The following is a 144,179-nucleotide window of genomic DNA, read 5'->3' as shown; positions in this document are numbered from 1 at the left end:
AGATTGAATTTCTACTTAATGCTTTTCAGCAGTCTTTAAGAATATTCTTGTTTCAGACGCACTGGTATCTTCTTACTTTTTTTTTTTTTTTTTTTTGAGACAGAGTCTCACTTTGTTGCCCGGGCTGGAGTGAGTGCCGTGGCATAAGCCTAGCTCACAGCAACCTCAAACTCCTGGGCTTAAGCAATCCTACTGCCTCAGCCTCCCGATTAGCTGGGACTACAGGCATGCGCCACCATGCCCAGCTAATTTTTTCTATATATATTTTAGTTGGCCAGATGATTTCTTTCTATTTTTAGTAGAGACGGGGGGGGGGGGGGGGTGTCTCGCTCTTGCTCAGGCTGGTCTCGAACTCCTGACCTTGAGCGATCCACCCACCTCAGCCTCCCAGAGTGCTAGGATTACAGGCCTGAGCCACCGCACCCGGCCTCTTCTTACTTCTTGGTTTTTACGTTTGTGACTAACACATCTTAGTGCCAATGTCGTTTACTATTTTAAAAGAAAATGCGGTTTGTCTATCCATATCAAGAAAGTTAGTGTCTTTTAAAGTAATTCAGTTGATTTGATTTGAACAAATCTTACAAAAGTCAAGATTTCTGAAATTAAGATAATAGACTATCATGCCAACAAGAGACCCTAATGTAGAGGACTGAAATAAATTAAAACATTTTTGAACAAATAATGGTAAAACTTACAAAATTATTGTTGTTAAGAAAATGAAAAAAAAATTAAAGACAGAAACCATCAGACTGAACCTTGATCATTTTCTGCCATCAAAACTACCTACATATAAACTCACCTTATCCTTCTTACAGTGGAGGAAGTATCTCTCCCCAAAGTCTTCTAGTTGTGCTTTTAGTTCAGTGAATCTCACACTTTAATGTGCATATGAATCAGTTGGGAATCCTATTAATACCCAAACTGATTCATTCAGTCACCTTGGCGTGGGGCCCGAGATCCTGCATTTTTTTTTTTTTTTTTTTTTTTGAGACAGACTCTCACTCTGTCACCTGGGCTAGACTGCCGTGGTGTCAGCCTAGCTCACAGAGACCTCAAACTCGTGGGTTCAAGGGATTCTCCTGCCTCAGCCTCCTGAGTAGCTGGGATTATAGGTGCGCACCACCACCACGCCCCGCTAATTTTTCTATTTTTGGTAGAGACGGGGTCTTGCTCTTGCTGAGGCTGGTCTGGAACTCCTGACTTCAAGCAATCCTTCCGCCTCAGCCTCCCAGAGTGCTAGGATTACAGGCGTGAGCCACCGTGCCGGCCGAGATTCCACATTTTTAACAAGCTTTCAGGTGATGCAGATGCTACTAGTTGGTGGTCCATACTTTTGAGTAACAAAGTCTAGTTCACCTTCTTTGTTTTTCTTTCTCCTCTTCCTTATTTTCTCTCAAAAGTCAAGGAGAGCCTTCCCTTTCTACTTCATGTTGGGCAGGCATTTCTCTGACATCAAATAATGTACTCTCACTACCTATACTGTACTATAGTCAAATTTTTATCTTCAGGTCTCCAACCTTGAGGTTGTTATTTAAAGAGACTTTGGAAATCCCCTTTTTCAACTAATCCTGCTCTGAAGACAATATTCTTAATAAAAAAGGTAAACTTTAAAACTCAGAGATGATTAATGACCCCTTTGCTTTAGGTGTTATTTGCATTCCTCTGGAGGAATAAATGTCATTAATTCAATGAAAGGGGAGCTGCAATGAAACAAGACTTGTAGGAAATAAAAACACATGACAGTATTTCAAAATTGTCATACCCATTAAATCTGTTACTATGGGAACTGTGTAAAGGACAGTTTGCTGAAGTGGAAGTATCATGTGGCAATAAAGCCACAATTGTTTTGAAATATGTGGAAGAAGGAAAAATGGGTCTAGGTTATCAATATGTCATCCTAAAATTTAAAAAATTATTAATCTGTAAGGAAAGATGGCATTTATTTTGTCCTGTTAATTTCTAGTCAATAATTTAGAAGTTACGAAGAGGTATGTGTGTCCAATACAACATATATAATTTTGCCATTTTTTTATATATGAAAGTGGCTGAAAAGTGGATTAATTTTTATTTAGCTTTTACTATCAGGACACATTGCTGTGTTAGATCAAGTCAATTATCCACAATTTTAATATTCTGATCTATTTGAGTCTGACACAGGAAAAGATAGTTTGGTATACTGATATTTAAAAATCCTTTTTTTTTAGAGCTACTCATACATAACTTGAATCTGAAATTATGTGTTTATTAGTGGATCCTGAAGGTGTGGGTCATATGTCCAAGGCATACCCCAGAATGAGGAACAATGAAGTTGACATCGTATTTCTAAATTCTGGCTCAGTATGATACTTCCTAGCTCTTAAAGCTAGGTGAAGCCATTAAAGTTTTAACATCAGCTTTTCATTATCCATAACACCTATTCCAGTTAGAGTGACCATATTCCCCTATTTTTGGTCTTTATTCACAAATTCTTGGTTTTTATTTATTCATGTTTCATTTATCACAGTCTACAAAGGGCTGTTTATATATTCATTTAACAAAATTTGAGTACCTATTTTGTGCTAGGCATTCTTCTTGGTGCTTGGGATATGGGAGTAAATAGTGAAGGCTTCTGCCCTCATGGAACTTACAGAATAGTGAAGATAGATAATAAACCTAAGTAAATTATACTCTGTGTTAGAAGATGATTGTCTTCACCTATTCCCTTTCTCCACTCCCATTCTCCTCCTCTCATAGGCAGCCATTCCAATGTGTTTATTATGTATTTTTGTTTGTATAAGTTTTTGCAAATTATGCATTGTTTCCTGTGCATGTATTTTGTAAAATATATCTAAATGGCATTTAAGATCTGCATTTTATTTTTGCCATGTGAACATTTAGTTCCTTGCTTCTAATATTAATACATACATAGTACTCATGTACATTCCTCACATTTTACTTATTTATTCAGTGATCAACACCTAATATAGCCTTGAACTTCTTGGCACTATAAATAACACTGCAGTGAACATCATATATGTCCCCTTATATACCTGTGTGGAAATTTCTCTGGGATGTATATCTGGGCTGGAATTGCTGTGTCATGAAGTATGTGTATGCTTAATTTGCTTGAGGTCTGTCAGATTGCTCTCTATAATGCCTCCATTAATTTATAGTTGTACAACCAGTCCTATGTCCTCATATCCATGCCATCAATTATTACACAGTTTTTTACTTCTTCCAGTGTGATAGGCATGAAATGGCGTAAGATTTTTATTTTAATTTGCTCTGGGTTTGAGCATCTCTTTATGTACGTTAACCTTTTGCCTTTGCTCTTTCTGAAAATTTCCTGTATATATATGTTGCCCATTTTTTTGTTGGAATTGTCATTTTCCAATGGATTTGTAAGAGTTACTTAAATTTAGATACAATGGTAGTCGATTTTTGTTTTTTTATGTTGAAAATATGTTCTCTCATTTTGCCTTCTGTTTATTGGTGTTGCTTGACAGAAAGCCTTAATTTTCATATAATTAGGCAATAAGTGTTTTGCCTTATTGTTCATACTTTTGAGATTTTATATTAGAGGCATTTTTCTGTCTCCCCATTAACTTTGCAGTTTACTATTCACATTAGGTCCTTAATTCTTCTGGGGCCCATTTTTTATTCTGGTCTAGGTAGGAATATTATCATAGTTTTCTCAATAAGTCTTTATTATTCTCTGCATAGGGAGCTAGTTTTCTGAACACCTTCTACTATTCAGTTATTTTTTTTCCATTGATTTGTGGGGTTACCTTTATTATTTATTAAGTTGTCTTAGCTTCCTATTCTATTTAATTGGTCTAATTGTTTGACCTTGTATCATTACCATACGATTTCTGATACTATGACTCTATAGGATGTCATTTATCTGGGAGGGCAAGTCTCCAGTGTTTTTTCCTTAAGATTGACTAAGCTAATCTTCAACCTTTATTCTTCCATGTATATTTAAGAGTATGCTTATTGGGTTTCTTTTTTAAAAATCCGTCTGGAATTTTAATTGGGATGCATGGAATATACAGACTAATTCAAAGAGAATTGATACCTTTATAACATAAAGTCATCCTAATCAAAATCATGAATGTCTTTATATTTTATTATTAGGGTTTTAAACTTTTCTCTGTGGAAACTTACTGTATTGCTGGTTAAGGTAATACTTAATATCTTTTTTTTTTTTTAGCTATTATAAATTCTTGTGAATTATATTTTCTAGTTAGTGACTATTGGATAGAGAAATGCAGTTGATTTTTATAAGTTGATCTTTACCCAGTAGCCATGCTGAACTATCTTCATAGTTCTAAGAGTTTGTTGATTCTGTAGGTTTTTCTATCATTTGCAAATGATAGTTTTATCACTTCCTTTCTAAACCTTATACCATCCTTTTTTTTTTTTTCATTCCATATAGCATTGGCCAGGTCCTCTAGTGGTGTTATATAATGGTGATAGTGGAATTTCTTGTTTTGTTTCCAGTCTTAAAGGGCACTCCATTAGGTATAATGTTTGTAGGTTTATGGTATGTAATCCTTACCAAGATAAAGAAGCTTGCTAAGAGATGTTTTTTTAATTGTACAAGTAGGGCTGAACTTTATTAAGGTCTTTTTGGGGGCATCCTTTGCATAGTCATATGATTTGTTTCTTTTATTAATTAGTTCGGCAAATACTTACTAGGTACCCAGAAAGTACCAGGCACTATTTTAGTCCCTTGGGTTATATAGTGGACAAAATAGGCAAAGATCCCAGGCCTCATGGAGCTTACATAAGTAATAAGCATAGTAAGTAAAGATTAGAAGGCAATAAGAGCTACAGAAAAATAAAAAATGAAACAGGATAAGGGAGATCAAGAGTGAAAGGGGTTAGAAGGTGGGGTATAGTAATAAATTGTGTGGTCAGGGTAGACCTTATTGAAAAAAGGTGAGATTTGAGAAAGGAGATGGTAAGGCAATTAGCCAAGTGGATATCTGGGAAAAGAGTGTTTAGGCAGAAAAAACAGCAAAACAAAGACATTTCAGCCTGGTGTATACAGGGAACAGCAAAGAGACCAAGTGTAGATAGAGCAGAGAAAGTAAGAAGAAAGTAGTAGAGGATAAGCAAAGAAGTAACAGGCAGACATAGGATAAAATAAGGTCTTTTAGAACATTTTAAGGATTTTTTTTTTGAATGATGCATGGAGTCCTTACAGATTTTTGAGCAGAGGAGTGACGTAATTGACATTTTTAAATGGATTGGTCTGGTTACTGTGTTGAGAATAGACTGTAGGGAGGCAAGAGTAGAAGCAGAGAGGCCTGTTAGGGAAGGTCTTAGAAATGATATCAGCTGGATAAGCATGATATTAGTGAGGTAGTGAAAACTTTTATATTCTAGATATATTTGGGTAGATTTGGTGAGATATGAGGAAAGAAACAGAAATCAAGAATAACTCCAAAACATTTTTAAAAAATGATTCTAAAGTTTTTGTGTGTGGAACACCTGGAAGGATGGGATTGCCATCAACTGAAATAGGAAAGGCCTGGGGTGGAGCAGGTTTGGAAGACAATATCAGTAGTTCAGTTTTGGACATGTTGAGTTTGAAAAGTTCAAGTGGAGTTTTAAACATGAGTTTGAACTGGAGTGGAGATGTTGACTAGGAAGTAGGATATATGAATCTGCAATTTGGAAGAGAAATCTTGTTTGAAGATAGAAATTTAGAAGGCATTGCTATGTAAATTATTTTTTGAGCCATAAGACTGGAGGAGATCACTAAGAGTGTAAGTATAGATAGAAAAGAGTACCAAGGATTGAGCCCTCAGAGACACTGACATTAAAAAGTTGAGGGGGAAGAACTTGAGATACCACTTCACATCCATTAAGATAGCTATAATCAATATTAACATCAAGTGTTGGTGAGGATGTGGGGATATTAGAATCCTTATTTATCAGTGATGAGATTGTAAATTGGTGCAGCCACTGTGAAAAAGTTTGGCAGTTCCTCAAAAAGTTAAATAAAAATTATGATCTAGCAGTTCCATTCCTAAGTATATACTCCAAAGAATTCAAAACATATCTTCATACAAAAACTTGTGTATGAATACTCATAACAGTGCTATTCATAATAGACAAAAAGTGGAAATCACCCAAATGTCTGTCAACTGATGAAGAGATAAACAAAATGAAAAATCATTCAGACATGAAAGAAGTATTGACACATGCTACAACATGGATGAACCCTGAAAACAGTTCTAAGTGAAAGAAACCAGACACAAAAGGCCACCACATATTGTATGCTTTCATTTACAGGAAATATATGGAATAGGGGAATCCATAGAAACAAGCCAACGGCTGGAGGAGAGGGAAGTGGAAGTGACTGCTAATGGGTATGGGGTTTCTTTTTGGAGTGATAGAAATGTTCTGGAATTAGTGGTGATAGTTGCACAACCTTGTATATATACTAAAAACCACCGAATTGTATATTTCAAAATGACGAATTTTATAGCATGTGAATGATATCTTAATAAAAAATGTTAGTACAAAAAATGTACAAAGGTTCATAAGCCCTTTTGTAGTAATACATTACAACTGTTTTAGTTTAAAAATATATTACTTTAATAACCATACTTTCTATCCTTTATTTAAAATGTGATTACTTGTTTTTTAATGATTAGCTAATTTTGTATCACAATATTAAATTTTCATCTAAAGAAAGATCTTAATGAGGATTTTTTTTTCTCTCAACAGTGTCTACCTCTGTCTCTCGGGAAGAAGCAATAAACAGTTGGGAGATGCACTCACTGCCCGGGTATCAGTATAAAAAGGTGAAATCACCCTCTGATAAAACAAGAGAATTTTCCTCATCACAGAATATCAATCAATATATTCATGAGAGTGTAAAATTTCAGAAGAAAAGTACAAACAAAATTAAAACCTTGAACAATTTGTTTTGGGGTAATCATCCCCAAAGAAAACGCAGAGGATATTCAGAAAAGTGTTGTCTTAGAGGATGTACAAAAGAAGAACTTAGCATTGCATGTCTTCCATATATTGACTTTAACAACTTAAAGGAAAAAGGATCATCACTTGTAACTGAGATATACTAACCATCATAGGAATTATACTAATTTAATAAAGCTTAATAAATTTATTTACTTTTTTATTTTTTATTTTTTGGTAGTTATGCTTATAGGTGAATATGCTGGGACCACTATCTGAATGTACTTGCAAGCATTGGACAATACCTTATGATGGTGATAGGAATCTTAGAATTTTCTTTGGTGATCCTAATTTTTTCCTTATTTTTCATATTTTTTAAGAAGCTGTTACTGGAGGTGGTATGATCCATATAGACATCTAAGAATTACCTGTTCATTTCTCATCATCATGGTTGAAACTCTCTTAAGCTGCATATAAGTTCTGCATTCCATCTGTATGACATACAACTGATGCCCATGACTATTAGATTTACTCCAGAATGCCAATACATCTGTTCCACCAACTTAAAAATAACTAACCAACCTATCACTCTTGGTAGGAGCTTTTATACTGTAATAATAGGTAAACTTTTAATTCCTTGACTTTTATTATAGTAGCTGGTCAGATTCTCTTCACAATTTCTACTGAGGACTGAAAAGAGAGTTCATTGAATGTTTGGTTTTAGGTTGTAAAATCTCTCCAAAATACCCTGTCTTTGCTTTGAAAATACTGATACAGTGTGAATCAACACATAGAATGGTGGTAATAGAATTCAATATAAATGGAATCAAACAGTACGTACTGTTGTGTCTGGCTAATGTCACTTAACATAAGGTTTTTGAGATACATCCATATTGTTGCATGAATCAGTAATTTGTTCCTTTTAATTCTTCATAGTGTTCCATTCTATTAGGAATAAGGCTGCTATGAACATTCATGGACAAGTTTTAGTGTGGACATATGTTTTTATTTCTCTTGGGTAAATATATAAGAATGTAAACAATATGGTGTATGGTAAGTATAAATTTAATTTGTAAGAAATTGTCAAATTGTTTTCCAAAGTGAGCTCCAGTTGCTGTGTATCCTCACCAACACTATTGTCAGCCTTTTTAATTTTAGCCATGCTAGTGAATGTTATACTATCTCACTGTGGTTATAATTTGTATTTCTCTGATGACTAATAATGTTGAGCTTCTTTTCATGTACTTACTGACCATTCATATACTTTCTTCTATAAAATATCTGTATAAATATTCTGCTTTTTTTGCCCATTTTTAATTGGTTTCTTTATAGTAATAAATTGCAAGTAGTCTTTATAGATTCTGGATACAAGTCCTTTGTTGGATATATGCATAACCAATATTTTCTCCCGTTCCATGACTTGCTTTGTTATTTTTTAAACAGTGCCCTTAGAAGAGCAGACATTTTTTAAGTTCAATTTGTCAGTTTTTTCCTATTTGTAATTCATTGTGTTTTATATCTAAAAAATTTTTGCTTTTTTCAAGTTCAGGATTTTTTCCCAAGTTTTCTTCTAGTTTTATAGCTTTAGCTTTTAGCTTTTATGTTAGGTCTGTGATACATTTGAGTTCATTTTTGTGTATGGTGAAACAGGAGGCAAGGTCTATTTTTTTTCCTAAATGCCTAACCCGTAGGTCCAGCAAATTTATTGTAAAGATTATTTCTTCATCCAGTCATCTTGGCATGTCTTACAAAAATCAATTCACAATATATGTGAGTGAGTTTATTTTTGATACTCTATTCTGTTCCATTAATCTATACAATTTATCTTTATGTCAGTACCACATTTTCTTGATTACTATAGTTTTCTATTAAGTCTTGAAATCAGACAGTATAAGTTCTCCAAACTTTCTCTTCTTTTTCAAAATTCTATTGGCTACTCTTGGTCCTTTGTATTTCCATATAAATTTTAGAACCAGTTAATTTTACAAAATTTTGCTGGGATTATCATAGGGAATACATTGAATCTACAGATCAATTTGAAGAAAATTGAGTCTTCCACTCCATGGACATGGTATATTTTTCCATTTTTTGTGGATCATCTTTAAGTAATATTTTGTAGTTTTTAGTGTACAGTTGTTACACATATCTTGTTAGATGTATGCCCTAAGTATTTTATATTTAATGCTATTATAAATGGGTTTTTTCATCCTTTTATTTCTTTTCTTTTTCTTTTTTTAATTTCAGAACATTACAGGGGTACAAATGTTTGCTTCCATGGATTCCTTTTGTACTGCTTGAGTCAAATTTATAAGTGTGCCCATCACCCAGATAATGTATATAACACCCCTTAGGTATGATTTCACCCATCTTTCTTCCCCCCTCCCACTTGCATGATTTCCATTGAGTTTTACTTCCATCTGTGCACTTGAGTGCTGATTGGTTAGTTCTGATTTAATAGTATGTGTGGTGTTTACTTTTCCATTCTTGTGATATTTTACTTAGGAGAATGGTCTCCAGTTCCATCCAGATTGTTGCAAAAGGTATAATTCATATTTTATGGCTTAGTAATACTCCATGGTATACATATACCACATTTTATTGATTCATTCATGAATTGATGGACACTTGGGTTGATTCCACATCTTTGCAATTGTGAATTGTGCTGCAGTAAACATTCTAGTGCAAGTGTCTTTTTGATAAAATGATGTTTTTTCTTTGGGTACATACCCAGAAGTGGGATTGCTGGATCAAATGGTAGGTCTGCTTTTAGTTCTTTGAGGAATCTCCATACGATTTTCCATAGAGGTTGCACTAGTTTGCAGTTCCACCAGCAGTGTATAAGTGTTCCTTTCCACATCTGCCCCAGCATCTCTTGTTTTGGACTTTTTGGTAAAAGCTGTTCTCACTGGGGTTAAGTGATATCTCATTGTGGTTTTGCTTTGCATTTCTCTGAAGATTAGTGACATTGAGCATTTTTTCATATGTTTATTGGCCATTAGTCTATTTTCTTTTGCAAAGCTCCTGTTCTGTCTTTTGCCCACTTTTTAATGGGGTTGTTGGATTTTTTTCTTGCTGATTTGCTTGAGTTCTTTGTGGATTCTGGTTATTAGCCCTTTATCAGATGTATAGCATGCAAATATTTTCTCCCATTCTGTAGATTGCCTGTTGGCTCTGTTGATTATTTCCTTGGCTGTACAGAAGCTTTTTATTTATTTTTTATTTTTATTTTTTGCATGCAGCTGTAGTTTATTATTGCTGTATAGTGTATGTACCATTGCACAAATATACCCGATTCAGTTATCTATTCTACTGTTGGAATTTGGATTGCTTCCAGTTTGGGGCTATTATGAATAATGTTACTACGAAAATTCTTATACATATCTTTTGATGCATATGTGCATATTTCTACTGGATATATACTTGGGATTAGAACTTCTGAGTCATAGAATATATGTAAGTTTAGTGGATAATACCAAGCTGTTTTCCAAGTAATTGTACCAAAGTACAGTCCCACCAACAATGTATGAGTGTTACAGTAACTACAAGACTCTGCCAACACTTGCTATTGCCAATCTTGTTAATTTTAGTTACTCTGGTAGATGTGTAGTACTGTTTCATTGTGATTTTAGTTTCTATTTCTTTGATTACTAATAAAGTTGATCATTTTTGTATGTTTGCTGGCCATTGAATTATCCTCTCTTAGAAGTACCTTTCTCACCCATTTTTCTATTGTCTTTTTGTTGACTTTTAAGGCTCTTTATATATTTCAGATTGAGTCTTTGTCACTTTATATGGATGAGAAATAACTTCTTTGTGCATATTTTTTTCCTCCTCATGGTCTTTTTTGATGAGAAGTTCCTAATTTTAGTGTAGTCCAATTTATCGATCCTTTCTTTCATGGTTAGTACTTTTGTGTTCTTTTTAAAGAATTTTTGTTTTTCTCCCAAGTCCATGGAGATTATATTCTATATTTTTATAAAGCAGCTTTATACAATGCAATTGTCTTTCACTTTTAGATATACCAGCCACCTGAAATTAATTTTTGTATATGCTGTGGTGTAAAGGTCAACTTTTGGCTTTTCCATACAAATATCCAAATGTTCCAACATCATTTCTAGATACCATTGTCCTGTTTTCACTATTCTGCAGTGTCAGAACCCAGTGCTCATATGTGCATGGTATTTTCTGGACTCTCTTCTGTTCCATTGCTCTGTTTGACTGTCTTTGTGCTAATGTTGCACTGTCTTAATTATTAAAACTTAATGGTTTGTCTTTCTACTGTTTTGTTCTTCTTTAAAAAGTGTCCTGGCTTCTTTTTTTTCCACTGGGAGCTTTAAGTTTATTAACTGAAATGGATTTTTAAAATTTTTTTTATTTCAGCATATTATGGGGGCACAAATGTTTAGGTTATGTATATTGCCCTTGCCCCACCCAAGTCAGAGCTTCAAGCATGTCCATCTCCCAGACGGTGTGCTGTGCACCTAATTAGGTGTGTATATACCCATCCTCTCCTCCCCACTCCCATCTGCCCGACACCCGGCACTTAAGTGTTGATCAGTTAATACCAATTTGATGATGAGTACACGTGGTGCTTGTTTTTCCATTCTTGTGATACTTCACTTAGTAGAATGGGTTCCAGCTCTATCCAGGATAATACAAGAGGTGCTATATCACCATGGTTTTTTGTAGCTCAGTAGAACTCCATGGTATACATGTACCACATTTTATTAATCGATTCATGTATTGATGGGCACTTGGGTTGTTTCCACATCTTTGCTATTGTGAATTGTGCTGCTATAAACATTCTAGTGTAGATGTCTTTTTTATAGAATGTCTTTTTTTCTTTTGGGTAGCTGCCCAGTGATGGGATTGCTGGATCAAATGGTAGTTCTACTTGTGTCTCTTTGAGGTATCTCTATATTGCTTTCCACAGAGGTTGTACTAGTTTGCAGTCCCACCAGCAGTGTAGGAGTGTTCCTATCTCTCTGCATCTGCACTAACATTTATTATTCTGGAACTTTTTGATAAAGGCCATTCTCACTGGGGATAAGTGATATCTCATTGTGGTTTTGATTTACATTTCCTTGATGATTAGCATTTTCTCAAATGTTTGTTGGCCATTAGTCTATCTTCTTTTGAAAAGCTTCTGTTCATGTCCTTTGCCCACTTTTTGATAGAGTTGTTTGATTTTTTCTTTCTGATTTCCCTGAGTTCTATATAGATTGTAGTTATCAGCCCTTTATTGGATGTGTAACATGCAAATATTTTCTCCCATTCTGTAGGTTGTCTGTTTGCTCTCATGATAGTTTCCTTGGCTGTACAGAAGCTTTTTAATTGAATCAGATCCCTTTTTATTTATTTTTGTTGTTGCTGTGATTGCCTTTGGGGTCTTCTTCATAAATTCTTTCCCTAGTCCAATATCTATAAGAGTTTTTCCAACATTTTCTTCTAGAAGTCTTATTGTTTCATGTCTTAGATTTAAGTCTGTTGGAACTAGAAAAGAAAGAGCAAACCAAACCCAAACCCAGCAGAAGAAGAGAAATAATGAAGGTTAGAGCAGAACTAAATGAAATAAACAAAAACTAATACAGAAGATTAATGAAACAAAAAGTTGGTTCTTTGAAAAGATAAACAAAATTGATAGACCTCTCACTAGATTACCCTCTCACTAGAAATCAAAAAGGACCCAAATAAGCTCAATCAGAAATGAAAAAGGAGATATTACAACTGATGCCACTGAAATACAAAGTATCATCTGTGATTACTATAAAAATCTCTATGCATATAAAGTCAAAAACATTGAGGAAATGGGCAAATTCCTGGAAATATAACCTACCAAGGCTCAATCAGGGAAAAGTAGAACTCCTGAATAGACTAATTACAAGCAATGAAATTGAAGCAGCCATTAAAAAAATCTTACAACAAATAAAATTCCCAGACCAGATGGTTTCACAGCTGAATTTTATCAGACCTACAAAGGAGAATTGGTATGCATATTGCAGAAATTATCTCATAACATTGAAGAGGAAGGAATCCTCCCCAACTCATTCTACAAAGCCAGCATCACCTTGATACCAAAGTCAGGAAAGGACACAACAAAAAAAGAAAACTATAGACCAGTATCTCTTATGAATATAGATGCAAAAATTCTCAACAAAATTCTAGCCAACCAAATTCAGCAGCAAATCAAAAAAATAATGTACCACGATCAAGTGGGCTTCATCCCAGGGATGCAAGGATGTTTCAACATACATAAATCCATAAATGTGATTCACCACATAAACAGAAGCAAAAACAAAGATCATATGAGCATCTCAATAGATGCAGAAAAAGCATTCAACAAAATTCAGCATTCTTTTATGATAAAACTCTTAACAAAATAGGCATAGATGGAACATATCTCAAAATTATAAAAGCCATATACAGCAAACTCACAGCCAACATCATACTGAATGGGGAAAAGTTGAAAGCATGCTCATGTTTCAGCATTTACAAGATAGCTTTCTTTTAGTAATTTCTAATTTGAATATGTTGTTGATAGAGAATATTATTTTAATCTTTTAACATTTCTTGAGAACCATTTTATAGTCCAGTGTATGCTCCATGTGATTGGTCCATGTGTACTTGAAACAAACGTGTACTCTGCTGTTGCTTGATGGAATGTTCTATAAATGTCAGTTAGGTCAAGTTGGTTGATAGTGTTATTCATTCTTCTACATCTTTACTGATCTTGCTGTCTTCTTCTGTCAATTAGTAAGAGAGAGGTGTTGAAATTTCTATAATAATTGATTTATCTATTTGTCCTTTGAGGTCATTTACTTCCCGTTCATTCATTTATTCATTTTTCACGTATTTCACAATTCTGTTGCTAGGTGCATGTCTTTTGAGATCCTTGGGTCATTATAATGTCTCCTTTTATTACTAGTAATATTCCAAATATTAATGTAGCCATTCCAGCTTATGATTAATGTTTCTATCATGTATCATTTTTTTCACTTTTATTTTGAACCTATCTGCATCTTCATATTTAAAATTGGTTTCTTATAAACAGCATGCTGTTGGTTCTTGTTTTTTTGTCACGTTCACAATATATGCTTCTTTGGAGTGTTTAATTTTTGAATGCTGTAATTATCAATTACAGTATAAAACGTATACTGGTGATGGTTTGGGTTTAAATCTATAATCTATATTTTTTTCCTGATGTTTTCTCTTTTTTGTTGCATGCTATTGGGTTGAATTTTTTTAAAATTGCATTTTATGTCTTCTTGTGGTTATTTAGCTGTTTATCTTAATGTTGGTTTTTAGTGGTTGCTTTAGGGTTTACAATATACATCTTTATTTCAGATTACCTTCAGACAATAATATATCATTTCACATGCAGTGGCTTTATAATAGCCACTCCCATCTTTTCTGGTATTTGTGTTATACCTTTTATTGCTACATATATTATAAACTATGGAAAACATTTTTATTTTGTTAAACAATTTTTTTATTCATACACTTTAAATGAAATTACCATTGCATACATTATTTCTTTCAACCAATTTTTACATTAAGCCAATGTCTATTATGTAGCCATTAAAAAATCTCATACTAAATTATAGAAGTTTATAGTCCAATTTAGACTCTAACTTACTAGAATCACTTTCTGACTGCTTTCATTAAGTCTTTTCACACTATAAACTCATCAGCATGAATTGTAAATATACTTGCTTCAGTGAAAACATTTTTTAGGTCTGCTCCATTAAAATTATCTGAAAGCTTCATGCTGCTTCCAGTAATTGATTTCATCATGCTTTATAATGGTATCTCCATGGATTTTCAATATATCTAATCTTGTTGTTCATTTAGAACAATCATTGATTGATTATTCATCAATCAGCATATATTCTTCTATTTACCTGGGGACAGCAAATAGAAGGCTGTTTGCTAGCCATGATCATTTTAGATTTATGCAGAGTATCATATCCATCCATTTGATTAACTCCATTAAAGTTCTCTGAATCTATCAGCTGAAGTACTTTCAGAAAACCAGTGTCCACCAAAGGCATCTATTTTATCTGTAAGAATGATGCATACATAGCTATGATTCCTGGCATAAATATTTCCCTGAGCAAACAGGTACTTTCACCAATATACTTGTCTATAATAGAACTAGATATAACATTTAAGAAAGCAGTCCAGCTGGTTAAGTCCATCAGCTCTTGTCAGTATTTTTCCTGTACCCGATTGTCCACAGAACAAACGGCCTTTTAGCAGTATTATCACTACATGTTGGAATAATTCTAGGTTTGTAAGAGGTAGTTCTATTACCTATCTTAATTCCCTGATCTGTTATGATAACCCTTTCAATCTCAGAATAAGAAATATTCCCAGTGTGAGGGACATGCTATAAACTAGTGGATTTTTGGCAAATACCAACATAATCATATCCAAAGCAACTCTTGTAACTGGCTTAAGCTTACTTTTTTTAGCTATCAGGGACAATCTACAATGTATCTTGGCCCACTTGTAGCTTTAACAATGGATTTTTATTCAATTAATTTCTTAAGTACTTCACTCCCAATCTGCCTAACATTTTATAGAGCCCTTAGAACATTTTCAGACTTTTTATACTGTTCAGTACATTCTTTTAGCTCCATTAACTATTTAAGACACCTGATCGCCTTGTGCTCCAGCAGCTTTTGTGTGATAATCTTGAAGATCACTATCTCTATGGTCTGCCTCAATGAGATGCCATAACTCATACACGATGCTATATAAAGGGGCTGCTCATATAGAGAATGGCTATGGCCACTGGGGTGGTGGAAGAGGTAGAAATGGGAGGAGAGCAGCACTGGTAGGAGGGGGATAGATGGCTCTGCCCATTCCAATTATTTTTTAAGGTAATCAAAAAGAGGAAAGAATATATTTTATATTTGCCCTCACAGTCACCATTTCTGGATCTCTTCATTCCTTTATTGTAGAATCAAGCTTCCATGTGGAATAATGTTTTTCTCTGTCTGAAGAACTTATTTCTTGTAGTAAAAGTAAGGTAATGATGAATTCTCTCAGCTTTTGATTTTCTGAAAAGTGTTTATTTTGGATGATATTTTATATAAAATAAATCTTTGCTTTGGAGGATATCTTTATTTTGGAAGATATTTTACATAATTCTAAGTTAACAGTTTATGATGTGCCTCATCTGGCTTTATTTTCACTTCTGCTTAGGGTTCATGATCTTCTTTAATCTCTGGGTTTATTGTTTGGAATTTAGAAAAATTTCAGTCATTAATTCTTCAAATAATTTTTTAATTCCCCTCTCCTTTTTATTCTATCCCTCCAATGTGTATATTATACTGCTTGACAGTAACCCACAGGTTAATGAAGTTCTGTTTGTTTGTTTTTTTCCCATTTCTTGTACATCTTTTTCTCTTTGTGTTTGAGTTCAGATAGCTTCTATTATTGGAACTGTCATACAACTTGCTTCATTTGTTTCCCTTCTCTTAGGGATCACAGTCTCAGGTATTATCTAATGTCTGAATTTAGGTGTTTCATATGTTTTGTCTGGTTCTCTAGTTGTGCACAGTTGGTAAGGGCAAGTCTGGTCCAGGTTCCTCCATCTTGGCAAAAGCAGAAGTCTCAGCTTCATTTCTAAGGAAATAGTAACCAAACTAGACATGAGTGTACCATCAAATTACCAGTCCCAGCCAGTAATTTCACTTCAAACTTCAGTGGAAAAAGAGTTCATCAGAGGAAAATGTTCTCATGTTTCCACTACCAAACTTACAAAGCTACCTGTATTTATCCCCATTTTACCATATTCCCTCTAGTTGAACTTGTAGAAGTATTACCAATCTATTAAAGACTCATTTATTTTCTTGTGCTCTGGATCCCATTTAGGATTTCACTCCTTTTATAATTCTGTCCCCTGTATCATCAGTGTCTCTCTCTCTCTCTGACTTACCCCCATCAGCATATAAACTTGGTGTAACATCTCCCAACTAAAACACAAGAATCCTCTCTTCATGCCCACATTATGCTATCATGTTTTCTGCTCCCTTTCATGGCAGAACTTCTGAAAACCGTAGTAAACAATGACTGTCTCCACTTCCTTGCCAACCTCATAACCCCTCCAATCCAATCCATCTGGAAGCTGTCCTTCAGCTACACTGAATTTAACCATCAGTTCACTGTGGCTAATTCCAGTGGTCAATTCACTGTATTTCTATTACTTGGTCCTTCAGTAAATAACACCGTTGACTACTTTCTACTATTAAAACACATTTTTCTATTGCTTTCATAAACCCCTCTCTCCTTGTCTTCCTCTTACTTCACTGGCATCTCCACTTGTCATCTCTCCTTGCTAACTCCTCACGCTCAATCTAACCTCTAAATGTTAAACTGTCTCAGGTCCAGATCCTCTACTTGCTTATTTTCTCTCACACTACCTTAAATTATGTTAACTATACCCATCATTTTTAAATGACTACCTACATGACATCACCACTTGGATACATTTAATAGGCATATGAAATTCTTTCTAAACTCATGTCTCCCCTCAGCTGCATCAGTAAATAGCTCAATCATCCATCTAGTTGCTCAAACCAAAACCTCAGAGATATTCCTTGACTCCTCCCTTTCTCACAACTTTCCCATCCAACCCATCAACAGCGTGCCTTTCTACTTTCCCTCTCTATCATCACCTCCCTAGTTCAAACTACAAGAAGTGTTCAGGGAATGAATGGCGTGTAAACCAGTTTGGCTGCATTGGAAAATTATTACTGAGGAGCAGTGGAAGATAAGTCTAGGTAAAGTATGTTGGAGTGTTTTGGAGGTCTTTCAATGACAGACAGGAGCCTAGTTTAAAAGAGGAGTAGAGGGAATTACTCTTCCTGAGCATAACTCTCCTGAAAAGTGGTGCCTTTTCAATAATTTAAAATATGTTGACATAACAGCTGTTAAGACTATGATGAAAAGATTCCAATGAAAGCAGTATAAAAGTAATACCAGGAGACAGGTGGAATAAGCAGTGAAAAGAGGGTGTCTTTAAAAAAAACAAACAAACATACTAACAACCAACAAGGCAGCCAGCCCTACGCCTGCCTGTCTTCTTTTTGAAATTAAAATCTGGTTCTGCCACTGGTGACAGTCTGGGATATTGGACTTTATCCTGTAGGAAATGGGGGGAGATGGAAAGCTTTTGAGAAGAATGGTTAAAACTGTACAATAGGAAGAATGACCTGACAATGATATGCAAGACAAATGAGAGAAGGTAGGAAAACGAATTAGGAGGTTATTATAATAGTCAAAACACAAAATTATAGGAGAGCATAAATGAAGAAACTGATGAAGGAAACATGGACAGAGAAGAATGGAAAAGTACAAGGGATACAAATGAGTCAAAGGTTTTTACTCAGGAGTGCTACTAAGTTCTGATGACTAAAAGAAGTGTGGTGTCATTATTAGGACTAAGTACATTAGGAATGGAGGCTGTTTTGTGGAGAAAATATGATGAATTCTGCCTGAGAGTTCTGATCTGATTCCTGTGAATGTTAGTTCTTATCTATGGTTTTACTTGGTGTAATTCTCTTGGTCATTCGCCATCATACAAAATAGTTTTGCAATCTTGATTCTAGGTTAACACTTCCCAGGTTTTTTATTTGTTTTAAAGAGATTAAATATCTATTTGTGATATGCATAATTGATGCTGCTTCAATTTTACCTACCACTTATTTTCTTTTGCTGCAAATTCATCAGAAGTAACTTCCTTTGGGAAATCTACTATTTAATGTTCTGGGTTTTTTCCTAGATATTTGCAAGTTGCCTTTGTGATGCTTTCTAAAGGTACATCCCTTCTCAACTAAAAATTCCTTGAGAATGTATCCGAACATCTTTGTTCACCAAAAGATTTAGCACAGTGCCTTGTTTACTATGGGCCTTCAAAAAAGATTTTTTAAATGATTAAGTTTATGGTTTACAACCTAGGCTCATTTCTTTAAACGTAAAATAATTTAGCATGTTTTAGTATAGATAGCACTAACCAGAGTTGGAAGACCTGGGCTCTAGCCTGGTTGTACTCTTGACCACATCTGTGATGCAGGCAAGTCAAGGTAACCTTTTTGGACTTAGCCTCCTCAGCTACAACATGATTTCAACTAAATCTGATTCTCTTGTAGCCCTCCAGTAATCCTCCTGCATGTAGCAAATATTGTGATAACTTTTGGAAAACATGGTTCAGTTCCTCAAGCAATCAGAGATGCGTGTAGACTTGAGGTATACAACTTAAATAACACTTCTTTCTATTTTGGCCTAATACTCTGAGGCAAAGGTCATCCAGTCCAAGCTTTTTAAAATTTCATTTACTTCCAACTTTCTCTTGTTATCTAGTGAAAGACAGAATTATCTCCTACATTGCTCCCTCTACAAAGACTTTCTGCATTTTATCAAATTGTACAATTAAATTATTTTTGCTTGATGAATAGGATGTAGTAACCCAGTTAAAAATATATTCAAATAATTTCCACTGGGAACTGAAATGATTTTGTCAGCTGGTTACCTAGGAAAAATAACCATGGATCATTACAGAAGCTTATCTAGTTTATTTCTGCTTTATATGTGTGCTGCCAAAGCTGTGAAAGGCAGCATGGTAAAGTGGTTATGAACTCTCGTACTGGAGTCAGACTGCCTGCGTTGAAATTCTAGCATTCCTTCTTTTTACACATGAAACTTGGGAATTTATGGTATCTTGCTAAACTTCAGTTTCCTAACACCTAAAATGAGAAAAATAATAGTATCTACTGCATAAAGTTATATGGATAAAATGAGATAATCCACATAAAAGGATAGTACCCCTACCCAAAGCCATCTACAGATTCAGTGGAATCCCTATCAAAATCCCAATCATGTTTTTTTTGCAGAACTTATCTTAAAATTCATATGGAACCTCAAGGGACCCCAAATAGCCAATGCAGTCTTGTAAAAGAACAACAAAGTTGGAGGACTCACCCTCCTGATTTCAAAACTTTCTACAAAGCTATAGTAATAAGGACAGTCATATAGACCAATGGAATAGAACAGAAAACACAGAAATAAACCCTGGGTATCTGGTCAACTGATTTTGACAAGGGTTCCAAGACTATTCAATGGGGAAAGGCCAGTCTTTTCAAAAAGTAGTGCTGGGAAAACTGGATATCCACATGCAAAAGAATGAAGTTGGATCATTACACACATAAAAAATTAACTCAAACTGGATCAAAGGCCTAAATGTAAAAGCTGAAGTATGCACTTGGAAGAAAACTTAGAGAAAAGCTTCATGAAATTGGATTTGGCAATGAGATCTTGGATATGACACCAAAAAAATAGGCAATAGAAGTAAAAATAGATAAACTGTAATACATTAAAATAAAACTTTTGTACATTCAAAGAACACAATCAACAACAGGAAAAGGCAACCCATAGAATGGGAGAAGATATTTGAAAATCATATATCTGGTAAGGGGTTACTATACAGAATATATAAAGAACTCCTACAACCCAACAACAAAAATTCTGATTTAAAAATGGGCAAAGGACGTTAAATAGATGTTTCTCCAAAGAAGTATAAATTGCACATGAAAAGATGCTTATCATTAGAGAAAAAGAATGCAAAACCACAATGATATATAGCACTTTACAAGCATTAAGATTCACAGCCAATTTATTTTAAAAAAGCATTTTTTCAGTCAAAGAAGAGGATACATTGTCTTCTGGATAAATTTTATAGCACAGATATGATGTTTATTTGGCATTGTTTTTCTCTGTTTAAAGAAATTTTGACTTTTATATATAGTAATATGACATATAGTTTTAGTATCAAAGGTACTTTATGTCCTTGTATGACCAAGAAAACATTTTAATATGTTGCATATTATTAAAATATGCCTATGTTAAATTTTTTTTTTTTTTTTTTTTTTTTTGAGACAGAGTCTCACTCTGTTGCCCGGGCTAGAGTGAGTGCCGTGGCGTCAGTCTAGCTCACAGCAACCTCAAACTCCTGGGCTTAAGTGATCCTACTGCCTCAGCCTCCCGAGTAGCTAGGACTACAGGCATGCGCCACCATGCCCGGCTAATTTTTTGTATATATATTTTAGTTGTCCATATAATTTCTTTCTATTTTTAGTAGAGACGGGGTCTCACTCTTGTTCAGGCTGGTCTTGAACTCCTGACCTAGAGCGATCCACCCGCCTCGGCCTCCCAGAGTGCTAGGATTACAGGCGTGAGCCACCGCGCCCGGCCCCTATGTTAAATTTTTAAGACATTGTATTTTTGTATTGATTTTTATTGTTAAATATAAAAACAAGACAACAGTTCTCAGGGATGTATTTCAACTGAAACAAGACCCAATTTTTGCATCTGGTAAGGAAAACCTTTAAATTCTACAGGGATTAAAATTAGATGACTTTTTAAAAAGATTACATATCAACTAATTTCTCTGAGTTCAGATACACTATTTAGAATATTTGCTTAAAGATCTAATACTCTCACAGGTGTTCTGACACTGACATATCTATATTACTGAGGTCATTTCTGAGATGGTGCTGGTTTGACCTATGTCCATGTCCGTAAACTCTAAAGCAGTGTTCAACTCTTTTTGCGTTGTGCTCCCACCCCACACCCAACCTTGCTGTCAAGAACTTTTATTTATTTATTTTTAAGAGACAGGGTCTCACTCTTCACCCCAGTTGGTGTCATCATAGCTCATTGCAGCCTTGAATTCCTGGGATCAAGCAATCCTCCTGCCTCAGCCTCCCAAGTAGCTAGAACTACAAGCATGTGCCATCATACTTGGCTATTTTTTTTTTTTTATTTTTAGTTTTTTGCAAAGACAGGGTCTTGCCATGTTGTCCAGGCTGGTCTTAAACTCCTGGCCTCAAGCAATTCTCCCACCTCAACCTCCCAAAGTGCTGGGATTACAGATGTGAGCACCATCAGGATTCCTTTGCTGTATCCATCTACTCTTCTTTATTCTCAATGTGTGAATAAGATTTAGGACTTTGTCAAGAGATACCTAGGAGGTGATGTTTTCACTACTACACTCATTAACATGAGTTACCTGATACAACTTGAAAGTTGTAGGTACCCTGCACTGTCAGTGTTAATGAGTGGGTGCATATGTAGAAAGGTAGAAAGGTCTGAAGTGGTGTACAATGTGGATGCAATCTTTTAAAAAAAATTCCTAAAAGGAATTTCTAATTTTCCTTGTCAACAATAACCTCTACTCCTATTATCAAGAATTTCTATTAACAAATGGTAATGCATTGTTATAAAAGTAGTAAAAGAAAAAAAGTGGCACCAGGAGATTCACTCTGTCCTCAAAATTATGGATAGAAATAAGGATTTAAAACATTTTTTAAAAAAAGAAACATTTTTTCTAGTTTTGTTTTTCCCAGAACTAGAAAAAGCAATTCTAAATTTTAAAAAGAGCCCAAATAGCCAAAGCAACCCCAAGAAAAAAGAACAAATCTGGAAGCATTACATTACCTGACTTCAAATTATATTACAAGGCTATAGTAACCAAAACAGCATGGTACTCATATAAATGAAGACACATAGATCAATGGACTAGAATAGACAAATCAGAAATAAAGCCATATAGGTATAACCAACTGATTTTTGACAAAGCCCACAAAAACATACACTGGGGAAAGGACACCCTTTTCAATAAATGGGGCTGGGAAAATTGGATAGCCACATGAAGAAGAATGAAACTAGATCCCTCTCTCTCACCATATACAAAAATTAACTCAAGATGGAGAAAAGACTTAAATATAAGACCTGAAACCATAAAAATTCTAGAAGAAAACATAGGAAAAACTCTTCTGGACATTGGCCTAGACAAAAAATTTATGACTAAGACCCCAAAAACAAATACAGCAATAATAAAAATAAATGGGACTTAATCAAACTAAAAAAATTCTGCACAGCAAGGGAAATATTAATAATCAACACAGTGAACAGAAAACCTACAGAACTGGAGAAAATATTTGCAAACTATACATGTGACAAAGTACTAATATCCAGAATCTATTAATACAAAGAACTCAAACAAATCAGCAAGAACAAAACAAATAACCCCATCAAAAAGTGGGCAAAATCATGAACAGATTTTTTCAAAAGAAGAGATACAAATAGCCAACATGTAAAAAAAAAAAAAAAAAAATGTTCAACATCACTATTTATCAGGGAAATACAAATTAAAACCACAATGAGATACCACTTTATCCCTGTCAGAATGGCCATTAAAAAGTCAAAAAATAATAGGCATTGGCATGGATGCAGTGAAAAAGGAACACTTATACACTGTTGGTGAGAATGTATATTCGTACAACCTCTATGGAAAACAGTATGGAAAGTCTTCAAAGAACTAAAAATAGACCTGCCATTCAATCCAGCAATCCCAATACTGGGCATCTACCCAAAAAAGAAGTCATTATATGAAAAAGATGCCTGCACCCAAATGCTTATTTTATCACAACTCACAATTGCAAAGATATGGAATCCACCTAAGTGCCCATCAACTGATGAGTGGATAAAGAAAATGTGGTGTATTTATACCATGGAGTAATACTCAGCCATAAAAAGGAATGAAATAATGTTTTTTTTTGTTTTTTTTTGTTTTTTTTGTTTTTTTGCAGCAACTTGGATGGAACTGGAGACCCTTATCCTAAGTGAAGTATCTCAATGGAAAAACAAATACCACTTGTTCTCACTTAAAATTGGGAGCTAAACGATGGGTATATACAGTCATAAAGTGGTGTAATGGACATTGGAAACTAAGAAGGGGGGAGCGTGAGAGGGAGTGAGGTATAAAAAATTACCTATCGGATACAATGTACACTATTCTGGTGATGGGTACTGAAATCCCTGACTTCAGTATTATATAATTCATCCAGGTAACAAAAAACAATTGTACCCCTCAAATCTATTGAAATTAAAAAATAACAATATAATGGCTTTCTGAACAGTAGTCAGTAAGTGTTATCAGTCAACACAATCCAATTCTTATTTGTCATTTAGCTGTGGGCCACTTGTAGCTTCTAGATCAAGGGCTTAGAAACCCTGGTTATGCAGATTAAAATTGCTTTACTTAACGTTGTTAGAGAATTCAGTTATTATTAAAAATCAAGATGAAGTCTTTGATTCTGCAACCAACTTTTTTTCTTTTTCTCCAATAAAAAATGTAGGTGTCTTGAATGTTACTAAGGACACAAAAATAATAAATTTTGTTCTGATATACTTAAAATTTAGTATAGCCATAAAACTTCATTGTTAACTTCAACAAAACTATTTAGCAGAGGAAAAGTTTCATATGTCTATTTCAAGTAGTGTTCTACTAGGTATTTTCATAATTGAGTACGCTGAGTGTTAGATTTATCTTTCTTGTTTTGTTTCTGTTTACTTTAGTATCTTTGATTTTTTTTAATTTCTTGTGTTTTTAATGTCAGTAAAGAAGCTCCAACTCACAAACTTATACCACATGCTACTAGAAAATTTACACTGAGATTCTATAATATATATTCCAAATACTTAAAGGACCTTAAACTTTTTCATTAAGGATACCATCCACTTAACGATCTTTTTTATGTGTGTGAAAAGCACTTAAACATTTTCATGTATGTATACAACTGTACTTGAAAAGATAAATAATTGATCAACAAATGTTTTCATTGTATACTTTCATTTCATACTTGTTTTGATAAGGTCTCATCATCAGCAATTGATAACTAGTCTTCTCATCTGCCTGCTGTCTCTACCATATGCCTGGTATACCATTTTTCCATACCACTGTGATCTATTTATTGTTATTTACCAATAGTTTAGATCTAAAAGCTATGCTTCTGTCTGTTCACACTGCTTAAAGATAACCGACTTGACCTCAGTAAATAGCACCTATAAAAATATCTTATCTTGAAATTAAGTCCAACTAAGTAAAATCTGGAGAGTAAACACAAAGTATTTCTGATATTCATATTTAGTGTTTTTTCTTAAATAAAATTAAGATTATCTCTTATAATCTAGTCTGTTTGGATAATCCTACTGACTTACACTTACTGTTATTATTTATTCTGATACAGCAAACTGAAAGAAATTCTGTAAATTATGCTAAAACATTAGAGAAATTTTCATTATAAATAACCTGAATACAAGTTAGAGTGGATATAGCAATGTTCATAAAGACAGCACAGTAGTTGACAGCAGTCTTAGGAGGCAATTCTTAAAAATTGCAAGGTAACTTTACTGTTATAAAAAGCTTTCCGTACATATCCCTATATCAGTGTGTGTGCCCCCATTTCTTTGTTTAGGTGACAATACAAAGAAAATAGCTTCTTAATATTTATTACATAAATATTTCAATTTTGTGGGAACATGCTAAAAGCTTAACAAAGAAATTAACATAATCTCAGTAAGTTGAGCACATAATGCCACCCCATGGGGAATGGCTCCCCAGATACAGAACTGTAGTTATTTTCTAATGTCTACTGCATAAAACTATTTAAATAAAATTTAAATATCAGAAGTTACAGTTATGATAAAAATTTCCCTTGACTTTAAAGCAGAAATCTTGGGTTATAAGAACACTATTCCAGAGCAAATAAGTGTTACTGGCAGCATATATAAAGAGCATGAAAAAGTGACTATTTCCCCAGCAAATACCCATGGAAGCATGGAATTTTTATATCAAGATTGCATAACTTAATATACTGGAATATTTACAGAATTCTAAGAAAACCTTTACCCTCATTTCTGAAGAATATTAATTGAAAAAACATTTTGGCATTAACTGGTACAATAATTACTTACCTGTTTCTTGTACAGAACCAACTGAATAGTTGCAAAATTAGTTTCCTATTATGTATAGTCAGAATCAAAATTGACAAGAGCACAAATCCCCCATAAGAAAGAAGTCTCTTGAAAGCTTAAAATTTTACAATACAGTCATCATCCCACTCTAAAAACTTAAGAATGTGTATGTGGGATTCCTTACCTAAAACTAAAAGATGAAACATTAAAGAAACTTAGTTCACATCGTGTTTTTAAAAACAAAATTTTAAAGACCTTTGAGAAGAATCTACTTTTAAGTGCACACTTAAGTTTTAGTACAAAAACCTGAAATCAAGCTTATTATAGTATGCTACTATTTCACTTGAAAAGTAGTACAATGGAAGATCTCTTAATTGTATTACGTATACAGATCCTTGAGTAGTCTTTATAAATTAAATAAAAACTATATTCAACTCTCACCAAAATATCTACTAGAAATCTTTTAAAAATTTAATAATACTGTCATTTTAGATGATAACTACTGGTAACTGGTATCTGGTAACTACTAAAATGCCTTAAGTATAATGCATGTGAAAAGCATTTCTTCCCTAATCCCTTCAACCCAAAATCAGAAGTCTTAAGTACAAGTTTAAAAAAATAGCATACACCACCAAAAATAAAGAAACTATTTTCTTTTTAACCAAAATACCAAGTATTTTAAACTTTGTATAAATAACACACACGAAAAAAAAAACCCACCATATTTTATTTTAGGGATGGTGCCTAAAGTGGAGTAGCACTAAAACAAATGACAACAATAAACAACCCTTTATACTTAATTGAAAAATATGTATGTTCTGATTTTAAAGATATACATTATGAATTTTCTACTGGCATTTTGAATAAAATTGAAAAATATGTATGTTCTGATTTTAAAGATATACATTATGAATTTTCTACTGGCATTTTGAATAAAATTAACAAGCATACTTTTTCACCAATTTACCTCTTTTCTCTCTTGTATATGACCCTCTCACAAAAGGAAATAAATCTCTTTCATGACTGCAATAGAGAGTTCTGAAACCCCTCAAATATAGTTTTTAGAAAAAAAATTTCCTAACCTTCTATGCATCTTAATGAGCTTATGCATTTTAAAAACAATCTATTTTATGGCTTATGCTTCAATTTAATTCATGACCATAGGTCTCAGGGATTGAAGAATCTTATTGGCAGTCAACTGCTCAAGGAATGACAATATTCCTGACAAACTTAATCTCAAAATTTTAAATGAAAACTATTCATTGTAGTCTTAGAAAAATTTGGAGATGGTGCTATTTAAAAAACACATTCACCACAAATAGATACAAGGGAAACAAATAAGAAAATAGATTATGTTGTATCTTTGTAAGCTTGTTCTATTTCAAAATGTATTCTTAATTAGGGTTAGGGAAATTTCCTATACAAATAAAATTAGACATTTGTTCCCTTTCCATTAAAAATATTTACAGTACATGAACTACAAGCTAAAAGTATACACCTGCTTATATTGCTGGCCAGTGATAAAGATGAACAAGGACACAAAGGTGCTTATTCAATTATCTAAGCATCTTAATTTATACAGTGAAGTTATTATAGATCAACTATTAAAAAAATTAGAAAACATTAATGAACACCAGCCCTTGTGTAAAACATCACACAAGATGCCAAGATATTATATATCCACTGTGGTAAAAACTGTACATATATATTTTCTGTGCATCTTTAACATTGCAAAATTTACATTATAATTTTTTCACCTCTCAAAAAGCTAAGTTGAAAAAAGTCTGGGCTTTTTTTCTTTATCAGAGAAGGGTGAGGTTAGCTGACTGATAATGTTCATGAAACTTTTTACAAAATTCCCTGTTAAGAACTTTTCATGACTGTCTTTTACTGGTGGCCTCATGAAGAAATACTCACTAAACTTTGAAAGTTTTGAGTAGATATTTTCACATCTTTGCTGGCTAGCATCATGATTTAGGTAATAATGGTATATGTAATAATAGTTCACAACAATGTGAAATACAACACTTTGTTCTGTAAGTCTACTTTGGTCTCAGAATGAAGGTCATTTCTTTCATCCAGCCATATTGTCCCTTATTTGATCCACTCGAAGAGCTAGGTCCCTAAAGGAAGGGCGTTGATTTACGTTATTGTTCCAGCATTCTGTCATGATCATATAAATCTGTAAAGTAGAAAATAAATCATAATTACAATGAACACTAAATGCCATCTTTTAAGTGGTGAAGTCATGTATTTGAAATTCCCACTTAATTTTCCTGCACAGGGTATGTGTCATAGCCTATGTCTTATCCACAGTCATCAGATTTGCTATTTATCTAAAAGCTCAGCAAATTAAATTTCAGAAAGTGACCTGAAATCCTTGAATATGAAGAAAAAGAAAATGCATGGTTACTATGAATAAAAACATTTTTTGTTACCTCATCTGGGCATCCATCTGGTCTTGGTAATCGTCCATTATTCTTCAGGAGCTCTATCAAATGGAACACAATCATCTGTCCTTGTTTGTCATTGCCAATCATACGCATAAATTCCTGAAACACAAACCCACTTTTCAATGAGTTTTTTTGTATATTTAATTTGAAGTGGAATTCTTCCTCAACTTCTTCCAGTAAATGAGAAATTTTCAGTATATGTATGTTTTTGTATGTTCTGGAAAGAAAACTGGTTTTTCAAACTGGTTGACTGTTAAATGTGAAAACTCTCTCATGCCATTTCCATACTGTAAGAAACTCAACACAAATTCCCTGAGAAATGTTCAAAACATATGAACTAAACACATATTTACTTTGAGTTTCGTTGTTGTTTTAACACATATTACATTTCAATTGAAATAAAAAGTCTGAATGTAAAAGAGGACATAAAAAGAAAATTAATGAATATATTTAGGCATAAATGCAATGGAGGGAAAACTTTCATATGTCAAAAGTTCATGAAGTTTGAATTACAAACTATAGCAATATTAACAACACAAATCATTTATTTTTGATCTATAGAGCTCTTATAAATTGGTAAGAAAAATTACCAATACAAATATAGGCAACACACAGAGACAATTCACAGACACACACATATTCACTCCACACACCCAACAAACACATGCTCAATCACACTAAAAAATACAAAGTAAAATATATTCAACTTGCCTATGAATTTGGCAAAACTGCATAAAATATATAATGACCAATAGTAGTAAATGATGAAATGTACACCCCTGTTGATATGTAATCTGGTACAGCTTTTCTGGAAAGCATTTTGAAATAATCAAAAACCTTTAAAATAGTTCATAACCTTTTACTTATAATTATCTTTCTATTCTAAAATGATAACCACAGATAAACAAATATTTATGTATAAGGATGTTCACTATGTCCATTAAAGTATTATTTAAAAGACTGAAAAATGGAAAATGATTGTCCAGACATATATATCCTTACAAAGGAATGCTACCTAGCAATTAGAAATCACATTTGCGGTAAAAATGTCTAGTATAGTAAATACCATGCTATAATATTTAATGAAATAGCAAGAGTGCAAACTGCACCGTAGGACCTTAATTTTATAAAACTATATTTGTTTATAAAATTTCACTTTTATATAAATAATAAAAAGAAGCCTGAAAGAAAACATACCATAATATTAAAATGGTTATCTCTGAGTAATTACATTAGAGATGATTTTTATATTTTCGTATTTTTCATATTAAAACAATCTACAATGCATAGGAAAAATTTACTTTGAAAGGCTTATTTTAACTTATGCAATAATTCTTGGAATGAATGAGCTTAGTGGATTTTCTAAAAATAATATTAAGAGAATATACTAAATAGTGCTCTAACACCCCCTTTTTAAAAATTCAAATTAACTTAATAAATAAGTTTGGTGTTATTTTGTTGGATATTGCCTTACAAATAAGCAGTAAGAGGCTCTAAAATAAGTCCTAGGCTTATTATTATTCTCTGAATAAAGCCTTTCTCATGTCAAAAAAAAAACTGAAAATAAATAAAAAGCACACTGACCGCTGGTGGACTTTTACTCTTCTCAATATATGTGAAAAGTTCATATAGAACCACTCCAAAGCTCCAAACATCTGAGGCCACAGAAAACTTGCTCTCTGTCAGTGATTCAGGAGCATACCTGTAATATATGCAGAGTATTTACAAGACAGTTACTTGATGTGCCAACTCTTGATTTTACCTACAAATCATTGTATTTAAATAAAACAAGATGTAGAGAAAAGAATTAACATAGCAGGCCTGAGGCTGCTATGCTCAGAAGGGCCTCCTTGCAATGTTAACACTTGGCCTGGCACTTGGGAACTTAGATTTCAGGAAGGGTTCCACAATTCCCTAAAGGATAAGAGTGACTCACTCTGCCTAAACTGTACAAACAATAGGGTTTATGCTAACATCTGTTTTTCTTCTGGGAGTCTGGGATTGTGTTATATACCAGGCAAAATGCCCTTATGTAACTAGTTCCAATAAAAATCTTAGGCAGCCAGTCTCTTAATCAGTTTTCCTGGTAACATTTCACATGTGTTGCTGCAATTCATTGCTGGGAGAATTAAGCATGTCCCACATGACTTTACTGGGAATAGGACCCTTGTAAGCTTGTGCTTGGTTTCCTCCAGAATTTGTCCCACATGCCTTTTCCCTTTGCTGATTTTGCTTTGTATTCTTTCCCTGTAATGAATCATCATCAATATGACTATACTCTGTGTCCTGTGGAATCATCCCAGCAAATCCTTAAACCTGGGGGTGGTCTTGGGAACCTCTGACATAGAAAGATAACTAAAATCCAAAGAAATTTATTTTGATCTCTATAAGCAGCACCAGGGTTGCCTGCAAAGTACCTTGTAAGAACTGAAAAATAAGCTGCTCTTTGCAAGTTAAGCTTTAAATGGATCCAGATAAGTATCCTAGAGAAAAAAATGGCTTCTGGGCTGGAGTAAGACTTAAACATATAAAAGAAAGAACCTGTTAATCAGAAGGGGGGTGATTATGAGAGGAAGCACAGAAAACAGTCAGAGAGAGAAATGATGTCATTGTTCACTCAAGCATTAACATTATCCAAGGAAGACTTTTGGCCAATGGACTGTGAATGTCATGGTTTTATTGCTAAGTTTTTTTATTATAGAGATGGCTAACAGAGATCTGTTTTAGACCTTTGAGTTTAAAAATATGAATTATATAAATTTAATCTTTGCTCAAAATCCAATTTGAGTTTCCTCACTTCCACAAATCCTTCCCTGTCTACTCAAGGTCTTAATGACTTCATGCTACTGAATTTATACAGTACTAATACTCTATACCACACAGTTGAACATCTAATGCTATATTCTTTTTATATTTAGCTTTTTAAAAACTTTACATGTCTAAAGAATGTATATGGAAAATGAGAAAATACAGTTAATCCAGAAGTCAAACAAACAAAAAACCTTTATGCATCTAGTTATTTCAAAATATGTATTAGTTTTATTCTACAAGGGGAATGTAATTTCCTTGAAAATGGTGCTACTCCCTCACTCCTTGCCAAATTTTGTCTTCCTCTAGTTTTCATGATACTATTCTTTGTAATTTACCCCTCATCTCCATGGCTGTTTTTTTCTGTTCCATCACTTATGTAAGGGTAAATACAAATAAAAAAAGAAAAAAAATTAATTCTGTTGAATTAATTCTGTTGAATCCCTATTGAAAAATAAGAGGAAAGATTCCTCTCCTTTTTTTCTTAGAGCATTTGGAAAACTTAGAACTGTAAATTCTTTGTCTGTTTAAAATGTATGTAAATCTTTTTAAAAGTTCTTGCTTAAAAGCCTCTTGCCAACTGTATCACCCAAGAATGTCTTTCTCAAGAACCTGTAACTACCCCTTTGAAATATAATCAAGGAAGATAGCACCCTTACCTCCCAGTTTCTGTGGGAGGGTAGGAGTCTAACTTCTGCAAAAGCCTCCTTCCAAGATGCAAAATTATCTCCTGTCATGAAGATATGAAAAGTGCATATTTTCTTTGTACAAAGCCAATTAGCTAACATAGATGGTCACTCCTAATACCAAGTGAATTTAGGATGAACTGTGTGTGTGACAAATACCATTGTCAAGTCCTCTTACTTGAGGACTAGTTAATGTTCATCCTGAGCATTTGTATGTAATGGGTTATATCTGCTTGGCTATATAAAAGGGAAAATCTTTTGATTACCTGTTTCATCTCTTAAAGGCTCCACCTTTTAATACCATCACATTGGCAACACCTGAAGTTTGGAGGGCACACATTCAAACCATAGAAGTGCTCAATCCCTTTCCAGCCCTAATTATTCCCCATTTGTTCTGTGATTATGCCATTCACTTTCAAACCCCTGATGCTCTTTGTTCTTCTCTACCTCCTCATGGAATGCCCTTCCTCTTGTCTATCTACTAATCAATAGTTGAAATGTCATCTTTTAGTTGGTATTCTCTCTGATTGAGTTAAACCCTAAGCAGAATTACCTGTACTCTTATGTTTTCCCATTAACCTAATTGTTGCACTTACACACTGCCTTGCAATGATTTGATTATACATTTGACTTTTCCTAAATTATGAGCTCTTAAAAGGAAGAGATTATGGGTAGTGGACCTGTCAGGTGAATTTGCCTACTTTGTCAAATTTTTCCTTTTAGTTTAGCCTTCCTACTAAGGGACAGTCCTTTTCTGATGCTAATCTTATCTTATCCCAAGCTCCTTGTGTGGTATTTGGAGCACAGTAGGTACTTAATAAATGTTTATTAAATTATAATCATTAAGCATGCCCAAATCACTGGATCTTCATATAAGTAATATTTATTGATTACCAGCTAATTCCACTTAACTTCCTTAATTTTTCATTCTGAAAAAAATGAAATTAATGTATCAATAGGGCATGACTAAAGTATATGATCACATTTTTATGAGTCTTATTTTCTAGTTTCATTGATACCCTAAAAATAGTTAGACAGTGGTAATGCTAATGATTATCATGAGGACATTCCTTGTTAAAATGTGTTTTTAATGTTAAAAAAATTTCAAACTGAGAAAAATGAACAACTGTGTACCTGTCACTTAGCTAAACTCATTGCCCCTCTTGTTTCATATATTACTCCACACCTCTGCCCCACTGGGTTTATGTAAAGTGAATACCAAAGATGATAGTATTTCAACCACAATTATTTCAGGATGCATCTCTAAAAGATAAGGATTCTTCTTTAAACACATTCATAATAGCATCGTAAGTTATCTTCTGTGGGAATAGTCAATTTGTTCTAAATCACTGGTGCTTTCTTACCTGATTTCTTTCTGGACTAATAATTTCCAACAACGAGGATTAGTTGTAAAATTTACAGATACCAAATAAAATGAAGATAACCAGCAAATACAGATGATCTATGAACTTAGCAGTAGAAAACTGAGTAATCTCTATATTTCTAATAATTCTAATGAATCCCATAAAATATTTATAAATTAAGTTATATTATTTATATTAGTAATTCTACTTTTCAAGTCATGTATCAAGGAATGTAAATAAAACATACTTAACTAAAATAAAACCTCAAACCCCTATTTTGAAACTAACATCTGACTCAAATATCATCTTAATAGTATTATTTCAGCAGATCAATAAACCAGAATTAAAATCTATTTGGAATGTATACAAAACCAAAACATTGAAATATAATTTCACCAAGTCAGCCCTAGAAAACAAAATGCGCCATAAATGAATGGAGGCATAAAAAAAGAAAACTTTGCATCAAAGCACAGATCAATAGAAACGATGTATTTCACATAAAAAAATTAGGGATGAATGCTCCTCACAATTCATAATTTTAATTGAATATTAAAAATTACCTTCAGCTTCAACATATAAAAATATTCAATTAATGCCAGATTAAAGCATTATTAAGAAAGCTTAAAAGTACAAACTCTGAGCTCAGACTATCCGTATTTGAATCCCAGTTCTACCATTTATTAGTCATGCGACTTTGAGCAAGCTATTTAACCTATGTATGCTTCAGTTTCCCCATGCTTAAAATGGAGGTAATAATCATACATATTCTCCAAGGGTTGTTATAAGGATAAATGAGATAATCTATGAAATGTATTTAGCCTAATGTAAGCATATGATAAATTATAAATATATAAATCAAAAACTATTAATAATAATGAAAAGAAGTTTGTGCTCTAAAATTTCACTTTATTATACTGAAATATACTTACCAGAATATGGGACTTTCACCAGGTTCTTTCACTTTGTAGTATTCTTTGTCTTGTGGCAAGACTTTGGTTAAACCAAAATCTCCAATTTTAACTCTATTCTCATTCTCCACCAATATATTTCTTGTTGCCAGATCCCTGTGGATATACCTTTTTGTACCAAGATACTCCATACCCTATGGATAAAGTAAATTTTTCTTTCAGTTTAGTTTTATAAGCATAAACAATTTAACTGGTCTTAGCCCTATATACTCCCTTTATTATCTAAGAAAGAATCTAGAGGATTTCCTAACAATGACTTCAACATGTTCATTTCATCTACAACAAATAACCAGGGTATTAGGTACCTTGCATATCTGAGATGTGTACTGCAGAAGTTTTTTGTGATCTATCCGTTCTTTATGTTTTTGGAGATAGTCTCGTAAACTTCCATATGGTAAATATTCCATAATTAATCTCAGATTACGCCGGCCTTTTAACATACAAATAGAAACATGATGTTTTGCTTTGCCATATTTTTATGAAATATTAGAAAAAATCATACATAAATAACTTAAACATATATAAAATCTGAGTTTATGATGACAAAACTTTATTGTAAATTAAAGGTAATGCAGTAGTTAAGAACACAGGCTTTTTGAATAAAAAAGTTTTAAATAGAAGCTTTAAAAATATTTATGTTTTATTTTTCTATAACCTTTTAGGTAAACCAAAATAGACTTATGAGAAAACTTCCTTCCTCCTCATTTATACTGAACAAAAAGCAATTTTAAAAATTTAAAAATTTTATTTTTATAGAAAATGTAAGCAAAGACAATTTCTTTCTTTAAAAATGATACTGTCTTGGTAAGCTTAAGCAAGTTGTGAAGAGAATGATAAACCAACTGGCCAGAGACGACTTGTATTTATAGTCCATGATCACCAAGCATAATCTCCAGTCATTACAGAATGCTTCTCTCTCTGGGCACTGGCATATTACAAGTCCAGATCTTAGGACACTATATGTTTCTATTACCCAGGATGCTAAAGATATACCTTGAGTTTAAAATAGGTTTCGGATGGGCAACATACCGGCACTGTAGCACACTCCCTTGTACTTTACAATGTTGTCATGCTGTAGGGATTTCAGGATTTCAATTTCCCTTTCAAAGTCTCTAAGGTGTTCTTCAGTACTGTGCTGAAGCTTTTTTACAGCCACCACCTCCCCAGTGTTGTCCTGTAGAGGGTCATACCGGCACATCTCCACACTTCCAAAATTACCCTAAATGACACATCACATAAGGATGGAAATATCAAGTTTTCAAGATAAATTACTAATAAATTCTAATTACACAGAAAATTCCAGTAGCTGGAATTAGCAGACATATCTCTAAGCTTACATTAAGCAACTTTTAGAACAAGAAATGGAAATATTATCTCAATAAGTAGGTAGTAAACCTATAAATTTAATTTCTTCAAAAGGAATTACAGGATGAAATATAAACTACTTCAAAAAAAAAAGCATTTAAACAAATGACAAATGATGATCATTAATTACTAAGAGAAACCAAGGGGCATGCTGGGGATTTCCTACACTTTTGTCATTAACTTTCAGGAAGAATTTTCCTTCTTCACAAGATATCGTTTGATATCACTGTCAGTAATCTGGATGAGATAAGTCTCTGTTATGAACTGAATGCCTGTGACCCCCCAAAATTTATATCATAAAGCCCTAACTCCCAATATGATTATATTTGGAGGTTGGGCCTTGTGAGGAGGTGATAAATGTTAAAGGAGATCATAAGGGTAGAGCCCTAATGCCATAGGGCTGGTGGCTTATGAGAAGAAGAAACACTATAGCAAGTTCTCTCTCCCATGTGAGGACACAGCAAGAAGACAGCCATCTTGAAGCCAGGAAGAGAACACTCACCAGAAAGCAAACTGTCTAAACTTTGATCTTGGACTTTTCAGCCTCCAGAACTGTGAGAAATAAATATCTGTTGTCTAAGCCACCTAATATGGTATTTTGTTGTGACAGAATGAGCAGACTAACATAGGGTCTTATTTATTCATTCAAGAAAGTAAGAAATTTTTAGCCTATGGGGATGTCCCTACATTTTTAAAAAACAATCAGTATTTTAAAAAGTCCACTCTCTTTATCTATGATTTATTATCTACATTGAATTGGTAAATTGTTATACAACATTTAAAATGAAGTATAAATTTTTGCTATTAATCAAATTAGTGTATTTTGGATATTATTGCATTATCAAAGAATAAAACCATAGTTCTTGAGCTACAAGATCCCAAATCACTATATTTTCAGTTATATATTTGAATTCAATTAAAAAAAAACCTAGACCATACATAGGCTCAAAGCTAAATCTCTAATTACATAGTTTGGAAGGGCAGAGACAGACAGATTGGAGCTAGAATTTTGATTCACTACGTACTCTCTTTGTGACCTTGAATAACTCACTTTTCTCTCTGAACATCAGTTTTTCACTCTTTAAAGTGGAGGATAACAAAATGCCTATCTCATATTGCTGCTGTGAGAAATTATTCCAAAACATATTTTAAAAAACAAAAGTAGGAAATAAGAGTTTCATATTCTCTCTTCCTACTTAACAATGCATCAATAAAATTTATTTTCCAGTACCTTTATACATTACTTGAAAATAAGATTTTTAATTATTGTAAAGTGTCATACAAATGTACTAATTTTTAAAATTAAAAATATAAACATACACTAAGAAAAGTTTTAAAACTTAATATATTCATAAGTAAGGTTGTTATAGGGGATTATAGAGTTCAAAGTGAACTCATTTAGTATAGACATAGGTGTGGCATAGAGAACTCGAGAAATTTTAAAAGGGCATTGGAAAGGCGTGCAAAATAATGGCAGGAGGTAAGGTGAACAAGAAAACAATGAGTACCAAAACATATTTAAGGAATGTGAAACAAGATGGTAGCCAATGATGGGAAAAGGGAAGAATAACAATCATATTCAGAGAAAACTAAGAATGATGCTGATAGTTTGAAAGTAGCTGCAACAAGGTCCAGATCTCTGAATCGTAGATCTGCACCATGGAGGAAGAGGGAATAAAGAGGATTTCAAAAAAGCTAAGTTTTAATTGAGGTAAAGAGGTAAAGGATATAAGAATATAAAGTATATGTGGGCATGAGCATAAAGGAAGACAGCAAAAATATGCATTTTGAGACAGAGTGTCACTTTGTTGCCCTGGCTAGAGTGAGTGCCATGGCATCAGCCTAGCTCTCAGTAACCTCAAAAAGCGCATTTTGGAATTCAAATAGAAGAAAAGGTTTCATAATAGTTTTTTAGTTCTTTGTACAAGAGTATTCAGCCAGGCCCGGTGGCTCATGCCTGTAATCCTAGTACTCTGGGAGGCCAAGGAGGAAGGATTGCTTGAGGTCAGGAGTTCTAGACCAGCCTGAGCAAGAACAAGACCCCGTCTCTACTAAAAACAGAAAAAATTAGCCAGACGTAGTGGCACATGTCTGTAGTCCCAGCTACTCAGGAGGCTGAGGCAGGAGGATCCCTCGAGCCCAGGAGTTTGAAGTTGCTGTGAGCTAGGCTGATGCCACAGCATTCTAGCCCAGGTGGCAGAGCAAGACTCTGTCTCAAAAAAAAGAAAAAAAAGTATTAAAATAAGCCATTATTTCTCTTGGCTTAAAAAATATGAATATAATTTTAAGTACATAAATCTCTTTGGAATATTTTCTCCATGCTGCTAATTGAAAAGGATAATTTAAAAGAATGCAGTAGTAGGCCAAAACTGCTTTTTATAAAATAAAAAGGTGACATGCAATCATTTTTGTAAAAATACATGTTAGATTGCTTCAATAAGGCAATATATATAGCTAGACAAACCATTGAACACTTCAATTCTTTTAAACAAAGATAAAATTATAGTGTTGAATGCAGATAGGAAGTATCCACATTAAAATATCTGTAAGTGATTAAAAATTATACTATTTTCCTTTCATTTCCTACAAACTTTAACTAACTAAATTAAACTTACAAATGTTTTGGTTGTAGATGTATTTTTAAAATGTCTTCCTTACAGTCTCCTCAAATTATTTATGTTTAAAATAATTTTAAACCCAAATAGCTATGTAAAAAACTAAAAATATGGGGAATTAACTCAAAATTATAATGGGAAATGTAAATAAGTGATGATACATTCACTTTTAAAATTATGTTTCAAAAGACTATTAATAACATGGGAAAATATTAACATATGAAAATAGCACAATACAGAATTGTATATATAAAATGGTTTCACTTTTTAAAGAACGTGTGTGCATAGGTGTACAGAAACTAGAACAAAGGGAATGCATCTGTATCTTCCAATTTGCTATAAGTAAGGTATATATCACTTTCATAACTAGAAAAAAAATTACTTGAAAAGATACTTTATAATTTAGTTTGATCTTCTGTGTTAATTGATTAATAAATCAGTGATGTTTTGATGTATCATTATATCTATTTCTTAAATACCAGTATACATTGCTAAATCATAATAATATCCTTTGTTTTACTTCAATATATGACAAACTTGTGCACCCAGTAATGTGTTAGGAGGTAAAGGAACTTTAAGTAAAAAAAAAAAAAAAAAAAAAAAAAAAAAATCAAGCAAACAAAAACCAAAATGTAATAAATTAAAAAGACTATGTGATTAAGAACTATTAATAAATTGGAGGTGGTTCCCAAGATGGCTGACTAGAGACATTGGCTATCAGATTGTCCTGGAAGGAAAGAATGGTTTCAGATAAAGGAGAGGAGGGAATGGGCACAGCTCATGTGTAGTTCAGAGGGAAAGGTGCAGAGCCTGCTGGAGATGTCACAGAAAGAAATTGTGAAGCAGAACAAGAAGAAAGAAAAAGATAACGGCAAAGGTCAGCCCTGGAGAAGCTCAGAGCCCAGTGAAGAGGAGAGTTCCCAGCAAAGGAGAGCATGTGCCCTACAAACCTATCAACCCAGAGCTGAGAGCAGAGGAGCCAGATAAGCATAAACCAGCAAAAGAACCCTAGTAACAAGAAAAAAACAAAATAGTTTAACAGCCCCAAGGGATCACAATGGAACTACAGTAGTGAACTCTACCCACAGGAAATTGCTGAAATGACAGCAGTAGAATTCAGAATATGGATGGCAAATAAGATGAAGAGATTGAAGAGAAAGCTGAAAACCAGCAAAAAGAAGCCAAAAAAATTTTAGTAAATCAATGAAAAGTCACTAAAGAGCTAGACAACATAAGAAAGGATATAATAGAACAAAAGGAAATGAAAGAGTCATTTAGGAAATTTCAAAACAGAGCAGAAAGTTTCAACAACAGACTAAACGAAGGAGAAGAAAGCATCTCAGAGGTTGAAGACAAGGCTCCTGAGATAACTCAGTTATTCGCAGTGGCAGAGAAGAGAATAAAAAAGTATGTCTCTCAGTAATCACTGAGAGAGAGAAGGGACTACGTGAAGTGAACTAACATTCAAATTATAGGTATCAGTGAGTGAGAAGAAGAAAGAGCTAAAAGCATGGAAAACCTATTTGAGGGAATTATTGAGTAAAACTTCCCTGGTATTACCACATTCAGACATATAGATACAAGATGGTCAATGAACACTGGGAAGATTCATAGCAAATAAGATATCTCCAACACACATAGTAATCAGCCTGGCTAAAATCAAAATGAATGAGAAAATTCTGCAAGTAGCAAGATGAAAGCAATAAATAACCTACAAAGGAAAACCCATCAGGCTAACTGCAGACTTCTTAGCAGAAACCTTATAAGCCAGAAGGGATTGGGGCCCCATCTTTAATCTTCTTAAACAGAACTGCCAGCCTAGAATTTTATATCCTGTAAACCTGTTTCACAACTGATGGAGAAATTCTTTTCCAGACAAGCAAACACTCAGGGAATTTTCCATGACCAGACTAACATCGCAGAAAATATTCAGAACTGCATTATACATGAATCAGCACAATAGATACCCACCAGTTTAAAAGCACCCCCCCCAAAACCCTAAAACTCACAACTCTTATAAAACAATAGAATAGCACAAGAGGGAAAACAAAGCAATAAGGTACTACCCGTGATGAACAGATAACATGCCACATCCAATTCTATCACCCAATGTTAATGATCTGAATGTTCCTCTCAAAAGACATAGGCTGGCTGAATGGAAGAAAAAACACAATCCAACTATCTGCTGTCTCCAGGAAACACATTTAAACCACAAGGATGTACACAGACTCTGCATGAAAGGATGCAAAAAAATATTCCACATAAATGGAAATCAAAAGCAAGCAGATGTAGCCATATTTATATCACATAAAATTGACTTTATAGCAACAATGGTAAAGAAAGACAAAGAGCGTCATTATATAATGATAAAGGGAGCAATTCAACAAGAAGACAACAATCCTAAATATATATGTGACTAACACACGAGCTCCCAGATACATAAAGCAAATTTTACTAGAGCTAAAAAATAAATAACACCATCATAATTGCTGGGGACCTCAACACCCCACTGTCAGAGCTGGACAAACCATCAAAGCAGAAAATAAATAAACAAACCATGGAATTAAACCAGACTCTAAATCAAATGGACCTAACAGACATTTACAGAACATTCTACCCCAAAACTACAGAATATACATTCTTCTCAGCAGCACATGGGATATTCTCCAAGACTGATCATATCTTAGGCCACAAAACATGTCTCAAAAAATTTAATAAAATAGAATTAATACCATGTATCTTCTAAGAATACAGTGGAATAAAACTAGAAAACAATCAAAAGAGAAACACTCAATTCTACACCAGAAATTAAACAACCTGCTGCTGAACGATTATTGGGTCAAGAATGAAATGAAGATGGAAGTCAAAAGAGTCTCTGAACCAAACAACAAAGGAGAGACAGCTATCAAAATCTGTGGGACTCAGCAAAAGCATTCCTCAGACAGAAAGGTCACAAATTAACAACCTAAGTCTCATCTCCAGGAACTAGAAAAGGAAGAGCAAACCAAACTCAAAGCCAGCAGAAATAAAGAAATAACAAAGCTCAAAGCAGAACTAAATAAAAAGGAAAACAAAAATACAAAGGATCAATGAAACACAAAGTTGGTTCTTTGAAGAGATAAAAATTGACAGACCTCTTACTAGATTAACCAGGAATAAAAGAGAACCCAAATAAGCTCAATCAGAAATGAAAAAGGAGACATTACAGTTGACACCACAGAAATACAAAACATCATCTGTGAATACTACAAAAATCCCTACATATATCAACTAGAAAATGCAGAGGAAATGGACAATTCCTAGAAATACACAATCTTTCAAGACTCCATCAGGAAGAAACAGAACTCCTGAACAGACCAATAATGAGCAATGAGATTGAAGCAGCAATACAAAACCTTCCAACAACAACCAGAAAAAAAAATCCCCAAACCAGATGGATTCATAGCCAAATACTACCAGATCTACAAAGAAGAGCTGGTACCCACACTACAGAAATTATTCCATAATATTGAGAAGGAGGGAATTCTTCCCAACTCATTCTATGAACCAATATCACCTTGATACCAAAACCAGGAAAGAACACAACAAAAAAAGAAAACTACAGACCAATATCCCTTATGAACATAGATGGAAAAATCCTCAATAAAATACTAGCAAACCGAATTCAACAGCACGTCAAAAAATAATTCACCATGGCCAAGTGGGCTTCATCGCAAAGATGCAAGTATGGTTCACCATACATAAATCAGTAAATGTGATTCACCACATAAACAGACACAAAAACAAAGATCATACGATCATCTCAATAGATTCAGTAAAAGCATTCAACAAAAATCTACAACTCTTTCATATAAAAATCCTCAACAAACTAGGCATAGAAGGAATATATCTCAAAATTATAAAAGCCAATATGACAAACCCACATCCAACATCATGCTGAATGGGGAAAAATTAAAAGCATCCCCACTAAGAACTGGAAAAAGAAAACGGTGCCCACTGTTACCACTTCTATTCAACATAGCACTGGAAGTCCTAGCCAGAGCAATCAGGCAATCAGGAAATATAGGGAATCCAAATTGGGAAAGAAGAGGTCAAAGTATTGCTTTTCGCTGACAATATGAACTTGTATCTAGGAAACCTCAAAGACTCCTGGAATTGACAAATGAATTCAGCAAAGTCTCAGGTTACAAAATCAATGTACACAAATCAATAGCATTTCTACATACCTGTAACAGTTAAGCTGAGAGTCAAATCAAAGACTCAATACCATTCACAATAGCTACAAAGAAAATAAAATACCTAGGAATATACTTAAACAAGTAGGTGAAAGATCTTTACAAAGAGAACTATGAAACACTGAGGAAAAGAAATCACAGAGGACACAAACAAATAGAAAAACATTATCACACTCATGGATCAGTAGAATCAACATTGTCAAAGTGTCCATACTACCCAAAGTGATTTAAAAGTTCAATGCAATCCCCATCAAAATACCAAAGTCATATTTCACAGATCTAGAAAAAATAACTCTGTACTTCATTTGGAACCAGAATAGAGTGTGAATAGCCAAAGCAATCTTAAACTAAAGGAACAAAGGTGTAGGCATCACATTACCAGACTTCAAACTATACTACAAGGCTACAGTAACCAAAACAGTGTGGTATTGGTACAAAAATAGAGACAAAGACCAACTGAACAGAATAGAGAACCCAGATGTAAAAACCATCTACCTACAGCCAGCTGATCTTTGCCAAACAGACAACAATGCACGCTGGGGAAAAGACACCCTATTCAATAAACAGTGCTGAGAAAATTCAATAGCCACATGAAGAAGAATGAAACAGGACCCCTATCTCTCACCACTCAGAAAAAATAATTCAAGATGGATAAAAGACTTAAATGTAAGGCATGAAGACATAAGAATTCTAGAAGAAAATGTAGGAAAAACTCTTCTAGATGTCAGCCTAGGCAAAGAATTTATGACTAAGTGCCCAATAGCAATTACAGCAAAAACAAAAATAAATAAATGGGATTTGATTAAACTAAACTTCTCTACAGAATGGTAGAAAATATTCACAAACTATACATCTGATAAAAGACTAATATCTAGAATCTACAAAGAACCCAAGCAAATCAGCAAGAAAAAAAAAAACCGTTAAAAAGTGGGCAAAAGACATGAACAGAGCTTTTCAAAAGAACATAGATGGCAAAGAAACATATGAAAAATTGCTCAACGTCACTAATCATCAGGGAAATGCAAATCAAAACCACAATGAGATATCACCTTATCCCTATTCAACAATAAGCCCCTGAATAAGTCATATTATACGAATTTCTGCCTTTTCTATAAACAATTTAGTGTTTTCTTTGTGGTCAAAATAAAAATCCAGAGTGGAAATAAAAATATTTTCTTTACATCTTAATGGCATGTAAAGATTTGCCCCGTAAGGATATTAGAATATGATAATACAACTGAAGCATCCTCACAAATACATCAAATACATATGTGAGACAGTAGAAATAGCATGGAAGCAGGAGTAGGGAAACAAAGGTTCTCATCTCATATCTGCTAATATCTATCTGTGTAACCATAGGCAAGTTACTTAACCTCTCTGGACCTCAGTTTTTCTCACTGTAAAATGAAGAGATTACTCTTAAGTCTGAAGTATTATTTCCCAAACTGTTCTAGAAAACACTTTCTATGAGATATCAATAGATAAGAGGGAGAGTGGAGGTGAACAAGGCTTCTATGGTTTAATAAATTTTGGACACACTGCATACTACCAGGAAACTGATGCTATCAACAGAGAATTATTGTCAAAGTCAGCCAGTTTGGTCAGTGGCCTCTAAAGTATTTCCTGATATTTCCTACCTTCTAGCATTCATGCTCTTCTATAATCCATCCCTCAGCCCACCCTTTAGTATGGGCTTGATTTTTTGACTCACTTGTAATGAAGAGAATAGGGCAAGAGTGATAAGATGCTACTCCTGTGATTAGGTTATATGCAATTAGGTTATAAGCTTCCAATTTGGATGTTTGTTCTGAGCTGCTATGTTGTGAGGCAGCCCTGCGGGGAGGCCCATGTAAGTGATCTTGGAAGCAGATTTTCTGAGGCCTGTCAATAGCCATATGAGTGAGCTTGGAAGCAGATTTTCCCCTATTCAAGCCTTGAGATGAGACACAAGGCCTGGCTAACACCTTGATTACAGTTTTGTGAGACACTTTAATCTAGAACCACCCGGCTAAGTTGCTTCCAGATTCCTGACTCACAGAAACTGGAGATAATAAATGTTTTTAGCTGTTAAGTTTTGGGGTAATTTGTTATGTAGCAATACATAACTAATGCACTCAAAAACCTGGATGTGGCTGTTTTGTTTTGCTTTTTGCCATTGCTATATCCCTTCAAACATTCCCAAGAATATTTTACCAACAAAGAACAACAGCAAAGAATTAATACAACTAAGCCACTACTTAGTCTAACCCCCAATGTTTAGGTCTAGTAAAGCTGGATTGGAATATTTAGCTTAGGCTCAAAGCCTAAGTGAGGCCTTCATATTGCGTTCATGCCAAAATCCAACTCATAAGGCCACATGGTACAGAACCCGATACCAGCCAACTTAAGGGAAGAAAGAGAGGAAGCTTACCACTATGGTTGGGGCCACTAAGAACTGAGCCTTTCCTGGTCTTTCTTATAATATGACTGCATGACCTTTTAATAGATACTCTCTCTGCTAGTGAATATGGTCCAATATCCTAGGCCCTAAGCAATCAGATTAATTTTTTCTCCCTGAGATGACTAAAAGGCAGAAAAACAGGTAGAAAGGCTTAAGTGTTCCTTTCTCTATTTCATTGACTCACTTATGATAAACTACAATTTCCTCCTACCAAGAAACAGTCCCATGGTCAAGTAATTTGAGAAATACTGCCTAATTTTTCATCGTTTTGAAGATGTTCAATGCACATTACATGTTAAAGGAAGCTCTGAAAAGTTCTTCAGTAAAGATAACTGTTTATTTAACACAGCATTTCTGCAACATCTGACGAATAAACTTTTTTTCTACAAACACTCCTTAAATTTTGCAGAAAGTGGACTTTAGAGATTTTCTAAAGCCTTTTTTGCTAAATAAAATGTTGTATGATTATACTCTATTTGAAAAACTTCTGACAATTTACCTTGCCAAGTTGCTGTAGAAATTTCAAGTGTCTCTCCTCAAACTGTGTAGGGTCCCTGTCTTCAAAAGCACCAGAAAAGCCTAGGGCACCTATCCTCATATTTGGTAACATGTCATTTTCAGTTAATAGTTCATAATCTGGAGAAATAAAGAATATTAGCACCTTAAGTTGGCAAATACATTACCTGGGTTAAACTGATACACATTCAAGCTGACCAAAATAATCAGAATGAGTTACAAATACTAAATGATACAGGGAAATTCAAATCATTTACATTATATTAATGGGAGCCTTTAATCATTATCCATAATCTGACAGGCTCTCAAGAAATATTTTGTAAAGGATAAATAATTACTTTACAAAATAGGTGGTTTTAACATTCTTAAAGTAAGGTTATATGTTGATTTTTGTGGTGAAAATGGTGAGTAGCACTGGAACAAGAAGCACTTAGGGGTCAAACACATTCATAACTCAACATTTTAAAGGAGGAAAGAACAAAGCTACCTCATATTTAGAAAATCAATTATAAAACATATCAGAAATAGTTAAAAACAAAAAGAATTATTTTTAAAAATTCAATTTAGCAAAATAAATATCTGTGGTATACCACTCATTAACTAGCAAACTACAATTAGGTTATTCGGAAAAAAAGGCCTTTAAAATGAAAGACTGCTCAATCAAGAGGATTAGCATATGTACAAAGCATGAAAAGTCATGTGAACATAAGAAATTAAGAGAGCCTAAAAGACATCAAGAAAATTCTTGGAAAGAATTACAAAACTGGTAAAGATTACAACAAACATAGAAAGATAGCTGGAAAATCAATAAGGTCACTCCCTCAATACATACCTGGAGTAAACAAGCTGTTAAGATCTCGTATGATGGCTCTGAAAGAAGGCCTAAAATCTGGTTCATAATCCATGCAATTATTTATAAGGTTTGCTAATTCTGTCCACTTTGGTGCAGGAAGCTGGTGCCTATCTTCATAAAACTGTAGTTTCTATAATTAAAGAACCACATGCTGAGAATAAATTTTATAATGCCATGCCAACTTTCTTTTTAAAATTAGATGGGCTAAAAAATATCAAATCATGTGAAAGAAACCTGAAGGATCACAGATACAGTGACTCCAACTTACATTCTATATAAACTTACTCTTTGAGAATCCAGAGCACTCAGAGGCTTATCTCCTCCACTGCATATTTCCCACAAAGTGGTACCAAAACTCCATTTGTCTGTTGCCAAATTTAGATTTTTAGGATTTTCAATGCACTCAGGTGGTACCCATGGTATTCTCTCCTGAAGAACTTTTAAATGACAGGAACAACGTATAGTTAAATAACCCCCACAACAAAACTGTTCTTTTATGTGCACATAATTTTAAAATTCATTAGAACAATGGGCATTTTTTGTTTTGGAGAGGGTATATGTACACATGTGCATGCTTGCATAAGCTTAAGAGCTTTGAGATCATCTAATTCAACATCTCAGCTTTAACAATGATGACATTGAGACCCACAAAGATTGAGTAATTTGCCCAAAGCCACACAATGTCACACAACCTGTTAGCAACACAGACAGAATTAGAATCCTGCACTGTGAATTCTGTATCAACTAGTCGTCTTTCCACTAAATCACAGTGTCTGAACTGCCATACCACTTTCTCTCTCTTCCCATTTTGGAAGTTCTACCTTAAAAATTTTTTTTTCTATAAAATTTGTCCTAAAATTACCTTTTGATACTTTTTTGCATCACTCAGAGATGTTCTAATGATTTAATAGCAGTGGCAATGGCAATTCTCACTTGCAGATGAAAAAACAAGGACCAATAAGCATTTATCATTACAGCAGATGGATGACTAAATTATACCAAGATATTCTACATATGGAATTGATATAGGTGGGTTTTGTCTAGATCATGGAATTTCCCAAGTAAAGGTTCTGTGGTCTTTGACTCTATCAACCAGAAAGATGGTATTCCAGGTAGGAAGAAATGTAACTTTACCTTCTGGTAGCCTGACACAGACAGACAGACAGGCAAATACCTTCACTGTATGAATACATTTTCTCCTTTTTCACCTCCCATTCCACAGGGTAAAATTTCCCTGAGTACCAGATCTAAGACCCTGTAAGATTTTTTGCCCCATACTAATGCTCTATTATCACTGTCTTCTCAGTTAGATAAACAATCAAGTTTAAGCACTACTGGTTCAAATAGAATACTATATATCAATGTACAAAAATTGATCAATTTAGATTCTAAATTTAGAACATTCAATTGAAGAACATTCAATTAGCTAACAATTATAACATTATCTGGCCCCAAAAAACTCCTCTCAACTAAATGACTGAAATTTTACTTTTAACTAATTGTGTTAAACAGAAGATTAACAGACACAAAAGAAAGTTTTTACAAAGTTTTTAAAAGTTGGAATTAGCTGGACAATTAAATAAGATCTTGAGCTAGATCATATATCCTCTCAAATTTTTATTTAGTGAATAGAGGAAAGGAAAATTTCGAAAATTTACTTGTGGCTCAAAGAGTATTAGAAGATGTCACATTAGAAAATGGGCAAAATCTTATCTTCCAACCATAATTAGGGATTAAAATTGTTTTTAAAAAATTATCTCACAGTCCACAAAGATATGCTTACAAGAAAGAATGAACAGAGACTAGGATGTAACTGTAACTTAATTTAAATTACTAAAAGTGATAGCTACATTTTATTTTTAATCAAGAACATATCAATAAAATAGAGTTCAAGGAAAATTAACAACATGCTTTTTATGCTATTACTGAAGTGCAGCTTAATAAAGTTAAACGCAATCCCTGTAGAACTTACTGTCCTTTGGCAAAACTGTAATACTAATGCCAGGATCACTAAGTTTGACGAAAGGAGGATTTCCTGTCTTCCTGTCTTCTTCTCTGATAAGCAGAATATTTTTGGCACACACATTTCCATGAATAAGGGTTTTTTCTTCCTATTAAAGTTGAATGCACATACATTCAAATATCACCCCACAAACATTTGAGCATTTAATATGTTCAAGGCCCCAAAACAGATTTAAAGAAGGAAAACATGTAAGATACTAAAATAAATATTAATTTGGAGGCATGCTTTTATATAATAAAAGGAAATTTATGAATTCTAACGGTGCTTCCCAGTTTACGTTAAATGACACAATAATCAATACCCATAATAAAATGAGTTAATTAAAACTACTGGTGCCACTTCACACTCGAAGGCTGACATTCTAAATGGTATGTGTTTCTGTGTGGTAGCTGACACTAAGAAACATGGTTTCCTTTCTACAGCAGGATGTAGGTGCACCCTGAGGGGTCAGATCACTGGCTGACCCTCTGGTATTCCGCTTCTCTATCAACAAAGCTTTCTCACTAAACAGAATGTCCAACTGCCCACAAATACAGCAGCATGACATGTTTCTGCAAAATTTTTGGTGAAATTTTCTAAACCCAAGTGACACAAACCATAGGCTCTCAGTAGTTGTAAGAGATTGGTGGGATGAGAAAACTGTTTCTTTCAAAAGTCATTTTACAGAAGTAAACATATGCTTAAAATAATCTCTTTCATCACCAAACACAGAATATTTTAAAAGATTCAGCATCCATTTACAGATTTGTTTCCTGTTTCCAGGTCAAGAAAATTTCTATATTGCTTCATAAGATAAAACAATAATTTTTGATAAAAAGAATACACTAATTACTTACTAGAAAAAGCATGGCCCATGCCAACTGTTTTGCCACTTCAAGTTTCCATAATATATTGATATGATTTTTATTCTTTTTCAGATATGTATCTAGTGATCCAAATTTTACGAACTCCTGAACTAGAATATCTGCATTAAAATATAAGTAATAATAAGGCTCAATTATAGATACAATTAAAATATACAGTTTTATAACTATATTTATAGTTATATATGAATATTATTGTAAAGAAATTAACTGAGCAAAACTTACTACTGTAAAGAAAACTTAATTGATATACATCCATGTGATTTTTGGTTTTTAGTTTATTTACAACAGCAAGAGATAGGAATCTAAACAATGATATATTATTACATGTTATATATAATATTATATAATATAATACAAATAACACAATACTATATATATTACTCCAGCACACCAGTATTACTAATTAGTACTGAATTATGGCTGTTTTGAAATAAATGAAAATTTCTCACATAGTTAGTTTCTTTTCCACAAATCTATTTAGATATTGAAACTTTCCTGAAGTTCTTCAACACACAAAAATTAATAGCCACGTCTACTCTATTATAGACCTAAAGGAGAATTTTAGTTCTAACTCAATGTATCGTTTTAATTTATGTTACAAAAAAAGCAAAATGAGTGTTTTGCATTGCTTTATCTTTAAAGCTATTTTTAAATATCATTAAGATATATTTGGCCAAAATAAAAAAGTGTTTGCTTTCAAAAACAGTGCTGACTTCCTTTGCAGCAAAAATTATAATTCCCAATGCTGTTAGGTTATTAGGTTATGAGAAATATAAATAAATAAAAGAGGAACACAGAACTGCTCTGTTTGGGGCGAACAGGCAGAACTCTCCACTACTACACTTCAATATACTGTCACTGTTGAATCACAGTAGCTTCTGAGAACCACCCTAGAACAAGTTTAAAGACCCCGATCTTTGAAAAGACTATCAATTTTCAAACACATGAAGAAATGTTATACAAGTATAGATGTGTATTTAGTCCACATTAGTAGTAGAAAATGAGGAATTATATAAATAATTTTCAGAATGTAACCTTTCTGAGGCACTAAAATAGAAGCATGCCTCAGAGATATTATTGGTTTGGTTCTAGACCACTGAAATAAAGCAAGTATCACAATAAAGTGAGTCATATGAATTTTTTGGTTTCCCGGAGCATATAAAAGTTATGTTTACACTATACTGTGATCTATTAAGTGTAAAATAGCATTATGTCTAAAAAAATAGGTATACCTTAATTTAAAATACTTTATTGCTAAAAAATACTAACGTTCATCTGAATCTTCAGCAAGTCATAATCTTTTTGCACAGCATCTTCACCAGGACTAGATTCCATCTCAAAAAAACACTTTCTTTGCTCATGCCTAAGAAGCAACTCCTCATCTCTTCAAATTTTGTCATGAGATTATAGCAATTCAGTCACATCTTCAGGCTCTCTTTCTAATTCTAGTTCTCTGGCTATTTCCATCACATCTGCAGTGGCTTCCTCCACTAAAGTCTTGAACCTTTCTTTAAAAGTCACGTGTGAGGGTAGGGACCAACTTCTTCCAAACTCCTGTTAATGTTGACAGGAGTCCTTCCACGAACCGCCAGTGTTCTCAGTGGTATCTAGAATGGTGAATCCTTTCCAGAAGGTTTTCAATTTACTTTGCTCAGATCCAGCAGAGAAATCACTATCTATGAGTGCTCTAGTCTTACAAAATGTATTTCTTAAATAATAAGGCTTGAAAGTCGAAATTACTCCTTGATCCATGGGCTGCAGAATGGATGCTGTGTTAGCAGACATGAAAACAACATTCATCTCCTTGTGCATCTCCATCAGAGCTCTTGGGTGACCAGGTGTATTTTCAATGAGCAGTAATATTTTGAAAGGAATCTTTTCTTCTTAGCAGTAGCTCTCAACAGTGGGCTTAAAATATTCAGTAAACCATGCTGTAAACAGATGTTCTGTCATCCAGGCTTTGTCATTCCATTTATAGAACACTGGCAGAGTAGATTTAGCATAATTCTTAGGGCCCTAGGATTTTCAAAATGGTAAGTGAGCATTGGCTTCAACTCAAAGTCACCAGCTGCATCAGCCCCTAGCAAGACAGTTGGCCTGTCCTTTGAAGCTTTGAAGCCAGGCACTGACTTCTCCTGTCTAGCTACAGAAGGCCTAGATGGCATCTTCTCACAGCAGAAGGCTGTTTGTCTACACTGAAAATCTGTTGTTTAGTGTAGTCACCTTCATCAATGATATTGGCAGGATCTTCTGGATAACTTGGTGCAACTTCTACATTAGCACTTGTTGCTTCACCTTGTACTTTCATGTTCTGGAGACGGCTTCTTACCTTAAACCAACCTGTACTACATTCAGATTTTTCTTCTGAAGTTTCCCACCTCTCTCAGCCTTCATAGCATTGGAGAGAGTTAAAGCCTTGCTCTGGGTTAGGCTTTGGCTTAAGGGACTGTTGTAGCTGGTTTGATCTTTTCTCCAGACCGCTAAAACTTTCTCCATATCAGCAATAAGTGTGTTTTTCTTTCTTATCATTTGTGTGTTCGCTGGAGTAGCACTTTTCATTTCCTTCAAGGACTTTTCCTTTGCATTCACAACTTGGCTGAGTGTTTGGCCAAGAGGCCTACCTTTCAGCCTATCTAAGCTTTCAATATGCCCTGTTCACACTAAGCTTAATCATTTCTAGCTTTCGATTTAAAGTGAGACATGCGCAACTCTTCCTTTCACTTGAACATTCAGAGGTCATTGTGGGATTATTAATTGACATAATTTCAATATTGTTGTGTCTCAGGGAATAGGAAGGCCTGAGAAGAGGGAGAGAAATGGGGGAACTGCTGGTCGATGGACCAGTCAGAACATACAGAACATTTATAGCTTAAGTTTGCCTTCTAAAATGGGCTTGGTTTGTGGCACCCGAAAACAAAAAAATAGTACATCAGAGATCACTTATCACAGATCACCATAACAGATATAATAATAAAAATGTTTGAAATGTTACAAGAATTATCCAAATGTGACACAGAGACACAAAGTGAGCACATGTTGTTGGAATAATGGTGCCGACAGATTTGTTTGAAGAAGGGTTGCCACAAACCTTCAATGTGTAAAATATGCACTACCTGTGAAGCACAATAAAGCAAAGCGCAAAATAATGAGGTATGGCTGTACACTATTAAAGCATAGGGTACAATTTGTACCTTTGGTAGTTTATGAACAATCTAGATTAAGTCAAAGAATATATATCTAGTATCAACATCCAATCATTTTAGTCAGTTCCATTAAAAATTAAGTGTATCATTTATATGCTTTATCTTCACAATTTCAAATAAGTTTTTATTGAAAGGGCCAGTTGTTCCAATGTTATGCTGAACCTTCCATACTCTCTATTGCTGTCATGAAGACAAAAGGTTATAATACATTTGTTTACTATAATATTCTATTGTTTGGGCATTGTAACCTTCTACATTTTAACTTCATTCACTGGTTTCCTTTTTCACAAGATATAACTAAGCAGTCCTACAAGGTCTTCAGTTTCAAAAATATTTAACTCCTGTTAAATTATAGTTTATGCTGATACCTGTGATCCAGAAACTGAATTTTCCATATAAACAAAAATGGATGCTCTGAGAAAGGCATGATATTAACATAAGAAAAAGCCAGTGGTTTTACTTACTCTCCTCTCCACAGACACATACTCCATAATTTAAAACCAAATGCTTGTGAGAAAGCTGGCTCATCATGCTTGCTGCTTCAAAGAAAGACTAAGGAAAAGAAAAACAAAAAGTGCAAAAGAATTATTGTTTGACTTGTCTGTAAGTATCTATAGCTTAGCAAATACTTTCTGTCATAAGAGAAATGCACTTCCTCCTACTCTCAGGAGGATGATAGATAAGGTTACAATGTGTTTGGTCCCCTTATATGGATCAACTTTCAGTCCTTCATTCTGAGAAAACCCCTGAGCAAGCCTGCATATGGAGACAGCACTGGGAGAGAGCAACAGCGGTACAGGGATCCATGAATGACACAAGTCAAACAGACTTACACCCATAACACCTAGAATAGAGAGCAGAGGTACAACTAGAGGTATACATTAGAGACAGTGATATGGGGCTGAGGTAGATGGATGTAAGCTTTAAATGATACTTCCTAAAGAATTAAGAATGGTCTCCATTCAGATTAAATAACACAACACGTCTATCAGGATACTACTATGGTATTAACATCACTCTAATTCAACTAAACTTTGACTAGAACTTCTGGGTATGATTGTTCAGTGGATCAGGATCACCCACACTGTGGTATTCTGGATCAGAAAAACTCTTTGGCTTGTATTTTTCACATCATCTTCCACTAATACCCTTTATGACATTCTAAGCATGTCTTGCTATATTAGGGCTCTGCCAACTGGCTGCTGGGTTGTTTTTTATTTTTTAAATAGATGAAATTGTAGAAAACCTCTGTAGAACCCATAAAGTTCTAGGGAGCCAGTATATGCATGTAATAATACCTATAACACAATGCTGAAAATAAGGAGTTTAGAAATGTTACATTTTTTAAATCTTGTAGTTTTCATAGCCCCACCAGAATACATCCTCAGAAAGTCCTTGAAATATATACACTTTTAAAAATTATGATTTTGAAAAGCTGCATGCATGAATATGTTGTATGCAAATGGGAACACATCTTTAAATAGCATAAACTACATGAACTACACAAATAACATACACACCTCTGAGTAGTTTCTATGTGCTTTATCCAGAACTTTTAAAAGAACTTCTGTTTCATGAAGCTGACCATAGTCTCCTACTTCTCTTCTTACACCTTTAAAGATTTTTGTAAAAGTACCTTGGCCAAGGCTTTCATTCTTTAAAAAAGAAAAAAAAGTAAAAGGAAAGAATGAGTAAAGATAGAGAAAGATGTGAGAATTCGGAAATATGTTCAATAACAAAGAGATTTTTAAAAATCCATGAGCAAATATTCCCCTTACAAACTAAACCCAGATTTCAGATTCCAAATTAATTCATCTATTCTGCTTCCTTAAATAGTAATAAAAGACAGAAAACAAGGACTAATGAATAATGTGTATTTTGGCTCTACTGAGTTTTTAAACCTCCCGAATTAGCTATAATTGTCACTTTTTTCTAGAGTCAGTATTTAACTACATTAATTACATGTGAATTGTTTTCTTTGTTTGCCTTTCCTACTAGTGTAATAGTGTGGTCTGTGGAGGCAGAATGTCTCACTTGTTTCTTATTAGCACTTACTAATTGTGTGACCTTGTATAGACGACTTAATCTCTCTATGCTATAGCTGTCTTGGTTTCTTCCTCTAAGAAATGAGAATAATAACTATTTTTCCCACAGGATTGTTATGAACAAGTGAATAAATACATAAAAGTGCTCAGCACAGTTCATGACATATAGTAAATGTGCATTAAGTGTTAGCTATTACTACTAGTACTAGCAGTCCTTGTATATCCTTACAGAGTAATTGTTGAAAAACTGCACTGTGAAGTAGGACTGCCTGTGTTCAAATCTGAGCTCTACTATTTATCAGTTTTATGTTAGTCAAGTTACCCAGTCATTCTGTGCTTCCTGTTACTCACGTGAGGATGCATGTCTTTACAACTCTGGATAATTCTATCTATTGTCTCCTGATGGAACTTAGATATCAGTTGGTCTTTCTCATTCTACCTTCCATGTCCCTTAATCTCTGTTTCTTAATTTCTACTTCTTTCTCCCTAACTGCTGCATTCTGAATAATTTCTTCAGATTTATCTTGCAATTCACTAATTCTCTCTTCAGCTATGAATAATTTACTTTCTAACCTGTCCATTTTGTTCTAATGTCAATGAGCATATTTACCATTTCTATGCTTAAGGGTCTCATGACCCTTAAGAATCAGAAAGGCAGGGGAAGATTAGAGTCTTCCCTACAGGCAGGTGAAAGGAATGCAGGAGAAGGTCAGACAGATTGTTTCCTGAGGCCTAAATCGCCCAACATTATAACAAAAGACCATAACAAGGGCTATGGGAGTGATGAGCCAAGAATTATGGACAAAAACATATAGATAAATATCATAACACCATAATGCTTTTTCCCCCCAATTCTTTTTCATCTTTTAAAATAACAGCTTGTTATTTTCTCATGTTTTCAATTCCTTTTGTATCTTTAAACATACTTATGTATTTTATAGTCTGTATCTGAAAATTCTCTTATATGAGATTCTTAGAGGTCTAATATTGATGTTTGTTGGTCCACTGACTCTTGCTTAATCCTGCATTATTTCCTTGTGTGTTTCTAAATTTTCAATTAAAAGTTCATGTTTGGAATGGCTTTATCTGTGGGAATCCTGGGTTGTGCAGGTTAAGAGTACATTCTTCCAAAAAGAGTTTTTATTTGCCTCTCCCAAGAACCACAAGATACTAGGGAAATACCACTTTTAATCTAATGGTTTAAGGTTTCTCAGACCACGCAGGTAGCCTAAAGAAACCCAAACTCAAAAGCTTAGTAGGATGGCAAATCCTTAGGAGAACTCTTTTTCCTCACTATGAGCCCAAAAGAAAGTGACAACCTTCCCTTTCTTCTCCTTTTGCCAGTGAGTAAATTTTTCACATTCCATATACTGTTTTACTCAGGGTCCTTGTTTTATACAGGGATGGTCTCACTTCTAACTCCTGGCCTTGTATAGGCCTAAGACCTGGCCCTCTTTTTATATTTCTTTTAAATCTTAACCCCCTTGACAAGTGACTAATCCCCAACTCTCAATACCACCTGTCAGCCAAATAATCAGCTCTTATGTAATACAGTTGATCCTTGAGTAACATGGGTTTGAACTGCAGGGGTGCACTTATATGCAGATTTTTTCAATAAATACAGGTGGCCCTCAGTATCAGTGGGTTCCACATCCCCAATGAAACTGGAATCGAAAATATAGTATTCATGGGATGCAAAACCCATGACTTTTCACATCCACAGATTCGGCAGGGCCAGCTGTGGAATGTGAGTATGCATGGATTTGGTATCCATGGCTGGTCCTGGAACCAGTCCCCCATGGATGCTGAGATATGACTGCACTTTGTTTTCAGTTCCTTCTTTATTTCTAACCCATTGAATTTCCCTTACTTTCTTGAGAACTTCAGAGTTAACACAGAAGTCTTTTAGATTTTTAACTTTGAATTTATGATTTATAAAGGATAATCTTTACATTTCTGAAAAGAAAATATAATTCCATTCTTAAAATAACTTTACTAATTCCTAACAAAATTAGTATATTTTTCATAAGAAGTAAAAATATTTAAATTATAACTAAATTTTTATCATATAGGTTATAAAAAAGTAGTGCCAAATGTCACATGAATGTAATGTGAGGTAGGAAATCAAGAAAACAGATGCTTTTTAAAAAAGACAAAAAAGATAATAATCAGTATCTAACAACTTACAAATATCAAATCTTCATTTCTGATTTTGTGAAACACCATTTGGCTCACATTATTATGCCTCTGTAATGTTGGTGAGGTTGGTACATCAGAAACACCATTGGTTCTGAAGACTAGAAGGTTTGATTTATCTAAAAAAATAAGATACATATATACATATTCAAAACACATTGAAGATATAAATTGCTCCAAGGAGGAGTAAAATGTGTTCTATATATAAGAAATGATTAATAACTGCTTATGATTCATTTTTTATAGAAAATTATTTTAGGGGTGTATTCATTGAACTGTGATGTATTCTTACCAGTTATTTCATACATTCAAAATCATAACACTTCCTTAACTAATATAATTTTTTCATGAATTTTAATAATTAATAATAACACTGTTACTATTTCAAGGGATTTCCAACCTTACTATCTTTATTTTTAAAATATAAAATTTAAAATTCTAAAAGAATATGAAAATTTTTACTTAAAACAACATGAGAATTTGGTAGTGAGCTCTTCCAGTGACTAATTATACCAAGTAATTACTACTAAAATCTTTAAAATGCCATTTTAGAATAACAAAATTTCAAGTCACTTCTAGACAGCTAATACCATACTGAACAATCCTATGTGATGATGCTTGTACAACCAAATAAGATAAAATTAATTTGTTTTTGGAGGAGCTGCTTTCGTATTTCTTTTGAAATCAATGTACTTAAGATATCTCCTACCACATACACAATCCATGACCAGTATTTTTAAAATAACTAGAAAATTATTTTACCTTTCGGCTTTGGGGGACAGCATTTAGTAAACTGGAAAATTATACTGTCGGAGCGAACAGTTTCCATCTGGTAGCAATTCAAAAGATCTTTAAGATTATTGAAGTTCTTCTTAGTCCCACTGAGATTGTACTCTCCATTCTCATTTTTTGTAATCAAGCAGTGTTTATATTCAATGACATTTTCTCGCTGTATAAGTTTAATTGTAAAAAGAGGGAAGGATAATCATAACATACATCAGAGTGATTATTTTTACAAAAGGATGTCACAAAAACAAGCAACAGAATATTTAGACATTTGAACCATGAATCCTAATGTAGTGCTATAACACTACAAATGCTTGGTTCCTCAAAAAGGCATTTAATTACAATTTCTTAGCCTACAGAAGTAGCTTAAGAGTTGATTTTTATGAAAAGGCATATAAGAAAGATATGATAATCAACAATAATAATACCATCCTTAATAGCTTTCCATCATTTATAAGATAAAGACTAAAACTAGTGTCGCATATAGGGCCTTCCACAAGCTGGTTTCTTTTTGCCTCCATCTCCAACCTGGGTTCTTGCCACTCCCAACATAAAACCTATGTTCCAGCCATATTAAATGACTTAAATAATTTCAAGCAAATGCCATGCTATTTCATGCCTTGATAATGGTACATGCTATTTCCCTACCTATGAATGTATATCCACTCCTTTTAAGCAATGAATCTTTATTCATTCCTTAAAATTTAGTTCAAGTACCATTTTTTCTGTGAGGTCATCTCTAACACCCCATTCCACAAGCAAAGGTGAACACCCATTCCATGGCACCACTATTGTATTTATATAATTATCTTTAATATGACATTTTAAATATTTTGCAGTTTAATAATTTGCCTTATGTACTGTACTATGAACTTGTCTATTTTTTGAGCTGCTCTTCATAAGCATATTTATCCTACTTAGAATGATTTATATAAAATCAATACCTAAAGGTCAATCTCGAGTCCTTCCTACACCAAAATATCTTTCTTAATATTTGTAATACTGTTTTTGTCTGCATTTGCCTATACTAGATAATTACAATTTTAGTAATTATCTCAATTTAGTATTTTTTGGTATACTTTTTAATTTTTGATTTTCTAAAGCGTAAGTTTCTTGAAGGGTAGGGCCATATCATATACTCCCTAATATACAGCCCTCATATTAGGCTTGGAACATACAGTAAACAAAAAATATCTATTTTTTGAATTGATAATTGAATATAATAGACTATCACATATTATAGTAATAAGCTACTGTGAAATTAGGATAGATTATCAATTGTATACAATGGTAAAGTGATGGAGTAACTTACCTTCTGTATTTATAGATAATTAATCCACTCTACGTATGCTAAATATAAGATGGTTGCATTTTATAAAAATCAAAACAATTGAATAACAAAATCCTTACTTTATCTGTTTTTAAAAAGTGAGGTAAATTTGGAAGCTCTGTAAAATTTCTCAAGATTTATATCATGAAATTGCCTTATAAATGACAGTATTTTTTTAGATAATTAGGGATAATAAATAATCATAGATGAGATCCAAGATGATCTGTATTAACAGTGAGGTTTCATTGCAGTTTGACACTTAAACATACAGTGTAGACCATTATTCTTAAATTGGAAAACCACCAGTTAAAAGTACTGTTTCTGTTTCTTTGTTATTGACTTATTTTGCTCTAATTCTGTAACCATTTCTACTAAACAGAAAATTTGCTTCTGATTTATTTTGTTCTACATGATGTGGTAAAGATTTCCATTTATGTGAAAAAAGAGACTTCAAGAGACTTGATAAAATACCACTTGACACACCAGTAACACTAAAACATAACAAAATAAATGCCAAATAAGGAAAAAGACATTATAAATTATTTTATATTTTTATATAAACTCTAGAAATCATATCTTGTTTATTATATAGAATCCTTGAGGTAAATTAAGTATCATTATGCCAGTTATCATATCCAAATCTATAATTCTGAGTATTAAAAATGAAACATGGTAGATAAAGATGAAGAGGAAATTATGTGGGCTAAATAAGTGTTACCATTAATAAATGTGACATACTAACCTCGACAGCAAAAGTCAGAAAATATTTATTAAAGTCCTTAGGACTGCATCGAAGTACATACAGTCCAGTCTGATTACCTGCTTTCTTCAGTTTACTGATGGCAAAATCCATTCTAAAGATAAAGAAGTAATTTCAATTATAACATGGCAAGCACGATGACACTATGACCAAATGTAGTGTAAAACGTCAAAAGTCAAATCTAAAACACTCAGAATTTTTGGAAGTCTCCTCTGCTTTATATGTTTATCAGTAATCTCTCAAGAAAAAAAATCAAAGTACCAAGCTATGTTGCAGTAATGGGATAGTTATATTGCTTTAAAAACAAATAAAGGATATTATAAGACAAAATCACAAAGAATAATTCATTCACTTGAATTTTCTGCCTTCTTATTACAAATTTAGTATTTTAAAAACCATACTCACTCTCAGAAAATTTCATTTAACTATGGAGACAATATGTCAGAAATACATCTTTGTCTCTTCTACCATAGCAGTTATTAATATAAAAATTTGTGTGGGCATTATTTTGTTATTTAGTATAGAAATACAGTCTAATAGAAGACTTATGGTAACTGAGAAAAAACTATTGATTTTTAAAATTTGCTATATGTGGCCGGGCGCGGTGGCTCACGCCTGTAATCCTAGCACTCTGGGAGGCTGAGGCGGGTGGATCGCTGGAGGTCAGGAGTTCGAGACCAGCCTGAGCAAAAGCGAGACCCCGTCTCTACTAAAAATAGAAAGAAATTATATGGACAACTAAAAATATATATAGAAAAAATGAGCCGGGCATGGTGGTGCATGCCTGTAGTCCCAGCTACTTGGGAGGCTGAGGCAGTAGGATCGCTTAAGCCCAGGAGTTTGAGGTTGCCGTGAGCTAGACTGACGCCATGGCACTCACTCTAGCCCGGGCAACAGAGCGAGACTCTGTCTCAAAAAAAAAAAAAAAAAAAAATTTGCTATATGTTTTATGAAGCTGAACACTTTGAAAATAAAGGAAAATATAATCCATGTGAAGGCAAGAATCATTTCTGTTTCCCTTATCAGCATATTTCTCATACATACACCAATGCCTGCACAAAGTAGGTACTCAGTAAATATTCTATAAATTAAAAAATGCTTGAATGGATGGATGGGTGAATGAATGAATGAAAGAATGCTAGGAGATTTTAAAACAGTAAACATGTAAATTAAAGACAATATTAAGTAGTGTAACTTTTTTGCAACAATACTTATTACTAAGTAGAAGTATAGACTGAATCAAGTCTTAAATATTACCCAAGCTATATTTTCTCAATATTTAGGGGTAGGTTAAATTCAAGGAACAGAATGCTCACAATCCCAGATTTTTCTTCTGCTCAGGTTCTTGACATCTATAGTCAATCATAAAGCACATCCTAGCTAAGAGATAATTAGGACTTGGGCTAAATAGGTGTTAGGCATGATAGCTGGCTTTTACTCAGTATTAAAGTAAGAGTATAAAACAGTATGAGTCAATATGATAGTTACTGGCCATATGAAGCTATTTAAATATAAATAAATTAAAATTAAACTAAATTAAAAATTCAGTTTCTCAGTTGTACTAGCCACATTTCATATGCTAAATAGCCACATGTAGCTAGTGGCTACTGTATCAAACAACACAGACATAGAAAATTTTCATCATTGCAGAAAGTTCTACATAGCACTAATCTAGAAGTATGGACATCATATACATCTTGTGTTTAAAGCTTTCAGTAGAAGAAGCTGGATTATGCAAAAGTAATGATAATTTTCAAATTTTGCACTGTGGGTTCTATGCAGTATTTGTAAAATAATGAAACATAAATTGGAGGTCCTTTTTTTGAGTAACACTCAAAAGTTAATTAAACACACATAGGTGTGATTAACAAATATTAAACTTATGCAAGTTATAAGCATCATAGATTGGGACACAGTTAAATTGTAAACCAAATAATTCTAATTATTATCTAATCTAATTGCAAATAGACTTTTGTTTAAAAAAACTTTTATTCAAATTATACTTTTAATATATATATCTATGAGGTTATTAAATATGAAATGTCTGATTTCCTAAAGTACTAAATGTGATAATTGATATCTGACATTTCACTTTGACAAGTCTTGTTTTATTTTTATTGTGAAGATAAATCCTCAGTCTTTCACACACAGTTTGGCTTGTGATTATCTTTTGAAATTTTTTTAGAGCAATTTTTGTGAAACCATGGATAAGTCAAAAATTCATGTTATTTTTTTTTTTTTTTTTTTTTTTTTGAGACAGAGTCTCACTCTGTTGCCCGGGCTAGAGCGAGTGCCGTGGTGTCAGTCTAGCTCACAGCAACCTCAAACTCCTGGGCTTAAGCGATCCTACTGCCTCAGCCTCCCGAGTAGCTGGGACTACAGGCATGCGCCACCATGCCCGGCTAATTTTTTGTATATATATATTTTAGTTGTCCATATAATTTCTTTCTATTTTTAGTAGAGACAGGGTCTCACTCTTGCTCAGGCTGGTCTCGAACTCCTGACCTCGAGCAATCCACCCGCCTCGGCCTCCCAGAGTGCTAGGATTACAGGCGTGAGCCACCGCGCCCGGCCGATGTTATTTTTTAATATGAGTTCCATCATGGAACCAATGCAGCACAGACAGCTCAAAATATCAACAAAGTGCTTAGGAAGGATGTGACTAATGAATGCAGAGTACGTTAATGGTTTGAGAAGTTTTGTTCTGGTGATCTTAATCTTGAAAATCAGCCATGTACTCAACCTGACACAAGGGTGGATAATAATGAGCTGAAAACTGTAGTGGAAGTGAATCCATCTCAACCTATGCACGCATTAGCTGCAGGGTTTGATGTTACCATTCCAACAATATTGGACCATTTGAAACAAATCAGCAAGGTAAAGAAGCTGGATAGATGGGTACTATATGAATTAAACAAGAGTCAGAAGAGAAATCCTCTCGAAGACTGCCTTTCTTTGCTGTCACCACTTAAAAGCAAACCATTTCTGCACCGTATTGTTACGTGTGATGACAAATGGATTCTTTGACAATCACAAGTATTCGGCACAATGGTTGGATAAGAATGAAGTGCCGAAACACAGCCTTGCACCAAATATTCATCAAAAAAAGCTAATAGCATCTGTTTGGTGGTCCACTGCTGGTATTATTCACTACAGCTTTATGAAACTTGGATAATCCATTACCGCAGATGTCTACTACAACCAACTGGACAAAATGATGAGGATGCTTGCAATTAAGAAGCCAAGACTGGTCAATAGAGACAGGCTAATCCTCTTGCAAGACAACGCTTGACCACAAGTTGCACAAACAATGCTGTTCAAACTACAGAGGCTAGACTTAGAAACTCTGTCATCCACTGTATTTACCAGACCTTGCACCAACTGACTACCATGTCTTCCAGGTTTTGGACCACTTCTTGCAAGGAAAAATATTTAATTCTCAACAAGCTGTGGAAAATGCCTTTCACGATTTCATTGCCACTCGCCCTCCAGGCTTCTTCACTGCTGGCATAAACAAGCTACCCTTAAGATGCCAAAACTGTGTTGATAGTTTAGACACATACTTTGATTAATTATGCTGCTCCTTGTTTGAGATATAATAAACTAAACTTTTGATTCAAAATTGGACATTTCATATTTAATGACCTTATCTGTATCACTAAGCTGTATAAAATCTTCTTTGTAAACATATTATTTTTTTTTAATTTACTTTTAAAGTTGGTATTACTCACGAAATTGGGCCATGACAGTTGCTTTGTATATTCTCAAGCACTGTTGGAGGTGCTACTTCTTTACAGAGGTAATGATGTGCATCTGTAGTTAATCTATAATATCCATCAATTAATGACACAAAAGACAAAGCTTCTCTTAATGAGCTAAGTTCAATTTCCTAATCAAAGAAAAAGAAACAGTAAGATTCTTTTTAAAAGTCAACTGCATGTTAAATATTGAAAATATTCTTAATCCCAAGTTATTAATTATACTAAATCAACCTTTTCCTAAATTGCTCAAAAGTCCTTTATGGCTCCCGATTACTCAATCTGAATTACAAATTTCTATGTCTGATATTTAACATCCTCCAAATATGGGGTTATCATACCTTCCCAGTTACAGTTCATTCTATATCCATAATTTTACTGTATTTTCCAGCACTCCTATTAGACTAACATACCAGTTTTCTCAATTAGAAATCTATTTAATCTGACATAATAGTATTAATATAAAATCATGAGCATTTATTTTTACATACTAATAATACATTGCTAAGGTGAAAGCACTCATGCTATAAGCTAAAATGTTAGGATGTGTAGCCATGCTATGACTATATCATCATACATGCATACGTGAACATGTTATCAGCCTAAAATGCAGCATGTTACTTAATGAAAAACATATATACATACATAAAAATACTTACATTTTCACATATAAAAATAGTCAATTAGATTATATAACAAAAAAAAGAAAGACCCAGTTATAGCCACAAAAAAAAGACGCAATATATGGGATTAAACTTTAAAAATGTGCAAAATCATTATTAGAAAAACTTCAAAACTCTCTTGTAAAATGTAACTTTTTCTCTGAATATATAGAAGACTAACCATGTTCTTGGACAGGAAAATTCAACACCATAAAGATATAAAAATTTTCCATAAATTAATCTTCTAATTTGTCACAATCCCATAAAAATACCAACAGGTACTAGAAGATGTAGCCAGAAAAACAAGGCAAACATGGAATTGAGAAAGTTAGGGATCCAATATAAGAGAGATGGGAAGATAACTCCCAGGATGATAAGAAAGACATTATAAATAAGAAAATATTATAGCTATGCATAATAACGGCTATACCTGGAGCGCTTCCAGTCCAGATTAGACAGTAGGACCCAGTGATCAAGGAGCGACATCTCCAGGAAAGGAATAGAAATGCTATATTTGACAAGTTTGACCATGTGAAATGCTATACTGAGAAGTGAGCTACTTTAGAGAGCTCTTTTAGACAATGAAAAGATAGCTACACATATGAAGGGAAAAAATGAAGCCATAACTGCCTCCTAGTAAAAGTTATAAAAGAATAAAAATGTGATAGCATACTTCTTGGCTTAGCAATGAACAATAATTTACATAATAAGAACACAGAACAGGGACTTATACCAAAAATTATCATACGGAGACAAGTGTGTAACATGTTTGAACTATAAAAGATAATTAGCTAACACAATTAGGCCATAAAAATAGGTACTATAAAAGGTATCATAAACAAATATTAAACAGATATTAAAAACTTGGGAATTACAAATCTATACAACAAACGATTAATACCCAACATATACTGGAAGAAAAAGCCTATAAATCAGTTGAAAAGAAAACTAGTCAAAGGATAGGAAAAGGCAATCCACACAAGAAGAAATATAAAAACTGGCCTATAAACAAATGAGAAACTCCTCAATCTCAGGTTCTAATTAAGGAAATGCAGAACACACACAACATTTATCACTTAAATTTGCCATTCTATATGCGCACAGTTTGTGGCACCCCACAACAGTTACAATTGACCCTTGAACAACACGCATTTGAACTTCGGCCATTCACTTATATGTGAAGTTTTTCAACCAAATGCAGATGGAAAATACAATTTTCATGGAATGTAAAACCCATTTATAAGGAGGGCCAACTTATTCCATGCGCTGGTTCTGTGTGGTTGACTGCAAGACTTGAGTATGAGCAGATTTGGGTATATGTGGTGGGTCCTGGAACAAATTCCCCTCGTATACCAAGGGATGACTGTACAATAGCAACACCAAAGATTACTCGTCACAAAGCATTGTAACAGATGTAGTAATAATGAAAAAGTTTGAATTGTTTCAAGAATTACCAAAATGTGACACAGATGCGAAGTGAATACATGCTGTTGGAAAAATGGTGCCGACAGACATGTTCAAATCAGATTGCCACAAACCTTTAGTTTGTAGAAAATGTAGTCTCAGTGAAGCACAATAAAGGGAAATGCAGTAAAATGGGATATGCCTATATATCCACAGGAAAGATACTAACAAGTGAAATTGCTAGGTCAGAGGGTGTGAATATTTAGAACTTTGATAGGGACTGTTAAATTGCCAGCTATTCCCCCATTTCTCTCCCTCTTCTCAGGCCTCCCTATTCCCTGAGACATAACAATATTGAAATTACATCAGTTAATAACCCCACAATGGTCTCTAACTGTTCAAGTGAAAGGAAGAGTTGCACACATCTCACTTTAAATCGAAAGCTAGAAATGATTAAGCTCAGAGAGGTAAGGAAGCTGCAGAAGAGAAGTCTGAAGCTAGCACAGGTTGATTTATGAGGTTTAAGGTAAGAAGCCATCTCAAGGACATAAAAGTACAAGGTGAAGCAGCAAGTGCTAATGTAGAAGTTGCAGCAAGTTATCTAGAAGATTCAGCTAAGAACATTGATGAAGGTGGCTTGTGACTTTGAGTTGAAGCCAATGCTCACTTACCATTTTGAAAATCCTAGGGCCCTAAGAATTATGCTAAATCTACTTTACCTGTGCTCTATAAATGGAACAATAAAGCCTCCATGACAGAACATCTGTTTACAGCATGGTTTACTGAATATTTTAAGCCCACTGTTGAGAGCTACTGCTAAGAAGAAAAGATTCCTTTCAAAATATTACTGCTCATTGAAAATGCACCTGGTCACCCAAGAGCTCTGATGGAGATGCACAAGGAGATGAATGTTGTTTTTATGTCTGCTAACACAGCATCCATTCTGCAGCCCATGGATCAAGGAGTAATTTCAACTTTCAAGCCTTATTACTTAAGAAATACATTTTGTAAGACTAGAGCACCCCTAGTGATTTCTCTGCTGGATCTGAGCAAAGTAAATTGAAAACCTTCTGGAAAGGATTCACCATTCTAGATACCACTGAGAACACTGGCCGTTCGTGGAAGGACTCCTGTCAACATTAACAGGAGTTTGGAAGAAGTTGGTCCCTACCCTCACACGTGACTTTTAAAGAAAGGTTCAAGACTTTAGTGGAGGAAGCCACTGCAGATGTGATGGAAATAGCAAGAGAACTAGAATTAGAAAGAGAGCCTGAAGATGTGACTGAATTGCTATAATCTCATGACAAAATTTGAAGAGATGAGGAGTTGCTTCTTAGGGATGAGCAAAGAAAGTGTTTTTTTGAGATGGAATCTAGTCCTGGTGAAGAGGCTGTGAACATTGCTGAAATGACAGCAAAGGACTTGAATATTACATAAACTTAGTGGAGGAAGTGGTGGCACAGTTTGAGAGGATTGACTCTCATTTTGAAAGAAGTGCTACTGTGGGTAAAATGCTCTCAAAGAGCACTGCATGGCTACAGAGAAATCTTTTATGAAAGGAAGAGTCCGTTGGTGCAGCAACCTTCATTGTTGTCTTATTTTAAGAAATTGCCACGACCAGCCCAGCCTTCAGCAACCACCACCCTGATCAGTCAGCAGCCATCACACTGAGGCAAGACTCTCCACCAGCAAAAGGATTATTTTTTAGCAATAAAGTATTTTAAATTAAGGTATACCCATCTTTTAGACATAGTGCTATTGTACACATAATGGATCACAGTATGGTGTAAACATAACTTTTATATGCACCAGGAAACCAAAAAATTGATATGACTCACTTTATTGTGATACTTGCTTTATTTTGGTGGTCTAGAACCAAACCCATGATATCTCTGAGGTATGCCTACATACATTTTATGAATATCTTACAACAGACTTGTATCCAGAATATATAAAGACTCTACAAATTGATATGAAAAAGCCAAACAAATCAATAAAAAACATGCAAAAGACTTTCACAGGTACTTCATAAGGAGGATATCTAAATGAACAATCAGTAAGTGAAAAAGTATTCAATATCATTACTAATCAGTTACTAAATTAAATTACTAAATTACTAAATTAAATTACTAATTACTAAAATAAAACCCACAGTCAGCTACCAGCACATATCCACCAGAATCACTATGCCTTTTTATTCTGACAAAACCAAGAGGCCGGGTGCGGTGGCTCACGCCCGTAACCCTAGCACTCTGGGAGGCCAAGGCGGGTGGATTGTTTGAGCTCAGGAGTTTGAGACCAGCCTGAGCAAGAGCGAGACCCTGTCTCTACTAAAAAAATAGAAAGAAATTATATGGACAACTAAAAATATATATAGAAAAAATTAGCCGGGCACGGTGGCACATGCCTGTAGTCCCAGCTACTTGGGAGGCTGAGGCAGAAGGATCGCTTGAGCCCAGGAGTTTGAGGTTGCTGTGAGCTAGGCTGACGCCACAGCACTCTAGCCTGGGCAACAGAGTGAGACTCTGTCTCAAAAAAAAAAAAAAAAAAAAAACAGAACTAAGAGTTGGTGAGGATATGGGGAAACTGTAATTTTGTACATTATTGAAGGAAGAGTGATTGGCTATAACAAACTATGGCAAATTGTCTGGCAGTATACTAAAGCTATCACCATGAGGCAACAATCCCACTCCTAGGTATATATATATATATATATATATATCTCCAAAAAAAATGAGTGTATGTGTCTTCCAAAAAATATGTATTAGAAGTTTGTAGCAATTTTATTCCTAATATCCCCAAACCAAAAAACCCAAATGTCCAAGAGAAGAATTAGTTAAAAATTTGATAATAAAAATGCAATACCACCTAGCAAAAAAAAGGAATGAACTGTTGCATATAACAATATCTTCAGACATCATGCTAAGTAAAAGAATCTAGATTTTAAAAGGATACATACAGTATCCTTCCATTTACTATAAGTTTCATGAACAGACAAAGATAATTGATGGTAGATGTCAGAATGATGGGTACCTTAAGCTGGGGGTTGGGTGGGAATAAGTGGGAAGCACCGTGTGGACTCCTGAGAATACCACAAGTATTCTGTATCTTGAGGTGGGTATGGATACGCAGATGTGCACATATGTAAAACTTTACTGAGCTATTAAGATTAGTATGCTTTACTGTGCATGTTACATCTCAACTAAAAAGCAGAAAGAAAGGAAAAAAATGATAAGCAACATAAGTAAAAACAGCTAAGTTGAACTACCTCAAATTTAAAAACGTCTGTGCATCAAACAATAAAAAGGCAACCCATAGAATGGGAGAAAATCTTTGCAAATCCTATCTTTGATAAGAGGTTGATATCCAGAATATTTAAGGAACTTCTACAACTCAGTAACAAAAAATAACCTGATTATAAAATGGGCAAAGGATTTACATAGACATTTCTCCAAAGAAGATACACAAATGGCAATACACACATGAAAAGATACTTAACATCACCAATCATCAGGGAAATGCAAATTAAAACCATAATGAGATACCACTTCACACCCATCAGGATGGCTATAATCAAAAAAAGTAAAAAAAAAAAAAAAAAAAAAATTGGAACACTAGTACACTGCTGGTAGAAATGAAAAATAGTGTAGCCACTATGGGAAATAGCGTGGTGGTTCCTCAAAAAATTACAAACAGAACTACCATATGATCTGGCAATTCTACTTGTAGTTATATATCCAAAGGAATTGAAACCAGGGACTTGAAGAGGTATTTGTACACCCACGTTCATAGCAGAATTGTTCACAATGGCCAAAAGGTGGAAGCAACCCAAACGTTCATTAACAGATGAATGGTTAAACAAATGTGGTATATACATACAATGGAATATAGAAATTCTGACACATGCTGTAACACTGATGAACCTTGAGTACATTATGCTAAGTGAAATAAGCCAGTCACAAAAAGACAGTATTGTATGATTTCACTCTGTGAAGTATCTAGAGAGTAGTCAAATTCATAAAGTCAGCAAGTAGAATGGTGGTTGCAGGGGCAAGAGGAGAGGGGAAATGAGGAGCTGTTTAATGTGTCTAGAGTTTCAGTTTTGCCAGATAAAAAAAGTTCTGGAAATTGGATATACGACAATATGAATATACTTAGCACTACTGAACTGTACACTTAAAAATTGTTATGATGCTAACTTTTATATTATATACATTTTACCAAATTTTTAAAAAGAAAAATGATAAAGAGATAGAAAAAAATCCCAGAATGAAGAGTAAAATGATGGTAAAAAACCTGTAGCTAACTAATAATAGACTGGGAAAATGCAATAAGCAAAAATTAATTACTTTCTTATATGCAGCAATAATTTGGTAGAAAAATATACTGAGGAAAGGTTAACCCTAATAATAGAAAAAGCATAATATATCATGAATAAAATTTAGCAAGAAACATCATGTATGAATATGAATAAAATTATCAAAAATTACTGAAAAACAAATTAATATTTAGGTACAAGGAGAAATATAATGTACTCCTAAAATATAAAATTTAATATGGGCAAGAAATGTCAACTCTTCTAAAATTAATCTTTAGAGCAATTTTAACAAATGTCGTTATAATATTTTTAAGGAGTTTTAAGAATACTCCACAAAGCAGGTAGAGTCACACTTAAGAGTTCAGGTTTTCAAATTATGCATTGGGGTTTAAAAAGCCCTACAACTTAACTAACACTGTGACTCTGAAAAGTTACTTAACTTCTCTGCAGTGCAGACTTAAAATTAAGCCAACAAGTACAAATACCTTCCTATAAGGAAATTCTTTAGATTACTACAGGATGTTCACATTAGTATCAATAAACTCTTCTGAAAGCATTTACTGTACATCCACATTGGGGTTGATAATTTTTATTCATCCTTTCAACCAGCCATGAAATATTTATCAAGCTATTTCTAAGCTAGGCTCTGGAGCACTGTGCAAGGTACAGGGAGTACAAACACATATGAAAATACGAACCTTAACCTTCAACAAGCTCACTCATAGTCTACTAGGCAGTAGGTGTACACTATGTATCATATTTTTATCTAGGAACAGAAAAAGTGTGCTGAATAAAGTGAGTTTCAAGTCAGCTATAGTTTGGGTAATATAACCCTGAAATGGCTAGACAGGTAAGCCATACAGATACTTAAGATAAATGAACAAATAACATTGACTAGTAATGTTTAAGCCAGTATGGATAACAAGCATCCTTGTTCAAAAGAAAACACAGCCAGGTAAATAAGAAATTTAAAAGCAGAGTATAAAAGAATTCATTTTTTCCCCTTCAATTAAAATAAATGGTATTTCTGAAGCTATTTAAAGAAAGAGAAAGGGTTAATCTTTTAGAATTAAACTCCTTACAGCTTGGGTGGGGCTGACCTGGGATTGGTTGACATTTTGTTATGTAAATTCCAGATAGCATTGTTTTATTTTTCTCCTTTAATTAGGCAGTTATGACTGGCATATGCACATCCCCACTGATAAAATATTTTAGTCACGAATGAGCATTACAACAGGGAACTAGCACAACCTAGGGTGGGGAGGAGAAAGTAACTGGTGTTTTCTTACTTATAAAAATGGGTGAAAAATATAGTAATGTACAAGAAACTCTATGGGAAGATAGTGTTGATAGTAATACAAAAAGCTGGATGTAATGTTTATGTTTATGTTTAGAGCTATACTTAAAACCATAATCAAAATTCCTACAAGAAAATTAATACTCTGAAATACTTATTTCTGACAACTATAAACTGTAATCATTATTTAATCATAAAGCAAACTTACCAGATTTTTACCATCTTGCTTATGGATAGTTACAACTCTGCTTTCATTTGAGCCTTCTTGATTTGCTTGCTTAATACTGACATCAATAATATTAGGAAAATCACAATATAATTGTAAATCCTGTAATTAAGAGCATTTGAAATTAAAAACAGGTAGAATTTATGGATGCATATTAAAACAAGACTTGAGACATTCACTCCAAATTCCTTAAAATAAAAAAGGTATCGATAACAATAAATAAGCATTAGATTTCCTCTCCCAAAAATCTAACCTAAGACCATACTATATCTTGCTTTGACATAGAAATGAGAGCATTAAATAATGCCACGAACCTAAAGTATGCTCTTGTATTCTTCCGTCCAATTAACAATAATGGGAAACATTGCCAGAAAAGTGGAAACTTAACTACCAAAGGTAATAAAAATAAAATTATCCTGCTAAATCTCTAATAACAATCTAAGAACAATATAGATATGAACAAACTTAAAACTTGCAATGTAAACCTTAAAAAAACTAAATTAATTATTTAACAGGTATATATTATCATAAAACCGATAAAATTAATCTTCTCCATTTAATTAGTTTTATTATTGTACCTCCAATTATCAATAAAAGTGAAAGAGAAAAGAAGGCAGAAGTATATTAAAATATCATTTCTAGAATTCAACCCCTTTCTGAAGTTATAAGAAGGTCATTACTAATCAATATGTCATAAAAATTAAATAAATCATTTAAGAACAATGAGCGAAGACCTATATAACCCTGATGGTTTGACACTATTACAAATTTCCACTTCTATCAAATGGGAAGTACAAGACCATGTTTTAAAAGACTAAAATTACTTTGTTTCTATTGCCATTCTACTTAAAATAACAAAGAATGAGAACATATCATTAAGGATTACCTGTTCTGTCAGTGTCTCACTTTCTTTATGTTTCCCTCTTGACCACTGAATTCCACCGTTTCCAGTTATTATAATGGTTGCAAAAATCTCCTCACCTGAAGGACCTCTTCCAGGTTCTTTTACTTCAAATTGCTCTGTGTAGAAGGCAGACTGAAGAGTTTCCAGATTTATAAGATACTTAAGTTTCAAGTTTCTGGCAGTGGCTTTGCACTGGCTGAATTGCTGAATAAATCTGCGAAATCTGTATCTTATTCGCTTCCTTGTCAATATATGATAGTCTTGGATCTTTGCTCGTATACATTTTGGTAAGAATGTCTTATAGCTAGTGATAAACAGCATATACAGAAAAACAAAACAAAACAAAAATTGGAAGATAAATCTCTAACAAAATTGCAAGAGAAGTTACCACCTTTTTCCATGATAAGTAGGTGCTACAACACAATAGTCAAGGGGAATAAGTTGACATAACCACCACACAGTATAAAACTTTAAGGTTTCATTTGATAAGAGCACATCCACACACACTATCCAATAATCATAAATGTTTAGAATACATGATAATTTTCTTCTCTTAATGAAATGAATCTTCAGTCTAGTTAATAACAGAGTTATTAAAACATTCATTTTCTTTGATTATTTTATATACCAGAGATAATGATTTATAAAATATTTATGACACTATTGCACTGTGCAGCAAACATTTTCTTTGATGCTATACTCCAAAATTTATCTGAATTCTATAAATTCATACATTTTGTTAGATGCTATTGTTCATTGTGCAAACATACTTCTTCTGTATATATTATTTTGTTAGGCCAACTTCAACAACTTTTAATAATTCCTTTGTGGTCAAAACAATTGCATTTGGAAAGATTCTCATTCTTCTGTACATTTATCTCTATGTACAACATCCTAAAGAAGTTAATTCCTTTTCTTCTAAAGAACATTTTATTTCTGAAGTACAGCTAAACAAATTTCCCATGCCTTCACCTATGCTAATCTTTCTTCCTATCACCCATCTCCTGTCTAGTTAGCTCTTACTCATTCTTATAAGGCTCAGTTCAAGCATCATCAAATCCAGAAAACCTTTCTGGACTCCATTCTATTACATGTTCCATGTTCCTCCCTCTGTTCTCATAGCTCCCTAATATCACTTATCCCACTATGCTGTACTTGTGTAGTTACCACCCAGTGGTATTCTAGAGCTGGTGTGGGTTGACGGCCTATTATATTTTAAGGATTTTTTTTGAGCTGATTGTTAAACAGCCATCATTAAAATTTAAGTTATATAAACTGATAGTTAAATAAATTATATTAAAAATATGGATAATAAATACTCAAACTCACTTCCTAATTATTTTACAATTTTAATTTTGTTTTACATAGTTCCTGTACCTTTGAGGTTATCCATATCTATTTTATGCGAGTAGGGAAAAAGGTTGGCTGCTACATATCTCCTCCCAATTCTGTATTCAGTGACTTCAGGCTGATACCCTGAAATTGGTCACGGAGTATTAACACTATGGATATCGGCAAGTATCACTTTTACAGCATTTCTCTGACCAACTAATTTTCCCAGGTTCCACAACTATTTCAAAACTTCTATTTCCTCAAAATTCCTACCTTTTTTCTGCCTCAAATCTCAACTATATTCCTCCTCACTTACAACAAATGTCTTCCTCTCCTTCCTAGGGGAAAAAAACCAAAAAAGCTCCTCTAATCAGAGTTGTCTCAATATCCTGCTAGCAACCCTATATACATCTGCACTCATTCTTTCCTCCTTCCCACCTATTATAATAAATGAGGTATAAACTTGCTAGTTAAAGCCATTTATTTAACATATATTTACCTTTACCCTCTCTTCCCTTCCCCTAATACACATATACCCCCTCAGTACTTTTACTCTGTATGTATTTCTCTTCTATCCACGTTTCAAAAATACAATCATTTCTCAGTACCCATGGGGAATTGGTTCCAGGACACCCAGAGGACACCAAAAATCCATGGATGCTCAAGTCCCTTACATATAATGCATAATATTTATATATAACCTACACACAATCTTCTATATACTTTAAATCATCTCTAGATTCCTTATAATACCTAATACAATGCCTATATATCACTTCATTTGTGTGAACACAACATAGTATTCAGCACTAAGCAAATTCAAGTTTTGATTTTGGAACTTTGTGAAATTTTTTTCCCCTAATATTCTTGATCTACAGTTGGTTGAATCCACAGATGCAGAATCCATGGACAGGAAGCACTGACTGTACTAATGTCCTTCCCATCTGACATGTAAAATCTTTTTATTCTTTTTATTTCATATTTCCCTCCAAATACAGCCTATCTGGCCTCTTTTTGAAAGAGTTTATACAGTTATTTCTATCTTCTTGCCTTCCATTTATTCCTCAACTCATCCCAATGTGGCTTCTGTTCCATCATTCCAAGAGAAACTGCCCTTGTTAAAATCAAGGAAGACTTCCCTGTGGCTAAAACCACATTTTCACATAAGAAACAAAAGAAAAAACAGGCAAGTTAGACTACTTCAAAATTCAAACTTCTGTGCTGCAAATGATACCTTCAAAGAAGTAAAAAAACAATCCACTAAATAGGAAAAAATATTTTAAAATCATCCATATGATAACTCGCATCTTGAGACTTGTATTCAGAATGTAAAAAAACCTCTTATAACTCAACAGTAAAAAGACAACCCAATTAAAAATGGGCAATGAATTCAAATACACATTTCTCCAATGATGACATAGTAATGGCCGATAAGCACATAAGAAGATACTAAACATCGCAAGTCTTTAAAGAAATGAAAAACAAAACTAGAATGAGATACCACTTCTACCCACTAGGATGAATAAAATAAAGACAGACAGTAACAAGTGCTGAAAAAGTTGGAACTCTTCATGTACTGCTAGTGGGAATGCAAAATAGCACAGCTGCTTTGGAAAAGTTTGGCAATTCTTCATAAAGTCAAACATGGAGTTATCATATGACCCAGGAATTCCACTTCTAAATACATATGCAAGAGAAATGAAAATATATATCCACAAAATAACTTGTACACAACTGTTCATACCAATATTCACAATCGCCAAAAAATAAAAACAATCCAAATTTCCATCAAGTGATGAACAGATAAGCAAAACGTGGTATTATCCATGAAATGGAATATGATTCAGCAATAAAAAGAAGTACTGATACATGCTACAACATGGATGAACCTTGAAAACACCACACTAAGTAAAAGAAGCCAAACAGAAAATGCTACCACATAGTGTATGATTCCATTTATATGAAATTTCAAGAATAGGCAAATCCATAGAAACAGAAAGATTAGTGGTTTCCTGAGGCTGGGGGAAGGGGGTATGAGGATTGAACGCTAAGGGGTATGGGGTTTCTTTCAGGGACCATGAAAATGTTCTAAAATTAGATTGTGAATATCTTTATACAACTTTGTAAATATACTAAAACATATGTTGTACACTTTAAATGGGTGAATTTTATGGTATGTGAATTGTAACCCCAATAAACTGTTTTAAAATATCATGGAATCTTATAATGAATGTTTAATACCTATACAATTTTAAAAGTAAAGCTAAAAGAAAGAATGACGTAGAATTTCGCAGATGTGTTTATATACTGGTTAAGAGTATAGGTTAAGAGAACCAGAGAAACACAATTACTAACCATTCATTAGGTTTAGGACACTAGAATAAGTAATGCAGGGAGAATAATAATAGATAACACTATTCCTGACCTCAAAGAAACCACAATCTACATAAAAAGATTGTTCCAAGACTTTGGACAACATTATAATCTCTAAAGCAGAAGTATCATCATAGCATGAGTCTAGAAACAGCTTCATATGTGTAACATTCATCTTCAGTAGCTTAAAGCTTCTGTTCTTTAACCATGTTTCCTTCAATTCCTTCAGTTTCTATTAACAACATCTAAGATACTCTTCTTCCAGTTCTGTTCTACTATGGCCTGGCACGCAACAAGCATTCAATAAATAGCTGTTGAATGAATGAAAGAATGAATAAGCTAATATCTAAGAAGTATCTGTCTACATTTTAATAAAAATCAAGGCCTTAGTAGAAAATAGAAGTGTTTTTGTTTTTCCTTTAGACTTGGGAATCTTCTAAAGTCTTGAGTGCGTTCTTAAAATCATACCCTACAACTTACACCCTTGGGTTAAGGCCTAACAGACATCTGCAAACAAAACAAAAATATTTAAAACTAAAAAGAAAAATATAGACATTGATACTCTACAAATTAGGTATGGAACTGTTTTGAAGGCATTCAGGAAAGGAGTGACTAAAGCTAGTTATTGGGAGAACAATTTCAAAAAAAAAAAGGAAGTTTTAATACGTTCATGATATCCTGACACATTTAATTTGGTAAGTATGTAATATGTGAATACATATTTAGCCTTCAAACTTAAAAAAAAGTAAAGCATTCTTATAGTTATATATACCCTAAAAACAGCAGAAATTTTATAGTCATTAAAGCTGGGATGTAGGAGTAGTGTTTCAAAAAACTGTGTTAGTCATAGTCGTCAAAATTCAATATGCAGAAGAGTAATTTGAAGAATGCAGAGATTGGATCACTTGTGGAAGAATCCCCTGGAGCACTTGCAAAAATTCGTATTTGTGGGCTTGACCTCAAATTTACTGAATCCAAATCTCTTGGGTTAGGGTCCAGGAATTTCTGATTTTAATAGGCACCCCAGGTAATTCTAATGTGAGTAAAATACAGACCACAGGCTCGGTGGCTCATGACTATAATCCTAGAACTCTAGGAGGCCGAGGTGGGAGGATCGTTTGAGGTCAGGAGTTCAAGACCAGCCTGAATAAGAGTGAGACCCCCGTCTCTACTAAAAATAGAAAAAATTAGCTGGGCATGGTAGCCTGTAGTCCCAGCTACTCAGGAGGCCGAGGCAGGAGGATTGCTTGAGCCCAGGAATCTGAGGTTACTGTGAGCTAGGCTGATGCCATCGCACTCCAGCCTGGGCAACAGAGTGAGACTTTGTCTCAAATAAATAAATAAAAATAAACTACAGACCACCATTTGAGAAATACTGATACAGTTCATCTATATGGCCAATTTGAAGATCTACTACCAAAAGTTGTCCCTCCAGGTGTTCTTTACATTCCTCTGAACTTACCCAGCCTTTTTAGAATAAATGAATCAAATAATAAATAGATATCAAACACCTATGATATTTTCTGTGGTACTACAACTCTTTCAATAATTTCATCTTACAGTATATGTTATACATAACAAAGAAAAGTTACTCATATAATTTTTTATTACAGGATGAGTTCAAAAATCTAAACTCTGAAATGCTCCAAAATCCAAAACTTCTTGAGTGCTGAAATGACACTCAAAGGAAATGCTCACTGAAGCATTTTGGATTTTGGATTAAGGACACTCATTTGGTAACTATAAAGCAAATATTCCAAAATCTGAAAAAATTCAAAATCCAAAACACTTCTGATCCCAAGCATTTCAGATAAAGGCAGATAAAGGGTACTCAACCAGTATTATAAAATCAAAAGGTGTGGGCAAACACAGAAAATATACATAAATTATATAAAATCTTTACCTATTCACACTTATGTATATGGATCTACAAAAGGACATTACCTGATAGAGTTATAAATGGCCAGTGGAGTTTGATCCTTTTCTTTGGCTATTCTCATCATGTCTAACACCGCCATCCCAAGACATTCTTCCTGTGTTTCATGAGTCACAGGTACTTTTATCCAACCATGCACAAAATCATGCCGCCACTAAAGGAAACAAAAAGTTATAAGGAAATATCTCATCATAAATTTCACTATCACATTTTATCTACTATTTTAACCTATAATGTAATATTCAGAACATATGCATTTAAAAGGCATAAATTCCTCCCTTGATTTTCAATAATTTTTCCATAAAATTTTAGTAAAAGTTCACTTGAAAATGGAAACTGATTTAAATTGGGTTCCCAATTATAGAGTACATGATCAACCTATTTCACTGTATATATCTTCAAATTACGTCTTCTACATAAATTTATTTTAGTATCTAAATTAAAATAGATACTACTTAAATAAAAATGTACTGAGTTCCACTTATGTTGGAAGCATCATACTATGAATTGTGTTTGATACAAAGAAATAGTCAGGCAGCACATAACGACATTTTGTTTAATGACAGACCATATATACAATGATGGCCCCATAAGACTGTAATACTGTATTTTTACTGTACTTTTTCTATGTTTAGATACACAAATACTTACCATTGTGTTATAGTTGCCTACAGAATTCAGTACAACAACATGCTGTAAGGTTTGTAGCCTAGGAGAATAGGCTATCCCATATAGCCTAGGCGTGTAATAGGTTATACCATTTACTTTTGTGTAAGTACATACTATGATGTTCATACAATGACAAAATTACCTAGCAATGCATTTCCCAGAACATATCCTCACCACTAAAAGATGCATGACTGTGTATGACATGGTCTCAGCCATCAAGGGGACTAAATCTAGCTTGCAAGCTAAACACGTAAACAAATGATTATAATGTCAGATACTGTACAGGAAGTGCCACACAGCAGCTGCTTCAGGAACTTAGAGAAAATTGAGATTACATACAGCTGGAGTAATCAGAGAAGGTTCCATGGATGATCAGAAACTTCATGCAGTCTTTAAAGATAAAGACATTTTTGATGGACACAAAACCATTCCTTACGAAATAGAATGACACACAAAAAAAGCACAAGGCATATTCAGATATGTAAACTATTAGGTTATTAAGTATAAAATGTCTGATTTCCTTAAGTACTAAGTTTGACAACTGGTATCTCGGACATTTCACTTTGACATGTCTTGTTTTATTTTTACTGTGAGGGTACATCCTCAATCTTTCAAATGCATGGTTTGGCTTGTGATTATCTTTCAAATGTTTTTTAAAGCAATTTTTGTGAAACCATGGATAAATTAAAAATTCGTGTTATCTTCGAATATGAGTTCCATCACGGAACCAATGCTACATGGACAGCTCAAAATATCATCACAGTGTTTGGGAAGGATGTGGCTAATGAACGCATAGTGATTTGAGAAGTTCTGTTCTGGTGATTTTAATCTTAAAAATGAGCCGCGTGAGCTACCTGAGACCAAGGTGGATAATGTTGAACTGAAAGCCATAGTGGAAGAGAATCCATCTCAACCTACACGTGAATTAGCAGCAAGGTTTGCTGTTACTATTGCAAAATATTGGACCATTTGAAACAAATCAGCAAGGTAAGATAAAAGAGCTGGATAGATGGCTACTGCATGAATTAAACGAGTGTCAGATGAGAAATCATCACGAAGCTTGCCTTTCTTTGCTGTCAACATAAAAGCCAATCATGTCTATACCACATTGTTATGTGTGATGAAAAATGGATTCTTTTTGACAATCATAAGTGTTCAGCACAATAGCTGGATAAAGATGAAGTGCCGAAACACAGTCCAAAACTGAATATTCATCAAAAAAAGTTAATGATGTCTGTTTGGTGGTCTAGCCCTGGTATTATCCACTACAGCTTCATGAAATCTGGTCAATCCATTACAGCGGATGTCTACAGCACCCAATTGAACAAAATGATGAGGATGCTTGTGATTAAGCAGCTAAGATTGGTCAACAGAGACAGGCCAATCCTTTTGCAAGACAACACTCAACCACAAGTCACACAAACAACGCTGCTCAAACTACAGAGGCTGGCCTTGGAAACTCTCTGTCATTTACCGTATTCACCAGACTTTGTCCCAACTGACTACTATTTATTCCAGGCTTTGGACCACTTCTTGCAAGGAAAAATATTAAATTCTCAACAAGCTGTGGAAAACGCCTTTGTAATTTTATTGCCACTCACTCTCTAGGCTTTTTGATGCTGCCATAAACAAGCTACCATTAAGATGGCAAAACTGTGTTGATAGTTTTGGTGCATACTTTAACTGCACTGCTTCTTGTTTGAGATATAATAAACTAAACTTTTGATTCAAAACTGGATATTACATATTTAATGATCTAATAGTTTGGTTGGGCCAACAGTTTATGTAAGGGAATAGTGTAGATTAAAATTTGGAAAAGTATGTTAAAGTCGGACTGCAGGTATCCTTGAATGATTTGATCCTAGACACAACACAGATCCATTTTCTTAAAGCATCAGTTTCTTTTTTCAATTTTTTTTTTTTTTTTTTTTTGCTGTCTGTCCTAGCCTGTCTTAAAAGCATCTAATGGTAGAATAGTAGCAATGATAGAAGTGCTTGAAAAAAACTAAAGTGTATTCAGGGAGACTCTTTAAGAGGCTGCTATATGGCTCAGATATGAGGCAATAAAGATCTGATATAGGCCGGGCGCGGTGGCTCACGCCTGTAATCCTAGCACTCTGGGAGGCCGAGGCAGGTGGATCACTCAAGGTCAGGAGTTCGAGACCAGCCTGAGCAAGAGCGAGACCCCGTCTCTACTAAAAATAGAAAAAAATTATATGGACAATTAAAAATATATATATATAGAAAAATTAGCCAGGCATAGTGGCGCATGCCTGTAGTCCCAGCTACTCGGGAGGCTGAGACAGGAGGATCGCTTGAGCTCAGGAGTTTGAGGTTGCTGTGAGCTAGGCTGACGCCAGGGCACTCACTCTAGCCTGGGCAACAGAGTGAGACTCTGTCTCAAAAAAAAAAAAAAAAAAAAAAGATCTGATATAGGAAACAGAAGACACTAAAACAGTCTGGAAACAGTTGATAACTATATACTGTATACGGAATGAAGAAAAGAGAAAAATAGAGGTTCCAAGATTTTGAGCAGGATGATTTAGGGATATGGCTGAAATCAGATTGAACATGTAACAGGAGAAAGGACAGAAAGCAAAAGGTATGGATATTCTAAACATAACACCAATTTTCTTTGTAAGAGCCATATTACCTAAAAACCAACATTTAATCAAGGATTTAAACTGAGTACAAGAAATATAGGACATATTTTATGCTGTGTGTATTTCCCTTCTTTTGATGTTATAACTTGTCTCATGAAACTAAAGTTTTAATGGAACTTTAAAAAATAATTTTATTAAAAGAAATAAACAAGTTTAAAAGTGTATTTAACTTTCTATTCAAAAAACATAGAAAATATTTTTGTATAAGAAAATAAATCATATTACTTAAAAAGCACAAACTGTGGAATAATCAGTATTAACTAAAACAAAGTCCTAAATATTGCTAATACAAAATTCAAGGAAGAAGATAGATTTTTGTTCAATTTTAAACAGTTATTTCACTATACTTTTGAAAATAAGCAAGTAAGTTACTTGCTTATTCTGTTTAAGTAAGAAACACAGATAACTGATGACTGGATAGATTCTTTCTAATAGCTTATTTTTGATCCATATACTATATAGAACCAGTAGAAAACAAATTCTGCTCATGAGAAAATTCTATGGAACTCTTGTGAAAATCAGTGAGAGCAGTACTAGAAACATAATCAACTAAATACTCATTAAAGTTATAAAATGAAAGAGTCCCAAATGCCAAAATATACCAAATTAACATTCCTTAAACATCACAGTATTTGCCCCCCAAAATTTCTTTTTTTTAAACCCTTAACCATCTATCTTTATTTTTAATTTCAGAATATTACAGAGATACAAACGTTTTGATTACATGATTTGCTTTTGTGCAGTTGAGGGAAAGTTATAAATGTGCCCATCACCAAGGTAGCATGCGCTATACCCGTTACGTGTGAATTTACCCGTCCCCTTCTCCCCCCTCCCACCCACTTGGTTTCTGCTGAGTTTTACTACCATATGTGCACTTGGGTGTTGATCAATTACATGTGGTATCTATAAAAAAGGTTTCTTTTTATCTGGGTAGCTAATAAAAATTTCTCTGAAATAAATTTACATCTGTATTAGCCAGAAAAATAAGAAAACAATTACAGTCACAAAATCAGAAATGAATCAAACAACATGAAGTAAATATCCATTTTTTGTTGAACAGATATGAACTAATTAAAAGTTGTTCACATGTCATTTTTATTTGCTGAGTAGCCATATATGATAATATAAGGACAATTAATCCCCCAAAGAAACTGAATTTAAAAGAGGCATCCCACTCTTAGCTTTTACTTGTTTACCTTTTTCAAATATGTCTTTCTACAGGTACTGCCTTACATATTTTAAAGACAGTTTAGGGTCTTGCCCACTTTTTAGTTATTTAAAGATGTAAAAATATGCTTACATTCTGGTGATACCACTGGTCAAATTTGTTATATACAGCCTATAACAAGCATATAGTATAAACTGATAACAGTACAATCTTAGAGTGAGGTAAATACTATCTTACTCTGGGGGCAGAGATTTAGAGAAGCAAAAACATTAAGAAATAGAAAATTGCATGTGGTACTATCTAAACACAATTTAGGATTCTATTGTGAAATTACTTTGCCATGCTAGAGAAAACAATCCCTCCTAGGAGGACAAAATTGAATATTCTGAAATAATCCATAATTTTTCTAGATCAAAAAAGGAATATTGAAGTATTAATATTAGGCTAAAATAGCATTATAAATAGTTTAAGAAAACTTGCCTTATTATTGGGACTTGACTAGCATGCCACCAAAATAAACCAGCTCTGCAGCATAAGTAAAATAAGGCACTCATAAAAGCAGCAGCAAGTCATAATCTCATAATAGCCTATTTTCAGGTGACTATTCTCAGAAGTTTCTCTCTTTTTTTAATAGCTATAGAGAAAAGGGCTGGTGGTCAAATTATTTTCAACAAGTGCCAGGACCATTCAATGGAAAAAAAGAGTCAACAAATAGTGTTAGGAAAACTGGATATTCATATGCAAAAGAATGAAGTTGGACTCTAACTTATACAATTGTCAAAAATTAACTCCAAATGGGCCAAAGAACTAAACATAAGTACTAAAACCATAAAACCATTAAAAGAAAACAGAGAGAGACAGTTTCATAACATTGGATTTGGCAATGATTTCTTGTATATGATATCAAAGGAGAGGCAACAACAGCAGAAAATAGATAAATGGGAACATATCAAAATTTAAAACTTTTGTCCATCAAAGGACATAAGCAACAGAGTGAAAAGGCAACCTATAGCATGAGAAAAAATAGGTACAAATCATTGATCTTATGAGGAGTCAAAATCTAGAATATATAAAGAACTCCTAAAACACAACAACAACAACAACAACAACAAAAAACCAAACACCTGATTAAAAAATAGACAAAGGACTTGAATAGACATTTCTCCAAAGAAGATACACAAATGCCAATGCACATATGAAAAGATGCTCAATATCACTAATCATTAGGGAAATGAAAATCAAATTTGAGATACAATGAGATACCACTTCCCACCCATCAGGATAGCTATTATCCAACAAAACAAAATATTGTTGAGGATGAGGAGAAACTGGAATACTTGTGCACTGCTGGTAGGAATGAAAAATAGCGCTGCAATTTTAGAAAACAGTATGACAGTTCCTCAAAAAAATTATAAACCGAATTACCATATGATCTAGCAATTCCACTTCTGGGTGTATAGCCAAAGGAATTAAAAGCAGGGACTTAAAGAAATATTTGTATGCCCATGTTCGTAGCAGAAGCAACCCAAGTGTCCATCAATGGATAAATGGATAAACAAAATGCAGTATATACACACACAATATTGGAATATGATTTAGCCTTAAAAAGGAAGGAAATTCTGGCACATGCTATAACAGGATGAACCTTGAAGACATCATGCTAAGTGAAATAAGCCAGTCACAAAAGGACAAGTATTGTATCATTCCATTTGTATGAGGTAACTAGAATAGGCAAATTTATAGAGACAAAAGTAGAATGGTGATTGCCAAGGGCCAGGAGGAGGGGGACATGGAGAGTTATTGTTTAATGGGTATGATGTTTCAGTCTGGGAAGATGAAAAATGTTCTGAAGATGGATGGCGGTGACACTTGTACAACAGTGTGAATGCACATAATGCAACTGAACTGTACACTTCAAACGGTAAAAAAATACATTTTTTTTACCACAATAAAAAAAAGTTGGTTTCATACACCAATATAGAAATATTTTTCAATTTGTTGTTCATGAACTGAACTAGCCCTACAAGGCTTCTTGGAAATGTGAACCATGAGAATCTTTGGGGTTATTTCCTACGGTATTAGCAAATCTGATTTAGAACTTCTTAATCTGATACTTTGGGGATATCAAGTGCATATTTTCACCCAAGAGCACTAAAATTTCATTTTTGTTTTCTTTCTTTAGTTTCTATTCATACTAGACCAGTAGCACATGAAAACAAAGTTATTTAATAACAAAACATTTCAATTACTGTTTAAATCAAGGTAATAGAGAAGAAAGCATTACGAAATGTTCAAACACTACAAAAATTTAACATAACCATATTAATGAACAAATAAATGGAACACAGCTCGCAGACTATGTATCAACATCTAGCCACCCTCCTATGATGAGCTACACAAACTATCATAGCTCATTTTTTGTTACCTACTATCTTTACATTTCATTGCCCATTAAGTATGAAATTGTCCAGGAATTTTTAAAAATCTAAAGAAATTTTATTGTCTTATATTTCAGCCACTATGTCTACATGAATCATATTGTAAAACTCAGTCAACACTTTGTCAAATCCTTAAAATGATCTAAAGCCCTCAAACAAAAAGAAAGAAAATTCAAAAGGTCAACTCAAGGAATCTTTATAAAATAGATTCTATTATACATAACCATAGCATTAAAAATTAGTAATTAAAAAGATTCAATTTTGTTACTTCTCTGTACCTGCTGTGCAAGACAGAACAGCAATTTTCCTATATATGAAGTTTTTCCTGATTAAGAGATGTATTACACAGCAAGATACTTATCATTTAACACATGTACAAATAATATAATCATACCTGAGCAAAAAGGTAAGACATGACGAAGTCATCAAGGAGAGGAGCTTCAGCACCTCGAGATATCCCATGCCGATAGGTTCTGTTGCTGCCGCTGCAGTACCAATGAGGAAAGTAAAATCTACAAGACAATTACATTTGGTCAGCCTCCAAACAGTTCAAGTACAAACACACTGTGTATATACAACTACTTCCAGCATACTGGAAGGTATTATCCCATAATCAGAAAACACAGCTAACAGAGTTATATACAAAGTTGGAGACAAAAGGATGTCTGGATAAGACCATGATAATAGTATCAAGAAACAAATAAGTGTAAAATCATACATTGCCTCTTTCAGTGCACAGAATGTAGAAGCAATTACAGAAAAGCAGAAATATTAACAAAAAGTAAAAAAAAAAATTTAATCCAGTAACATCAGTAGAGAACCTAAAAACGCTAATTTGGTGTGAAAACAAATAGTTACATCTTCTTAACAGAAGTTAAAACCTTGTCCTCCAAAGAAACAAAAAAATTCCATATATTTTTAGTAACAACTTTATTGAGATTTAATTCACACACCATAAAGTCCATTCATTTAAAGTGTACAATTCAATGCTTTTTAGTTTATGCAGAGTGTTGTACAACTATCACCACAATCTAATTTTAAAACATTTTCATTCCCCCTAAAAGAAACTCAATACCCAAATCACTCCTATCTACTCCCCAGGTGTAAGCTATCATTAATCTTTCTATCTCCATAAATTTGCCTATTCTGAACATTTTATAAATGGAGCCATAGAATATGTGGCCTGTCTACCTTCTTTCACTTAGCATAATGTTTTCAAGGTTCATCCATATAGCATGTATTATTACTTCATTCCTTTTTATTGCCAAATTAATATTTCATAGTACAGAATATCACATTTTGCTTATCCCTCATTTGATAGACATATGGTTGTTTCTATTTTTTTGCTATTGTGAATAATACTGCTATGAAGAGTCATGTACGAGTTTTTGTGGATGTATGTTTTCACTTCTCTACATATATACTAGAAGTAGAATTGCTGCATCATACAGTAACTCAATGTTTACCTTTTTGAAAATGGCCCAACTGTTTTCCAAAGTGGCTGCACAAGTTCACATTCCTAACAGCAATGTATGAGCATCCCAACTAGTACAAATCTTCTTTAACACTTGTTTTTCTTTGTCTTTTTTATTTTTGCCATCCTAGTAGATCAATTGTCATCCCATTGTGGTTGTGATTTGCATTTCTCTAATGACTAATGATGTTGAGCATCTTTTCACATACTTATTGACCATTTGTATGTCTTCTTTGGAAAAATGTCTACTCAAATCCTTCACCTATTTTTTCATTGGGTTGTCATCGTCTTCTTGACCTGTAAGAGTTCTTTATATATTCTGGAGATAAGGACTTTATCAGATATATTATTTACAAACATTTTCTTCCATTTTGTGGGTTGTTTTTTCACATTCTTGACAGTGTCCTTTGATACACAGATGTTTTTAATTTTGATAAAACCCAATTTATCTATTTTGCTTTTATCACTTGAGCTTTTGGTATCATATCTAAAAACCCATTGCCTAATCTAAGTACATAAAAAATTTACTCCTATGTTTCTTCTAAGAGTTTTATAGGTTTAGCTTTTATATTTAGGTCTCTGAATCCATTTAAAATTACTTTTTGTATATAGTATGAGGTAGTGGTCTAACTTCATTAGTTTACATGTGGATAACCAGTTGTCCCAGCAGTACTGGTTAAAAGGACTATTCTTTCCCCATGAATTGTCTTGGCAGCCTTGTCAAAAATCAATTACCATCAATGTGAGGAATTATATTTGCACTGTTAATTCTATTCCATCGATCTATATATGTCTTTAAACCAGTATCACATTGTCTTGATTACTGTGGTTTTTTTTTTGTTTGTTTTTTTTTTTTTTGAGACAGAGTCTCACTCTGTTGCCTGGGCTAGAGTGCCGTGGCATCAAGCTCACAGCAACTTCAAACTCCTGGGCTTAAGCAATCCTTCTGCCTCAGCCTCCCAAGTAGCTGGGACTACAGGCATGTGCCACCATGCCCGACTAATTTTTTTCTATATATATTTTTTTAGCTGTCCAGATCATTTCTTTTTATTTTTAGTAGAGACGGGGTCTCGCTCTTGCTCAGGCTGGTCTCAAACTCCTGACCTTGAGCTATCCTCCCACCTCAGCCTCCCAGAGCGCTAGGATTACAGGCATGAGCCACTGCGCCCGGCTGATTACTGTAGTTTTATAGTAAACTTTAAAATTAGAAAGTATAATTCTTCTAATTCTGTTCTTTTTTTTATTGCTTTAGCTATGCTAAGTCCCTTTAATTTTTATATAAATTTTATGATTAGTAATTCAATTTCTACAATAAAGACAGCTAGGATTTCAGATGTTTGGGGGAGTATTGTCATCTTTACAATAATAAGTCTTCTAAACATGAGATTCTTTCCATTTATTTTGGTGTTTCTTTACTTTCAATGACATTTTATATTTCTCAGAATACAAGTTTTACACTTCTTTTGTTAAGTTTATTCCTACGTATTTTTAGGAATTATTTTCTTAATTTCATTTTTGAATTATTCATTTCCTGGGTATAAAATACAACTGATTTTTGTATATTGATCTTCTTCTGCAACTATCCTGAGCTCACTTATTAGTTCTAATAGCTTATTAATTCCTTAAGATTTTTTTATATATAAGATCACGTCATCTGCAAATAGAGATACAGTCGTCCCTTGGTATTCATGAAGGACTGGTTCTCGGGTCTCCCACAGATACCAAAACCTGCAAATATTCAAGTTCCTGATATAAAATGGTGTAGTATTTGCATATAACCTATGCACCTCCTCCTGTATACTTTCAATCATCTCTAGATTACTTATAATACCTAATACAATGTAAATGCTATGTAAACAGTTGTTATACTGTATTGTTTAGGGAATAATAACAAGAAAAAAGTCTACATATATTTAATACAAATGCAATTTTTTTTCCCAAATATTTTCGATCTGTGGTTGGTTGCATCCACAGATGTGGAACCCACAGATACAATGAGCCAATAATAATTTTATTTCTTTTCCAATCTGAATGCCTTTTATTTCCTTTTCTTGCCTAATTTCCCTGGCTAGAATCCACAGTATTGTATGAAACAGTGGCGGTAGGAGCAGATATCCTCATCTTGTTCCTCCTAATCACAGGGAGAAAGCATTCAGCTTTCACCATTAAGTATAATGTTAGTTCAGGATTTTTTATAAATGTGCTTTATCACATTGAGGAAGATTCTTGCCATTCCTATTACTCTAAGCATTTTTATCATGATAGGATGTTGGGTTTTGTCAAATACTTTTTCCTGTGTCCACTGCGATGATCATGTGGTTTTGGTCCTTTATTCTTTCAACTAATATGGTGTATTACATTGACTGATCTACAAGTTACAGCAAGTTTATATTTCCTGGGATTAATCTCACTTGGTCATGCTATTTAATCTTTTTTATATATTGGTTGAGCATCCCTAATCCAAAAATCTGAAATCCAAATGTTCCAAAATCTGAAATCTTTGACATGATGCTCAAAGGATATGTTCATTGGAGCATTTCAGATTTCAGATTTTTGAATTAGGGATGCTCAACTGGTATGTATTCCATAAATATTCCAAACTCCAAAAAAATATGAAATCTGAAACACTTCTGGTCCCAAGCACTTAAGGTATTGGTCTGTAGTTTTCTTTTCTTCTGGACATCTTTGTCTGAATTTGGTATCAGGGTAATATTGAACTAATAGAATAAGTTGGGAAATATTCCCTTCTTTTCTATTTTTTATGAATAACTGATAATAATTCTTCTATAAACATTTGATGGAATTCACCAGTGAAGCCACCTGGGCCTGGGCTTTTCTATATGGGAAGATTTTTTTTTTTTTTTGCCTTATTCAATCAAAAATACATTTTTATAATGTGTTTGTTAATATGAAATATTTCTTTTTTTTATTTCAGCTTATTATGGGGGTACAAAAGTTCAGGTTACATACATTGCCCATGTACTGCCTATCCCCCCAAGTCAGAGCTCCAGGCGTGTCCATTCCCCAGACAGTGCGCATTGCACTCATCATGTAGGCATACACCCATCCCCTCCCCTGACCCCCCACCTCAGTCTGATATCCGATTGTATCATTCCCAAATGTGCATTTAGGTGATGATCAGGGAAACCAATTTTCTGGTGAGTACATGTGATGCTTGTTTTTCCATTCTTGGGATACTTCACTTAATATAATGGGTTCCAACTCTCTCCAGGAGAACCAAAGAGATGTCTTATCACTGTTATTTCTTATAGCTGAGTAATACTCCATGGTATACATATACCATAATTTACTAATCCAATCATGAATTGATGGGCATTTGGGTTGTTTCCACATCTTTACGATTGTGAATTGTGCTGCTATAAACATTCGGGTACAGGTGTCTTTGTCATAGAATGACTTATGTTCCTTTGGGTAGATGCCCTATAAAGGGATTGCTGGATCGAATGGTAGGTCTATTAGAATCTGTTTAAGGTATCTCCATAATGCTTTCCACAGGGGTTGCACTAGTTTGCAGTCCCACCAGCAGCGTATGAGTGTTCCTGTCTCTCCGCATCCACGCCAACATGTGTTATTTTGGGACTTTTTGATAAAGGCCATTCTCACTGGGGTTAAGTGATATCTCATTGTGCTTTTGATTTGCATTTCTCTGATGATTAGGGATGTTGAGCATTTTTTCATATGTTTGTTAGCCATTCTTATATCTTCTTTTGAAAAATTTCTATTCATGTCGTTTGCCCACTTTTTGATAGGGTTGTTTGATTTTTTCTTGCTGATTTTCCTGAGTTCTAAATAGATTCTTGTTATCAGTCCTTTATCTGATGTGTAGTACACAAAAATTCTCAATAAAATCCTAGCAAATCGAATCCAAGTGCTTATCAAAAAAATAATCCATCACGACCAAGTGGGCTTCATCCCAGAGACGCAGGGGTGGTTCAACATACGTAAATCTACAAATGTAATTCACCACATAAATAGAAGCAAAAATAAAAACCATATGATCCTCTCAATAGATGCAGAAAAAGCATTTGACAAAATTCAACACCCTTTTATGATAAGAACGCTTAACAAAATAGGCATTGATGGAACCTACCTAAAAATGATACAAGCCATATATGACAAACCCACAGGCAACATCATACTGAATGGGGAAAAACTGAAAGCACTCCCACTTAGAACTGAAACCAGACAAGGCTGACTACTGTCCCCATTACTTTTCAACATAGTATTGGAAGTCCTTGAGAGAGCTATCAGGCAAGAGAGCAGAATCAAGGAAGTCCAAATAGGGAAAGAAGAGATCAACCTCACTCTTTGCTGATGATATGATGTTATATTTGGAAAACCCCAAGGAATCAACCAAGAGACTCCTGGAATTGATTAACGAATACAGCAAAGTCTCAGGTTACAAAATCAATACACACAAATCAGAGGCATTCATATATGCCAATAACAGTCAATCAGAGAACCAAATTAAAGACTCAATACCCTTGAAAATAGCAACAAAGAAAATAAAATATCTAGGAATATATTTAACTAAAGAGGTAAAGGACCTCTATAGGGAAAACTATGAAACACTGAGGAAGGAAATAGCAGAACTTATAAATAAGTGGAAAACCATACCATGCTTGTGGATCGGAAGAATCAACATTGTTAAAATGTCTATAGTACCCAAAGTGATCTACAGATTCAATGCAATCCCTATTAAATTACCAACATCATTTTTCACAGATATAGAAAAAATAATTATACACTTGGTATGGAATCAGAGAAGACCCCATATAGCAAAAGCAATTTTAAGCAATAAAAACAAAATGGGAGGTATTAATTTGCCAGACTTCAAACTATACTACAAGGCTGTGGTTCTTAAAACTGCCTGGTATTGGCACAAGTGCAGGGCACAGACCAGTGGAACAGAACAGAAAATCCAAATATAAAACCATCCTTATATAGACATCTAATCTTTGACAAAGCGACAAAAACATACTCTGGGGACAAGAATCCCTATTCAATAAATGGTGCTGGGAAAATTGGATAGTCACATGTAGAAGACTGAAACAGGACCCACAGCTTTCACCTCTCACAAAAATCAAATCACGGTGGAAAACAGACTTAAACCTTAGGTGTGAAACGATTAGAATTCTAGAAGAAAATGTAGGAAAGACTCTTACAGACATTGGCCGAGGCAAAGAATTTATGAAAAAGACCCCTAAGGCAACCACAGCAACAACAAAAATAAATGAATGAGACCTGATTAAATTAAAAAGCTTCTGCACAGCCAAAGAAACAATCACGAGAATAAACAGACCACCTACAGAATAGGAAAAAATTTTCGCATACTACACATCAGATTTTTTTTTAATTATCAATTCAATTTCTTTACTCATTATAGATCTATTCAAACTTTCTATTCCTTATTTTGGCAGTTCCTAAGTTTGTGTCTTTCTAGGCCTTTGTCTATTTCATCTTGGTTATCTAATATGTTGGCATTTGCTAATGAATCATGAGAGATTGCTCACTTCAGCACATGAAGTATTCATTGTTCTCATAATTAGTGATACTGAATATTTTTTCAAAAGGCCATTAATTATTTGTTCTTCTCTTATGAAAGAACTCTTCATGTACACTTAGTACTTATTTAATGGATACAGTGCTCTTAATTTTCAATTTGTAAGAATATTAACCTTTTATTTGATTTGTTGAAACTATCTTTCAAGTTTGTCTTTTCATTTTCTTCTTCTTTTTTTTTTCCTTTTTTTGAGACAGAGTCTCACTCTGTTGCCCAGGCTAGAGTGCCATAGCATCAGCCTAGCTCTCAGCAACCTCAAACTCCTGGGCTCAAGCGATCCTCCACCTTTAGCCTTCCAAGTAGCTGGGACTACAGGCATGTGCCACCACGCCCAGCTAATTTTTTCTATTTTTAATAGAGACGAGGTCTTGCTCTTGCTCAAGCTGGTCTTAAACTCCTGACCTCAAGCGATCCTACCGCCTCGGCCTCTCAGAGTGTTAGGATTACAGGCATGAGCCACCATACCTGGTCTGTCTTTTAATTTTAAGTGTTTATTTTAACTTTTAGAAGTGTAATATTTTTTACAGTCAGCAATAGCAGTCATTCCCACATGATTTCTTCTATTGTTTTCCAGCTTAATAGTATTTTCCCTTGGAATTGATAGGTGTTCAATTCCAATTCAGATTTTTATGGGGTTTTTTTACATCTCTATTTACAAATCAATCTAATCGTTAATCAATCTAAAATTTATTCTGATACACACTGTGAAGAAGCAAAATTTTATTCAAACACCTACCCAGCTGTCCCACCGCCATTTATTGAGCAATCTTTAACTTCCCAATTGACATGAAAGTATTTCATCACATATGTTTCTATAATATATATATGAAGGACTATTTTCCAGCTATAGTGTCCCCATCATTCTCTTTATTTGTTATGATTGTCAATTTAATTATGAAGCTTTAATAATAGATACCATTTTGTAGCTTCATATGTGACATTATCTGCTGGGACAAATATTTTATAATTGCCAAATAAATCATCTTTCTCATGTCTACCTTATTTAATGAATAATTCTAAATTAACATTGTCATGTGTCAAGTTCCCTAAAATGCCTTTGTTGGGATTTTGAATGAATTAGAGCTAATCCTATTCTGTGAGAGAAATCAATCTTTGTAATATTCCATCTGCCCAGTGCAGTATTATGTGCTTGTGATAGACAGATAGATAAATAGACACACAGACAGACAGACAGGTAGACAGGCAGGCAGATAGAGAGATAAAGGTTTCTATCCACAGTTCCGGGCTCATAACTCCCCTAGCACTTGCTATGTTAGGGTGCTTGAAGGCTCAGAAACAGGCCTCAGGAAATAGAATCTCTTTCTGACCTCTTCTGCCCTCCCTTCACCTACCCAAGGCAAGACTCTAATTTGATTGTGGGTCATTTCAGAACAGGTCCTGCTCCATACCCTGGAGGAAGGAATGTGGCATAGAGAGGCCAAGAAGAATCGGAACATGATTCTCCATAAAGGACCCAAGAGGACAGGGTTTGAGGAGCTTCCAGAGAAGCTGAACTTATGGAGGTTCCTGGAGGGTAGCATGCCCAGGGAGGGCATGAAAGGTCCATGTCCTTTCCCCATACCTCACCCTATGCATCTTTTCATCTGTATCCTTTGTAATATCCTTTATAATAAACCAATAAACATGTTTTCCTGAGTTCTGTGAGCTGCTCTAGTACATTAATTGGACCCAAACAGGAGGTCTGTGGAACCCCAACTTGAAGCCAGTCAGTCAGAGTTCTGGAAACCCAGACTTGAGATTGTTGTCTAAGCTGGGGGGTCGGAGGGTAGGGGTAGGGACAGTCTTAGGGACTGAGCCCTCAACTTGTAGGATCTGATGCTATCTCCAGGTAGATAGCGTCAGAATTGAATTGGAGGACACCAGGTTGGTGTCTGCTGCAGAACGGATTGCTCGCTTGGTAGTGGAAAGACTCCCCCCAAGATGTGGTCACAGAAGTCTTCTATGATTATTGTGGTGGCAGTGGTATGAAAGCAGAGGAAAAATACAATTTGAGTTGGTTTTTCCTAACAGTGCTCATTCTTCATACTTTTCAAATAAGTTTCTAATTTTCCTATACTGTCTCATGGTTTTCCTTTTAAGATTATTCCTGGATAGTGAAGGGTTTTTTAGCTATTTTGATCTCAAACTCCTGGCCTCAACCAATCCTCCCACCTCAGCCTCCCAAAGTGCTAGGATTACAGGTATGAGCCACCACACCTGGCCATTGTAGCTATTTTGAATGGGATCTTCTTTATCTATCGTATAACTAGCTGCTATAATATAAGAATGCTATGCAGTTCTATACATTTATTATTTTTTTGGACACTTCTCAAACTAATTCTGTCTTTTTAAGAATTACATCAAAATGATTTTTTGAATTCAGTACAAACTATACCTTAAAATCAGAAAACTCAAACACATTCAACTGCACATTTTTGTGCAGAATAGGGGCAGGGAAAAGAGCAAAGCAATACTAAAATGAATTGAGAGTCCACCAAGTGACAGACACAATATGAAATATTATATATATGTTATCTCTTTAATGAGGTACACATAAGGTGGCTAAGAAGCAAGCTTATGAAGCAAACTAGGTCCAGATTTGAACCCTGAATGCCATTTCCTAGCTGTGAGACCACGCAAGTATCTGAATAATATCTCAAAGCACTGGATTCTTTAAGGTGGAACTAATAACACCCCATGAAGTTGTAATGAAAATTAAATAATATATATAAATGCTTAGAAAATTATAAGTATTTATGAGACACAGATCAAACTTATTTCTTTGTTACATCCTTTTGAACAGAAAGATATTTCTGGATTTCTCTAAATAATTATTACTATTTACATTGCCATAAATTATTAAATAAATTAACTTACAGTTCGAGGCTGTAAATAAACTCTGGCAAAACTCTTGTCTTTCCCTCACTTCAACTTAAAAAAAAACAGTTATTTATAAAAAAGAGATGTGAGATGGCATTTTATTGCACAAAATGTCAAATTTCCCAGAAAATCAGCAATATTCTAAATATTTAGGATTTTGTTAGTAAAGGCCATTCTCACCCTTTTTTTTATTTCTTTAATTACAATCATAAGTAGTAAAGTGGGATCCCATCAGAAGAGCTTTATTCTCAGAGAATTCTAATTAGACAACATGTATGAACAATTTCTGTAGAGGAGACACAGAGTCTCAAAGACAACTAAGTGCTAAGTAATTGGTTTGGGTCTCTGGTATTAAGTACTTAGCAATTTAAAAATATCTGATAATTTTTCCCACTTTGCCCTACCATTAGGGAAGTTACTTTACTGGAGAAAGTACCTTATTCTGTAGAGTACATTATGCCTGGTTGACTCATCTATATGGAAGACATGGTTGGGTGGATACCAGATCCTTTCTGTTTCACACATTAAAGCAAACATATTATGATACACAGGTGTGATACCTAGAAAAGAAGCAGAGAAAGAAATGATTACAGATAGGTAAAAAAAACCACTTACATAACATCCATGATTTGTAATGGGTCTGAAGAAACAACTCTTAAAGTCAGCACAAAATGCAGTAGTATTTGAAAGGTTTAGATACAATACCACTTACAACTGAATTCTTAATCAAATATTTTTAGGCATAACTCATTTCATTGCACTTTATCTTACTGTGCTTGGCAGATACTCTTTTTCCAAATTGAAGGTTTGTGGCAACACTGCATTGAGCAAATCTGTCGGCACCATTTTTCCAATGGCATGTGATTACCTCATGTCCCTGAGTCACATTTTAGTAATGCTCAAAACATTTCAAACTTATTTCTTATTATTATATTTGTTATGGTGATCTGGGATCAGTGATCTTTGATGTTATTATTGTAATTATTCACGTGTGGGTGTGTGTTTTAACTAATATTGAAGGTATCAAATCACTAAAATATTTATGTGACTACCTTTAAAAGAACAATGAAACAGTTTTATTTTAAAATGTCAAGTTTACACAATAACTAAAATTACATCCTATGCACTATTTAAATTTACAAAGAAAAATTTCAAATGTCAACTAAAAATATGAAAGGGTTTATGATTTTTTTAAAAGATATTTTAGGAGGTATATTAACAAAATGTTGAAGGCCGCTGAACCAAAAAACCTACAGAACACCTAATTCACACAACTAAATAATACATATCATTTTCAAGCACATATAGAACATTCATATATATGAATACATGAACACACATATACACACACACAAATATACACAACCATTATGTGAACTCAAAACAAGTCTCCACAGAAATGCCAGAGAATAATTATATACCACGTTCTCTAAACAGACATGAATTAAATCAAAAACGAATATGAAAAAATTTTTTTAAAATCCTATGTATCTGAAAATGTAAGTCTCACAAAAAATAAAAGTATTTTGATTCTAGTGATGTTTTCACTCTTTTTTACTATAGACAGAAATGATAATAAAGACTTAAATTCTGAATTTAAAGTATTAACATGAATGTCTACAGATGTGTAATAGTTTCAGTAAATTATATATAAAAACATTATTCAGTAGCAACTTTTTTTTAATTTCAGCATATTACAGGGGTACAAATGTTTAGGTTACACATATTGCCTTGCCCTGCCTAAGTCAGAGCTTGAAGCATGTCTATACCCCAGACGGTGCGTACCACACCCATTAGGTACAAATGTACTTGTATTCATTCTTTTATTTAAAAATGCTTCTAGATATCTCAGGGGTCAAACAAAAAATTGTAATGGAAATTAAAAAGCATTTATAATAAATGATTATCAATATGTATTAAAAATTGTGGAATACAACTGAGACTCTAGAGGGAAAATTATAACTTATATTAGAAAATCACAGAGAATGATCTAAGTGTCTAACATAATATATTAGAAAACAACAGAGTAATCCCAAAGAAAGTTGAAAAAAGGAAATGATAAAGATTCAATAAAGGGAATCAACAAAATAAAAGATGATTCTTTGCAATGTTTAACAAACAAGGCTTTGTCACGTCTGATAGAAAAAAAGAGGCACAGATAAACACTAAGAACTTTTAAAAACTATAATGATAGGTTATGAAGACAAAAAGTACCAGAACAATATTATGCCAATAAATTTGAAAATGGAGACAGATGGATAATTTTTGGAAAAATATAACTTTAAAAAGATTAAAGAACAAAAAACTTCAATAAAACTGTCACCATTAAAGAAACAGACTCTATCCACTTAAAAAAATGGAGAAGAAAGAAAGAAGCAATAAGAAAGAAGAAAAGAAAAACCACCATCAGGCCCAGATGAGTTCAACCAAACATAAAAGACAATTCTGTCATAAGGATATTATTATAGAGCACAGGAAAAGAGGGAACAGAGAAATTGACATATTTTGTGAGTTTAGTTTGACCATGTTATCAAAACCAAAGATATCATAAAAGGGTAATCTGGTTTACCAATATAGATACAAAAATCCTAAACTAAATACTAGCAAACTAAATCAAGCTATTTCTTTTAAAAAATTACAACAAAGTTGATTTATCTTAAAATTGCAGAGATGGATACATTAGAAAAATCTACTAATGTAATTTACCACAATAATACATTAGAGAAGCATCTGAAGTAAAATGGCAAAAATATACATTTGAAAAGTTGAGTGGTGAATACACTGGTAAGTACTTTATTTTTTTTTAATTTCAGAATATTACTGGGGTACAAACATTTAGGTTACATATATTGCCTTTGCACCGCCCAAGTCAGAGCTACATGCGTGCCCATCTCCCAGACAGTGTGAACCTCACCCAACAGGTGTGAAGACACCCATTCCCCTCCTCCCCCTCTCACCTACCCAATACCCGATGAATGTACCTTATGTGCATGTAAGTGTTGATCAATCAGTACCAATTTGATGGTGAATACGCGTGGTGCTTGTTTTTCCATTCTTGTGATATTTCACTTAGTAGAATGGGCTCTAGCTCCATCCAGGATAATACAAGAGGTGCTAGTTCACCATTATTTTTTTGTGTCTGAGTAGTCCTCCATGGTATACATACACCACATTTTATTAATCCACTCATGTATTGATGGGCACTTAGGTTGTTTCCACATCTTTGCAATTGTGAACTGTGCTGCTATAAACATTCTAGTGCATATATCTTTTTTATAGAACGTCTTGTTTTTCTTTGGGTAGATGCCCAGTAATGGGATTGCTGGATCAAATGGTAGTTCTGCTTTTAGCTTTTTGAGGTACCTCCATACTACTTTCCATAGAGGCTGTACTAGTTTGCAGTCCCACCAGCAACGTATGAGTGTTCCTATCTCTCTGCATCCACACCATTTGTTGTTTTGGTACTTTTTGATAAAAGCTATTCTCACTGGAGTTAAACGATATCTCATTGTGGTTTTGATTTGCATTTCCCTGATGATTAGAGATGTTGAGCATTTTTTTATATGATTGTTGGCCATTTGTCTACCTTCTTTTGAAAAGCTTCTATTCCTGTCCTTTGCTCACTTTTTAATGGGGTTGATTTTTTTTCTTGCTTATTTTCCTGAGTTCTATATAGATTAGTTATCAGCCCTTTCTTGGACGTATAGCATGCAAATATTTTTTCCTATTTTGTAGGCTGTCTATTCGCTCTAATGATAGATTCCTTGGCTGTGCAGAAGCTTTTTAATTTTATCAGCTCCCATTTATTTATTTTTGTTGATGTGTGATTGTTTTGGGAGTCTTATTCATAAATTCTTTCCCTAGGCTAATGTCTATAAGAGTTTTTCCAACATTTTCCTCTAGAATTCTTATGGTTTCATGCCTTAGGTTGAAGTCTGTTATCCATTGTAAGTTGATTTTTGTGAGTGGTGAAAGGTGCAGATCCTATTTCAATCTTCTACATGTGGCTATCCTATTTTCCCAGCACCATTTATTGAATAGGGATCCTTTTCCCCAGTGTATATTTTTGTCTGTTTTGTCAAAGATCAGATGGCTATATGAGGATGGTTTCACATCTGGGTTCTCAGTCCTGTTCTATTGGTCTGTCTCTGTCCTTGTGCCAGTACCATGCTATCTCGTTTACTATAGCCTTGTAGTAAAGCTTGAAGTCTGGTAAATTGATGCCTCCCCATCCAAATGAGGGCAGAAGAGGTCAAACTATTGCTCTTTGCTGACGATACAATTTTATATCTAGAAAACCCCAAAGATTCTGCCAAGAGACTATTAGAATTGATAAATTAATTCAGCAAAGTCTCAGGTTAAAAAGTCAATGTACCCAAATCAGTAGCATTCATATATGCCAACAGTCAAACTGAGGACCAAATCAAAGACTCAATACCTTTCACAATAGCAACAAAGGCAATAAAATGCATAGGAATACATTTAACTAAGGAGGTGAAAGACCTCTACAGGGAGAACTATGAAACACTGAGGAAGGAAATAGCAGAGGACATAAACAGATGGAAAACCATACCATGCTCATGGATAAGCAGAATCAACATAGTTAAAAATGTCTATACTACCCAAAGTGATCTACAGATTCAATGCAATCCCTATTAAAATACCAACATCATTTTTCACAGATCTAGAAAAAATAATTCTACCCTTTGTATAGAACCAGAGAATACCCCATATAAACAAAGCAACTTTCTGATTTCAAAACTTACTACCAAGCTACAATGATACAGTGTGGTAATGGCATTAGGACTACTAATATTTAGATATACTACATCTCCTTCTAGTTTTTAAAACAAAACAAAACAAAGCAGGAATTTGTTTGGTTTAATGCAATATTTCCATAGAGTACTTAAAATTTTTTAATTTTTAAAAATATAACATTAAAAGCACATTTCTGTTTTACGTGGTCTTCAGATCCATGATTTTTAACAGCTGTATCATCAGTAGCTCTTAGTAGCTGGACGGGTCTGAAACATGAAAAAGGGAAGCAACTTGCTCTTCCTAAAACAAACTACAAGAAAAGTATAGAGCAGCCCACTGGACTCACCCTTAACTTTTTGCAGACGAGAAAGAAAAAAAGAAAAAAGACTCAACAAAGACAAAAGGAGGCTGACTACCTGAAGAAGTCTCTGTAAACTAGTTTTACACTTCCAATTATTCATTTCTTTTCTTTTCACATTGTTTCAACTTTTCCAGCCTCCCATTCACTATTTAATGGAACTACAACTCTAACGTTACTCAAAAGAAAGAACAACTAGAATGGCAAATTTTGCTCCACAGCTTATTCCTTTTCACTTGCCCTCTCAAATTAAAAATGCTACAAATAACAGGTGAAAAGGTGATGGCTAAACTTCATGTGTTCTATGCCTCGTCGCTTGCTTCCAACATTTGTTATGGAACAAATTATCAAGCTACTGAACAGGCTAGTAGAGTATTCAATCAGGTCTTAATAAGTGCTGACTTAAAAACTGTCATTAAAATGAAATATAAAATCTGAAGGTTTAAAAAAAATTTTGAACTACAGTTGGCCCTCTGTATCCGTGGATATGGAACCCACGGATATGGAGAGCTAACTGTTACTATGCCATTTTATGTAAGGAATTTGCACATCCTAGGATTTTGGTTTCCACTGGAGGTACTATTAACATTAGGTTGGTGCAAAAGCAATTGTGGTTTTAGCAACGTTTAAATTTGCCCTTTGATATTGGAATACATTCTTAAATAAATGTGGTTACGTTACACATATTTTAATGCATACTTCTTGCTCTATGGTTTTTTTGGGGTTTTTTTGCTAATGACTTTATTACTTGCTGTTTATTTTATCTTTATTTTAGACTATGGAAATGATGTTAGATAAAAAGCAAATTTAAGCAATTTTCTTAGAGCTCAAAATAGGTCACAAAGCAGCAGAGACAACTTGCAACATCAACAATGCATTTGGCCCAGGAACTGCTAATGAACGTACAGTGCAGTGGTGGTTCAAGAAGTTTTGCAAAGGAGACAGCCTTGAAGATGAGGAGCACGGTGGCTGGCCATCGGAAGTTGACAACAACCAACTGAGAACAATCATCAAAGCTGATTTTCTTACAACTACATGAGAAGTTGCCAAAGAACTCAACCTTGACCATTCTACAGTTATTAGGCATTTTAAGCAAATGGGAAAGGTAAAAAAGCTCCCTAAGTGGGTGCCTCATGAGCTGACGGAAATAAAAAAAAAAAAAATCATTGTTTTGAAGTGTTGTCTTCTCTTCTCGTACACAACGACAATGAACCATTTCTCAATCAGATTGTGACATGCAACAAAAAGTGGATTTTACACAATGACCAGCTTAGTGGTTGGAGCGAGAAGGCGCTCCAAAGCATTTCCCAAAGCTAAACTTGCACCAAAAAAAGGTCATGGTCACTGTTTGGTGGTCTGCTGCCATTCTGATCCACTACAGTTTTCTGAATCCTGGCAAAACCATTACATCTGAGAAGTATGCTCAGCAAACAGATGAGACACACCAAAAACTGCAATGCTGGCAGCCAGCATTGGTCACCAGAAAGGGCTTAATTCTCCATGGCAGCGCCCAACCACGTGTCACACAACCAAAAATTCAAAAGTTGAATGAATTGGGCTACGAAGTATTGCCTCATCCACCATATTCACACCAACCCACCTCTCGCCACCTGCCACCTCTCGCCAACTGACTACCACTTCCTCAAGCATCTTGACAACTTTTTGCAGGGAAAATGTTTCCACAACCAGCAGGATGCAGAAAATGCTTTCCAAGAGTTCACTGAATCCCGAAGCAAGGATTTTTACACTACAGTAATAAACAAACTTATTTCTCAATGGCAAAAATGTGTTGATTGTAATGGTTTCTATTTTGATTAATAAAGATGTGTTTGACCCTCGTTTAATGATTTAAAATTCACGGTCAGAAACCACAATTACTTTTGCACCAAGCTAACTAGAACCAATTCCCCATGGATACCGAGGTATGACTGCAGTTTGAGTCAAGAATACAGTTACTTTGAAATTCGAATCATAATAGTTCTAGAGATGTCTTTTAGGATTTGTACCTTCTTGAAAACTATATTCTATTAGGGTATTTTCAAAAGCAATTTAGCTTTATTTACAATGGAAAGAAATTATGGGTGTGTGCAGTACTTTTATATAGGCAGAATTTCTATAGGGACTCTGAAAGAAACAAATCTAGGACAGTCAACAGTATTGCAGATATTCTAAGAAACCTGTGCCTGGGTTCACTGGACTAAAAATTACTTTTAAATAACAAAGCATTTATTTCATAAGAATCTACAAGAGATACTTGTAGAGACTATATAATGATTTAGTGATATGAACTTAATAAAAACAAACTAAAACTTATAAAAGAATTTAACCTAAATTATTTATCAACTAATCTTAAGAAAATTGCTATTATAAGTTTGCTACTTACAAATTAGTCATTTCAATTTAGTATAAAACTCACTCATGGGAACCATTTGCTATTAATTTAAGAATTACTCTTAAAATAATAGAAGCATATTTATTTAAATAAATGTATACTGCTTACTAATTTAAACTGGTCATATTCCAATTAGTATTAATGAGCTTTACCATATTTTCATATCCTATCTCAATACTGGATTTATGAAAATCATCTCCAACTTACATTTAATGGCTATTCTGACCTATACTATCAGCTAACCTCCTCTACGATGTTCAATAAGACAAGATAAATTGACAACATAGCACATTCTTATCAATACTATGATAAACATTTGGATTACCGCTACAAATAAAATCATACTACTATTCTCAAAACAAAACAAAAATTAATCTATTAAAAGAACATTTAAAAATTAGCTATCATGATAATAGGTCCTACAGTAACCTCGTGGTTCCAGTAAAATGTGTCAGCTCCTCAGAAAGAGTTCTATGGCCCACAGTTTTGAGTAGGATACAGGAAGATAATATAATCAAGTCTCAAGAATAAGAAATAATTTCAAGATACACCAAAGAAACAAGAAAAATATATACATGAGGAAAGGCTGATAGAGGTCTTCAGAAGCTAACTAGAAGAAAATAATGATTTGTCAACCATAGCTATAAAATATTTAAACAAGAACTTAAATACATATTTCAACACATTGATACTTTGCTTCTATGCTGCTTTGAGATTACCTTATATCATGAAATATCCCATGATAGGATTCTTTAGCCACATTATATGGTCTTATAAAGAGTACTCAGCAAACATTCACAGGCTCCAATTTGTTTTGATACCTCACCCAAGGAAGAGTCACCTTAAATTCTACTCTAGTGATGCTTTCTTTGTGTATGTGTATGTGCTGAGACAGCATCTTGCTCTGTCACCCAGGCTAGAGTACAATGGCATCATCATAGTTTACTGCAACCTCAAACTCCTGGGCTCAAGTGATCCTCCTGCCTGAGCCTTCCGAGTAGGTGTGACTACAGGTGCACACTATTGTGCCTGGCTAATTTTTCTGTTTTTTATAGAGATTGGGTCTCATGCTTGCTCAGACTGGAGTTGAACTCCTGGCCTCAAATGATCCTGTTGCCTCGGCCTCCCAAAGTACTAGGATTACAGGCCTAAGGCACTGCACCTAGCTGATGCTTTCATTTTTAATGCATGTGAAAACATACCTGCCAGCCATACAAGCATAAAAAAATCCAAAAAATAATAATTATACATTTATATATTATAGTAGCATAATTAAAGCAGTGATCCATGAATAAGAAGAAAAATGCTGTTTTTCATATTTACCACAAGCTTTAGAAGCGGCAATACAAATTTCTTCTGCAACATACTCCCCAGTTGGAAACTTCAGGTAATCTCCTTCAGCTTTCCCAAGGGAATGGTAAAGATACACCTGAAGAACTGGATCTATTTGCTTCACAGAATTGGCATTTCCAGAAATATCACCATTTTGATGTACAGAAGACGTGGATGTTCCTTCCATTTCTGTCATTGTAAGGCAAGCCATTCCCATGCAGAGTCTTTTTCAGAACATTTGCCTGTAAGAGGACATAATAAAGTTACAAATGAAAATAATATTGATAAGGTATCCTTCATATACAAAGAATTTTTCTTGATAGCAATGACTGTCAAATCCATTAACTGAATAAATATTATATACTATTACATACAAAACACAGGGCAAGAAAACACAATTATAAACTTCCTGTGGAGAAGGATCATAAAACTCCAGTTAACAAGCTCACTGACGAAGTATGATATAAATATGTAACACTAACAAAACAAACATTAAACTCAGTTACAGACGACAGAAGAGATTTCAAGGAGTGAGCTTCAAGATGGCTGACTAGAGGCATCTGATGTGTGTCTCCTCCACAAAGAACCACCAAAACAGCAAGTAGATAACCATACTTCAAATGGATCATCTACAAGAGGATGCTGGAATTCAACAGAGAAGTGACAAGAAACACCGAAAGCAAAAAAGGAGAGGGAAGCAAGGTAGCCTGCTCCGCTGGGATCAGCTGAGAGCATAGAGAGGCTCCCCAGTGTGGAGGAAAAAGAAAGAGATCCCCAGCGGCCCACATTCCCACCACAGACTCCTGTATTCCTATCTCCGGGAGAGACCCTTGACCCTTGTAGGACCTGAGACTAGCATAGTGAGCTACCTGGGGAACACACAATGGTATTGCTAATGAGAGAGCTCACGTTGTGTCCCACATATCCTCCAAGTTCTAAGCATCTAACTATAGCATGGAACCATTTTGAGAGCCCAGCCCTCTCAAGACCGTGTCCTGCTCTGGGGCCAAACAGACCACGCATCTCCACATCCCTGAAGCCCCACTGACACCACCACCCACAACCACTGCTGCTGCTGACTGCTGTCACCAGGGACAAAGCACAAGCCATTGGCAGTGACCCTGCTATCCCCAGCAGAGGGGCTACCATGCACATGCACACATCCTGAGCACAGGTTCCCTCTGTCTACAGCCACTGCTGCTGCTGGCTGCTGCCCCTCAGGCCAAAGTTTGAGCTGCTGACAATGACCCCACTAGCCCCAGTAGTAGGGCTGCAAACACTCACAAGTGCCCTGAGGATAGGCTCCCCCATCCACAGCCACCACCTGGAGCCAAAGCACACACTCCCCAGAGGCCTGCCTATGGCTGTTCCCACTGAAAGCAACTCTCCCCTCTCTAGCAGCAGGGCCACAATGCAGCCACTGCCACCATCACTCAAGCATTTCTCCAGCTGCCTAAGTTTCAGCCTGCCCCCGCGCACCACAACCACTGTCCACATGTACCATTGAAGGGCCTGAAAGCAAAGAATTCATTAAATGAAACAAAAAATACAGTTGAAAGCCTCAACAATAGACTAGATCAAGCAGAAGAAAAGAACTTCACAACTTGAAGACAGGTCTTTTTTTTTTCTTCTTTTAGGAATTTATTCATTAGAAATAATTATACACATACAACAGGAGCATTGAAACATTGGGAATAACTTAAACATTCGTAAATTAGAAGTTAGTTAGATCACGGTACATTCATACAATGGAATACACTACAGCCATGAAAATGATCCAACTGTGCAGTCATGGAAAGCTATCTAAAATATATTTTGAATAAAAATATCAGATTACAGAATAGTATGAATGCATTTATTAAATATATGAGTACAGATTTACATATGCATGAAACATGTCTAGAGTAATATAAACCAGATAGCCTCAACAATAGACTAGATCAAGCAGAAGAAAGAAACTTTACAACTTGAAGACAGGTCTTCTTAAACAACCACATCAGACAAAAATAAAGAAAAAAGAATAATAAAAAATGAACAAAGCCTATATGACATATGGAATACCATAAAGCAACCAAATACTCACATTTTCAGCATCTCAAATGGCAAAGAAAAAACCAAAGGGATAGAAAACCTATTTAACAAAATAATAGCTGAATGCTTCCCATGTCTAGCAAGAGATTTAAACATCCAGAGACAGGAAGCTCAGATCCCCAAATAGATACAACTCAAAAGGGCATTCTCCATGGCACATTATAGTCAAACTATCAAAAGTCAAAGACAAAAAGAGAATTCCAAAACAGTAAGAGTGTCTAGTCACTTATAAGGGAATCCTTATCAGACTAATAGTGAATTTCTCAACAGAAACCTTAAAAACCAGGAGACAATGAGATGATATATTCAATGTGCTGAAAGAAAAAAAAAAAACTGTCAGACAAGGATACTATATCCAGCAAAGTAATACCTTATAAATGAAAGATAAACAATCTTTCCCAGATAAGCAAAAGTTGAGGGAACTTATCATCACTAGACAAGCCTTACAAGAAATGCTTAAGGGAATCCTACTCCTGGAAGTGAAAGGATGATATCAGCCACCATGAAAACTCACAAAAGTATAAAATCCACTGGTAGAGCAAAAATACAACCAAGTAATAGAAAGGACTCGAATGTTACCACTACAGAAAACCACCAAACCACAATGTTAAAGAATAAGAGAGAAAGAAAGGAACAAAGGATATACAAAACACCAAGAAATCAATTAATGAAACAACAGGCATAAGTTCTCACACATCACTAATAACCTTGAATGTAAATGGATTCAACTTTCCACTTAAAAGATATAGACTGGCTGATGGCTGAATGGATAAAAAGACATGACCCATCTATATGTTGCCTACAAGAAACTCACTTCACCTATAAAAAACATTCATAGACTAAAAGTAAAGGGATGGAAAAAGATATTCCATGCAAATGGAAACCAAAAGCAAGCAAGAGTAGCTATATTTGTATCAGATAAAATACACTTTAAGTCAGAAACATTAAAAAGAGACAAAGGAGGTTATTATATAATGAAAAAATGATCAATTGAGTAAGAGGATATAACAATTCTAAACAATTTATGCACCCAATACTGGAACACCCAGATATATAAAGCAAATATTATTAGATCTAAAGGAAGAGACAAGATCCAATACAATAATACTTGGGGAATTCAACACCCCACTATCAGTATTAGACAGATGATCCAGACAGAAAATTAACAAAGAAACACCAGATTTAAACTGTACTTTAGACCAAATGGACCTAATAGACATTTACAGAACATTTTATCCCACAGCTACAGAATACACATTCTTCTAATCAACACATAGAACGTTTTCTAAGATAGATCATATGTTAGGACACAAAACAAGTCTCAAAAATTTTTTAAAAATTGAAAATCATATCAAGTATAATATTTTCTGAGACAACAATGGAAGAAAACTAGAAATCCATAACAGGAACTTTGGAAGCTGTACAAATGCACAGAAATTAGATAAGATGTTCCTGAATGATCATTGGGTTAAGGAAGAAATTAAGGAAGAAATTAAAAAAACAAATGAAAATAAAAACAACATACCAAAAACTTTGGGATATCAAAGGGTTTAGAGGAAGGTTTATACCAATAAATGCCCACATCAAAATAGTAGAAAGATTTCAAATAAACAATCTAATGATACACCTCAAGGAACTCAAAATGTGAGAACAAACAAAACCCAAAATTTGTAGAAGGAAAGAAATAATAAATATCAGAGCACAAGTAAACAAAACAGAGATTAAAAAAATACAAAATGAAAATGAAAAGTTGGTTTTTGAAAAGACACCTAGCTAGCCTACCCAAGAAAAGAAAAGAAAGAGAAAAACCAAATAAAATCAGAAATGAAAAGGAGTCATAACAACTAATACCAGAGAAATAAAAAAGATCATCAGAGACTATTACAGAAAACTACACATTAACAAACTGGAAAACTTAGAGGAAACAGATAAATTACTAGACACATCCAACCTACCTAGATTGAATCAGAAAGAAATAGAATATCTGAACAGACTAATAATGAGTACTGGAATTTAATCAGTAATAAAAAGCCTCCTGACAAAAAAAAGTCCAGGACAGGATTCAAAGCTGAATTCTACCAAACATACAAAAAATATCGAATACCAATCTCCCTAAAATTATTCCAAAAAATCAAAGAGAAGTGAATTCTCCCTAACTCATTCTATAAGGCATTACCTTGGTATCACAGACAAGCATACAACAAATGAGAAAACTACATGCCAATATCCCTGATGAACACAGACATAAAAATCCTCAACAAAATGCTACCTAGCCAAATCCAACAGCACATCAAAAGGACAATACATCATGATAAAGTGGGATTTATACAAGGGATATAAGAATGGTTCAACATATGCACACAATAAATTTGACACATTACATCAATAGAATCAAGGACAAAAACCATATGATCATTTCAATAGACACAAAAAAGGCAACTGATAAAATTTAATAGTCGTTCATGATAAAAAGTCTCAACAAACTAGGCATATGTCAACAGAATAAAGACCATATATGACAAACCCATAGCTAACATCATAGAGAACGGGAAAAGCCAAAAATCTTTCCATTAAGAAATAGAACAAGACAGGGATACCTACTTTCACCACTCCTATTTAAAGTAGTAGCGGAAGTCCTAACCAGAGCAATCAACACAAGATAAAGAAACAAAAGGCATCCAAATTGGAAAAGAGGAAGTCAAATTGTCCCTCTTTGCTGATGACACATAGTTATATTTAGAGAAACCTAAAGACTCCATCAAAAAAACACTTAGAACTGATAAATAAAATCAACATACAAAATCAGTAGTGATTCTATACAGCAATAATGAACTAGCTGAGAAAGAAATCAAAAAGGCAAGCCAATTTATAATAGCTACATGAAAAATAAAATACCTTGAAATAAATTTAACCAAGGAGGTGAAAGAACACTATCAGGAAAACTGTAGAACACCAACGAAAGAAACTGAAGAGGACAAAACAAAATGGAAAGACATCTCCTGGTCATGTTAGAAGAATTAAGATGGTTGAAAAGACCATACTACTGAAAGAAATCTACAGATTCAATGTAATCCCTATTAAAATACCAAAGTCATTTTTTGCAGAAATAGATAAAACAATCCTAAAATTCATATTGAAACAAAAAAGAGGCCAAATGGCTAAAGCAATTCTGAGCAAAAAGAACAAAGCTGGAGACATCACATTACCTGACTTGAAAATCTATTACAAGATTATAGTAACCAAAACAGTATGGTGTTGGTATAAAACACAGACCCATAGACCAATGGAACAGAATAGAGAACCCAGAAATAATTCCACATATTTATAGCCAACTAATTTTCGACACAGGCACCAAGAACATACACTGGGGAAAAAATAGCTCTTCAATAAATGGTACTGTGAAAACTGGATATCCATATGCAGAAGAATGAAAGTGGGCCTCTATCTCTTACCAAAGGAAAAAAAAATCAACTCAAGATGGATTAAAGACTACGACCAAAACTATAAACTGCTGGAGGAAGACACAGAGAAAACACTTCAGGACATGCATCTAGGCAAAGATTTCATGGCTAAGACCTCAAAAGCACAGGCAACAACAACAAAACAAACTTACAAAAATGGGACTATATTAAACTAAAAACTTTCTGCACAGCCAAGGAAACAACCAACAGAGTAAAGAGACAACCTGTTGAATGGGAGAAAATATTTGCAAATTCTTCATCCAACAAAGGACTATCCAAAATGTACAAGGAACTCTAACAACTCAACAATAAAAAAAAAAAAAAAAAAAAAAAACCTTCCTGAAAAAAGTCCTAAACTACATGGTTTCAAACCTGAATTTTACCAGACCTACAAAGAACTGGTGCTTATCCTGTGGAAATTATTCCACAACATCAAGAAGGAAGGAATCCACCCCAACAAGTTTTGCGAATTCAATATCACCCTGATACCAAACCAGGAGAGGACTCAATAAAAATAGAAAACTACAGACCAATATCCTTTATGACTATAGATGTAAAAATTTTCAGTAATATACTAGCAAACCAAATTCAGGTGCTTATCAAAAAAATAATCTATCATGACCAAGTGGGCTTCATCCCAGAGATGCATGGACGGTTCAATATAGACAACTCTATAAATGTAATTCATCACATAAATAGAAACAAAAACAAAGACAATATGATCCTCTCAACAGACGCAGAAAAAGCATTTGACAAAATTCAGTACCCTTTTATAATAACAACGCTTAACAAAATAGGCATAGATGGAACATAAGTCAGTATTATTAAAGTTATCTATGACAAACCCACAGCCAACATCATACTGAATGGGGAAAAATTGAAAGCATTTTCGCTTTGAACTGGAACCAGACAAAGTTGCCCTCTATCACCACTTCTATTCAACACAGTGCTGGAAGTCCTAGCCAGAGCAATCAGACAAGAGAAGGAAATCAAGGGCATCCAAATGGGGGCAGAAGAGGCCAAACTATTGCTCTTTGCTGATGATATGATCTTATATCTAGAAAACCCCAAAGATTCTGCCATGAGACTACTGGAATTGATAAGCAAATTCAACAAAGTCTCAAGTTACAAAATCAATATACACATATCAGTAGCATTGATATATGCCAACAACAGTGAAACTGAGAACCAAATTAAAAACTCTATACCCTTCACAATAGCAACAAAGACAATAAAATACCTAGAAATATATTTAACTGAAGAGGTGAAAGACCTCTACAGGGAGAACTATGAAATGCTGAGGAAGGAAAGAGCAGAGGACATAAACAGATGGAAAACCATACTGTGCTCACAGATTGGCAGAATCAACATTGTTAAAGTGTCTATACTACCCAAAATGATCTACAGTTTCAATGCAATCCCTATTAAAATACCAACACTATTTTTCACAGATCTAGAAAAAATAATTCTATGCTTTGAATGGAACCAGAGAAGACATCGTATAGTCAAAGCAACCTTAAGCAAAAAGAAAAAATTGGGAGGCATCAACTTACCAAGGCTATAGTAACCAAAATAGCATGGCACTGGCAAAAGAACACAGACATAGACCAATGGAACAGAACTGAGAACCTAAATATAAAACCATCCTCATAGAGCCATCTGATCTTTGCAAAGCAGACAAAAACATATACTGGGGAAAAGAATCCTTATTCAATAAATGGTGCTGGCAAAATTGGATAGCCACATGTAGAAGACTGAAACAGGATCCACACACCTTTCACCTCTCACAAAAATCAACTCACGATGGGTAACATACTTAAACCTAAGGCATGAAACCATAAGAATTCTAGAAGAAAATGTTGGAAAAACTCTTATAGACACTGGCCTAGGGAAAGAATTTATAAAGAAGACCCCAAAGGCAATCACAGCAACAACAAAAATAAATAAATGGGACCTAATCAAATTAAAAGGCTTCTGCACAGCCAAGGAAACTATCATGAGAGCAAACAGACAACCTACAGAATGGGAGAAAATATTCACATGCCACACATCCAAGAAAGGGCTGATAACTAGAATCTATATAGAACTACGGAAAATTGGCAACAAAAATTGGCAACAAAAAAAATCAAACAACCCCATTAAAAAGTGGGCAAAAGACATGAACAGAAATTTTTCAAAAGAAGATAGACTAATAGCCAAAAAACATATGAAAAATGTTCAATATCTCTAATCATCAGGGAAATGCAAATGAGATATCACTTAACTCCAGTGAGAATGGCTTTTATCAAAAAGTCCCAAAACCACAAATGTTGGTGTGGATGCAGAGATAGAAGAACACTGATACATTGCTAGTGGGACTGCAAACTAGTACAACCTCTTTGGAAAGTAATATGAAGATACCTCAAATAGCTAAAAGTAGGACTACCATTTGATCCAGCAATCTCTTTACTGAGTATCTACCCAAAGGATAAAAAGACATTCTATTAAAAAGATAACTGCACTAGAATGTTTATAGCAGCACAATTCACAATTGCAAAGATGTGGAAACAACCTAAGTGCCCATCAATACATGAGTAGATTAATAAAATATGCTATATGTATACCATGGAGTACTACTCAGCCACAAAAAAACAATGATGAACTAGCACCTCTTATATTATCCTGGATGGAGCTGTAGCCCATTCTACTAAGTGAAGTATCACAAGAATGGAAAAACAAGCACCACATATATTCTCCATCAAATTGGTACTACTTGGTCAATACTCATGTGCACATATGGTAGTAACATTCATCGGGTGTTGGGCAGGTGGGAGGGGGAAGAAGAGGATGGGTTATAGTCACACCTAAGGGGTGCGGTGCACACTGTCTTGGGGATAGGCATGCTTGTAGCTCTGACTCAGGCAGGGCAAAGGCAATATAGGTAACCTAAACACTTGTACCCCCTTAATATTCTGAAATTTAAAAAAATTAAAAAAAAACTTAAAAAATGTACAGAGGACATGAATAGGCATTTCTCAAAAGAAGACATACAAATGGCCAATGAATATATTTTAAAAATGCTCATCATCACTAATTATCAGAGAAACGCAAATCAAAACCACAATGAGATATCATCTTACCCCAATTAGAATGGCTCACATGAGTTACATCTACTCTATCTTATAGGATTTTCCCCCGCTACATACAATGTAATGCATAAATCTTAAATGTCTAACTCTAATAGTTTGGACAATGCATATACGTATATAACCCAAAGCCCTATAGAAATTATCATCATTCCAGAAAGTTCTTTCAAGCTCCTTCTCCATCAATCCCTGCTCCTACCACCCAAGTGGCCTCAGCTGTTCTGATTTTCTCCCACTATAGGTTAGATTTTCTTTTGCTCCTTGACTGTCTTGCACCACTACAGTGAATGTTTTGTGAAGGTGGGAACCCAGATCTCTGATTTAGTACTGTATTCTTACTGCCTAGAATAGTTCCTGACACGTGAAAGTTGTTGAATAAATAAAGGCTATAATGAAGTTTAATAAACATGTTGATTAATAAATTTATTGAATAAATAAGAGTTATAAATTTTAATCAACCTATGCACATACATTGGAAAACCTGTACCCAAAATATGAAATTTTAAGTTAATATTTTCAAAATTTACTTATATACTATATAAGAGATACAACTTTTCAGATCAATAAGTATATACAAGGAAGTAATGTACTAGACTGGAAAAATTACTAAACTGGGAGCCAAGAGACCTAAAAATAACTTTTAATCCTTTCTTACTGCAAACTAGTTACATGACAAATGAATTTCACCTTCCTAACCTCTATAATGAAAAATGAATTAAATCTCAGATATTCCTCTCAACTCATAAAAATCTATGATTTTCAGTAAATTAATACATAAGCTAAGTATCAAATAAATAGAAAAATTAAGTGCTACAAAAGTGACAAAGAAAGAATGATCATAATTGCTAAAAACAAAAAAAGGTTTTAGAAGCTTCACACAGCAATGAAAATACAGTATAGACCTTAAAAGAAAAACAGAATTTAGGCAGGCAATGAAAAACAGGACATTATTGGCAAGGAGAAAGGTATGAAAAACATGGAAAGAAGAATGCACACAGCATGTTCCTGGAACAAAGTAGAGACAAGTTTGGCTGGATTGGCAGGTTCAGATAGGTCAGTGCTTCTCAACTTTCCCACAGAAATGCCCCAAATGGCAGTGGAGTGGTCTGAAGAAGAAGCCAAAGGTATAAAATACATTTGAAATGATATGTTTACCTTTAATATCCATGAAATTTTGCATTCTATTCCAAGATATAGCTGTTTTGATTTACTTTTTCTAATATACCAAATTTTGATATTCCAAGTAGATATACTATGTTCTTCTAACAGTTATTAACATCCTACTTTGGTAAACCTAAATACGAGTGAAGTAAAAGGCAAAAGGATTTTGTATTACACTCTGCTTTAAAGACTACTCATTTTTAAAATGTACTTTTATCACAAAAGAAGAAAATGAAAGTTATTAGAAAAAAGTGCTTCGGGTTGTTTTCTTATTGAGCAAAAAAGGAAATATGAATAGAAAAGAGGTTTTAAGCATTCCTATGTTGAAATAATAAAGGATTAAGTCAACCTTTATTCTTCTCTTTTTTTCACCCCTACATCCAATCCATCAGTACATACTGATAGTTTTACTTCCAAACTATATTTCAAATCCATTCACTGTTTTTTTTCCTGTGCAGCTACCACCATAGACTAAGCAGCTATCATTTCTCACCTGAACTATTGCAATGTCCTATTTCCCCTGTCTACTGTGCCTCTCAACAACCTAACCTCCACAAAGAAACCACAGTCATGATTTTAAAATGTAACTCAACTCCTTTTCTAAAAATCTTCTGAAAAATCTTGTAATGGCTTTCCCACCACACCTACAATTCTGTAAGTCCTACAGTATCTGTCTGCTGATTCTCTCTCCAACCTCACTGCTCATCTCTTTCTATGTGGCTCCTTCCACTGCTGAATTATAGGTTTCAACAGCTGACAATTCAAACAAGAACCTCATCTGCCTTGTCCAACAATCTATTCTCAGCAGCTAGAAAAGTCTTGAGACCTGGATCTTACTAAATATTTAATGAATGAATGCTATGCTCATAAAAATAAAATAATTTAATACAGTATAATTAAAAGAGTTTGGTCTATGGAAAACTCAAGGATAGGGTCACAAGACCAAGACAGGGTTGCCTCCCTCAATAAGAAGTTTGGAACAATCATGAGCATTTCCCTTCTGCCCCAAACATCAATGAAATGGTAAATCATAACAATGTTTAAATAATTTTTAAAATATGGACTTCTTGTAATGAGAGAGTAGCTTATAGTGAACTAATGCTCCTGCTGACAATTATCAACTCAGAAAAAAGTATTTGGAAAACACTATTTGAAAGCATTGTCAAGGAAACAAAAGCAGGGAAACACACTGAATGAGGCCCATGTTTACCCATCTTTCATCTGTTCAGTGCACCGGTGGGGGCTGGAGGAAAAGACTCTTATAAAAAGCTGTAGTCTTACTGGGTAGAAGAATCAGGAAACGAAATTTGGAGCTGTTAGAAGAGGTAAAAGTTGAGGGCAGAAATCCCAGGAAAGTGGGAGTCATGGAGGGCTGACCCCTGAATTCCCATCCATGGGATGAAAATCCAGGAAGCCCAGTAAGAGGCAATAGCTGGAAATCTGAAAGAACTGGGAAGAGATTTCAACAGATGCCTGGTCCTAGAGAGTCAGAGTTTGGAGTTAGAAGAAATTGTAAATACCTCAGGCTTTCCACTGAAACTCCAGAAAAACAACACTTAAGGAATAAGAACCACATACTAGAACTAAGAATAAAACTTAAGGATAGACCTACCCTAACAAAACCTAAATCTAAGCCTTCACAGGATCAAGATGATCTGCCAGTAATCTAACTGTCTGCTAGAACAAAACTGAATACTTTGGAGAAATATTAAAATCCACACTATCCAGAGTTTCCACAATGTACCATCCATAATGTGTAATTGTCAACTGAAACTTACTCAACATGAAAAGAAAAATGGAATGTGGAGTGAAAAGAAAAAATATATAATAGAAATGGACCCAGAGAAGACCCAAATGTTGGAATTTATTTTAAGGCCTTTGTTTACTATACTATACACATAAGAGAATCTACAGTAAAAAATTAATATAATGCATGAAGATATAGGAGTCATATGTAAACTCTACAATATCAAGAAGTTTAAGAGGTGTGAGTGAAGCAGAAGAAATATTTTTTAAAATATTGGCTAAATTTTTTCCAAGTTTGTTTAAAAAAAATCCAACCACCAATGCAAAAGGTTCATCTAACCTCAATAAATATAAATCCATAGCTAGTCATATCATATCAAACTGCTAAAAATCAAAGAAAAAAAGAAAATTTCTGTTAGGAGGAATAAACAGAAGGCATATCATATATTCTGGTGATTACGGTTAATAACAATATATTGTATACTTGAAAATTGCTAAGAAAGTAGATTTAAGCATCTCACCATACAAGTATATGAGATAACACATAAGTTAGATTGATTTAACCATTCAATAATGTATACATATATCAATAGATGTTGTATACAAGTATATACAACTTTAAAAATATTTTTTTAAAAAATCAGTCAATATATTTTATCACATTAGAATAAATGAGAAAAAGCAACATATGATTATTTCAATAAATGCAAAAACCACATTTAATAAAATCCAACAATGGTTCATTATCGATATGGTTTGGATTTTTGGCTCTTCCAAATCTCATGTCAAAATTTGATCCCTAGTGTTGAATGTGGGGCCTGGCGGGAGACGTTTGGGTCTTGGGGCAGATCCGTCACGAATGGCTTGGTGCCCTCCCCACAGTAATGAGTGAGTTCTCACCTTTACTAGTTCACGTGAGAGCTGGTTGTTTAAAAGAGGTTGGGACCACCTCCTTCCTCTTTCTTGCTCCTGCTCTTGCCATGTGACAAGTCTATTCCCCCTTTACCCTCCACTTTGATTGGAAGCTCCCTGAAACCCTCACCAGAAGCAGATGCTAGTTCCATGCTTCTCGTACAGTCTGCAAAACCATGAGCCATATAAACCTCTTTTCTTCATAAATTACCCAGCCTCATGTATTTTCTTTATAGCAACACAAATGGACTAATACAATGATTTAAAAAAAATCTCAACAAACCAGAAATAAAAGTAAAACTCCTTATTCTGATAAAGGGTAACTGTAAACAACCTTGAATTAATATACTTAATGGTAAAATATTGATCTTATTCAAAACTTAAGTTCAAAAACTTAACAAGCATGTCTAGAATCATAACTTCTATTCAACATTGCAGTATAAATTCTGGCCAGTGCAATAAGACAAGAAAATGAAATAAAAGATATAATTAGAAAAGATAAGTAAAACTGTCACTATTCACAGATGACATATCTGTGTATGGAGGAAATTTAAAAGAATCTACCATTTACTAAGTAAATTTAGCAAAGTTGAAACTGTGCCCCAAAGAGTTAAAGAAACCAGTGACTAGCAGAAATTCTTGAGCCTACAGGATGGCAGATAAAAAACAACTTACTAAAATGCTAAAACTCCTGCTTATGAGATTAAAAAAAAAAAAAAAAAAAAACTGGCTGAAATCAGTTGAAACCAACATGGCCAACTGGAGTCTGCACAGAACAAACTTGCTGATATCACTGCCTGAATTTCCACTGCACATTTCATATTAACCTCCTGCCCAAATTTGCACATGCAATCCATGAGAAAGAATAAAGGCATAACTGTGCATGCCTGCAGACTTTCCGGACCTTCCCTTTCCTTCCACCAGTCACCTACTAAACCCAGAAACCACCTCCTAAAGGGTGAGGAACCTGCAGCCCTGGGGCCACATGTGGCCTTCTGGATCCCTGAGTGCAACCTTTTGACTGAATCCAAATTTTACAGACAAATTCGGAATTTGTTCTGTGAAGATTGGATTTGGTCGAGGGACCACACTTGGGGATCTGGAGGGCCACATGTGACCTTGAGGCTGCACTGCCATAAAGCCAGCACAGAGAGACAGATTTGAACTGGACTACGGTCTCCCTGTAGGTCAACATTCAAAAAGACTTTTTTTCCTCAAAAATCCAGTGCCACTCTCTTGATTTTCTTTCCACTTTTCCTGCCTACTCTGTCTCATAAACTCCACCCCCACCGCACTCACACACAAAACCCCAGTGCCATACTATTGGCTTCTATCAAGCAGCAAGCTCCTTCTGCTCCATAACAAAGTCATAGGATGCAAGATCAATATACAAAAATCAATTGTATTTCTGTATATCAGAAGAAAACAATATAAAAATGAAGATTTAAAAACAGTATCATTTACAATAGTAACAAAAAATCAAATAACTAGGAATAAATCCATTGAAATATCTGCAATAAAAACCATAAAACATTTCTATGAAAAATAAAGGCTAGCTAAATAAGGGAAGGATAGAAATGTTGATATAAGATATTGATATAAGAATACAGGAAAGCTCAGTATTGTTCAGATGTCACTTTTTCTTCAAATTGTTCTACAGATTTGAAATAATCCTAATTAAAGTCCTGGAAGTTTATTGAGTGGAAATTTACAAATTGATCCTAAAATCTGTATGAAAAACAAAAGACTTACAATAGCCAAAACAATCTTGAAGTGCAAACCGAGAATTTACACTATCAGACATTGAGATTCACTATAGAATAATAATATCAGGTTGACATTGGCACAAAAATGCACAAATGGGCAAACAGAACAGAATAGAGTTCAGAAAAACATCTTCACATAAGGTTACCTAATTCAGAACAGAAGTGCTATTACGTTCAGTGGAGAAATGTTAGACTTTTCAATAAATATTGCTGAATCACTTTGGCTATTCATATGGGGAGGGGAAAAAAATAACTTTGAGCTATACTTCAAACCATAAACAAACACTAAGTTGGATAACATACCAATATGTGAAAGGCAATATAATAAATGTTCTCAAAAAAGGCAAAATATCTTCATGACATCTCTTAAACAGGATATAAAAACACTAACCGTAAAAGAAATCATTTATAAATTAGACTTATTAAATATACATGCATATAATAGGTTCAAATTACATGAAGCAAAAATGTAAGGATAAATAAAACAACTTTTATAGCTAGAAATTTTAATACTCTGCTCTCAGAAATTAACTAAAATAAGGCATTAAAAACTCAATAAGAATATGGAAAATTTAAACACCATCAATCAACTAAATGTAACTGACATTTATAGAACACAATGCCCAACAACTGCAGAATGTATATCCTTTTCAAGTACATATAGAATATTCAATAAGTTATATCATATGCTGGTCCATAAATCAAGTCAGTAAATTTGAAAAGACTGAATTTATAGAAAGTATGTTCTTGGACTACAGTGAAATTAAATTAGAAATAAATATCAAAGGAATACCTAGAAAATCTTCTAATATTGCAAAATTAACATATTTCTAAGTAACCCCTGATTCTAAGAAGAAATTAAAAGGAAAATTAGAAATTATTTTTACCTGAATGATAATGAAGAAACAATAAAACTTGGGGGATACAAGTAAAACAGTGTTTATTTTTTTAAATTTATTTTTAAATTTCAGAATATTACAGGTACAAACACTTTAGTTACACCAAAGTGTAACCACCTGAGTCAAAGCTATAAGCATGCCCATCCCCCAGACAGTGCACACTGCACCCATTAGGTGTGAATTTACTCATCTCCTCCAACTCCTGCCCACCTGCCCAACATCCAATGAATGTTACTTCCTTATGTGCACATAAGTGTTGATCAATTAATACCGGTTTTATGGTGAGTACATGTAGTGCTTGTTTTTCCATTCTTGTGATACTTCACTTAGAAGAATGGGCTCCAGCTCCATCCAGGATAATACAAGAAGTATTAATTCACTATTGTTTTTTATGGCTGAGTACTACTCCATGGTATATATATATATATACAGCACATTTTATTAACCCACCCATTTATTGATGAGCATTTGGATTGTTTCCACATCTTTGCAATTGTGAATTGTGCTGCTATAAACATTCGAATGCACATGTCTTTATCATAGAATGTCTTTTTTCCCTTTGGGTAAATACCCAGTAGTGGGATTGCTGGATCAAATGGTAGTTCTACTTTTGGTTCTTTGAGATATCTCCATATTACTCTCCATAGAGGTTGTACTAATTTGCAGTCCCACCAGCAGTGTATGAGTGTTCCTATCTCTCTGCATCCCTGCCAACATTTGTTGTCTTGGAACTTTTTGATAAAAGCCAATCTCATTGGAGTTAAGTGATACTGTTGTTTTGATTTGCATTACCCTGATGATTAGAGATATTGAGCAATTTTTCATATGTTTATGGGCCATTGGTCTGTCTTCTTTTGAAAAGTTTCTGTTCATGTCCTTTGCCCACTTTTTAATGGGGTTGTTTGATTTTTTCTTATTGATTTTCCTAAGTTCTATATAGATTCTAGTTATCAGACCTTTATCGGATGTGTAGCATGCAAATATTTTCTCCCATTCTGTAGGTTGTCTGTTCGCTCTAATGATAGTAAAACAGTGTTTAGAAGGAAATGCATAACTTTAAATGCTCATGTTAAAAAAGAATGATCTAAGCTTCCTAAGTAGCTAGAAAAAGAAACCAGAGAAAGTAAAAAGGAAAGAATGAAGAGGACTCGGTTTTTAGAAAAGATTGATAAAATTGATAAATCTCTACCTAGGATGATCAATTTAAAAAGAGAGACAAAAATATAAATTACCAATAGCAGAAATAAAAGTGAGACATCACTGCATATCTTACAAAATAGTAAGTCGATAATAAGAGGTTATAATGAGCAACTTTATGCCAATGATTTCAACAACTTAGACATAATGAACAAATTCCTTGAAAGATACAAGTTACCAAAACTGACACAGTAAGAAACAGAAAACTTGAAGAGCATCATATCTGTTTAATGAATGGAATTCTTCATTAAAAACATACCCACAAAGAAAACTCCTGACCAAAATGACTTCACTGGGAAAGTCTATCAAATATTTAAGGAAGAAATAATACCGATTCTATACAAACTCTTAAAGAAAACAAAAGCAGGAAATACTTCCCAAATAATGTTATGTGGCCACAATTATCCTCATACCAAATCCTGAGAGAGCATCACAAAAGAAAATTACAGGCAATTGTTTCTCATGAACATAACAAAATAATGGAACATAGAACAGCAAAATATAAAAAAGTTAGAACATCATCACCAAGTGGGGTTTATGCCAGGAATGTAGGTTAGTTTAACATTTGAAAATGAATCAATGTAATTTACCTTTATTAACAAAATCATGCAGCAAAACCACTCAATTATTCCACAAAGAACATTTGACAAAAGTCAATACCAATTCACGATAAAATCTCTGACAACAAATTAGGAAAAGAAGGGAAACTTCCTCAATAAAATAAAGAGCATCTACAAATCACCTTCTTCTAACATCATGCATAAGGATTATATATTGAATGCTTTCTCCATAAAATCAGGCACAATGCAAGGATACTCACTATCACCATTTCTATTTATTAATAACACTGGAGATTCTACTCAATGCAATTTAGTAAGAAAAAGAAAAAACCTGGACATTGAAAAGAAAGAAGTAAAACTTTTTATTTGCAGACAACATGCTTATGCATCATAGAAAATCCTTAGGATTCTACAAAAAAAAAAAAATTACCAGAACTTAATAAGTGAATTTACCAATATCATAGGCTACATCACAAAATAAACATAACCAATTGTATTTCTACACACTGTATTAACCATGTTTTTTTTTTTAAATTCTGTATTTTTGATGTTTTCACCTCCTGAAGGCCTTGTTGACCCTATAGGAATGCCCCTTCCAGAGCTAGCCAATTCCAAGATATAGGAAAGAACGTGCCCACCTGTCAGGGAACTTTCATTTGCAAACCAATCCCTTGTCAAGCTCTTACTTGATACATATACATACCCCCAACCACCTCCATTATCAAGTTTTTACTTGATATATATACAAATATATCAATACATATACCAAACAAGGAATTGATAGCTCCAATACACAAAGAACTCCACAAACTGATTTTTTTAAATCCACTAGAGAAATGATAGACATTAAAAACTTCCACCAAAAATACGCTTTTGTGAGCTCATATGGAACCTTTATAAAAATAGGCCATGATGAAACATATACTTAAAAATTTTTAAAGAAAAAAAAAACTCCCAAAAGTCTAAAAATTATTTCAAAGTTGGTATAACTCTTCACTAGGAAACAATCTCTGCAATGAGTATATATATGCCTTTGATTTTTATGTTATACTTCTCTTTACATTTGAATCTTATTCCTTCAAACTACTTAAACATTTTCAAGTGTCTATAAATATTTTCTAAAAATTATTGCTGTTTAGCTCTTCTTCATGCTTTTCTTACTCATCTCATACTCTCACACATTTGAAGTTGGACATTTTCTGCAATTTCTTTGATGTGTGTGTGTATGTGCATATGTGTGTGTGTGTGTGTGTGTGTGTATTTTTTTTTTTTAAGAGATGGGATCTTGCTCTGTCACCCAAGCTGGAGTGCAGTGGCACAATCACAGCTCACTACAGCCTTAAACTCCTGAGCTCAGGCCATCCTCCTACCCCAGCCTCCCAAAATTCAGGGATTAGGGATGACAGGCTTGAGTCACCATGCCCAGCCTTCTTTGGTATGTTTTAAATCCATTCACCTTAGTTATTCCTATACCAAAAAATCTGTCATATACATACATCCTTATTAACCCTAACATCTAAACAAAAAGCAACAAAGGAAATAAAAGACTGATAAACTTGACTGCATGATATTATAAACACCATAATCAAAGTTTTTTTATAAAAATAAGAAAATGGACAAAACATTAATAGGTATTTCACAAAAGAAATGAAAACATGGTCAATGTCATTAATAATCAGAGAAAAGTAAACTAAAGAGAGATATTGTTTCTTCCTTTTCAGACTGGTAAAGAATAGGAAGATTGGTAATATTCAGTATTGGCAAGGATTAAGAGAATAAGAATATCTAAGAATTTGTCCTTTTAAAAAGCACAAGAGTAGTCTAAGTAGTCTAAGAATCCTATGGAACACCATTTAAAATAATGAAAAGAAAATTTAATGACATTAAAGGGATATGATAAAAATGAGGTATACTTAGCTAATAGAATACTAAGAAGACATTAAAAATGTTAGTTGGCTTACATTATATCCTTAGCATTACATACTGTGCATAGCACAAAATGGACACTGAATAAGTATTTGTTGAATGATTATATTAATGATTTATTTAATTAATGATTGGTTAAACACTGATCTGTTGAGTATACAGACCACTCAGTGGTCTCTAAGTCACTGGGAGAGTGACTGACTGACCGACAGGCCAAGAACCTAAGTAGTGATCAACCAGAGAGTAACCAACTGATCAAATGAGTAACTGACCAACCAAGCGAGTTGAGTGACCCTTTCAATAAGTCATGGAATGAATAACTGACCAAATGAGCAAGTGACTGACAAAATAAATGACTGAGTAGATGAGTAAGTAATTAACTGATTGCACCACTCCAGCAATGATGGGACCAAAAAAAAGTTTGGCCTTCAGTAAAATCTTAAGCCCCCCTAGATGAATGAATGGACCACCTCTTGGTCAACGGGACCCCAGAAAAAACCCTAAAGCTGAGTTGCTGGCCATGAGAAGGGAGGTCAGACATGCTTCAACATGCCACCCTCCATTTTTGGAGATATTCTTTGTAGCAATTAGATGCTAAATCATTAATAGGCCAAAGGCTATACAAGACAAAGCTAAACTATACCTGTAGGCCATCAATTTACTTAACAGTTCACTTGAGTTTCAGTAAATGTCTGGTGGCTTGTCTCTAACAGATATTTTTATCTTAAGTTAAAATATTCCAAGCCTTTAAACTAAGTTTCATTTCTTTAACCAATTACAATTAAAAAATCTTTAAACCCACCTATAACCTATAACACCACTCCAACCCTTCCTCTCTGATGTCCCACCTTTTCAGGCCAAACCAATGTATACCCTCCATGACGTTAGGGTCTTACGTGTAATTCCTGACTCCACAAAAATATAAAAGCAAAGTATAACCCAGTTCAACACCTCTTGAGGCCATGTGCTCCAGGCCAGTCACACATATTTGGCTCAGAATAAACTTCTTTAAATTTAAAACAAAAAAAAAGTAATTACATGAAATTAAGTGATTGAGTTATGAATGAGTGACTGATGAATAAGTGTTTGGTGAATGAAAAAAGGATTGAATGAATAAATGACTGAATGAATGAATCTCTAATCATTGAGACGGAAAGATCTCTGCAATATACTGTTGCGTTCAAATGGCTCAATTTAGAATCAACAGGATGACCCTATTCATTTAAAATTGTATCCGAATTTGTCACTATGCAGATGTCCAGAAAGATATTAAAACTTGTTAAGCAAGTTCTGTCAATCACAGGAAGCACTTGCAATCCTTTTTGCTCCTTTGATTGATTAATGTAATTTTTAAATGACCACTTTTATTCACTTGAATTTTTTTATTTGAAGAAATATTGTTCAAAGCTTATCCACTATTACTGCCTCTTAAAACAGTGTGTAAAATCACTGGGCATGGTGCCTCACACCTGTAATCCTAGCACTTTGGGAGGCCAAGGCAGGAGGATCGTTTGCGGCCAGGAGTTCGAGACGAGCCTGAGCAACTAGGCATGACTCCGTCTCTACAAAAAAAATTAAGAAATTAGTGGCACATACCTGTAGTCCCAGCTACTGGGGAGGCTGAGGCAGGAGGATCACTTGAGCCCAAGATATTGAGGTTGCAGTGAGTTATGGTGATGCCACTGCACTCTACTCCAGGCAACAGAGTGAGACCCTGCCTCGGAAAGGAGAGGAGGAGAGGAGAGGAGAGGAGACGAGAGGAGAGGAGAGGAAGGGAAAGGGAAGGCAAGGAAAGGAGACAGCATGTAAAATACATGGAAATAGGTACATTTTAAAACAATGTCATGTCATGATTCTTTCACTTGAGAAACAAAAATCCTAGATAAATATTCAATTTTTAGGCTTTGGAAGAGATGATGAGAATAGCTACATATTTAAGGACTACTGAAGTCAAACTTCATCATTTTACTCTGGGTCAGTTGTAGAAGTACATACATGAAAGGCAACAGTTTAAAAGGCCTCCAGAGGAAACTGATGCCATTCAGGGAAAAAAATGTAAGTTAACTAGTAAACGTATCCCCTTTCCGTTCTTTTAGTCTTAGACTTAGGAGCAGATTTGGAGTTACCCTTTAGAATCATTTTTAATGAAAACTAAATAGGAAAAGTTAGATGTATCATTTATAACACACACACACACACACACAAAGTATAAAGAATGATGGGGAAAAGTGCTTTAAATAGATCTTTGAAATGTGGGTATTTTCCCTTATGATTTCATTTCATATTCCAAGCTTATATAACCAAGAAATTTTTTAAAGATTTTTAAGAAGTGATGGGTTTGCCTATAAAATAAAATTGCACAGGAAATTTAATTAATTTTATTGTTGAAGTGCTCAGTACTATCTTCTGCTATTGACAGTCAAAAAAATCAAAAAGTTATTGAAATCAGTATGAATTTAAGTTCACACTGATTTTTAAAATACTATCATGATAAAATAACACTATTTCCGACATTCCTCTGAAATAATTCTTTAGAGATACCATAATGCATTCTGATAAAGGCTCAAACTAGTCCATTACTCTTCTCCCTGAGTACCACAGTGCCAGTCTTCACTTGTCTACCAAGTTCCAGTCATATGTCTCATTGTAGGCTATTTTTTTTTACCTGTGTATTCCACTGTCACCTCAAACTCAATATATCCAAATATAGGCTCAACTAACTATACATGCCTTCAACCAGCTACTACTACCTATTTTTCTCAGTACCTACCATTAATCAAATTCTAGTTCTTTCTCTGTCACTGAGTAACTTTGGACACATTTTTTAAATTTCTCTGGGTCTCAGATTCCCAATGCACAGAATATATAGACTGGCCCAGATGTTCTGAGATGTCTTGGAGTTTCAACACTTTTGATTCCCTCTGTCACTGAGGATCAAAACTTCAAAGTCATCTTTAATTATTATTCTTCTCCCATTCTACCTTCTTATTCAGTCCATAATAAAGTCTTGTGACATCTCCCCAATATGATTTATTCCCACTAAGTCCCAGTCTTTATCACTTTAGGCCTAGAGCATTTTACGACATTTCTCTATCACCTCTCTTTTCAATTTATACTATACCTAGCACTGGTGCAACTTTAATTTTCCTAAAATAATTATTTTAGCAAGTTCTTTCCCATTTCAAAAATTCTAAGGCTTTTTAAGAAAACATGGGAGAGTTTCAAAAAATAATTTCAGGGTTGAGAAGGGACCTACCTAAACATGACTAAAAAAAACAGAAGTAATAGAGGGATGATTGACAAGAACAACAGAAAAATCGAAAATTTTTTGTTATGTATGCATGACAAAAAAAAAAAAATCACACTACGAACGGAATCAAAAAGATAAAAAGACAAAAAGACAACCTAGGGAAATAGTTACAATTCATCTCACAAACTGAGAGCGATTTTTCCTTAATATAGAAAGAGCTCTCACAAATCAAAGTTAAAGGACAATGATCCAACATGATAAAAGCCATATATGACAGACTCACAGCTAGTATCATACTGAATGAGAAAAAACTGAAAGCCTTTCCTCTAAGACCTGGAATAAGACAAGGATGCCGACTTTCCCCACTGTTATTCAACACAGTACTGGAAGTTCTAGCTACAGCACTCAGACAAGAGAAAGAAATAAAAGGCATCCAAATTGGAAAGGAAGAAGTCAAATCATCCTCATTTGCAGATGATATGATCTTATATCTAGAGAAACCTAAAGACTCTGCCCAAAAACTATTAGAATTAATAAACAAATTCAGTAAAGTTGCAGGATACAACTTTAAAATCAGTAGCATTTCTGTATGCCAAGAGTAAAAATCCAAAAAAGAAAGCAAGAAAGTAATCCCACTGATGATAGCTACAAATAAAATAAAATACCTACGAATAAACTTAACCAAAGAAGTGCAAGATCTCTACAATGAAAACTATAAAACATTGATGAAATAAGCTGAAGAAGACACAAAAAAATGGAAAGATATTCAATGCTCATGGATTGGAAGAATCAGTATTGTTAAAATGTCTATATTACCCAAAGCAATCTACAGATTCAATGCAATCCCCATTAAAATACCAATAATATTCGTCACAGAAATAGAAAAAATAATCCTAAAATTTATATGAAAGCACAAAAGACCCAGAATAGCCAAAGCCATTCTGAGCAAAAAGAATAAAACTAGAGGAATCATACATATTATCTGACTTCGAATTACACTACAGAGCTGCAGTAACCAAAAAGCATGGTACTGGCATAAAAGCAGACACAGAGACCAATGGAACAGACTAGATAACCCAGAAATAAATCCACACATCTATAGTGAACTTATATTTGACAAAGGTACCAAGAATACATGGTGGAGAAAGGACAATCTCTTCAATAAATGGTGCTGGGAAAACTGGATATCCATATGCAGAAGAATCAAACTAAACCCTATCTTTCACCATATACAAAAATCAATTCAAAACAGATTAAATAAAGACTTAAATCTAAGACCGGAAACTATAAAACTACTAAAAGAAAACACTGGGGAAACACTTCAAGACATTGGTCTGGCCAAGGCCTTCTTGAGTAATGCCCCCAAAGCACAGACAACCAAAGCAAAATTGGACAAATGGAATCACATCAAGCTAAAAAGCTTCTGCACAACAAAGGAAATAATCAACAAAGTGAAGAGACAACCCACAGAATGGGAAAAAATATTTGCAAACTCCCGGTCTGACAAAGGATTAATAACTAGACTATACATAGGGAGCTCCAACAACTCAATAGGAAAAAAAAATGAAATAATCCAATTAAAAATGAGCAAAGGATCTAAAGAAACATTTCTCAAAAGAAGACTACAAACGGCCAACAGATATATGAAAAAATGCTCAACATCATTAGTCATAATGAGACATCATCTCACCCCAGTTAAAATTAATTTTCTCAAAAAGACAAGCAATAACGAATGCTAGAAAGGATGGGGTGAAAGAGGAAGCCTCATACGCTGTTGGTGGGAATGAAAATTAGTGCAACCACTATGGAAAACAGTATGGAAGTTCCTCAAAAAACTGAAAATAGAGCTACTATATGACCCAGCAATCCTAGGGCTGGGTATATATCCAAAAGATGGGAATTCAGTATATTGAAAAGATATCTCCACTCCCCCGTTTACTGCAGCACTATTCACAATAGCCAAGATTTGGAATCAACCTAAGTGTCCATCAACAGATGAATGGATAAGAAGTTATGGTACATATACACAATCGAATATTATACACAAAATATTATACACATAAAAAATGAAATACTGCCATTTACAACAACATGGATAGAAATGGAGAACATTATGTTAAGTGAAATAAGCCAAGCACAGAAAGACAAACCTCACATGTTCTCACTCATATGTGGGAGCTAAATATTAAAAACAATTGATTTCATGATGACAGAGAGTAGAATGATGATTACCAGAGGCTGGGAAGGGTAGCAGTGAGGGGAGGATAAATTGGGAATGGTTAATGGGTACAAAAATACAATTAGATAGTTAGAATGAACAATATTTGACAGCACAACAAAGTGACTATAATCAAAAATAAGCTAGAATTAGAAATAATGGCGATATGGCATCTCTTTGGTTCTCCTGGAGAGAGTTGGAACCCATTCTATTAAGTGAAGTATCCCAAGAATGGAAAAATAAGCACCACATGTACTCACCAGCAAACTGGTTTCCCTGAGTGCACATTTGGGAATAACACCAATTGGGTATAGGACAGAGGTGGGGGCTTGGGGGAAGGGATGGGTGTATACCTACTTGATGAGTGCGATGCGCACTGCTTGGGGACTGGACACGCTTGAAGTTCTGACGGGGGGGGGGGGGTGGATGGGTGCACACCTACATGATGAGTGCGATGTGCACTGTCTAGGGAATGGACACACTTGAAGCTCAGACTTGGGGGGATGGGGAGGCATGGGCAATATATATAACCTGAACTTTTGTACCCCCATAATGAGCTGAAATAAAAAAAAAATAAGCTAGAGTATTCTTCAAAATAACTTAAAAAGTGAAACGGGGATGTTCCTAACACAAAGAAATGATAAATGTCTGAGGTAATAGATACCCCAATTGTCCTAATCTGATTAATTCACGTTGTATGCCTGTATCAAAACATCACATGTACCTTATAAAGATCTATAACCATTATGTACCTATAATTAAAAATCTTAAAAAATTATAAAATTAAAAATTTTAAAAGAATTTTAAGTACATTCTTCTCATCCTAACACTTAAAGCCATCCATAATCTAATTCTGATCTACATTTTTAACGTGATTTCTTACTACTCTGTCACACAAACCTTCATTTCAGTCAAGTTGTCTTATGTACTGTTCTCTGAACATATCAAGCATATTTTGCCTTTTTACCTCCTATTCAAGTTCCTTCCTCTTATGCAAAAATCAAGTACTGCCTAGTTTTGATTCTACCTTCTCTCTGCAGCCTTCTCTGCACACCTTAACTGTAAGTGGTCTCAAATATCCGAAACTTTCATTATTTATCTTATCTGCCCAATTATACTGTAAGTTCTTAAGGAAAAGAAGCTATTTTAAATATCTTATATATTATATATATAAGATATATATAATATATAATATTTTATATCTCTTTTGGACATAGCAAAATAACGTTTACATTGTAGGTGTTAATAATGTTTGGTGACTAAAATTGCTTTTTAATACACAATCAACATGTATTTATTGAATGCTGCTCATATGGTCCACACAGTGTATGTATTTTATTTAACACATTGACTGCCTGCCACACTAGAAAAAAAAATTTTTCCCCTGGGGCCACAGTGCTTTATTAAAACAAACGACCCTTTCTAATTTGTTATTTTTTATTGTTTTCTGTTATAAGCAACACAATCCATGTTTTTAGAATTAAATTGTCAATATTAATTGTAACAATAAGAGCATCAACAAGTAAGATTTTCACAAACCAACTGCAGGGTTTTGCTTCACAAGGCCCCAGGCTCAAAACTGGCCTGAGTTAAATACAACTCACATGGCGGTCAATGTGTTAATCTTAGGTATGTTCCTCAAAGCATACACAATCAACTTGAAAAGGTATGACTAACACTAGGAAAATACTATCAAACAACCAAGCATGGCACATAATTAAACTATGTGAAGATGTTCTAAGATAAAAGAGCTACAGAAATATAAAGAGTAAAAAAGAGGGATGGAGAACATGAGCAAAAGTTAAAGTATAAAATAAGCACAGCTTGTTATTGGAAAGTGTGGAAATCAGCCGATAAGACAATAGCAGAAAATATTTGTTCAGAAGCCCTGCACAAAAGACTGAATAAATAGGGCATGGATTGATACTAAGAGTATATTGACAACCAGGAAAATTTAATAGATGGAAAATAATAAGCCACTGAAGATTTGGGGGTAAGGGAATACTACAATAAGGAATATTAGAGTGGCATCTCTATTGAGGATAAATAGAAGGAAGAGACATTGGATTCTGAGAGGTTGATATTACTTTCAATATTCAGGCTCAGGAAATGAGTCCTGAGGTTCAGGAGTTAAAGGAAAGAAAACAGAGATATGAGAGACCAAACAAATATGCCCATGTTGAATGGGCTAATAAAAGGTAAATGAAAGAAGTAGTTTAAAGATCATGCCTAATTTAAAGCTTACATGATCAGGAGAGAAGGAAATTAAGGGACATAAAATGACACTTTTCATTTGGAGCAAGTTGAGTTTAAGGAGAGGATCAGAAACAAGAGGAGAAGATCAGCATTGGAAAAGCCAGGAAGTCAGTGGAATGACAAGTAAGATTAGTTTTAAAATGAAAGAACTGGACAGAAATTATAAAGATACTAAGTAGGAAAAGAAATAATACATTAAGCCATGATCAGTTGATACCAGCTTTGTATGAATAATTTTATCAGAAAAGCAACAACCAAAAGCTAAGTCAGAAGTTCCCAAACTGCCTCCATATAGAGAAGCCCTTAGAGTGTTAGCAATTTTTTTATGATACCTCTAAGCCAAAAGAAATACTTAAGTAGGCAGGTTCAAACAACTTAGTAAGTATTAATATCCTTATTACTTAGTGTCTGTTGGGCACTGTACAACTTATCAAATCTTGGAATCAAACTGGACACTACCACAACCTTATTTACTGTTTCACATACATTTTCACATAGTAGTTGCTTTTTAGCAGAGCAACCTCTGAAAATGCAGCTTTACAAAGACATGATATTGTAGAAAGGGATGTAGGTATCTAATGTTGAAACCGTAAATTACCTCAAACTAATAGTTTAAGCCCAAGGGGCTCTGGGAACCTCAGCACACAGTTTAGGAAACTGGAAGCTAAGAGAAGGGGCCTAAAAAGGGAAGGAAAAAGTAATGGGGAAGGAAAAAGTAATGCAAAGTTCTTAGCACCGTTAACCACAAGAGGGCAGCACAATAGCTGGGAGGAGCAGCACAATTGGGGTTCAAGGAGATAGAAAGGCTGTAAGACCCTTTAGCCAGTTCAAGACCTAAAAGTCCTTTTTCTCCCTATACTAAAATAGGAAGAAACACTGGTCACTGGCAGATCACCTTACGTGGAGTCATTCTGCCCTTCTCTGAATCTCTTCTGCCTTCCCAGCCATGATGATAGCCAAGACTTTTATAAGAACCAAGGAGTTTACTACTTTGCATGCATCTTATTCAATCTTCACAATGATCTTACAAGAAAAGTAAGGCTTAAAGAGATTTTATATACTACAACTCTCAGATGGCAAGAACACCATGATTAAAACCCAGATCTCACTCCAAAGCCAATGCTCTTTCCTATTCTGTCTCAAAAGCATCCCGCTTTTGAGCAATATCCAGATGTAGAGTAAAGATATTATATTTCCTCCCCATACATAAGACATATGTCTCAAATCACTACAGGCACTAAAGAAACAAGCTATTCCTTAACCGGTCCCTAAAACATGCTATAAACTGAAAATACAGCACGTTCAATGAGAGCAAAAACAAGCATGGTGTGTTCATCTCACCAGCCTGTCCTGCAGCTTTCCCGTACAGGTGAATACATGTACTATTAAGGCAAGTGCTGTCTACATCTAGTTTGTAGATATGTTACACACCAACAGATAAGTGCACATACAACAAGTCATTCTCAAACTTAAAGTGGTTAAAAAGTGAGGTGGATGGGGGAAGGGAGGCCAAAAGTTGATTATTCATTTCCAAATCTGTTGGGTGTTATGTCAGAATACAGACTGAGCATCCCTAACCCGAAAATCCAAAATCTGAAATGCTACAAAATCTGAAACCTTTTGAGCACCAACATGACAGCACAAGTGGAAAATTCCACACATAACTACTTAACACAAACTTTGTTTCATGCACAACGTTATTAAAAATATTGTATAAAATTACTTTCAGGCTATGTGTATAAGATGTATATGAAATAAATGAATTTCCTGTTTAGACTTGGGTTCCATCCCCAAGATATCTCATTATGTATATGGAAATATTCCAAAATCCAAAAAAATGTGAGACACTTCTGGTCCCAACCGTTTCGGATAGGGGATACTCATCCTGTATTTGCAGTAGCCCAACAACTCACTTGTACAAACCTATTATGAAACCAAAAGCAATCATCATCCCCCTATTCCCACTACTAGTTTCCTTCTTCACATTTCGCCCTCCCTCTATGACATACTCAGCCACTCCTACCCGTTCATTCAGAGAAAAGGAGTTTCTCCTGACATTAATAATCACCGGAAAGCAAACTGGCTAAATTCAACTGACACAGCAAGCTTAGGCAGATAAAACCATCCAGGAAGCATTCAATGTGGCAGCAGAAACCCCAGCAAGAACAGCTAACATGTTTTCTCAAAACGTATCTCTTATTACTTGAAAACATTTCTCTTTGAAAGATTTAAGAATCTCTGGCCGCTTGAAGAGAAAGGGTAACGGACAACATTTTACTTTTCTCTACATAGCCATGTTATTTGTATAATCCAAGAGAAACGTTTCTGAAAGGATCCAAGAGCAACAATAAATACCCCAAAATTACTCTGACCAACATTAAAAGTTCAGCACTGCCATTTTCAGAGAAGTAAGCAACAATGAGCCCTGCCTGTCTACACACGCTTCCAACCTTCCTACGCACGCACTCAGCTCGCGACACCCTCGCCTTTACCGCCGCGATAAAGGACAGCAGCCCGATCGCATACCCACCGTCGCGGGAGGGGGAGGAAGGGCCTCTTTGTCGGCAGAAGACAAACAATTCACATCTTGTTCCCGTTGCCTGCTTCCGAAACCTTAAAAAAAGCAGCAGCAGTTACCACCCCGCAGAAATCCAAGGGAAATAGATGCTCCTTTCTAGGCTGTTTAGATGTCTAGAAAATTTTTAACAGGCATAAGGGGGTGGGGGAATTATAAGGCACACATAGATGCAAACATCAACAGCAAGACATTCGTTCTAGGTACTGTCTTAAACAGGAAGATTTCTAGCTGAAAAGTTCACTGCGGCTAGCAGAGGAAGGCGGGATCGGGAGGTGGCAAGGGTGGAGAGACAACTGCTGCCCCCCACCCAGAGGCCAGGCAGCGATAAAACCCACCTGCTGCACCGATCAGGCGACGAGGGGGCACCTCCAAGCACGCAGGAGCTGTTCCTACCCGACACCTCCGGCGGGTCAAGGTCCGCGAAGCCCCGGAGCGGACCCGGGTCCGAGCGTCCGCCAGGCTGGGCCCTCGGGGGCCCTCCCGTGCGGGCTGGGCTCCCACTCACATCCCTTGGCGGCGGGGACCAGGCCTCTCCCGGCGCTGCGGCAGCCCTCCGCCCCGAAGCGCGCCGCGAGCCCGAGGCCAGGGGCCCGACGGGCCGGGGGGCCCAGGCGGCGGCGCGAACTCGCGAGCAAGCCGGGTGCTGGCCCAGCCTGTCAGCTCCCAGGGAGGCCGTTAGCGGCGGCCGCTGCTGCCCCCTTCTGCTCCTCTTCCTCTCTCCTTCCTGCAGCCCACACCACTCCCACTTCGGGCAGCCGGGAAGCCCGTCACGGCCGTTCTCTGCACCCTCTCTCGGGACACACGGTCTTTTCAGCGCCGCGGGCGACACCAGCTCGGGCGCCCAATTTGCGTCCGACTCAGCCTCGGGGTTGGCCTACGGTCCGGCGGCCTGTGGGCAAGGACAGAGCCGGGCGTGGGCTGGGGCCAGAGCCCGGCGCGCGTCCCCGCACTGCGCGTGCGCCGCTCGGCGCGCGCAGCGGAGCCAGCCGGGGTGGGCCACGCAGGGCGGTGGCCTCGCGGGATGCCGGCCGGCGCGCTCGAAGATTCCCCGGACTGCCCCCGGACGTCAACGCGCAGGAAAGTTGAGGTGGCCGCTGCTCGCTAAGCGCTGGGGCCCCGCAGGGGCTCGGGTGCCAACGCTGGGCCCGGACCGCCCTAGATGGGCGTGTGTGTGGCCGCCGCCCGCTGAGGAAGCGGCGGGGAATGAGTCAGCCTGGCCAGCGCCCTTTGCGCACAGCCTGGCACCGGGGGAGGCCGGGGCTGCCTCCGCACGGAGACTCCCCTCCCCGCACACTCTTGTCTCCTTTCTGCTTTCGCTTCCACATTCCGGGTATTGCAGACCTGTCCTTCCCCAATCCAAGCTGCTAGGCCGAGAGGAAGTGGCGCGCCAGAGGCCGGGGCAACACGCTGACACGCACTGTTGGGTGGCAAGGCAATCCCAAGTGCCTGACTCCAATCAGGCACCCCTGCTGGAAAGGGGTGAGGGTGAGATGAAGCGCCCAGCTGCCAGCGGCTTGGCAACAAGGCCTACCAAATGAGGAGAAACGATTTCCACCGTCCCCAAAAGCCTCATTTATTTATTCAATTATTTATTGAGCGCCTACTAGGTGCCAGGCCCCCCAAGGATACTAGGTGAACTCAACCCACATACTCCTTGCCCTAGAAGCGACAAAAGCTTGAAATGCATCATGTGCTGGGTGTGTAATTGTCACTAAGCAAATGCATAATTTTATGCTGCCATGTACATAATACAAAGAAAAGGAGTAGAAAGTGAGAAGGGGATGTGCTATTTTAGGGTGGCCAAGAAAAACCGCCTAGAGTAAGTGACATCTGAGCAGAGATCTGAAGGATGAGAATGAACCAGTCCTCTGACTGAGAAAAGAGTTTCAGGCAGAGAGACTCGCAAAGACAAAGACCCTGAGAATGGGGATGTGTTTGGCAAGTTCAAGGACCAGGAAAGAAGTCACTGTGGCTGCAGGACAGTGAAGGAGGGGGCAGTGTTAAGAAGTGAGGCCAAAGAAGAACCCTGGAGCCAGACTATGTAGGACCTCTGTCAACCTAAACGAAGTGATGCGTTCATAGCTCGTGTTTCCCCATACGCAATTGATGCTGCTATCCAGGTGTGTCTTGTACTTAATGGTTTATTTAAATAAACCTCATAAAGCAATTCCTGCATTTCGTCTTACATAAGAGCTGTTGCAAAAGGACTTTGAACAAACGATAGCAGGACAGGAATTAACTTGAATTCACACTGACGCCTTTAAAGTAAATAATAAACTAGAGCCATGGTTTTCGCATAAGAGGGAGGCATTTACAGGGAAATTGCTTTCCTATGACTGCTGTCTTATAGGCAAAATATGCTGGAGAGTCCTTTTTCTTTATTTAAGAAATTAGAAATAGGAGTTGTGACTCAATGGCAAATGTAAAATCTGCTTAGACTATTAAGGCTGCAATTACAAACAGCAACCATGATAAAGAGTTCTCTTTTCTTGCAAACAAAAGCTGTTACAAGGGTAGAAGCTAGAACACAGACCCACACAAAGAAGCGCTGAAGGTAGCCCTAATGTCATGGTTAAATGAAAAGCATCAGAGCTGTGGCAATGGAAACATTATCTTTTATGGGGAAAAAAGATGCTTGTTTTAGAAATCTGAAACAGTGCATTTACGTTCATTATAAATGATGTCTCTACATTTTGCAATAATATGTTTATTCAGCTAGGCCTGGTATCTGTTACTGTCCATGGCCTGTTTGCAGGGAAAAGCCATTTGGAACCAGTGAATATTGAGGATTTTTTTGTGGGAGAAGGATTTTTTTTTAATATTAGAGATTTGGGTTTGGAAGACAAGGTGGATAAGGGAAATATATTATTCATAAGCTTTTAGGATTGAGAAATCCTCTTCTACCCACATGGAAAGATAAAGTGACTTGCTTAGTGTCATTCAGAGAGTGAAAGCCTCTCTCCTCACTAAGATATGATTTTAAGCCAGTGCCACCCTGGAATGTCGAGCTTTTTTCACACTGTGTGTTAGAGAACTTCTGAGCTCTCTATGTGTTTTGTAGTGGCATAGCTAGAAATTTCCTCCAATGGAAAACATTTCAGAAAGCTTCCCCTATTATTTGCTAATGATAAAAGAGAATTCCAAGGAATTTGACCAAGTCTTTCATGACATTCTTTCAGGAAATATGAAGAAATAAGAAATGTAAGCTGGACAGTAACACATTTATATTCAAAACTGAGTGTATGACAAGATCCAAAGGTAAAAATTAACAGCTAGTTGTCAACTGTGGAGCTATGCGTAGGGTGTTGTGAGTGTCTGTCCCTTCCTGTAGGAGGAACATGGCAGCAGTGGTTCTTGACTGCCATGCCCCAAACCCATCCCCACAACAAGACTGACTCAGTAAGTGTGAGACAGGGTCTTGGCTTAAAAAAAAAAAAAAAAAAAAAATTTAGGTAGTTTTGATGCAAAGCCAAGGTTGAAAATCTATGCCAAGGGTTTAAGAACTTAAACTCGAGAGTCCAGCCAACACAGCTTTTAATCACAGCTTTTGCCAAGGAAGTTTTCGATTTTCGAAACCTCTGTTTCCTCTTCAGTATAATGAGCATAGTAATATCTCCCTTGAAGAGAGATTTTGGAGATTAGATGAAAAAGTAGTTTGAAACCCTTAGTACAGTTATTAAATGCCCATTATGGATGCAGCATGGCCAAATTACAGATATCACCAAGCTGGTAGGTATAAGCGATATGTTGGATTTTATCAGTAATCCTGAAGCATTTGTCGCAATTTATGGCATTACACAGAACTGTATGGGGTAGAATGATAAGGGATGAGTTGTAATAGAGATAAATATAAAGATCTGTATTTGGATTTTTAAAATAAAACTATATCATTAAATGATGAGATAATGAAAACATCATTCCTAAGGGGAACATAAATGTGAGTGCAAAGAAAGATACAGTAAAGTCCTTGGAAGAGGAAACAGGCTGAAGAGAAGGGCTGGGGACTGATTCAAGAGTTAGCTTCCTTCCAAATTAGGGAAGATGTAACTTTTCTGAAGGCAGAAAGAAAATAGTAGCTGTGGAGAGAAGCTTATTTATTCCAGGTCTAGGATTATAAACCCAAAGACAAAGGCCAGTGGGTATTAATCAAGTACGTAGACAAGCAAACAATGTTTTTTACTTTAAATCATCCAGGTATTTTAGGATCATTTTTTTTTCAAAATTTGATTGGCTGTGGCTAAAAAATTTTCCAAAACCTTCTCTGCACATTCTCGTCTCTACATCAATCCTCTCATCCTTCCTTACACACACACACACACACACACACACACACACAATAGTTCCTGGTGAACTGGTCCCTTATTCCCTTAACATAACCAGATAAGTTAAACCAAAACAGTTTTCCCCTCTGTAAACCAGGAGTTAATAACCTCTTTTGAGTGAGGATAGTTATTTGGCAAAATATGCAAAATGTCAATTATAACTATGCTCTACTTTTTTAAAAAAAATTTTTAACTTAAAAACTGTTAGACATATAATTGCCTATTCACTAAAAATATTTTTTTCTGTAAAAGCATTCATACCAACATCCACTCTTGGAAAGAGAAATCCCCGTAGCATAATTGTTGGTTCACAAAGCATTAATTCCCAAGTTCTAATTTAGATTAAGGATTCTGCCCTCTTTTTCTGAGAACTGTCCTCTTCACCCAGAGTAGCCAGCCTCTAGCACCTGTGTCATAGTTTGTGCCCCCACCCCACCCCCTTGATCAGATCAAGCTGAGCCCGTCAGAGTCTCCCTCCTGGGGAATTTGGAATTGGGATTCAAACACAGCAGATCAGACTTTTAAGTTCACTTGAAATGAAGTTACCCATGATCTAAAGTTAAGGCTGCCATTGTGAGGTTGCCATTTTTATTCTTGCACAGAAAGCTGATTTGCTGTAGGAGGAAAGAATGACACAGACAGAAGAGAAGAGAAAGCGAGAGATCGTGCTATGGGTCCCCACAGCTTTTCAGTTTCCTCTTCCTTTTAAGGCCCAGCAAAACTTCCTGTATTTGCTATCTTGAAAATACTTCCTTATGACAAATCTCTCCTTTTTACTTAAGCCAGATCCTAGTAGTGTCAAAATACTTGTATCTGAAATAACCTGGAGTAAGACAGATACCAGAGTACTAATGAGAAGATGAGAAAAAATACTCTCAAATTACAATAGAGAAAATATGTGTGTTTTTTTTAATACAATTCAACCACAAATTTTGGAAGCCTATCTTCAATCATAAAGCCAAGCAGATCTATATAAGTATTAGTCATAATCTGAGGTATTACATGCAACCCATAGGTTAGCAGAAGACACATTATCCTTGAGTATGATGGATATTTCCTCACCCACACCTCCTCCCCCCAACCATTACACCCCTCACTGCTCTCTTTTCTCACTTACATCACTGTATTTTCTCTGTAACATAATACTTTTGTGAATTTTTCTGAGCTGGGGCTGTAGTAACTGCTGTGGTCACTCCACTCTTAGCTGACACTACTGACCAAAGAAAAATCTGGTTTGATATTAAGGTATCATGCTGATGTGTTGGAACCTGTGTATTTGCTTCACCTACAAAATATATAACTGGACCAGATGCTATGTGAAACAGTTCTCAGTTTTAACTGCTACTCCTGCCTGGCTACCTACCCCCAAATGTCCATAATTTGTCCTTAACTAGACTCTTTTTTCCTCTTCCTCTTTTTTTCCCCTTAATGCCTTCTCTTTATGAGGTTTGAGGCTGTACCTCTTTATCTCCATATCATGAGAGTGGTCAAAGGGAAAGCAGATGTTTCCTCCTAGAAGAGGCAGCTGGTGTTAAGGGAGCACCTTATCAGGGTGGTCTTACTTTATCCACACTTCTTTCCTCTCAGTTGTCTTCTAGACCTACGTAAGATCCATTGCAATGGCCTAGACCTGAATTTGTTTACCTGAAATTTGCTTTCTTAAAAAAAGACACCTATGTCATTCTGGGCCATTATTGAGATTATTGTAATTGAATGAATATAAAGTGCTTTAAAGCTCACTGAATCAAAGTCATATATGTTAAATAACTCTTATTAATAACTGATCAGATTACAAGCCATCTATTATGGATTGAATTGTGTCCCCCAATAAGATATATTGAAGTCCTAACCACTGATACTTGTGAATGTGATCTTATTTGGAAATAGGGTCTTTGCAGATGTAACCAAGTTAAAATGAGTCATTATGTTACCAAACCCACAAAGGGTTTCAGCCTAGGTCCTGTCACTCACCACACTAAGAGCTAGTTATTGAGACAATGAAGATTGTCAAGGAAGAAAGGAATTTTAATGCTAAAGATGTCAGGACATTCTTACTGGGGTGTGGATACTTGCATGTGTAATCTTACCTCAGGAGAAATAATCTCAAAACTGTCTCCCTGACTGACTAAGGGCAGGGGCTTTTATAGTGGGCTGTGGAATACAGGTCAAGTTGCATGGCATTTGAAGTCATAGGGTCTTCAGGTGGTCTGGTTCAAGAATCAGCTGTTGGTGATAGACCGTGAGTCCTGCGGAGAAGCCAGATAAGACTGGTTGTTAGGCTTGACTGGTAAAGTCTGGGGGAACAAAAAATTACTTAGAGAAGTGGTCATTTTGCAAGGTCAATTACAATTAAGGTGGACCCTATTCTACTATGACTGGTGTCCTTACTAGACGAGAAGACAGAGACACACAGGGAGAAAACAGTCATGTGGAATGGAGGCAGAGATTGGAGTGAGGCATCTATAGCTGTGGGTTACCAGAAGCTGGAAGAGGCAATGAAGAAATCCCCCCCAGAGGCTTCAGAGGGAGCATGGCCCTGCCAACAGCTTGATTTTGGAATTTTAGACTATAGACTGTGAAGGAATAAATTTCTGTTGATTTAAGCCACCCAGTTTGTAGTACTTCTCTACAGCAGTCTAGGGACCTAATACACCACCCTACATCCCTCCTAAAAAAGTAACAAAGAAAAGACTCGAGAATAACTTTCTCTTCTCCCATTCACATCTAATACTGTCTCCCACTGAACCTTGAGGTAACTGTCCCTTTGGAGGAGAAAAACACTGTTTCTTTGCTTTCTCCTTTCGTGTAATGGTCCTTCTGTTTGTTTGCTGTTATCTCTCCCTGTTATACATCAAGCATAAAATGATGTAACAGTCTTAAAGCAAACTCCTTTGGCTATGTACTCTACTGTGACAAGAATTTTAGTATCATGCGCTTTCCACTCAGATACCAATTCAGCTCTTTCACTACTCACAGGAAATGTTCTGGGAATCAACAGCATTACAAGTAATAAAATTTTTAGTAAGAATGATGACTTTGGAAATTTTTTTAAAACAACTGCTAGTTACTAGAATAGACATGTTTTAAGACAATTGAATTTAAGGTTTCATTCCTGTGAATAAAAAAAGACTCACGAAAACTTACTGCTGTACATTTTAGCATCTATTATCATTAGTAAAGGGATTTTAAGTATATCTATTGAGGAAATGCTTTTTTCTTTTTTTAGTTTCACAAACAAACATTAATACATACTAATTGTGGAAAATCCAAACAATACAAAGGAGAAAGTATACATAGTGAAAATTCTTCTAACCCCTTTTCTAGCCCTCTTCACTTTCCAGGAGCAACCACCGATGACTGTCTGAGGTGTAATCTCTCAAACTTAACTTTTTTCTTTCCTACCTACTTCCTTTAGAATTTTGAGCTCTGTAAACAAAATGAATAATTCTACACATGTTTTTATTACCTTTTCTTCACTTAACTCATCTTGGAGATCTTTCCTCTCAACATATATTGCTTTCCCTCATTCTTTTTAACTCTTATGCACTGTCAATAAAATAGGTGACAAACAATTTACTACATAATTCCATTTATGAACATTTAGGTTTCTGATATTTCACAGTTACACAGTGCTATATTTGAACATCATTATACATATATTTCATAGACACAAAAGTATTTCCTAGACACACAGACTCTCTGGACCAAAGGAAATATAAATTAAAAATTTGTTGGCTAATGCCAAATCAACTTCCAAAAATCCCAGAGTAGTATATCAATGCCTATTTTTCCATAATCTCACTAACTCTGTATATTATGATCTTTAATTGTAGGTAATTTCAATTTGAAATCACATTCATTCCAATAGTGCAACAAATATTTATTAAACATCTCTTATGTGATGGGTACTCTGCAATTGTTAGATACTCATTAGTATGTTACAAAGCTGTTATTCTACCTATTCTTGCTTCCATTATTTGTCTTTAATACATTTTAAAGTAGACATGATAATAGATTAGATGTATAATTAGATTATAATATTCACCAACCATATTGATCAAGTAATTATTCAGTCACATTGAAATATACTTTTGAATGGTATAGCTTCCCTGTACCATTTTTATTAGAGAAGAAAATGATTCCTTTGAGAAAATACTGGTGAACTACGAAGACCATAGATTGTCACTAGCTGGGAGACTTAGTTATTTAAGCTTTCTGAACTTGTGTTTCCTAGTCCCCACAATGAGAATAATAGGGGTACTTACCTTTTAGGACCGATTTGGCATTATCATGAGATCGCATGTAGAAAACACTCAACAAGTTCCTGATAACAATAAGAGGTAACATCAGAGTGCACACAACACCCCAGGCATTGTTCAAGGGCTTTGTATGTATTAAATCATTTGAGCCTCACTACAACACTGTCAGGTGATTACTTGCATTGTCTTCATTTTAAAAGTAAGAAACTGAGGCACAAAAGAATAACTTTCCCAGGGTCTCCCAGAAATCCTGCTGGGCCAAGACTGAACCCCAGATGGACTGGCTGCACAACTGACTCTCCTAACAACCATACTCTACTGTCTCCTGAATAGACAAGCAAGCAATAAATATTATTTCCTTTATTCTTCTTGCTTACAGCAGAGCCTATCCAAATATGCATCCCTACCTACAGAATTTTAAATATGGTGATGGAAAATGATTCATTAAATTCATAAGCTTTATATTAACATATAAGGAGTCAGGTAACATTATGTATGTATAATGTATAACAAAGGCATCTACCCATAGATAGATTTCTTGTTTGCTGGAACAGCTCCTAGATGGTATATTGTAGAGGAGCAGCTCTCAAAATGTAGTCCATGGAGCAGCAGCAGCAGTATTACCTGGAAACTTATCAGAAATGTAAATTCTTGAGCCCCAATCCAGACCTCCTGTATCAGAAACTCTGGAGGTAAGGCCCAGCTATTAATATTCGTGTTTCAACAAGCCTTCCTCATGATTCTGATGCTTGCTGAGTTTAACAAGCATCTGCAACATTTAGGAACCACTATTGCAGAAAATCCATGTAATGAATGAAGTAAAAGAAAACAAATAAGCCAAAGAACTTAAGGTGACTTTCATAATAAACGAGCAATGTGGTGTAGGCAGAGGGAGTGGGGGGTGGGCAATGAAATATAAGCGAGGCACAGAGGTAGTGGTACCTGACTTGGTGGATGAACAAAAATAAGACATCTTTATCTGAATTTGCTGCAGTGTGTGGAAGGGATTAAGAAATGGATGGCAACAGAGAACTTTAAAACATTTTGCTTTAAGTTATAAAGTAGACCCACTTTCATGCCCCTAAAAAAAACTTTAATTTTCTTTTCAAGAATTCTTGACTATTAAGCTTGTGTTTGTTTGAATACAGTTACTATATAATGCCTAAACTATATGGGAACCCCTAGTTTTATTAAGGTTACATTAAGTTATAATGCAACAAATTTAAGTCAACTTGAGTTCATGCAAATCAAGCAAATTCTAAAATCACAAATGTTGATGCCTGAAGGACTTTACAAATCACAGAGATCATTGATTAGATCCAATCATCAGGTCCAAATACATGTTCTACAAGTTATAGAGTTTGCAAAGATAAGGCAGCCTAAGCAACGTATCTATTAAATATTTCTTGTCTAGTAAGGTAAGTGTAGGAAAGGCCTATTGTATAAGAACACGAAGAGACCTTTGTAGACTACGAAGGCAGGAACCATATCTGTTTCATTCTCTACTATATATCCAGTATCCATCAAAGTTTGACACATAGCAGATGCTAAAAAAAAATGTTATTGTATAAGTGAATTAATGAATAAGAACAAAGACAGGATAAGATGAGGATTAATGGTGAAATCCTCTGTACTAATAATATCTCTAAGCTATCAGGAAACAAGTTACCACTTAACTCCGTGGACAGAAGTCTGGATATGGAAGGAATTCACCTAAAGGGAAGAAAATGAGGTACAGAAGTTTAGCCTGGAGAAAATGACTGGGCATGAGGAGGTGTGACAAGTGATAATTGAGTTCAGCATAGGATGGTGTTGCTTAAGCTTCCCCTTCAGCCCAGCCAGCCATTCACCACCTCGCATCAGTCATGAGGGGAATGGGGAGAAAGGGCTGCAATTAAGAGCATGCCAAATAAAATACTGATATATCCAGGGCCTTTGTAAGAAACTGAGAGCTCAATCAGGGCTGTTTGTGGCCAAGTTATAGAATGCAAACAGGGAGGTATTCCACTAGAAGACCATGGTCTGAAGGTGTAGAAGTCCAGAGTTGGTGCTTCAGGGAAATTAACGTGGGTAATTACAAGAGACACAATAGTAATTATAGCTGCAGCTGAGAATCAGAGCGGTGACCCGCTCCCACCCCCTCCTCCACCTTCCCACTTCCCCGTGGCTCACTTCGTCACCTCCTACAGGTGTGAGGCAAGTGAAATTGCAATGCCCCCCTGTCCCCAGCACTCCACGCACCAATCACTTGGTTTGGTTTTCTCCATAACACTTATTACCATTTCACATATAATATATTTGACATATTTATTTATCTATTTCCCTCGAGTAGAAGGAGTGCTCCATGTCTGTTTTATTCACTGTTGTATAACTAGCACCTGGGATAGTGCCTTGTATAATAAATATCTTTTGAAATGACTGAAATTTAAGATATTATTAGCTCTAATTTATAGGAAAGAAATGAAATTCAGGGACGTTAACTAATCCAAACTGACATAACCACCAAGTATTAAAGGTGATATTTGAAACCAGATCTGTCTCCCCTCAATGGATGTTCTCTTAAAGTAGATGTCATTTGAGCTTAAAAAATGGGCAGTATTGGGACTGTTTTTTGTAACTTACATCATTTCTTTTAAAAATTTGCATTCCATTCTATAGCCATAATCTCCACATTTATTCTAAGTCTCATAATATAAGACATTCAACATTCACTAGTAGTTTTGCTACAGTTTCTCTGTTCATCTCAGTTCTTCCTTTAATGGTTTCTCCAAGAAGGATTCAGGAGAACTAGTCTCCAATCGGAACATGTTCAAAAATGCTTTTCTGTTTCCTTTCTACTTAAGTTTGGTTATACATAAATTTCTTGATTGTGCTTTCTTCTTCTTGAGGACTGTGAAGGTACACTAGTGCCCATTATCTGCAAGGGATCTATTCCAAGATCCCCAGTGGATGCCTGAAACTGCAGATAGTACTCAACTCCAAATATACTATGTTTTTTCCTATACACACATACCTATGATAAAGTTTAATTTCTAAATTAGGCACAGTAAGAGATTAATGTCACTAATAATAAAACATAACAATTATAACAATTGCTAGCACCATTACTCTTGAGGTTTGGGGCTATTATTAAGTAAAATAAGGGCTACTTGAACACAAACACTGAAATACTGCAACACTAGTCCATCTGATAACTGAGGCAGTTACTAAGTGACTAATGGGTGGATAGTATAGACAGTGTGGATATACTGGACGAAGGGATGGTTCACGTCCTGGG

The 144,179-nt window shown here is 34.8% G+C and overlaps 2 protein-coding genes across 2 annotated transcripts in view; one reads left to right on the top strand and one right to left on the bottom strand.

Moving 5' to 3' along the window:
- Positions 1-7,126, top strand: part of INSL6 (insulin like 6) — an 8,210-nt gene extending 1,084 nt beyond the window's left edge. Inside the window, exon 2 of the mRNA XM_069474181.1 lies at positions 6,724-7,126. Coding sequence (XP_069330282.1) covers positions 6,724-7,082 — 359 coding nt within the window. The 3' untranslated portion in view covers positions 7,083-7,126. The remainder of the gene's footprint in view (positions 1-6,723) is intronic.
- Positions 7,127-27,180: 20,054 nt separating this feature from the next.
- On the bottom strand, positions 27,181-132,335 carry JAK2 (Janus kinase 2). Its single transcript, XM_069474180.1, has 24 exons — positions 132,274-132,335; positions 103,167-103,417; positions 94,772-94,895; positions 84,792-84,909; positions 77,468-77,613; positions 71,801-72,122; positions 70,897-71,016; positions 62,981-63,138; positions 59,232-59,343; positions 57,136-57,322; positions 56,365-56,492; positions 53,653-53,787; positions 52,597-52,684; positions 48,900-49,027; positions 48,013-48,151; positions 46,326-46,477; positions 46,020-46,170; positions 45,171-45,307; positions 35,046-35,235; positions 34,322-34,446; positions 33,978-34,150; positions 29,775-29,892; positions 28,176-28,289; positions 27,181-27,919 (listed from the first exon to the last, which is right to left on the bottom strand). Exons 2-24 carry the CDS (start codon positions 103,390-103,392, stop codon positions 27,812-27,814), a joined length of 3,399 nt encoding a protein of 1,132 aa, XP_069330281.1. The 5' UTR covers positions 103,393-103,417; positions 132,274-132,335; the 3' UTR covers positions 27,181-27,811.
- Between the last annotated feature and the right edge of the window lie 11,844 nt (positions 132,336-144,179).

Source organism: Eulemur rufifrons, chromosome 7 (genome assembly GCF_041146395.1).
Source record: "Eulemur rufifrons isolate Redbay chromosome 7, OSU_ERuf_1, whole genome shotgun sequence".
NCBI lineage: Eukaryota > Metazoa > Chordata > Mammalia > Primates > Lemuridae > Eulemur > Eulemur rufifrons.
Note: the sequence above shows the minus strand (reverse complement) of the source record. Positions and strands in the feature narration are given on the sequence as shown.

Bases quoted from the DNA above. Each gene is read 5' to 3' on its own strand.
- JAK2 (XM_069474180.1), bottom strand. From the start codon at position 103,392: ATGGGAATGGCTTGCCTTACAATGACAGAAATGGAAGGAACATCCACG. The intron at 84,910-94,771 runs GTACTTTCTCCA...ATTGTCTTGTAG, and splicing joins AATGTACTCTACAGAATAAG to ATTTTACTTTCCTCATTGGT. The intron at 57,323-59,231 runs GTTAGTATGTCA...AAACTTATACAG, and splicing joins TTCTGACTTTTGCTGTCGAG to CGAGAAAATGTCATTGAATA.